Below are 120,330 nucleotides of genomic sequence, written 5' to 3'. Positions count from 1 at the left end.
CGCGGGCCTCTCACTATCGTGGCCTCTCCCGTTGCGGAGCGCAGGCTCAGTAATTGTGGCTCACGGGCCCAGTTGCTCCGTGGCATGTGGGATCATCCCAGACTAGGGCTTGAACCCGTGTCCCCTGCATTGGCAGGCAGATTCTCAACCACTGTGCCACCAGGGAAGCCCCTGGAAGCCCCCAATTTTTTAATTTTGATGAAGCCCAATTCATCTGTTTTTTCCTTTTGTTGCCTGTGTATTTGATGTCATATCTAAGAAACCATTGCTAAATCCAGTGTCATGAAGCTTTCCACTGTATGTTTTCATCTAAGAGTTTTGTAGTTTTAGTTCTTAAATTTAAGACTTTGATCCATTTTCAATTAATTTTTGTATAGGGTGTGAAGTAAGGGTCCAACTTAATTCTTTTGTAGATGGTTATCTAGTTTTCCCAGCACCATTTGTTGAAAGGACACTCCTTTCCCCACTGAATGGTCATTGCACCCTTGTCAGAAATCATTTGACCATATGGGCCAAGGGTTTATTTCTGGGGTCTCTATTGTATTTCATTGGTTTGTTTGTGTATCTTTATGCCAGTACCACACTATTTTGATTACTGTAGCTTTGTGGTAAGTTTTGAAATTATGAAGTGTGAGACCTCCAACTTGGCTCTTCTTTTTCAAGTTTTTGCTCTTCTGGGCCCCTTACAATTCCATATTAATTTGAGGATTGGCCTCTCCATTTCTTCACAAAGAGCTATTGGAATTTTGACAAGGATTGTGTTGAACCTGTAGATTGCTTTGGGTAATATTGATATCTTAACAACAGTAAGTCTTCTGATCATTAACATGGGATGTCTTCCTATTTATTTGTATCTTCTTTAATTGCTTTCAGCAATGTTTTATATAAGTTTTCAGTGTACAAATATTTTGTCTCCTTGGCTAAGTTTATTCCTAGGTATTTTGTTTGTTTGATGCTATTGTATGTGGAATTATGTTCCTAATTTCCTTTTTGGATTGTTCACTCTTAGTGTATGGAAACAAAACTGATTTTTGTGTGTTGATTCAGTATCTTGCACATTTGCTGAATTTGTTTTTTAGTTCTAACAGTTATTTGTAGAATCTTTAGAGTTCCCAAATCTTGATGATTTTACATGACATAAGATCATGTTACCTATGAACAGAAATAATTTTACTTCTTCCTTTCTAATTTGAATGCTTTTTAAATTTATTTTTCTTGCCCAATTACTCTGGCTAGAGCATCCAATAGCACGCTGAATAGAAGTGGTGAAATGGGCATCTTTCTCTTGTTCCTGATCTTAAGGGAAAAGCTTTTTTTAGTCTTTCACCATTGAGTATGATGTTTGGTTTGGGCTTTTCATATATGGCCTTTACTACACTGAAGAAGTTTCTTTCTATCCTAGTTTGTAGAGTTTTTTGTTTGTTTGTTTGTTTATCATGAAAGGGTGTTGAATTTTGTCAAATGCTTTTTCTGCATCAATTGAGATGATTATTTTTTCCCCTTTATTCTGTTAATGTGGTCTGTATTACATTGTTTTTGGGGGACTTTTTCTTGATTTTAAGGATGTTGAACCATCCTTGCATCCCAGGAATAAATCCCATTTGGTTAGGGTGTATGATCCTTTTAATACACTGTTGAATTTGGTTTCTTAGTATTTTGTTGAGGATTTTGCATCAATGTTTACAAGGGATATTGTTTTGTAGTTTTCTGTTCTTGTAGAATCTTTGTCTGGCTTTTGTCAGGGTAATGCTGGCTTCAAAGAAAGGATTAGGAAGTATTCCCTCCTCTTCAGTTTTTGGGAAGAGTTTAAGAAGGATTGGTGTTAATTTTTCTTTAAATGTGTTGTAGAATTCAGCGCAGCTATCTGGTCCTGGGCTTTTCTTGGTTTTTGATTATTGATTCAATCTCCTAAATAGTTATAGATCTATTGAGATGTTCTATATCTTCATGATTCAGTTTTGGTAGGTTGTGTGTTTCTAAGAATTTGTTCAGTTAATCTAGTTATCCAATGTGTTGGCACACAACTACTGCAGATGTTATAGCAGTGAACAAGGCATACACCGTTCCTACCTCCAAGGAGCTCATATGCCAGAGCAGGAGACAGAAAACTAATAACTGTCTTGGGGGGAGATGTCAGAAAGGACATACTAATTCAAGGTTGGATGCGTGCGTTTGTATCAGATGAATCCATCTGATGAATGCAAAGAAAATTCTAAGAGCTTCTTGCGCTACTGGGACCATGGTGATCAGAACCAGAACCAATTGAAATGAACAGTAAGCCACAGGAATTTTGAAAGCCTTCTGGATTTTTCTGATGGGTACGAAAGTGTGCCCTTCTTGTTGTCCATCTCTAGGATGGCCCTGTGATGTTTGGAAACAGTGAGTTTGTAGACCAAACTCACTCAGCTGGATGACCATATAATTTATTATCCAAAAGGGTGCTATTAATAAAATACCAGAACAGGGGCAAACAAGGCTATCCTGGTCAAACTGGGACCAGGGTGGCCCTCCTATAGCCCACACTGGGTCACTCAGGTCTGCAGGGATGGACATGCACAAATGCCACGAGGGGGTGTGGCGCGATGAGGTCTGGCTAGGTCTGCTATGGGTGCCAGTGCCTGCCAGATGCAGCAGGCTAAGGCCAACCAGGGTACCCACCCTGATGCAGCTCAAACTCTGCCTGGGTAATTCCCACCTGGCTTCCAGGTCATTCATCAGAGGATTCCCTGACACCTTCCTCCACCATAGTATGTTCTTCCTTTCCTCTGCATTTTCCTTCATAGAGCATATTATCATTGCTGTTGCATTTTCACATGGGTTTATTTTTTCTCGTTGCATTTCCACATGACTGTCCACTCAGGTGAAGTGACACAGCACAGAGAGGTCTCTATTCTGCTCATGGCTGAGTCCTCAGCAACAAGCACAACGCCAGCCCCAGTAGACCCAGATGACCAACAGGTGGACAGAAGGACTGATGGAGATCCAGGAATCTCTCTAAGCAGGGAAGACCTAATATCTTTCTTCCCAGATGCATGGGTTTGGGAGCACTTGTATAGGATCCAACATGGTCGCTGGGTTGATACCAAGTGAGGACGAGACCCTCAGCCTAAAATCAGCCTCCATCTGTCTGAGAGGCAGGGCCATAGTTCTTGCTACCAGGCAGGTTCATTCCAGGTAGAACCTCTCACATTCAGGTCTGCCTGGGCCATTTCCAGTCACTATTCTGGGTGTCAAGAAAAAAGAAACACATGCAGCCAGAGCTAAGTCACACCCAGCTAAGGGTCTGGGGTGGTGGTGCCCGCCCCCTGCCATGGTTTCAGAGACCCCTGGGCAGAGTACAGTCTGCACTTAACAGGACGGCAGCATGCAGAGCGTATCAGCTTCCTGCGGCTGCCATGTCAAGGTACCACACTGGGTGACTTAGGACCACAGAAGTGTGTCGTCTCAGGGTTCCAGAGGCCAGAAGTCTAAGATAAAGGTGCCAGCAAGGCCATGCCCCCTCTGAAGGCCCCAAGAAGGGTCTGCTCCAAGCTTCTCTTTAGCTTCTGGTAGCTTCTTGGCTTGTGGTAGCATCAGTCCAGTCTTCACATGGCCATTTTGTTCCTTTGTGTGTATCTGTTTCTGTGTCGAAATTTCCCCTTTTTATAGAGACACCAGATTTGTTGGGTTAGGGCCCACCCCACTCCAGCAGGACCTCATCCTAACCTAACTAATTACATCTGCAATAACCCTATTTCCAAATAAGGTCCCATTCTGAAGGACTGGGGTCAGGGCTCCAAAATATGAAAGTGGAGGGGACCCAGTCCAGCCCATAGCACAGGGTGAAGCATCTAGTGCAGAGCTACTCTGGCCCTGTCGACAGGTCCTCGGGTCATCTGTGGCCCAGTCTGTGCCAGGGAAGCTAATAGAGCAAGGAGCAGAGGACAAGCATTCAACAGCCTAGGCCCACATGGGCAGGGCAAAGACAGGGCTCCAGGCAAAGTGGTCTCTGCAAGGTTCATTCGACTAAGTGGGGATTAAGGAGTAAAAGGGGGTAATAAATTAGTAATTCTCAGGAAATCTGAGGGTAGAATAAGCTCCCTGGAAGAGAGAGCTACTCCTGAGGACACCTACATCAGGAAAGAACTGGCACCCAGTGCGGCAACAGGCTCCCTCTGAGGCCAAGAGGGGGGACGAGGAGGGAGGCGTCCGAAACTCTTTGTCCTTGCAGGCAATCATATGGATGAGGGTACAACTGCTGAATTATTTCTTGACATTCTTGCCTTGTCTTGGGATTTTGGAATCAGGAAAGAGCCAGGGCATTAGATGTTCTCTGTCAATTAGAAAATAGTAAACCGAGGGCACAGTAAACCTAAGAAGGGATATATCACCCTCGCTGGCAATCGAAGCAATGCAGATGAAAACCAGAAAACCATTTTCTGCGTCCTTCTAGCAAAGAGTCAGCGTCTGGTCAGCACCAAGGACCAAGACAACCTACCCTCACATTCCACCCTTAGGCAGTCCTTCTGGTGAAATGCTAACCACCTGTAGGGTGTGCATGCCTCCCAGGCTGTGACCACCTGGAGACTGGTCACAACCTCTGAAGGGCCACCAGCATGCCCAGAACCCTCACCCTGCATCACTGGCTTTCCCTCTCACTCATGAATTCTCTCCATCTGCTGCTTCCTACCCCAGGCCTAAGCCTGACCTCATTCTCCACAGACCACCATCCTTCTCATCCCCCATCCCAGAGGCCCTCCCTGCCTCGGAACCATCACCCCGTTTTATTTTCCTCATCTTCTTGTCTGAAATAGTCTTATTTGTACACATGTATACTTCCCCCAGCCCCCAGTTGTAAATGCCCATGAAGGGAGGGCCCTTGCTGCCCTCTGAGCCTCAGGGCCTAGGGCAGTACCCAACACAGATGCTCCATCAATACTGGGGGATGCCAAAGTAAAGCCATGTCCAGCCACACTGAGCAAGCAGGTACTTCATGGTGCAGCTACCCGTGGAATCGTGGGGCTATGGCAGAATATGAAATGGTAGAGAGAAAGAGCCATAAAATATTTTGTAGGTGGGGAGAAAATGTTACAAAACGTGTAATGGTTTATTTTCTGCAAAAAAAATTATATATTACATAGAAAAATGAAAGATAGAGGCCAAATATTAACAATATGGTGATTACGAATATTAACAATATTAACAGTATAGTGATTTTTCTTTTTTTTTGTTTACTTGTATTTCTTAAAGTTACAATAAACATATTACTTTTGAAACCAGAAAAAAAAAATCAGTAGAAGCTATTTTTCAAAAAGGAAGAAAGGGAAAAGAAACCATCAGCCCAGGAGAGTATGTGAATTGTCCTAGGAGCAACGCTGGGGTCAGAATTCAGTCCCGAGCCCCAGAGTGCCACGCACAGCTGCTGGCCCCTCGCCTATTTCTGGATGCCACTCAGGCCATCCCCCGTGATCCTAGTGACGTGGGAGAGATGGCCAGCCTGTCCCCAAGCAAGCGTGGTGTCCTCGGCCTCCCTTTGCTTCCTGCCCAGGCCTGTGCCTCCGTCCCTATCCCCTCTCCAAAACACAGGGTTATTCTTCAGCGGGGAGGACCTGCTCCAGAGAGGAGGGGGCGGTGGGGAAGGGGAAGGGCAGCATCATGCAGTTGTCATGATGGGGAGGCACTGCTGGCATCTGGGGGTAGGGGCCGGTGGCACTGAGAATACAACCCTCCCTGAAAAGACATTCCAACGGAGGAAACTTGACAGGCGTTTGCAATTGACACTGGATTAAACGTGCTGGTGAGTCCTCACTGGAATTGAGGTTTCTGTAAAGCGGAAGCCCCCCCTGCTCCCCACTGCCTCGCAAAATGAGGGCAAGCAAGGACTGGGGGGCCATCGTGGCCCTTGGTACTGTGGACCAGAGCATGATACGAATGCAGAGGAGCTCGAACCTACGTCCCTGAGGAACGGTGGGGCCAACACGATTGACCAGACAAGTGTCAGGGAGGAGAGGTGTGGGTGCTTCCTTTATTTCCTCCAAATCCCAGAGCCACAGCCTGTAGGAATAGAGGGTTAACAGCATTTGGAGTCTGCACACCTGTCAGAACCAGGAGAACACTCAGGGCTTGCTTGGAACAAACTGACTCAGGACAGTGCCTCGTCAGTCCCGGGCACCGGGGACCGTGGTGGGTCCCACAGAGGCATAGGTGGCTCCCAGGCTATAGGGACATGCAGTGCCGGTGCCCAGCCCCAGAACTGGAGGGTTTTCTTTTTTTTTTTGTAAGACCAGTGTAAACAACAAACATTTATTGGTGTCACTTATGGTAGAAAAAAAGTTCCTACACCAGATGCACATGACCCAATTGTTAAATAGGACATTTTCAAGGTGAACACACATCCTAACCCAGATTTTTCACCTACTTTTGATGATAGCCAATTCCTCCTCGCCCCCCACCCCAAAACATGTGAGCAACTGCTAATGAAAAGCAGTAAACAGCTACTTGGGCTATAACATTTTCAACTCCACTCCAAGATGAAGATTCCAATCACATTCGAGACTTTAGTTCTCTCAATTTTCTCCTAAGGAAAGTTCCTGAGTCCAGTTATTTACAATATTACAGCACTAGCGGAGCAGTGTCTACAACTCATCGTTGTCTGCTGGTTCTTCATCACCAGTTTGGGGAGGGCCTGCATTTCCATAGTTTGCTAATAATTGGCTGAACAATTTCTTCTAGCTCCTTCTTTTTAGCTTTGAAATCTTCGATGTCAGCATCTTGGTGACCGTGTAGGGAGCCCGGCCCAGCTCTCGCGGTCCCCGAGGATCCGGTCAGCTGTCTGCGCGCGGAACTCGGCCCCAGGAGTTGGCAGTGTGGACACCGAACCGGCCCCCGCCGACCTCCCGCGGTCGCCTCGCGCCTGGCCTGGGTAGCAGCGCTGGGACGCAGCGGAACGCGGGCCTCAAGGGTAGGAGGAAAGAGGTGCGCGCGCACCGTCAGCGCAGGGAGGAACGGGCCTCCCCTACACAAGGCCCCGCCCTGCCCCGCCCTACGCATGGCCCCACCCCTCTCCACGCAAGGCCGGAAGCGCGCATCCCGGGCGCGTCTTCCTCTGACTAGGAGGCCGGGCGGGCGGGGCCTTGAGACGGCCCTCCCTCTCCGACCCCGGCCGAGAGCGCGCGCCCGCAGTCCCAGCGTCTTTGATAACACGTCTTCTGACACCGCCCCCTCCGCCCCCGTCTCTCCCGTGTGGCCACTCCCCTCCTGCCCACCCCGCGGAGGCGGGGACACAGCCCCACCTCCCCGCACCTCCCGGAGAAGCGGTTCCGGAGGAGCTGGGCGGGCCATGTGTAGGGGCATGATGGACTAAAGGGCGCCTCAAAGGCTCTGAGCGTGGGCTCCAAAGGGCACGGACTCAGACCCTGTCTCCACCGCTCACTAGCAGTGTGGCCTCCAATAAGTTAAAAACCTTCGGTGGTGATAACAGTGTCATCCTGATAGCATTGCTGTGAGCATTAATTGAGCTAAAACACCTAGAACAGGGCTTCTAAAAAAGCACGTCCTGTTTTAGCATCATCATTGAAGGTGTTATTAGAACGTGAGAGATTTACAATGGATGTTCACAAAACAAGGACCAAAATGTATTAAATGCCTACCGTTCACCCCTGTCCGGTGCTAAGCACTCAGAACTCAATGATGTAAAAACATATGGGGAAATGGCAGAGAAGAGACAAATTTGCCACGCACAAGAATTCCAAATAATTTACTAGATAACTAAAGCATGACTCCCCACTCGTGAGTCACTCGTGAGCCACATGGTGGCTCTATCAAAGAGCACAGTATGGAAAGGAGTAGGGGCTGGCAACCTTACAGTGAAGAGACCTGACCAACACTAACTCAGCCAGATGATCAAGGTCGCTATCAATGGTGATAAGGCATGTTAATTTTATGTAGCCTAACCCCAGTCCACTCATAAAAAAAAAAAAAAAATCAGACAAATCACAGTTACAAGACATTCAACAAAATATCTGACTACTCCTCAAGGCTGTCACAAGGTCACCAAAAACAAGGAAAGTCTGAGAAAATGTCAGAACGAAGAGCCTAAGGAGACATAACAACTAAATATAATGTGGTAGATACTAGAACAAAAAAAGACATTAAGTAATAACGAAACAAATCTGAATATAGTATGGATCTGGTAAAAAAAAAAAAAAGCGGTTTAATCAAGATCAAATGTATTTCTTCCTTGGGCTTTTTTTTTAAAATTAAATTTCTATTTCTAAGCCTGCTCTATCAGAGAATGTTTTTTTGTAACTATGAAATTCAGATATCAGCATAACTTGCATTTTGACCACATATGTTTCTTTAGAGCTAGAAACCTGGAATTACCTGCAATGGGCAAAATATTTCTAAATTTTGGTTATTTGACTAAGCTCTTCAGTAGCTGTTTCAATTTGAATTAAACCTCAGTAAAATGTATGTTTTTACAAGGAATTTAAAAGCCGTACCATCTTTATACTAAAAGAATAAAGATTTTTATTAAGCATTGTAAGTTGCATTCAATAGCCTTCAGATACACCACACCACAACCCATCTACAATCAGTCAAACCCAACAGCAGTTCATTCTTGCACAATCCATGAGTTAGGGCAAAACTCCCTTCAACTTACAGTAAGATCCTACTCAGGTCTTGCGGGCAGGGATTGGGGAATTACATCTCATTTCTGATCACTAATGTGTGATGAAGAGCATCAGGAGAATTATATGAAAACGAATAAGAAGTGATTCTGATTTCAAAGTACATTGTTTGGAAACATTAACAAAAACATCAAAATGATATAAGTATACCTGCTTCTACTAAATTCTTGATGGGAAAGTTCTCAAGAACAAGCAATTTGTTTCCTGCTACAGAAGGGGGGGTTGTTTTTTTTTTTTTTTTAAAGATCAAAGGGATTTTTTTTTTGTTTTTCACAGAATTTCATATTTTGCTAATATGAAGGCATAAAACAGCAACAAAGAACAATAATGCATACAGCAGTGAATACACCAGGGTAATGTTGATATTCGAAACAGCTAGATAATTTGGGGGGTTTTAGAATAAATGCAACAGAGGTCAATAATCACAAAATTTTAAGGTTAGAGCAAGATCAGTCAATGACTAAACAGAGTTAACATCTTTTATAGGACTATTACTGATTATTAGCATTTTTGTTTTGCAAATGGGCACATACTGGTAAGAATGGAAGAAAGGACAATAACATGCATAATATTAACTACACACTTTAAAAATTATGAACCATGCAGAAGTTTAGCTCAAGTAGTAGCACTAATGGTCTACGTCCGATTCAAAACCACATAGTTCATTGATCACAGATGCATGGTATTAAGTCACGAAAAGTTTCAGAACACAGTGTGTTGATTTTGAAAGGTCATTTGCATCTTCTATGATTTCAACTTTATCTCCATTTAACTTGCTTGTAAAGTATGTATGATGTACTGTATATTTAAAATCAGCAGAACGGCAATATTACTCTATAGTTTTTTCAGTTTTGATAGTTGCACTTTTTTTTTTAACACAAAAGAACCACATCAACAGTGATGAAATTTAAGTAAGAAAGAAAAACTGTGGTTGTGCCTAATTTCTTTCATAATCATAAAATCAAAGCCTTAGACAAAGCTTTCTTGTGAACAGTAATGCAAAATCAAAGATAATGGCATACATATGGTGCCAAATGCTAAAAATGATATTTTAAGCTATATATACTTAAAGACTGCCAAAATTTGTTTTCTTTATAGTTCAAGAAACACAGCTATAGGCTTTTGTCATTAACCAGTTTAAACTTTGTGTGTACTTCATTTTAAGTGTGGGAGTCAAATGCTCTTCATTTTCTTTCTCTCTTTTTGTTTTATTGTAGCATTTTGACTACAACTGGTTAAAACTAAAAATGTGTTGTTTAAATCTCTGATATCAAAGAGGGATCCGAATTTCCAAAGTCCTCATTTTTCTCTTACGGAAAGGAAAAAATGTACATAACTGTAGGCTCTCTTTCTCTCCAGATATTCCTAAATCCTTACCCTTCCAGCATCCTTCACCCTCTATAAAAAATAAGTTTACTCTTCTTTCTTTAAGACAGCTGCCTCCAGAGCATCAGCTCTACGGCAAGCACTGTCTGTACTTAGTGCATTTAAGTGAGGATTTGTATTGCACGTCTTAGAGTCATTGTTCAAGGCACTTTCCGAGTGGCTGGGGGCCCTGGTGTCGCCCGCGTTCCCATTCATCTGGGGAGCCGGCTTCTCCTCAGCCACCGCTCCGTTTTCAGCCAGGGACCCGTCTGAAGACACAGCGGAGGATTTAGATTCCCCGGATCTCGACTTCAGTTCTTTGGCCACTTCTTCTGCTGAAGCAGCATAAGGAGGCTTGCCCTATTTAAAATGAAGCACAGCAAGCGATAAGGCACTTTTTGATAAACAGCGGGAGAGAGGAGACACCAGCTGAGGCCTGATGACACTCACTGCAGATTTAAGAACAGAACACAGCGAGTGCATGGCTGTGTCTCTCATTGTTATGTACTCTCCACCCTATGCATTTTATACTGTGTATACTCTCTATACATTCCATTATATACTCTATATCCTCCATAATCTATATTCTCTAAACTCTACATATTCTATTGTATACTCTATATACTCTCTACATTCTATTATATACTCTATGCAAGCTATTCTCTACATATTCTATTATATACTCTATACATTCTCTATACAGTTGACCCTTGAACAACATGGATTTGAACTGCGCAAGTCCGCCATTATGCGGGTTTTTTTCAATAAACACAGACTACAGTACTACATGATCCACAGTTGGTTGAATCTGCGGATGTGGAACTGTGGATATGGAGGAGGGCTGACTGTAAAGTTATATGTGGATTTTCAACTGCGCAGAGAGTCGGCATTGTCCGAGGGTCAACTGTACTCTCTATACTTTACAGTCCATATACACTCTATAATCTATCCACTCTATACATTCTATTTTATACGCTATCCATTCTGTCATCTAAATTTTCTATACTCTAAACATTCTATTATATACTCTATCCACTCTGTAGTCTATATACAGAGTGGAACTGGAGGTACCTATCACCCTTACTTTAGAGACACCCTCTTGTACACCACGGGCTACCATGTTCCCCATTTGGGCTCAATTTTACACAGACCCAGACCCAGAAGGACTGTTCAACAGACCCAGAAGGACTGTTCTCATTTTAGTTTTCAATCCTATAGTTCAGAAACACTCATGTAAACTTTTCTAGAAGTCAATACTACTGTCATTCTCTTGGAACCTTGAGAAGCATAATATAAAAATATAGGAGGGCCAAGAAGCGGAGAAAAATAATACTGAAGACTTCAATTACATGCTTTCAAATCTCAAAACCCTCACTCTCTCGAGGAAAAGTCCACTTGCCAGACTAAACACACACTTGTGGCAGAGTATTGCCAGTGGTGATTAAGCAGTTTCCCCATGGGTGCCTGCTACATGAAATGTGTTGAGGCGCCTGCTTATTAGGGAACCTCCCTATAGTTATGAAGGATGCAGGAAGACTAAGAAAGAAAGCCAGTCTGTACCTGTTTGGAAACAGACACTCCCCCTCTCTACAGCTAATTCTTCCCATAAGCGTAGGCCACTGCAAGGAGTCCCCCACCACTATACGCACCACAAGCACGGGGCAGCACCGCCTCCTCTGTCCCACTGACACATCGTATCAGAACTGGCCCCATCAGGATGGCAGCAACAGAGAAAGGAAGGCCAGAGACTCTTAGGAAACAAGCTGCCCTTCATCATCTGTCCTTCTCAAGGTGCAAGAATACTACTTTCACTTAAAAACAAGCAACAGGAAGTACCAAGGAATCCACACATTATGGCAATAAAAGATGGAACAACACCCCTAAGGACAATGAAATACATCAGAAAGGCATGTCAATAAAAGACCAAGACTGCTTCCTTTGATTTTAAAACAGGCTGTGACAGGACAGGTTGAGGAAGAGGAGCACAGACTAAACCAGGAAAAGCCATAAAGTGAGGTGAAAAACTTTGGGAAGAATTTAAAAATAAAGAAAAAATAATTCGAGAAATGAACACTAAACTAGAAGAAACAACACCAAATAAACATCATAGTACCTGAAGGTGAAAGAACAAAATTTTTTAAATCAGAGAGATGAAGAAAGGGAAATGCAGATCAAAACCACAATGAGATACCATTTCATACCCACTAGGATGGCCAAACTCAACAACAGATAGTAGCAAATGCTGACATGCATGTAGAGAATTGGAATCCTCATACATTGCTGATAGGAATGGAAAATGGTGCAGCCATTTTGAAAACAGTTTTGCAGTTCCTCAAATGCTTAAACACAGAGTTACCATATGACCCAGAAATTCACTCCTACGTGCATACTGAAGAGAATTGAAAATGTGTAGTTAACAGTTAACAGTACTCTTATATATTTGAAAGTTGTTAACAGTAGTTAACAACACTCTTATAGTTAACAGTACTCATATATTTGAAAGTTGCTAAAAGAGATAGTTAACAGTACTCATATATTTGAAAGTTGCTAAAAGAGTATATATCTTAAAAGATACACTCATCACAAGATATACTCATCACTTAAAAGATTTCTCATCACGAGAAGAAGAAATTTGTAATTATGTGTGGTGATGGATGTTAACTAGACTTACTGTGGTGATCATTTTGCAATAAATACAAATATCGAATCATTATGCTGTACACATGAAACTAATATAATATTATGTGTCAATTACATCTCAATAAAACCGGGGGGAAAAAACCAAACTTGTACATATATGTTCATAGCAGCATTATTCATAATAGTCAAAAAGTGGAAACAATCTAAATGTCCATCAACTGATGAACAAGTAAACAAAATGTAGTGCATCTATATAATGGAGCATCACTCAGCAATAATACGGAATGAAGTCCTGGTATGGGGCACAACATGTGCATTTACATGAAATGTACAGAGAGCAACTCCAGACAGAAAGCAGAGCCACCAGAGACCATGGGGGTGGGGTGTATTGACTGCTCATGAATAAGGGGTTTCTTTTGGGGTGACGAATGTTCTGGAATTAACGGTGATTGCATATGACCTTAGGAAGAGACTGAATTATACACTTTAAACAGGTGAATTGTATAGTATATGAGTTACATCTCAAAAAAGAAAGGAAGAGACGAAAAGGAATCAAGAGTATGCCAAACACTGAAGACAGACCCAGAAGGACTAGTACAACAGGAGCACCAGAGATGAAAACAAAGCAAAGCAAAAGAACTGAAATGAAAAACTAGGAATTCAAGAAAATTTTCTGACATAAAACAAATTTGAAATTGCATTTGGAAAGAAAGCATTGCATACCGAGTGCACTGACCAAGAACAACCAGCAGCAGGGCATGTCACTAAACTTCGATGGAAAAACGAAAACAATTTAGGCATTTAGGCCAAAACAGCAAATGTCTTTTCCCTTCAAAGGGAAAGACAATTCAATTATTATTAGCCTTTAACAGCAAAGCTTTATAACAGAGGAAAATCATATAATGTGTAAGTCACTTGAGAAGATGTGAACCAGTATTTCTAATTGCTAGGAAAATAAACCGTTTTCAAATTAAACACTGTTTTCCTAAGTCTTCCCTAGGAACCCACTAAAGAAAGAGCCTTAGAGGGACAAAATGGACCAGCAGACTCAAGGCTGGTGGGGCACGGGACACAATTATCTACGAACCCTGGACAAATGTGGCTGAAAGGAGTATACTTTGGCCAATGTAGACCATAGTGGCAAAGCTATTTTTCAAAACTGTGAGGATGACGGGGGAAAATGGGAGAAGCATATACCAACATTTTCTTTTAATTGTTCCCAGTGATTGTGCTGTTGATGGAAGAATTAGCTATTCCTAGCAGACTGTGTATGCAATGTGGGATGAAGTAAATAATGAGTTATGGGATGTTCTAATTTAATCACCCTCCGGGTTCTTAGGAACCAAGATTCTCAGAAGGGAAGAAAAGACATACTGATATAAACAGTAAAGGTTAAGTCAAATTCCTGAAATCCTAAATTTGAATAAGAAGAGTCAGTTTAATTAGGGAGGAAAAAAGCAGATTACATGTATATATGTTTGTGTGTGCATAGTATACGTGAGTGTGGATGTGTACACCTTTTCCCTCTAGCTCTGTTCATAGGAAAAGCCTAGAAATGGTGATTTGGTGTAGAAGAAAGAACATAGAGATGTAACAGAAATGAGACTAAATAAGAGCCTATAGTCCTCAGTTTGAACTGGAAACATCAGTGTGAATTCATGAGAATCATACCTTTAAAAAATAAAATAAAAAGGCATATCGGTTGTGTGTGTGTTTACATATATAAAGAAACAGGACTCTGTGTGTCTATGTACACAGAACACTAGGAACCATGACTGACCCTATGGCAGCCAGGGTCCATTGGTGCTCCTACTTGAAATGCCATTTCTCACTAAAGAAACTGAGAAACTAAGAGAAACGACTGTCACTGATCTGCTGGGCTGGGTGATACACCACACAGGAAGCTACTGAAGACTAGAGGTCACGGCAAAGGGCTCAGTGGCCAAGGATGGGTGAGGTGAGCTACAAAAAACCATGTGTTGACCTAGTTCCTGTAAGGGCTGTAATACTCAGGCACCAAACAGAAAGCAATGGGAAGCATCTTTTTATAAAAATACCCCAATAAATAAAGAAAAAGAAATGACTGAATGAGAATATCTTCATTTTGCAATCTGCAGTATATGAATGGATTAACAGGTCCTAACATAAAAATAGATAAGCAGACATGAAAGCACACACTACAGTCTTGCCACAGGGACAAACTGAAGTCCGATGCAGCATCCAGATCCAGCTACCAGCGGGCAAGAAAGGTCAGAGCCACATGGGGAACAGCACCATGAGTATGAGTGTGCACTCGGCAAAAGCCGGAAGTCTGCAGGTGAAATTACCTGGGTTGTCCTTCAATAGATAAGTGAAGGAAAAGAAACGGAGGGAGGGAAGCCTGCTGATTCAGAGAGACTTAGAAGACATAGCAAACTATAAGAAAATGAACACAATTCAACATCAGTGTCTAGGAACGCACATGTGAGTGATAAAACCAGAAAGAGACAAGGGAGAAATAACTGAGTGTAAAACTCCAGGGTTGTAGTTATTTTGTGCAGAGGGAGGCAGGAGGTTGGTGTTGGGATTGGGCCCGTGAGGGGCTCTTGGTATGGCTGGGAAAATGCTATTCATCACACAGGTGATGGCCACATGGCTATTTGACTTATAACTCATTAAGCTACATTTGTGTGTGTGTGTGGTTTTTGGTATCTAGGTTTTATATTAAAATCAAAATAAAAGTGCTTAAGCAACATAGGGACACATATTCCCCACTACCAGCTTAGGAAAGGCCCCTGTATCCACCATGTATGACCATAACGTACAACCAGAGGCATTTTTATAGGACGAGCTCTGGAGAACCAGTAAGAATGAAGTTCTCCTCCCTCTTGTAAACCTGTCGAGAGGCCGAGAGTGCCTCTAGCTCAAAAGGGCATTTTGGTGAAGGCTGAGGAAGGTCAGGGTGGGGCTACAGGAGAGCCAGAATGAGCTGAGTACCTCCCCCTTGCTGGATGCTGTGCTGCAAAGAGGGGCTGCCTGGGCCTGCTTTCAGGAAAGAGACTGCCTCTGCACTTGACTTGCTTGATGTATTTCATCAAAACAGAAGCTACCAAGACGCTAAGATCACCAGGCAAAGGCAGAAGTTTTATTTTCTCTTGGCCAAGTAAGTTTCCAAATATGGGTTATTAATAAATGAGTCACAAGAGTGTACTCCTCTTAATGTTTACAAGGACACTATGGGAAAAAACTGTACTTTGACTAAACACCATAATTCAGTAAGTGAGACAACATAATACACATTGTTAGGGCTGATTGGTGTTTTTAAAAGATTGTTCTCAAGGGGAAGTTCATCAGAATCCAGGTCCTAAAATGGAATATCCAAAGCTGAAGAAAGTTCTAGCTCTTTCATGAAGACAGACGTGACTTTATTTTCTCATAAGCTGATCCTTTCAGGGAACAGCTAGTCACGATGGTCCAGGAGGAGAAAAAGATGCACTGTTCCAGGATTTAAAGTCACAATTTTCTTTTAAATCCTAAATGTGATTTACCTACGTAATGTTTTATAATATAAACAGCATTAATAGCTCCTGGATTATTCTCAGCTAAATTCCTATGTACAGCATGTGAACACGAGATCATGCTCTCTTTACCACAAGTGATGCTAAAATGATCTGGTAAGCACCATGTGCCGCTATTGTGTTAGAAGCTCAATAGCTACAGAAACATTCTGACGCCCCTCCTGTCTGGACACAGGCACTGAAACACTGGCCTGGGACGATCAGGCACTCAGGAGTGAACTGGTACTAGCACTATGTTGTGTTATTACCTGAATCGCACCCTGGTTTTTATAGCCTCTGCCATAGTACCTTCCACCTCTTCCAAATGTTCTGATCACTGGAGTGGAAATAACTCCTCTTGGACGCCTAGACACATAAAAGAGGACGAAAACAAGCAGACTTGAATCTGTTACAGATAACATTTAAACATTTAAAATAATATCAGATGGATTTAAAGGTGTCTAGTCTATGCTATAGGAAGCACAAACTTTATTAAATCATGGTCACGCCAAAGATTTAGTCCAAGTAATCAATCTTATTTTTTTGGTATATATCCAGGGTATTCAATTTTAAAAATAATGCACTTCAAAAATGATTTTTTAAAAACATTAAAAAATGGTTAATTGAGTAATTTTTGGATAATTATTTAATAATGGTTTAAATAATTACATAATGCTATATATAATGGATTCCTATACAACCACTAAGAATGATGTGAAAGAAGAATGTATTTAATGATGTAAAAATGTTCCTAGTAAACTCATGATTAAAGTAACAAGTAAGAGGCTGTTTTTTTAAGTTTATACAAATACATTTTCATTGTTCACAACTTACCCTCTTGCTGGTCCTCCAACAGAAACTACCTGTAGGGGGAAAGGCCCACGGCCTCCACGGCCCCGTCTGCTCCCAGCCCAGTGGCCAACCACGGTGCCGGCTATTTCTAGCTTCCCTCCCTGAGAAGGTATAGGTTGGATTCCTGCACAAAAGTAGATGAAAAAAAATCTTTACAATCACAGGACTAGCAAAGAGAAATAAGCAAGCAATTTCTTTTCAAATGTGGTTTCCATTTCATATGAAGCCCCTTTCTCTTGCTTTGTGAAGACTTGTTTATTATGTGAACTATCTATGTGCACGAGTTTGATTTTAATGGTTTTATTTTTAAGCTGTTGTTAAAAATACACCTGAAAGTAAGACAACTGTGTTGGCTATTTAAAGAACCCATGACAACTGAAATAGGTTACAACTGCAAAATGAGCACGACTGTTAGGTAGAAATAGATCCAATAAAGTATTGGGTGCATATGGCACACCTTCTATATTACCAAGATGGAAATCTGCAAACTCAGAATGTCTTTCTCTTTGGGTAATTACTTATAAGTTTACTACCTTAACTAAACATTACAGAAATTAATCAGTAAAGCTAGCCTGTTACTTCTTATTGCATTATTAAACAATAATTTCCTTAGACAGGGTTACAAATATTCATTGTATTCACTAACTTCTATTAATTACTGGTAGCCTGCATATTCTAAGGTTTTCTGACTTACCTAAGAAAATCCTCAAACAATTAGTTGGTACCAAAATTTCTGATAAAAACAAAACAAAACAGAACCTCAAGCATCTTCTTTTCTGGCACATGAATGGATTATAATAAATTCTCCATCATCTTGGTATTAGCCATGATGATTAACAGCCAAGTAGCGCTGTTCAACAAAATCTACAACAAGCCTTACATTTTCTAGTAGCCACATTAAGAAAGTACAAAGAAACACATGAAATAAATATTAGTAATGTATATTTTAGGGAGTTCCCTGGCAGTCCAGTGGTTAAGACTCTGCGCTCCCAATGCAGGGGGCATGGGTTCGATCCCTGGTCGGGGAACTGAGATGCCGCATGCCACATGGTGCAGCCAAAAAAAAAAAAAAAAAAGTATATTTTATTTAACCCAATATACCCAAATTAACATTAATTTCAACATGTAATCAATATAAAAAACAACTACTAATGAGACATTTTACATTCTTTTTTCTGTATTAAGTCTGTAAAATTAGATGTGTGCTTAGGACACAGCTCAGTTTGGATGAGCCACAGTTCAAGTGCTCGAGAGCCACATGTGGCCAGTGGCTACTATACTGGACAGCACAGATCCGAATTCCAGACACAATTTGGTGGAAGTTAAGAAGCAGGTTCCTCTTGTCATTTCAGACTAAAAAACCACTTCTGACCAAACAATGTTCATAGTCAGAACTCCCCCCTCCTGCCCTCCCTGCCACCACAGTATTTTATCACAACTGCAGGCCAGCATAAGTTTCCAGGTAAGGGTTGCAAGAAGCTGAAGCCGATTGTGAAGCAGAGAACACACGTTACTGTGCACTGCATAATGCGCAGTAACAGGAGGAAAAGCACCCTGGACAGCCGGGAGAACTAAGGGGAGGCAGGAGAGGGGCATGCAGTAGGAGAGGAGAAGTGGCTCCTACAGCTACAGAGAGAGGGCAGCATTCATCTGTAAGAGTCTTACTGCTACAAAAGATGTCTCTAGGTAGCTTCTGTAAGTACGCAAGTAACTGAGCTGGAAAAATATTCCCGGTCAAGAAAGGCTTGCCTATCCTAAAAGTTCTTCAAAATTGTATTTGAGTGATCCTGTAACGTAGACTTGATAGCCATGTTTAGATCCGCAGTCCCAAAATGTGGGATTTATGACAAAGTCACAAGTCATGGGCTTCAAAGTACAGCAAAATCACAAGATAGTATTTCAAGACTAAATGCTAAGACTTTTTCTCTCCCTCACAAGCCTAATACAAATAAGAAGAGAAGCAATGGGAATTTAAAATAGACTATTTATATATCTGATATTAGATCTTTCTTTAAAAATGTTTCTATGAAACAAACTGTGATAAAGTTTTCTATGCCAAGAACTGTACAATGCCCTTAGAATCTTCTATACAGGCATCATCCTCTCTCCCCAGAGGGGGCTGTTAGGGAATACGACAGGAAAAACACGTCACTGGGTATTAATGGGCAGCCTGTTCTATCACAGGAGACAGTGGTTAGGAGGCCAGGTGCACAGAAGAAGGGCTGTGTGTGGACACACACTGGCCCCTCTGGAAGGCAGAGATGGGCCACAGCAAAGCTGCTGCAGAGACCTGGGGGCAGGCAGAGGCTGGGAGAAGAGCAGCAGTGAATGCCAGAGTGGGGACCTATCAGGAAGGATATGGTGCTGGAGTCAGGACAGACGAGGAGGAAGAAGAGCCAGAAGAAGCGGGAAGCTGCTGGCAAACAGAAGCTCTAGGAGGAGGTGTGGCATAATTACCGCCCTGTGACTTGCTAGTCCTGCTGCTGTCACTGCCTGAGAACGCTCCGCAGTGTCCTGCTGCCGTCGCCACGCGGAAGGCACGGTAAGCGCCTGTCGCTACAGTTTCCCCATAGGGGCCTCCAAAGCCACAGACTCCTGTGGGACCCGGGTGGAGAGAGATGGGAGAAGCCATGAGGAACTGGGTTCAGGGAGAGCCACCAGTGGGCTTTCAGGTAGAGCAACCCCCATGTCCTTCAGCTGTTGTTCTTACACCATCAGCTGCCAGGGAGGAGACTCCTGACCCCTCTTGTCACCAACAACACTGAAATGTCGCCTTGCCTGCTCTTGCAGGAGCCTCTGGAGACCGAACACTATTGTTGTGGGCTCTGCCACAGGCTTGGGAGGTGGCCTTAGTGGAGGAGAGCTCCGCTGACCCCACACATGAGAAAATCTTAAATCACAAACGTGGGCAGAGTTTTCAGCTGCACTGACCAATTTTAAAATCTTATCTCTGCAATAGCTTTTGTAGTTCCCGCTCCCTTTCCCATACATAATCTCTTCCGGGATCAAGTTTGCTCCTTTCTAATGTGAAGAGATGTTGCTGCAAACTTCATAACTAAGCCTGTCAATTATTTACAAGGTCTCAACACAGCAAGATATTGCCCACTAAGAAGGCCTGCACGCTGTACGTGCGTCTGTCTCCCCACTCTAGCAAGTCCCTACATACAGCGGTGGACACACTCACCTGCAAAGCCCCGCCCTCGGCCCTGTGCTGGTGGGACGGGCCCGAAGTGCCGTGGGTACACGGAGGTGGGGTAGAAAGGCAGCGCCGCTGGCGGTGGGAAGGGGAGCGGGTGGCTCTGCCGGGAGAAGTTCAGCCCTTCCAGGATGCTCTGCCGCATCTTTTCTACCTTGGCAGCTTGCTCGGCCTGGAAGTCAAGGACTGGCATGTGAAAACTTCATTCACAAGGTTTCAATTGAATTGGAAAGAACAGGAAAGAAATGAGACATGCTGACCACTGTGCCATGCCTACTTATTTACCCATAAATAACACAGTCACAATCTGCTCAGTGACACTTGTTTACAGAATGCAAACATGACCCCAAAAGCAAAAATGCAAAAAAAAAAAAAAAAAAAAAAAATTAACAGATACCTCTTCATCTCGTAATCTTAATCTTATAAAACAAGAATTTAAATTTCTACTTTCTCAGCATATCTTCAGGTGAGAACCATTTACTATAAAGTTTATTAACTGAAAATGAATTTGGTTCTCAAAATCAATGACTAAGTCCAGACAGATCATGCTCACAGCCTTCCTTCCACTTGTGGACCAGGAGGTAGATGATGCCTAGTTCACATCTTTAAAATTTACTTTCCTATCCATTTAATTTTCGGTCAGGTATTTACTGTATTTTACAGAGAAGGAACTGAGGCACAGAGTGATAGATGCTTTTTAAGGGAAGCCTGGAGCTCTTCGAGACTGGACAGGACAACAGCCCAACTGATCTGTCTGTGGGGCTGTCTGTGAGATGACTGTTCAGTAACCTGCACAAATGTGGACAATACAACTTGTGTTATGTCAAATTCCACTGTGAATAAACATCAGAAACATTCAACTTGAGCGTCTTTTGTTAATAAATACATAAATATGTACACCAGCAACCAATCTTTAATCAGAGAAATTGAAAATCTGCTTACTCTGTAAATCTGTCTTTAGACTGAGCTTGACTAAAGCAGCACGTGGGAGAATGCATGTTTTGTAGTCTAAGGTTAAAAAGCTTGCAGCACATGTGAGTTTCTTTTATATAAAGGGACAAGATAACCTCATAACCTACTTCACTTTATTTTTAAATCAGGATTTTTAAAAAGTACAGTCAATCCTCATTATTCATGAGTTCCACATCTGCACACTTACCCACTTGCTAAAATTTACTTGTAACCTCAAAATCAATACTCCTGGCATTTTCATAGTCATTTGAAGACATTTGCTAAGTGGGATAAAGTTTGAGTTGCCACCTGAGCTTGAAGAAGACAGCACTGCCTTCGTGTTTCAGCTGTTATACTGTAAACATGTGTCCTGTTCACTGTCTCCTTAGTGCCACATTTTTCGTGTTTTTGTGAATGATTTTGTTGTTTGAAACGGCCCCAAGAGCAGTGCTGAGTACTGACTAGTGCTCCCAAGTGCTAGGCTGTGATGTGCCTTACAGAGAAAATGCACGTGTTAGTTAAATGAGCTTTGGTGAGGCTGAGTTATAGTGCTGTCGGCCATAAGTTCAATGTGAGTGAATTAGTAGTATATATGCATTAAGAAGTATTTAAACAGAAACACACGTAAAACAAGGTTATGTATCGACTGTTTGACAAAGATGATGTGACGGGAGGCTTGCAGGAACCTAACCGTATATTTCCCCTAAGAGCAAAGGTTCAGTATTTGCTAATTCAGTGTTCAAGGCGAATATATAGAATATAATTACCGTGAATAATGAGAACCAAGTGCATATCCTGAGCTGGGCACTGAACTGGCATTTAGTTACACACTGGGCTGGGCCCAATCTAAATCAAATTCCTGTCACACAGGCTCATTACAAATTCGGCAGGAAAGACAACAGATTAGCCAGTGAGCGTTATTTCATTCTGGTTGGAGGTGGCCACCCGCTCCTCCCTGCCCCAACCAGCCTGCTTTCTTGCAACTGACCTGACCATCACAGAGGTCGATGAGTGGGGTCTTTTCCCGGCTTGCTTTGAGGAGTTTGGACTGGAAGAGCTTCCCATCAAAATACATCCAAGGACAGCAGTGTTCCCAGGGCACTGGCTGGCCACACGCGTCGTTCGCAAACAGGGCCATGTCCACGCCACTCATGAAGAGAGCTGACAGCTGAATGCCGCGGGGGTCGAGGTTCTCAATCTTTAAATGGAAAAGAGTGATTTCTATGGAGTAAGAGTACTACAGTATCCAATTCTTGCAATGTCTGACTACAACTCTCCACACGTAATGAGCACACCCCTCAACCAAATGCCCCATAAGCAGCCCTATCACTACCTTACAGTGACTTAACACTGACTTGTCTGAACAGAAAGACTTATGTTATTTAACAAATTTAAATTTAAGAGACTGTTTTATAAACATACTGAAATATTTCAATTTGGAATTTGTAAAGAGTTACACAAGTATAAAGTAATGCTGTATTTAAGGTGGACACATGACAAAGTAACAAATTATTAATAGTCTCCTTAGCAGTTAAGAAGCCCACAATTCATTTACGAAATAAAATTTTACACTGAAGATTCTAAACACTGGTAATATATTAATAGAAATGTTGTAAAAAGGAATATTCTACTAAGATTCTGCATTTTTCGAGCAGTTATCTTAAAAAATTACTTGGTATAATTTCATTCTAAAGTTTGTACTTTATGTTTACATTATTTTATATGTTAATGTTTTAGATAGCAACTTATTAATGAGACTGTCAAAATGTTTCAGGAGAAATGGATAGCTTATAAATGAAAGAACACAACAGCAAAAACATTGTATTTGAACCATGCAGACTACCAGAATCTAAAGACTTGTATCTGTGGGTTCTTCTCACTCAGTCATTAGTGTTGTGAGCCTTCCTTTGTACACACAGCCCTTTCTTCTAGCATCTAATGTGTAGGATAAGAAACACTGACAAATACAGTCAACTCTTGATTATCTGTGAAGGACCTTGTTTGTGGATTATCCAGGACTGAGTTTTAACTGTCCTGGTTTCTGTCTTCCCACCTTCCACGCTATTTTCTAAGGTGATGGTATCTTGAGAATGCAGTCTTTATGGGTACCAAACTAAGCAATGCCTAATTGTGGCAGGTAAACTGGCTTTTCATTAAAGATAAAAAAGATGACTCCAGTGCCAAATACTAATGAATTTATGATTATCTGATGTTTTGTGCTGTCAGTGTCAACATTCCCCATTATCAGCTAACACTGTGTTTTCCAACCCCCTCCCCCCCCCTTTTTTTTTTTAAATTTGAAGTCAATGCAGTAAAGAACTTCCTGAACCTGGAGAAGTCTGTCCACCCCTCCCAGCCCACCTCTGCTGGCTCCTGCTTCTCTAATGTAGTGTCAGAAAATGGAACTAATAAACATGTTCAGTTGAGGGCAGGTGGGGTCAGGATGATAGAATTTGATGCCTTTTTACATTTATGAGCAGAAAGGGGAGAGAAAGAGGGTCAAAATGGGAAAAAAAAAAAAAAAGTCACCTAACTTACTTAGATCCCCACTGGCCTTGCCTTTCTCTGCACTGCAGAAAGGAAGTGGAAACTCCCTTCTTCTGAGTCCTGAGGCAGAAAGAGGGAGTTTCTCCTCCCTAAACACTGACGCTGTGGGAAAGTGGCACAGCAGCGATGCCAGTCCAAGCGTGGAGGCTGCCTGTGCAGAAACCCATCCCCCGGCCCCTCTGCAGGGACGATGGCAACCAGGCCTCTAGCCGCTCTCTCACTGTCAGCCCACAGCCTTCCAGGCCAGAGGAGGGAGGACCAGGTCAAGGCTGAGGGGAAGGGAACGATGGTGCCGATGCTGCTCTAAAGACGTCTGCTTTATAACAAAGTGCCAGCAGGGTCCTTCTGGTGAAATCCGATACTGCTGTCATTTCTTAGTCACTGGTGGTGTTGGTCATAGCCACCCTTAGCCCTTATTTAACTAATATAGCTCAAAACCATTTTGGGCAGATGGCCATCTGAGTGCTGAGGCTAAGAAATGGGAGCCAGTGCGTGGAACACAGAAGCACCCTAGTTAGAACAAGTAACCTCCCAGTGAGCGGATGGGAGGAATGGATAAATCTACATTATCCACACACATATATATTCATTTTAAATGGCCTCATCATTAGTTGAAGAACTGTGTTTTTATGGGTTTAAAAAATGATTTTCAAGTCAATTTGTTTTAGAAATAACAACTACCATTAATTCAATAGAGAAAAATTCTTAAAATAAAAACTGCCTAAATAATGTGAATAAAATCTCAATTGCTGTGTGGATTTCACTTCATTCAAAAAAACTTTTAATTACTTTACGTGGTGTTTTATATTTCATTCCCTAAATGTTAATTACACACATAATACTATCTAATATTTACGGGGCACTTAACAAATATGTATCAGACACCACTCTAAGTATTTTTCCATATACTATTTCATTAACATCTCAACAATCTTATGTATGATACTGCTGTTAGTACTCCATTTCATAGATGGAGAAACTGAGTCACAGAGAGCTCAAGGTCACAAAACTGATCTGGTGGCACCAGAATCTGAACCCTTGATCATAGAAATGGTTGCAATATTCGCATTCCAACCTCATTCTCTTATACCACATAAGATAAAATATTCACCATTATTCAAAGTTCCTCAACTAGAAAAATAGTGACAAAATTTTATGATCTTACAGGAAATACAAATATAGAATGTATCTCTGGCCAATTAGTTCAAGAACCAAATTCCACTGAGGTTACTTGGTCCAACTTCTAATTACTGGGCAACAGACTCTTACTTTGATTTGTCATATTTACCTATACGCACAACAATTCTTACAGGTATCACAGACATGCTGCACGTCCCTACTACTGTCTTTAAAGCTCTTCATTTTCCATCTTTTAATTCTGCACTTGGCATGTGAAACTGTTAAAAGAATTTAAGGCAATTATAGGGATGTCAAAAGCAAGGGAGAAAGAAACTGGATAAATATTAAAACTGTGCAAAGGTCCTTCTCCTCATCCTTCACCCGCCCTCCTCCAAACACAGCGTCAGTGCTGATTTTACCTTAGTCATTATGTTTGTGCTGGTAACCTAGGAGAAGCGCCACAAAAATAAACCAGGGAAAAAGTGAGGGCTGTCAATCATTGTCATGGATCCTCAAGGAGCCACGCAGAACACTCAACTGTTCAGGGTCATGGCGGGAGGACAGAGACTGGACAAGACGAAACTCTTGCAAATTCATTTAAACCAACGGTTTCAACACCTTTTCCCACCAAACCTCCTAACAGAATAGCCATCAAGAGGCCAAACTGTTCAAAATTAGGTCTTCTCTTTCTCTTCTCCTATTTATTCTCAAAGCATATAATGGACAAAAATGGGAGAAGAAAAACAGGATCTGGGCAATCCACAAACTGGATAATGGCCCCTAAAACAACAACAAAAATCAAGAGTTGACTATATCCTCAACAGGAAAATGGTATTTTATAGAAAAGCATCGTCATTGTTTTTGAAATATCAAAACAACTTTAATGGTTAAGTGAGAAAGCAATTTTGAAATTTACTTTTCTATCACTGAATTTTGGGACCCTCAGTCTCTGTATAGGGATTTTTGTTCATTTAAATAATGATTATTCCTATCAGTTCTCAATCTGATAGCTGAGAGGATCTCTGATCTTAAAAAACCCCCAACTATCTTTCCCCCCAATGAATGCTGTTATTTTCCCTTCCAGCTCTTTCAGAATTTATGGTGCTCGTGAATGAAGCACTAACGATGCAGGCTGTCCTTGGTGAAAGGAACACAGACCTCCAGACCAGCAAGACCCAAAGGGATAGTGGTGGGCCTGAAGTAACTGCACATAAAATGGGTCTTTCTAAACACAGCTCTAGAAACGCCTGGCTTTAGATGAAGAATCAGGAGAAAATTATGAAAGCACTAAGACCTCAAAAGAACCAAAATGAAAGCTTAGAGTGCGACTGTCTTTCAAAAGTTATATCCTATGTGTTGATCCAAAAATGAAAAGGATATGGGAGAAGATGAACTTTGAGTAAAAGCAAGTTGATGGTGAATAAGGCTTGGTGGGCATACCTGATACCTGGCGGTCTGATTTTCAGAACTGGGATGTCAATACTGATGTAATAATCTAAATAAGAGAAACAGGAAGTAGAGGTAGAGGGATGGCACCACACTCTAGTAAAAGTATTTACAACACCCCTGAGCACAGTCTGCTGATGAAGATGCTGGTGACGGCACCACACGCTAGGACACAGGGAGGGAGAGCCTGCACTTAGTACCAGCCTCTTGGGGGGACACCCGGCCAAATATTCTAGAATGAAAACTTAAATTCAAAACCATTTAAAAAAATAATTTCTGCCTAACAAACAGAAAAGCTTAAACTACAAAGAATACAATTTGAGGTAGATTCTCCTAAGTTTGGCTGTCTTTAGTTTAGCTTGTTTCAAAGTCATCAGAAGCCTAAGGCGACCACAAATGACATGGGCTCCACACAGTTCAGGGTCAACACCGGATTACTGAATTTAACTCAGTAATTTAGGGGAAACCAGAGGTTTATTGAGCCCCAACAATAGAATACTGAAAACCCATCAAATGAGCCTAAAACTCTTCTGCAGGGAAAGAACGCCTTCATAAAGAATGGCAAAAGGATCTAAAAGTGAAGGCGATTTTGTCAAAAGAGATTACTTGATTACAAATCAAATTTTGTAAAAAACAAACAAAAAACACAAACAACAACAAAAAAAAACCCAAACCAATGGCAAAGAAAAAATACAAAACCCTGTACATTAAAAAGAAAAGGCAGATCCACTAATTGAGCTAACTCTGAAAAGTCTTGAATTTTCTAAAATTTAGTGTAGAAATTAGAAAGCGAGTACAGCCATGTGGACACAGTGACTAATAAAAGTGCACTGAAAAGATAAGCACACCAAAAAATCAGGTGACAACATGGAGAAAATTAATACTGTCAAAACAATTAAAGAAAAAAAGGAATACTAGAAGGGAAAATTAAAAGGAATACGATGTTAAATGCTGACTAAAAGGGCACAGGGATGATGACATAACATTGTTCTTCAAGTGGTTTTTTTAAAAGGGATTTACAGTACTAGGAGGGCAAAGACTATTTTTTAGAGAAAACGAATGTTGTATTTAGGAACAACAGAACGAAACAAGAAAAAGAATCCTGGCCAGATGTTAGTAAATTCTTAGGACCAAGCCCTCCCAGGGTTTGGGATCCCCACCTGAAATAAAAGGCAAGTTTATTTCCTGATGTGGAAAACGAGAATAAACACCCATTGGTAAACAAGGGAAAATCTTTATCGAACAAAAGTAGACTTGACTGTTTCCATAACCGGGAAGGAAATTCCTTTTGCCCTGAAGGCTCTAAGTTCACGTCATTTTTATGACTAGTTTAGTGCACTGAGTGACTCCTCGGTGAGGTTAGCTGTGTCTCACAGAACTCCAAAACAAGACTTCCCAAAACAAGGAATGAGGCTTGTCAATTACCTTGAGCTCCTGCAGCTGATCAGGCTCATAGAGTTTGGGGGACAACGCCTGTGCCAGGAAGGCATCCAGCTCCTGGCGACGCAGTATCCGTGCTCCAGGCCATTGCACCATATACCTACAGCGGGTGGACAGAGAAGGCCTGGTGTCAGGATGGAGCAGTCACCAGTCACATGCATAACCTGGTGTTCAGGTTCTAAGGAGACTCAGGATGACACAAGCTAAGGAGGCCTATATGGATTTCTTACCCAGCTTTTCTATTTTCACTGGATGATGCCAATTACAAGTGAAAACCTAATCCATCATCTGGGCTGATAAGAATGTTCGGAGTAATTAAAAATAACACTAAATTTAAACACACTGCAAACCAGCTGGTAAGTGATTTTTTTGATACAACTTTACTTTTGTGAGGTAAAAGTTAAGCACAAGTTTTACCCTGAAACCCTGAAAATATATGTTAAGCGCAAATTTGTATGATTTATCTATTTTAATTCAAGACAGGATACCTGGGAGGCAGGCCCTAGGTCCAAATAAGCAAGATTTATCTCCTGATGAAGAGTAAGTGTTGTGCGAACTGTCTGCACAGAAGGGGCTCTGGCAGTGGCAGGTGAATGCTCTGCAGTGGAATAGGAAGGGACAGCAGGGACAAGAACTAAAGCTTCAGCCTTCAGAACTGGTACCTGCAATCCCTGGGGACACACAGACTTACTGGGGCCACCCTGGTGTGAGCAGCTAAAGGGAAATCAATTTCTACAACTTCAACTTCCATTTGTACTATCTGCCTGAGAACTGCCAGGTGTCCACAGTCCCTTTTCTCTGCCAATCATTTCCCCTTTACTCACCTTGCTGCACGGCACTGCCCCAGTGACAACCTCCAGGACATTAAGCAAAGGCACAATCCCAAATAGTATTTGGGTGTGAGAGAGTAAAGGGTTAACCACCAAGAACTTCGTCATAAGTCTCATTGCATGTCCAGTGGTTCCTAAGTCTCTGCATTCAGCAAACTTGAAGGATGACCTAGCCAAGTTGCCAGATGATCACCAAAAATAACTTCTGGAGATACATAGATCCCTATGTGATCTCTGGCAAATAGCTTAAAAGGAGTCTGGAGAACTGTGACATGCCTAACAAAGCTCTTTCCAGTACTGTCTGCTGAGAAAGTTTTCTCAGTGCTTAAAATTTAAGTCAACAAAAATCAGCATCAGAGTTGGTACAGAGCCCGCTCTCATTTCTGTAATAATTAACATCCATCCACAGGAACATAAACTTAAAAGGTGAAGGAGGAAGTTTCATCCAGTTGATTAAGAGAAGTATTTTCAATAAAAATCCCAATAGAAAATGAAAGTGCCTGCTGGTGCCAGGCACTAGTCTGAGCATTTACACACACTGATTCCTCAGATGGTCACAGCAACTCTGAGGCAGGAACCATTACTATCCCATTGTAGAGATGGGGAAGTGGAGGCACAGAGCTTATATACTTCATGGTAAAATTATGTAGTAGAAGCAGGAAGGGCATGCAGTTTCAAGGTAAACAAACAGTGGATGTATGGTATTTAGATTCGAGTGATATAAAAGTTTTACTTCATTAAACTGTCAACATTTACAATGACAAAAATAACACCCTTTGCAATTGTTTGAGTGCCAAAAATCTTAAATAAAAGTCTTACTGAGTTTTTACCAGGGCTTGTTGCAAGAAACAGCAAATCTGAAGAAAGTCTCCCTACTTTTCTCTGAAAAAAATTACTGTGGAAAGATTTTGCTCAATATACAATGTTCTTTGCCTAAGTATCCATGTTATACAACCCTTTTATTTCTTATTTTTAAAAAATTGTGGTAAAATACACATAACATAAAATTTACCACTTTAACCATTTTTAAGTGGATAGTGCAAGGGCATGAGGTACATTCATGGTGTTGCACAGATATCCTCCCATCATCCATCATTACAACTCTTTTCATCCTGCAGATCTATGAAACACTAACTCCCCTCCTCATCCCCTAGCCCTAGGCTAGATGTTTCTTTAAAAATTATGAATCAGAAAAAGATTGTTTTGGGGACAGGCTGGTTTTCTTAAGATCTTTCCTGGTTTTTCTGGCAGCAAAGACTCTCAGCAGTCAGTTCAGCTGCAACAATGAAAAATCTTTTGGGTTAGAATACCTACCATTTCCTCCATTTGGCTTTCTATTTACATTTTAACAAAGTCATCCTTTATCTCTTTTTCAATGTAAGTCCTCAGAAAGACTTTCTGGATGTAGAAAGAGTATGAAGTGTGTTCATAAAGATATGCATGTACATAGATAGACAGCTTAAATACCATAGAACATGGATGGCACCGATGGCACTGCAGTCAGGGGCAAAGGTGAGAGCAGCAAAAACTGACCCTTGGTTATCTCACGTGTTCACGCTCTTCCTATCTGTGCACTGACAGTGTTTTCAATCACTTTGTGTTTCTCAGTTTTCTCTAGACATTCTTTTCCATGTCTTCTTCCTGGGTCGGGCCTTAAGTTTCCTACCCTGGAAGTCTGAGGGTATCTGCAGTTCCCCCTTAGTCACCTCTCCTCTCACTACCCTTTAGAAGCATGGAAGCTGGAACAGAAGCAGGTCTCCACGTCACTTGGGGGACCAACGTGGTCTGCCTCCTATTGGCACAGATGGGGAGCTGGACCCTGGTATGCTACTTGGGGTGTTGGAAAAGCCTGCACTTGTTTGGGGGCTCAAGCCCTCTATCTCCCTTATTTTATTTATTAAGTTCCTCCAGAACGTAACTCAGTCTGTCTTCTCAGAAGCTCTCTTGGATAAGGACCTCGTCTGTCTGGTCTCAGCTGTACCCTAGGAAAGGCTGCTTTCTGTTCTGTTCTGGACACTTGCTTCACCCTCACACTGAACCTCTGCTCAGATGCTGGCCCCTCCTCATCTTCACTACAAGGATTTCTAGAGATGTGACTGCCATTTCTTCCCCCATTCTCCTGATTGCTGTTGTATGGGTGCTGATATCATTAGTGAAAGCATAGAGAAAACCACCACCTCCCGGCTGGGGTATGCCTGCCCCAAAGGCAGAAGCGGAATCTCATTGCGAAGGAACACAGGCAAATCTAGACGGAGAAATAGTCTACCCAGAGGTTGACAAACTGCACCCAGGGGCTGGCTGCCTGTTTTTAAACACAGTTTCCTGGAGCAGCCACACGCATCAGTTCACATGCTGTCTAAAAGACGTATGATCTGCAGATCCCTGGTCTGCAAACAAACCAGTGTTTATTCTTCAGAAACATCTCTGCATCAACCCAAAGAAACACGAGAAGCTTCCTGAGATTGGAGGAGACGAGGCACCTGAGCGCAAGCACAAGGCAAGATTCTGTTGCTAACAAAGGATGTTATTCGGATAACAGGAGAAATCTGAGTAAGATCTGTAGATCAGATGTATTAGTATTATTTTTCTGATTTTGATAATGTCCTTGTTTTTTTAGGAAACATAAAGAGTTTAGGGGTAAAGGGGTATCATACTCACAACTTCCATTCAAGGGATTAAGGACAAACACACAGACACATGGAGAGAAGAGGAGAAAGCCACTGCAGTAAAAGGTTAATATGTGGGGAATCTGGGTGAAGAATAGCCACCAACTTTTTGTACTAATCTTATAATTTCTTCAAGTTTGAAATTATGTTAAAAAAAAAAAAGGATTAAAGGAAGGGGAGAGCCTCTGGGATGACAGCCCAACCTTGTGACTGCTGACATTTGCCCCGCCCCAGCCATCAAGGCCAAGGGTCATGCTGTGTGGCCTCCACAGGGCCTTACCATATCTGGGACACAGGCTCTGCCCTTTGTTGCCCCCTCCCCCATCCTCAGCAGACCTTTGTCACACAGCTGCAATTTCGCCAGAGAAAGACCACTGGGCCACTGGCCCCAGGCCACAGCCTGTCCTTGGCAGGCCCTTGGAGACATACACCAACCCTCTTACTCATTTGCACCGCCCCCCGCAACCCCCTGCTCCATGCCCTTCCCACTCTTCACCCCACGTTCTCAGCAGGTCATACCCATCAATCAAACAGAAGCCATGCAGGGAATCCTTCTTTACCTGCTTGTCCCTGTGGCCCAAAACACTCATGAAGGTAGAACAAATTCTCTTAGCAGAAGTGGACCAACCCATTTACTGGTGTCCTGGCCCCAAATCCCCGAGACTGGTCCCATAAGCCATTCTCTCTCATCTCTCCCCAACCACCTCGCCTCAATAAGCCCCTCCTCCTCAGGATCTGAAACTGTGAGTCTTTCCCAGTGGGAAACTCCATGGCTCCAAGCCCACAATGCACACAACAGTCTGCACAACCAAGCACGTCTTCTGGCTTCCACCAGAGTAGCAAGTACGAGGGAACCTGTGCTGCACTCACTGTAGCTTCTCGACACCACAGAGATAAGCACAGGAGGAGGTTTGGTGAAATGAGAGATTACTAGTTGCATTTACTAACCTTTTCAAGTTCTAAAATGAGTACGTTTTTTATAAACAACACAAAAAAATAAAAACAGGGACCAGGACAATCCTGAAACCTGGAAAGACTTTCCAAAGGCCATCTGAACAGTGCCTAAAAGAAGCAGAGCTGTTTCTGGGGTAATGACCAAGGAAGGGCCACAAGGACAAAGACAAAGAGTGGGGCCCAGTAATATATCTGGAGAAAAACATGGTCCGAAAGGATACATGCACCCCAATGTTCACTGCAGCACTGTTTACAGTAACCAAGACATGGAAGCAACCTAAATGTCCATCAACAGAGGAATGGATAAAGAAGATATATACAATGGAATATTACTCAGCCATAAAAAAGAATGAAATAATGCCATTTGCAGCAACATGGATGGACCAAGAGACTGTCATGTGGACTGAAGTAAGTCAGACAGAGAAAGAGAAATATCGTATGATATTGCTTATATGAGGAATCTAAAAAGAAATTACACAAATGAATGTATTTACAATACAGAAGTGGACTCACAGACTTAGAGAATGAACTTATGGTTACCAGTGGGGGAAGGGTGGAGGGAAGGGATTGTTAGGGAGTTTGCGATTGACATGTACACACTGCTACATTTAAAAAGGATAACCAACAAGGACCTACTGTATAGCACAGGGAACTCTGCTCAATGTTGTGGCAGCCTGGATGGGAGGGGCGTATGGGGGAGAATGGACACATGTATGTGTATGGTTGAGTTGCTTTGCTGTGCACCTGAAACTATCACAACACTGTTAATTGGCTATACTCCAATATAAAATAAAAAGTTAAAAACAAACCCCAAACCAAAAGGTATATGAAAAAAAAAAGAGTGGGGCCTGGTCACACTGTCCAGTCTGCACCCACCAGGCAACCCAGTGTCCCAGGAGGCCCAGTGCATGGAGAAACAAGACGTGAAGGCACCGCCATCCCAAGGAGCATGAAATAATGTGAGCACTGTGCTCACATCAACACAGCAGTGGCTTGTCCTGCACTAATGTACAGCTGCTTCTGGCCAAGAGGCAGCCAACCAAGCCTTAGGCACAGCACACATCGGCCTCACTCAGTGCCCAGTGGGACCTTCAGGTCAGGTACATGGTAGACAGTTAGCTGTCCACCCACTACATTAAAGGCCACACATCATTTTAAACTTGGAAGACACACAAACAAAGTAACCAAAATCATTACTGCTAATTTGATCTTAGAGCACCCAAAGTCTTAATCTTAACGTTTTGGCTAATATAAAATGAACTCTCCATCAGAGGAAACCAGAAGAGGATTCTAAAACCAAAACAAAAAAACTAGTCTTTCCCACTAGCTAATCCTCAATGGAGATAAAGATAAGAAACGGATACAGTATGCTAATTTTAGTCAACCTCAATTTAATTAAGGAAAGGCTTCTAAATAAGTTATTGGCCTTAAAGTCGGTTATGAATGTAAGAAACTTCAGGAAATAAACACCTGACTAAAGCTCTGCCCCCGTCCTCAGGAAGCAGGTGAGACCCAGTGGGGGTCAGGGGACCATGGAGAAGGGGCCAGCCCAGGGGGATGGGACACACAGGGCTGGGGCAGGTGACGACCTGTATGGCAGCTGGGCCCCAGGCTCTCACTGTCTGTCAGGGCCAGAGACCATACACATGGGAAGGGAGAGCTAGGATGGGCAGGCTGAAGATATCAAAAAGCGGAAGTCTACAAACATGCAGTTGTTTGTGTGCCTGTATGCACACTGGGGAAGGTCTGGGAGCAGCAAAGTTGCTGTCAAGAGCCTGGTGTCCAATACTGACCCCATCACTAGAAACCAGGGCTGCTGGGAAAAGGGGGCATCCACGGTAAGGTCAGAATCTCTGCACAGAAGTGCTCACATGGAGGCCAGACTGACAAGGCCCACAACTGGCCCAACAGGTGACAGTAGAGCACCAAATTACATGATGGCAGTAGTGGACCACAAGTCATTGATGAAGCCAGGAGCCCATGTTGATATAAATACACTGAAGTCTGAGGAGGAATGGCATGTTTACACAAAGTGCCTCCCATGAAATCGTATTAGTTACAAGGGGGACAGAATGGCCTTGCTGGAGAGGCCAGGCAGACACCCCCTTTGCCAAGCGGTCAAAGCACAGATGCACAGCATGGATGAGACAGGAGGAGCAGAGGAACAGCTCTGCCCTCTACCAGCATCTGCTGAAGACCAATGGGACTTCACCTCCAACTACAAAGGGAGGCGCTGCAACAAACCCTGAAGTTAAGATAGAAATAAAGTATTAATGTTGATGGATCCTGATGGTTGTATTGTGGTTACATAGGACAGTGTCCTTGTTTGTTATAAAATCACAAGTTTTTTTTTTTTTAAATCAAGTATTTAAAAAAAAAAAGCTCTTTGTATTATACTTGCAACTTTTTCCTAAGTTTGAAATTGGTTCCAAAAAAAAAACCCTCAAAAAACTAATTCACCTGATTCAAGTATGCATGCCAATTCAAATTAACTCCAAAACGCCAACAGTGTCCACATAGGCATTTGTGGCCCATTGGCTGAGAGGGTCTGGAAGCACAGAGTGCCCACATCTAGGTTTTTAAACCCCTCTCTCCAAGGCAGGAGCCAGCCCCTTAGAGATGGCAGGTTCCAGGGCAGATACAGAACAGCCTGGGCATCTTGTGGTGCCAGAAAGCAAGGACATCCTGGGGGGACAAGGGACATAGGAGCCACTGAACGAACTCCCAAGGTCTGAGCTGGAACAAACTGAACAACGAAATAACAAGGTTATATCAGGTTATAACCCTAGGAAGAGAGATAACCACGAGTCCATACTGATCTACATATGGTTAAATAAATGAAGGAGGAAGAAGACACACATTTTCCCTAAAGAATAATTACAAATAATACATAATATAGTTCCCCAATAGCCTTCAAAAGCTTTAACATTTAAAGGATAAACTATGTTTAAACTCATTATGATATTTGCATAAAATACAGGTTCATCAAATATACCTATTTTATAAACATACTATATAGCATCAATTCAGATCCACATTGCATTTACATGGCCTATATTTCTATAATATATGAAAATATGAGATGAGGACAAACTTCAACCGACAACATGATTCATCTGGAATAACCCCCACCTACTTCATACAGAAAGCGTCTTTGAGAGGCATTTGTACAAGCACCTGCTAGAGAACACACAGCGGCTGAGGCAGCGGCCAGCAGCACCTACCGTAGGACGCAGCACAGCACCGTGAGATGAGTGGGCACGCTGGCTGGGTTGAGCATGGCTGGTGTGTCTGACCTCATGCAGGCCAGGAAGGCCCTCATTCTGCGGTTCTTGTCCTCCACTGCCTTCCCCAGCCAGAGTCTCTTCAGATTGGGGCAGGTCCACTCCCTGAAGGCAAGAGCTTCCACCAATTCTGGGGTTTGCGGAGATTTCCCTTTGTAAGCTGCCCACTCTTTAATGATCACTGGTGAAACTACAGGAAGGAAAATCAGAGAACCATTTATGCCCTATCTCAGCTACTTTAAGCCTAACAAAAACAAACAGCTCTAATAATTACAGTATGAAGATATCATTCTGGTATAACAATGGATTCTCTCATTAGTAAGCCATCGGTCATCAATCCTCACCTCTAATCCTCATTTTGTTCTTTACTCTATGAACTTCGGTGACTCATTCAGATTTTCAGTCAGGCCACCACTAAATTTCTTCTCAATCAAATCAAGCTAGATTTCCCCATATAACTAATATGTATAAATCAAGGATGTTAGATAAAATTTGTTTTAATATTATAAATCCATTAATAGTTTTAGTAATAACAATGGGTACAACTTACAGAAAGTATGTGATTATCAAAGAAATCCATGGAAAATCCGATTTAGATAGCTAAATTGAACTACTGAACCTAATTGAACCTTTTTCTACATGTCATACTAATTAGATCGGAGAAATCATTTGCATTTGGTAGCCACTTTACTTAAGGACCTCCTACTTTAACAAATATAACTGTTAAAGTCTATTTTAAAGATTGGCAGGGACAAACTACCATGTAGTGAGATCACCAAGGCCCAGTGAGGTGGCAAGCGGAAGCGACAGTCCATGTTTTGAAATCCCAAGTGAAGTCATTACACAGTATTTCTCTTCAGCAGGACTGAAGACAAACTGTAAAATTCCCCATTTCACTTCAAAAAAAAAATCAAGAAGTACTAAGTTGATTTCATACAAAAAAATGACCTTTTATCCACCATAGCTTTACCACTATTAGCATCAATTAATTCTTAAAACACACAAACATGCACATTTTCCCACATAATTTCCAGATAACTTAAGGGAGAGACTGTGACGGGGGAAGGAAAACAATGGAGATAAAGCATACTGCAGAGAAATATGTTAAAACTTCTCACCGAAGTGCATTGATGTAAACAATTTCATCAGATTTGGGTGTGAATTTTGTAACAAACAGCTCACTTTGGGCAATAAACATCAGAACTGAAGCAGGGCCCCATGGAGCCCCTGGCCCAGAGAGCTGCTAGCATAACCCACCCTCCCCTCACACGGCTGACAGCTGATACAGAAACCAGGATGGTGCTATGATTCTAACGTGATCTTGGATACATCAATTATATCCAAATAACCATACCCCCTTCCTGGGCTCATTTTCCCTAAAGGAACACCTGAGGCAAACCGAGACTGTGAAGAACCCAAATCCTGACAAAATTAAATGATTAACTGGCTCATCTCTAGCTCCACCCCAAGTCTGAACAGAATCAGGCAAGACAATCATCTCTTCCAATGTCACGAAGAACTTCAGGAGTCAGATACCTGGATATACACAGCTGTTAGCAACAGGGAAAGCAAGCTTTTGCACAGTCAACCCCAGTCAAGTCAGGTGACAGTGTGCTGCAGAGGAGTGCCACGCGGCCATTCTGCAGGGACCCCAACTCCCAGGAGCAGGCTGCTTGAGCAGGGGTGCAAGTCAGGACAGTTTCTGAAAATTTTCTTACAAAAAAGTAACTGTTTTGTCATTGGGAAATCCCTTTAATTTACATTTGGATATCTTAGTGTTTAAATGTTAAAAAAAAAATTTAAACTTAAAATGTTTGTTTTAAAATCCATCAAGTCAAAACAGAGATATACATGTATATATAAATACACGTGTCTTTGAATTTATCTATATTTTAGGTGCCAGACACAAACTCATAAGGTCCCCAGCGTCCGGCAGACCCTGTCCTCGGACTCACAATCTAGCACTCACCCCCATTCCTGCCGACCTCCGGCACGCACAGCTCCACACGTCGCCCACCCGTACGCAGAGGGTGGCCGTTACCACCGCAGCGCCCTCCTAGGTGCAGTACACCCCACCCACCTTTGTCCCAACTACAGTCTGAGAGGCTGGCACATTGTCAGCCCCAAGAAAACAGGTGAAAGGAGGTTACAAGACAACCAGTAATGCTGTTTCTATTAGGTCAGTTCACAAAGTTCATTTTCACGCCCCCCAAGCAAAAATGCATAAATCTATTTTTTCTATGTAACATCTTCATTTTGATGGCAAAGATTTATTTAATGGAACTAATTAGATTTTATCTTTGGTTGTTAATCTGGGTTAATAACCTAGTTAATCTAAGGTCTCTCACTTTCTTCCCCCAAAATACAAACACGCACACACCCACCACACACGCATGCACACAGAGCATAAGTTTACTGCATCTTAAAAAACTCAGATTATAGTGCCAGGAGTCTCCCTTGAGTTTTCTCAAGAGAGGCTTTCTTATTAAAGCTGTCTTCATCTTCATCCATTTATTTCTTTCCCCTTTGTCAGCTCTGCTCTTGTCTCTCTTTAATAATTTTTAGCAATCATTTTATTACATTGTTTTCATTCTAGAAATAAATTTTTGGTGGAGGATTTTCATTCTCAAGTTCAGAATGCTTAGACCTATACATACTTTATGTTCCATGTCCTACATCGAAGATAAGTGGAGGTCAGAGGTACCAGCAGTCCCTTCACAAGTGGGTCTGTTCACTTGAGTGTTCCCTGAAGCTGCCCTAGACAGCTGTGTCCACACTAGTTGGGGCTCTGAGGGACCTAAGTATGCCTGAATTTACCTGGCATGATGCTGTGTGCTCAGATCCTGTTCAGCCTGTAGAGGCTACAGATGAGAGCACACTCGTGCCTGAGGACCGCCAGCTGATGCTCATGAACTCCCGTGTCCTAGAGAAAGGACTGCCCCAATACTAGCAGGGACATGCAGTCCATACCCACCAGGAGCACAGGACAGGGCAGGGGAGGCTGCAGCTGTAAAGGAGGTATCAGATATAGTAGCTTCCTTATCTGCACTATTCATGACAAGAATTGCTCATATCTAATTTAGGAAATACATGTCTTTATCAGAGAAAATAAATGTGCAGTAACAAAAAGCTTTGTTCCAAAAGCAAAGATGCTTCCAATTTGCTTTATTTTTTTTAACATTTATCTGTTTTTAAACTGAAAACTTGGAGATCTTTTGCGTATACCACCACTTAATAGCTGTGGAACCTTTGGCCAATCACCTAACAGATATTTATTGAGCACCTACTATGCACTGGGTGAGGCAGGAAAGGCACCCAGGGCTCAGGTGCCAACTCCCACGCGCCAGTGTGAGAACAAGGGTCTCCTTAAATTCTGAGGCCTGGGTCCCTCACTTGCCTCACCCTGGCCCAGCCCTGGAACTAGGCACTAAAAAAAGAGGCCAACAACTCACTCTGTAGCACAATCCAGATGAGGAAACACAAAGGCATCTTGCACCTGTTATGTGCTTTCAACTGTGTGAGATCAACTTATGTTGTATAGGCTCATTACATTAGATTAATTAAAGGTTAGTGTTTTATAGATTAATGAATTCCAAGGGACATCCCATTTTCGGGTTGACACATGGCAGCCTCTGTGTTACACGCTTGCCCGTTGGGGTGGCTGGTACACACACGGTACCTTCTCTCCCTCTGGCTCCAGGCTTCTCCCCAAGTCGCTGCTGCCCAGGAGGGAAGGCTCGGTCTCTGATTCAGCTCACAGGAATAAGCAGATGCAAAGTAGCCAGCTAACAGCAAGTAATCTGGGCTCTTATCATTTTTGCAAAACCCACTGGTTATACAGAGATTATCCAGATGGTACGGGGCGGCTGGATTATGAGAGCACTCCAAGTGCATGCAGACAAGAGCACTGGGGTATAAAACCCTCTCTGTGAAGGCACCATTTTGGAAAGACATGTTCATGCTGCCTTGTTAAAACAAGAATAAGAGAATCCTAGAGGTTAGCTAATCCAGCTACTGTCCATGAATAAATTTTCTGTGTGCCACCATCAATAAATATTTATCTCGTCTTTTCTACTGACAGGAAAACTCATGATTTCAAGTGGACAGCTTCAAAAAAACTGAATATTAGATTGTCTTCCTTACCTGAAACTAAACTGAATTTTTACACTGGCAAAAACAACTCCAGGGCACAAGTCTTCTGTATTACTGGAAGCTAAATTTATAATGCAGCTTCTTTACTGGAAGTACCTCTTCAAATACAATTTCCAGACATAAAACACTATTAAAACTTAAGCTGTCCGTAAAAACCCAATGTTTTCCATCAGACGTTAATCATCTACTATTTTCACATTTACACATACAACAACCAGCTACCTTAGAAATCTGTTACAATGCTGAATTTGGGATCCATCCCAGACCAGGAATAATGAACGTTTCATTTTGTAAGCCTGTTCCAACTGACTGGTGGCGGCTGCCTATAGTGCCATATGATGAAGTATGTCTCTAAGCTCAGTGCCAGAGCACCATGAGCAACTAGCAGCGCCTGCTGTAAGGGCTTAGGAGTGAGAGTTGTAGCACACACATAATATGGTTACAGGTAAGGAAAAAGATGGAGACAACTTCCAATACTATGGCCAACTGGACCCTTTGGTCTGTGTCTGTGCAAGTGTGTGTATCTGGGGGAGGAGCCATTGTTTTATACCCTGAGCTCTCCTCTGGAGTTATAGAAAAAAAACAAAACCACACAAATAAATAAAAACAAAACTCTAGTTCCTTCGTATCACGGCAGAAACAGAAAAATGGATGCAATGACAGCTGGTCAATCCTTCCAATGGGAAAACTGCTGGTTAACTACCAAGCAGCGCTGTGTACAGGCTGTGGGGTTCCAACTAGCTAGTCCCCCATTTCCTCATGCTGACGCATCTGTGAGCACCCTCCACGACTCTCAAAAGTAAAAGACTATGAATTTTTTCCTTAAACCTTTCATATCTGAGGCTGGGGGTATCCTACTGTCCACAAACATATATACATGCTCAGTAGGCCACGGGGCACATAGAACATGGTGTTACGTGGTGTTATAGACATGTGGTAAACACTATTCTTAGTCTTCATTCTTCCCATTTATGTCATTCCTACTATATTAGAAACTCCGAAGCTCAAGGAACTATGACATAAACATTAATCCAAAAGAGTACCATCAAACACTGCCTGTCACACAACAGTGCCTTCCCCAACAGCTGTCTCTCGAGCTCAGCTGCTCAAAGTTCTGTGAGGAAAAGGCAGTTAGCTAATGCTACTTCTGGAAAGCTTTGAAGAATAAATAAATTCAGATTAATATATAAACAGCCTTCATAAAATCATAAGAAAAAAATGATAATGGTAACCAATTTTCACACATATTGAAACAGCATGCTAATTAATATTGGTCATGTTATAGTATTCTGCTTTATAATGTAATTCACAATGAACAAATTTAACTTATTTATTTTCAATTAGCAGTCCCAATTATTTGGCACTAACAAAATTTCTAAAGCAAAGTGGACCAGGAAAAAGAAATCAATGTTCCTTTTGGCTTTTCTTGATAGTTTAAAAAGTAGAGAATAAATATGGGGAAATACAAATACAGCATAAGTATAGTAAATATAAACATAGTATAATATAAACTTGCTTTCTATTTCCATAACTACATCTCACGTGTCTATAATTTATGTCGTCCATCTATTTTCTACAAGCCTGCTTTGTTTTTTTTTTTTTTTTGGCTGCACTGCACGGCTTGCGGGGTCTTAGTTCCCTGACTAGGGACTGAACCCGTGCCCCCTGCAGTGGAATCCTAACCACTGGACCGCCAGGGAATTCCCAAGCCTGCTTTTTTTTTTTACTTAATTTTGAGGAACTGAAGAGACTTGCAGAAAACGGAAGCCAGTTTTATTAAGTGGATAATAATTTTTAAATTCACAAATCACTTCCTGGAATTTTAGCAGTTCAGCTATAGATGAGGCGACTCCTTATCCTATAGTCTTTCTAGAACCTGATCCCTTTCTTCTGGCCCCTTCACCATTGGGGAGTACCTGGGGGAACCCCAGTGCCCAGGTGGCTGAGGAGCGCCCCCAGGGAGAAGAGTCAATAGGGCACTCAAGGCCAGAGCCGACTCCAGGGCGGAAGTGCATCTGAGAAGCAGCCACGCCATCTGGATTTCACACACAAAGGCCTCGAGGCCAGGGCTGGCTCAGACCCAGGCGCCTGTCTCCAGGCCCAGCCTTTATTCCAGCAGCTACAGAGACAGCTAGGTCCCTGTTCCCATCTCTCCCCAAAGCAACTGCCACCATCACCATCCAACACATCTGGGTGAGTCTGTTTGTCTTGGGTCAACAGTCTTCTGATTGGACTGGTAGGATTTCGAGTTCCACAATAGTGACTTCAGTAGCGTGCTGCCACAATAAAACAAGTATTCTTATTAATTTCCTAAAAGCAAAATGATAGAACCTAGAAATGGACAGAAAAGAACAGAAAAATAAACTGCCAGCATGTAATTCAATATGATTTTCAAAGGCTGGAATTTTTTAAGGATCCAACTATAGCTATCCTACTTTAACCATATAATGACTTTAAAAATGAAACTTTGGTAAGTCACACGAAAATTCACTGTAGATGATGAACATTTTATCATATGCCTTAAGCAAGAGACTAATGTCCAAATGGATACATGTCTTATATCTAATGAGAGTTAAGTATTTTTTAACAACCCTATAGACTTCAATATGCCCTTTGACTAGTTCTGACAACAAAGCCCTCTTGGGAAAACTCTTGGTTGTCACAGTGACCACACCAGGGACATGCATCTGTACGCACAGCATTCTGAAGCCACGTTAGACCGAAACCCTCACATTCAGAAGCAGCTGCATCACCTACTTGAGTAGGTGGGTTTACCTGGAACCCACATAGCTTGGTTTTGGTTACCAGACTACCAAAGTGGAAAGCAAAGCCAGCAGGCATGTGGAAAACAAGCTTGTCCCAAGGACCTTACGGTGCACTTTCACGTGGTTTATGAATCTCCTGCAAAGTGCCATTGATTTCGTTTCATCTACATATGGTCTAAGAATAAGTGTAGGTAAAACAAGATTTCAACATATTTTCAAATCTTGTCAACCAAGAACTCCTGAGAAAATGCTCTTTTTGGCATGATCAGACATTGTTGCTTTCCCATCTCATCCAGACCATCAAGAAGCTACAGCATTTTCTCGGTAAGAATAGTAAAATGTATAGTCACTTAGTAGATGTTTCAGGCTTGGAAACCTAAATCAGTGGCATCATAAGAGTCAGTGTTTCCCATTAGCCAAAAGTAACATAGCAGTGACAAACAACTGTGTCTGTCCCATCCTTAAAAAGAAGTCAGAGGAGTGGGGAGGGGAGTGGAGGCAGGAGGAAAGGAAAAAGACATGCCTGCCAAATTCTCTTTGAAGCTACGGCCTTCTCCCACTCACCTCACCCTTCGCCCGTCCACCTCACACTAGTACATCTTTCTCCTCCTTTCCTTTGTATTCCCCTGTGCCTCCCCCCATCCAAATGAAGTCAAGGCACCTCCATCCAGAGCCTCACAGAGCTCATCTGAGTCACCCAGACTATATCACCCTTCTTCTCTTCTTCTCTTTGATCGTGCCATTCCCCATGCCCTCCAGCCCCGGCCAGAACTAGCCTGCCACAGGCAAACTGACCCTGTCATTTCTCTGCGAGAGCAGCATCAGGCCCTATGGTGTGGTTTGCACACTCAGCCCTTCACCACAATGTGCCTCTCTCTTGCTTATGTTCAGAGGATGCTGGTCCATTTAGTTAATACTCTCCCCTGGGTTCTGCTTCCCCTATTGTCTGCTAACAGGCCAGCCTTTCCCAGGCCAGTAAGACACCTGTACCACCCAGGTACAAATTAAATGATGAGGGAGTGGAGCATGCTGTGTGCTGCCAGCTCTGTGTTCCACAGTGTTTTAAACCCTCAGACTGGCAGCAGGGCAGAACAGACCAAGACTCTTACTTCCTGAGAGCGCCTGGCACCTGCAGCTCACCTGTGACACAGAACTCCCTGAACCAGACATGAGGGATGCACACTGCCCACTGCTGAGTGCATGAACAGAGCACACCAGCCATATTCAGGCTGCTGTATGAAGCTGTGAATACTGCAAAGGGGAGCCCGACCTGGGATCTACCTGAGGGTCTCCAGGTTGTGACCACCGAAAGCTCCCGAGGAGTCTCTGCATAAAGATAACTATGTTTCTGGAACATACAAGCAAATGAAAGAAACAGCCTTTCACCATGAAAGCCAATGTGGTGCTGCGGAGCTGAGGACATGGCAGGAAGTGGGGCTGCATGGGACCCTGCAGCACTCAGCATTCTACGCCCAACAGAGACCCAGGGGGCTATAGGGACGAAGACGGAGGTGAACTGAAGTGGACGTCACAGCTGCGGAGCCAGGGTGGCCTGGGTGGGCCAGCACAGAAAACTGACCAATCCCATGCAAAGTTAGAAAGGTCCTTCTTTTCTGAGCAAATAAATCACACAGCGTGAGAAAAGAATGAGGATTTGTACATCTGGAACGTACTGGGCCTTTGAAAAGAGTGTCCATTGACAACACTCGGTATTCACATGGTGCCTACAGCCCTGATCAAGGCAGTAGGAGCATCAGCTAGAGGTGGCCCTGCAGAGCCGGCATCACCCTCTCCAGCTACAGTCACACGCCACTCAGTACGACTATCTTCAAGTAAGGGTAGTGACAGATGGCTTCATTTGAAAGGCTTACAGAATCACAATTGTCTCATAGTAATTAGAAATAGAAACCTTAGGAATCTATAGTACTGAGTTTTTAGCATTGGAGAATCTCTCTAGTTTTGAGTTCCAAAGGTAAGACCCACTCCCACACTTGTCCCTGAACTGGTCAGCTTCACCCATGTTACCAGGCCTGCACTGAGCTGCCATACAAGAAGGTGATTTGTCAGTAAATAGCCTTAGTTTAGAGGATGATCTAGTAATCTACAATTTCCACACTTCATAATATTCTTATTTTAGACTGCATGTTTTGTGAAACTTTTCTATATTTCCTACTAAATATACAGTGACTTTTACATTCCCTACATTAGTAGATAAAGTTACCTAGAACAGAAAGGCATGATTTTCCCCCCAAAATTACACTGGCTCACTAGAAGAGGGAATACTCTGACCTCAACTTTTGCCAAAATTTCAAACAACATTTTCTGTCTTTCCACTTCTCCCTCCACCCCCAGAGTTGATCAGCCAGAGGTCTCTGAGGGAAATCATTACAAGTCCCCTCTCAGCTTCAGGGATGTGTGCAGCAATACACCAACTGCACAGAAGCGGCCCTGTGGACAGCTGGTGGGACCTCCCCAGGAACACTGACTTCTCGAAAGAGCGGACCATATCTCGTGGACAGCAGAGCAGACACTGCTGTTGCTCTGCCTGGGACATGCTAACCACAGCAGGACAGCAATCATCAGGACTGTTTCCAGATCACAGTTCAGTTTAAAGCATACACCTGCTGTTTCATCATTTTACTGAATGAACACCATTGCTGGGATGCTACTGAGGAAAACAGCCTGTGGCTTGTCCTCCTTTCCTAAGAGCCCCAATGAAGCCCACCTCCTTTATGTGGGGACTCTCAGGGCGAACTCAGTTACGATCCTTCTAATGCTTTAAAAATGCACAAGAGATTACGAGGTACCGAGGAAAACAAACAATGGATTTTACAGTACATACATTCTGGTGGAAGTCTGTTCTTTCTAAAAGCAAGTCTCTCAGTTTTCTTTCTGCTTTCTGCCAAGCTAAACAGGACTCCGTAAACATACTGACGAACTGGCCTATAGAGCAGGGCGGCGGGAGGCAGGTCTTTGCTGGCTTCATCTTCAATAGAAACAGCAATTTTGATTTCACCCTTTGCATGGAAGAAAGCAGAATAATATTGCACGTTTTTCATGTTGAATTTACAATAAACTCACAGAAATATACTGTATTATCTCCAGTTAACGAAATTGCAATTCTATTCCAAATCAATTGCTTAATAAGTTGCCTACATCAAGATGTGTAGGAAGAGTTCATTTAGCAGGTTGTCACCAAAACATATGCTCAAAGAGTCAAAATAAAATCTATATTGTTTTATTTTTAATCTGGAACCAAGAACTAAAGAAAACCATGTAGATGATCCCAAAGTCTTTGAAACAGTCTAGATAGATAACATCAGACAACAAATAGAATAGAAAACGCTGAGAAGTGGCAAATTTTATTTGAGTCAAGATAGCCATATGTAATGAAATTCATAATTTTCAATGACCTATATAAAATCCAAGAAATGAGCATCCTGAAAATAAAACAGTCACAAATTTCCTTTACCAAGCTCTTCCATAAAAAATTACCATACACAAAAATGATCTACCTAAGAGAACTCTTTTAAGCGTTATTCATTTTTAAAGTGTTCGGCATGTATCAGGCCTCTGCCCCAGTGCACCAAGTACTCAACAGACGCGTCACACTGAATGAGAGGGCATGATGGTCACTAGGGGCAGAAAACGAAGGAAGCCCCATTCTGTTCATCACCCCCATCCACCTCTGCCAACACAGCAGGGGCTCTGTTGTGGCTCCAGGAGACAAATGACTGCTACGACCACCTGCACCTGAGACCCTGGTCCTGTCTTGAATATTTTATGCTATCAAGGTACATCTCAAGAGATTCACAAGGAATTTTATTTATGTATATTCATAACATAAAAATATATTTATGACCTCCAATGTATATTAACTCTATTGGTACATACTTTTAATTATGTCATTGCATTTACTCTTTCTTTCACATAAATTTAATTTCAAAATTGGTCTTTTCCCTTATCAGAACCTTCATACTCATTAATCTAGTACCTACATGTGGTTAACACTCATCTAGTCAGTTATTACTCTCTCAATATTATGAGGCTTTGATAATTCTCTACATTCTTACTATGAAGCTTCACTTCACTGCAAATGTCTCAGCCTGGACAATTTAATACCAGAGCTACTCAGCTCCCAGGAAACAGCACACATTTTAGTCTAAACTTTTCCCAAATATATTGAAAAATTTTAGGTGGCACCTTAAAATCAGAAGATAGTCGAGTTCACTTTTCTCAACCACAGTGATTTTATCAATATTTGCCCTTGAAATCAGTGAGTACCGAAGAGGAGGACAGGCAGTTTGCATCACTCAGACTGATTTAACCGACAGTCCCCAAGTCAGATCCACCAGCATGGCAAGGCACAAACAGCAGGGAGTCCAGGGACCTCATATTCCAAACAACCACAAAGAGAAAGAGCACAATCTTCCCCAAACTCAGGTCCCTTTAAGCTTAGCAAAATCCTTTTCCCGCAACAGTAACTTTCACTTACCCTTATAATTTATGTTGGACCTGAAAAATAAAATGTTTACTTTATAACCATAATCTGAGAAGTGATACCACACATGCATACCCATGTCAATAACAGATGAGACTTGGAGGCAATTACAATTTAAAAATACGTTAAAGGACCTGAATAAGTAGTACTGGTCTTCTTTTCCTTTATTTTATAAAATATAATATTTTTCTTTATTTTATAAAATATAATATTCTTCATGTCCTTTAATTTATAAAATATAAAAGTACGCAGTTCAAATTAGTCAATTGACAGTTAAAGTCCAGCTCAGGAGTGCTGTGGAATGGGAGTGACTTTTGTATTTACTGACTCCATTCTACAAACCATAGATGGACTACAGAAAATAGGAAGAAAAAAGTTTGGTCATATATGGTGGTATAGATACTGATGAAAACGTGTTAAATATACATACAGTAATGAACCAATTCTGCATGAGAAATCTGGTCACCAAGTTAACTTGTTAAACTGTAGGTCTGTGATTATAAACATAAAGACTACAAATCATTGAGGAAATTTAAGTACACATAGATCTATTCAAGACACTAAGATTCAGAAACAATTAATACCACACTGTATATCTATTTAAGCATACATTTAGTAAGATAATAATAAATCGACGAGGTCCTGTATTCCATTTTTTGCTATAAGTGCTCAGTGAGGTAGAGGAACAAGTCGAATTACATGAACTGCTATCAGCCACTCAGAAGTTGGGTATTTCTAGGACAGATGATAAATCAGATATTGAATGTGACATCACAAGTTAACTTGACACTATAGCATAAATATGATGTAGGAAATTTTGAAATCAGAAATAAAAAGAATAAAATTACAAATTAGAAAATGACATGACGTGCCATTAATTAGAAGTTTCAAAAATATTTTGTATTAAATTGAAGAGGAAAATAAGACTTTTCCCAAGTTCTTCTTTTATTATAAGTATAAACTTCTATCTTTTTTCTCAAAGTTTAGAAAAGGGAAAATGAACTTTGTTTCAAGTAGCTTGTAAGATAAAAAGCAGTTCCAAAAGGAACAAGGACACACTCCACAGGAGTGACCACTGTGAGATGACGGCCACACCCACAGCCCCTGTGCATACCTTTGTCAGGACGTGGAAGATGTAGGGGTACATCAGCCCCTTCTTGTGCCGGTGCTCGGCCACTCTCAGCACCTCAGGCGCGACGGGGGGCAGGGGCGGGGTGGTGATGTCCATGTGGTTCCTGGTGGGCATGGACAGGAGGCACGGAATTGGCTGAACAGTGCCAATCTGGCTCCCCTTTCCCTCAGCAAGCTGGCTGCCCGAAGAGGCAGTGGACGAACCTTCTGCCTACAGAGCAATGGGTGAGAGGGGAAAATGGTTTCACGTCACATTTCCACTCCTTTAACCTGTCTGTCCACTTGCAACACAGAGTCCTACCCAGAGAGACGTGATTAACAACTTCGCCAATGAGGACAAGGGAACAATGACCCACTCCTCCTTGGACAGTGGAAGTGGTAAACGGACACCCACTATGCCTGTGTTGGGGGTGGGAGCCTGGAGGACTGCTGCAGCTTCTGCTGGGTGACCCCCACCCATGGCTCCTCCCTTGGGATCCCCGTGGGGTGAGTGGCCTTCTGTGGTTGCTAACCCTGGTCCCACCTGGCTCTCCCCATGTGGTCAACTCCTGTGTTTCTGCTTTCCTTGGAGACCCTTCCTAAACTAAATAGGCATCATCCTCTCTACAGATAAAAAAACTAATGCTCTGAGAGGGTATGTCTTTCGTCCGTGGTAACAAGACCAGTAACTCATGGACCTGGGACTCAAAACTAGGCTCGAGTCAGGCCTGCTCTTCACCACCACCACCAGTTGTTGTTTAAAGAAGAAACAAAAAACAAACCTCAGGCATTCTCTTAGGTCATTAAAAGCCCCAAATTAAGTATAGGTAGAGAACTATCTACCAAAAATTAAAACCAAAGAACAAGCTAATACCATTAAAAATGATGAGTCAGATCTATATATACTAACATAGAAATATGTGCATGGTAAACTGTCAGGTGAAAAATACCCATTCTGTAACAATCAATCACCAAAATACAGAATGTATGTACATGAATAGGAAAGAGTGTGGACACCAAATGATTACCTCAGTGCTGGATTGCTGCAAGGCAGCAGGACCAAGGGGAGGAAAGGCAAAGGGAGAGTCTTAGTTTTCTCTTTACAAATTTTAGCAAAGTCCTAATTGTTTACCAAGAGCAATTATTATTTTTGCAGTAAACTGTTTTTTCTCACACTAAATCCTAGTAATAATAATTGCTCACTGATTTTGTGGCACCTTAAAAAATATACATTTTTCTGTTTTGAAACGAAATGTATTCTTTACAGTGGTATGCAACAAGTGCTTAATTTTATCCATTAAAACGTAAAGTGCCAAAATTAGTCTTAAGATGAATAACTCATGGATAACTCACGAGTGTTTTGTACACTTTCCATTCCATAGAATGTAGACATGAACAACTGAAAATGCTTTGGGAGGTACTTTGCAAATAGTAGGCATCCAGAAAGCATTTCTGTTACCTATTTGCAGGATAATCATTCAACAGTGAGAATATTTCAGAGTTTTAAACAGATTTCTAATATTCCATCACCTTATATAAAACAAGCCCTCTTCCAGCCTCATATGTGGGGACAGATGTGGCTTTGTAAGTTAAACAGATATTTCTAGAGATGAATATTAACAGGTAGAAATAGAAAAAAAAAGGAAAATTTAGTTTATCTTTTTCATTTTTAATGTATACATCCCAGGTGGTTTTCTCACTTAATCACCACAAAAACCCTACAAGAAATGAGGGCTCTGGAAGGCTATGCAGAGAGCAGAGAGAAGAGGATCTCTACTAGGTCACCACCCTGCCTTGTGAAAGAAAGCAGGCTGGCGGCAGCACAGCCCTGGGGTTCCTCCTTCCTCTCTCACCCCTGCCAATGTATTACTCATAAATAACATGCTTAAAAAAAGAGAGAGAGCATTTTACTTTAAACCAATCCCTGGCACTACATGCTGAGAGAAGGAGAATTTGAAAGAATAAAAGGCATAGACTTACTACCTTTGTTTGGTCTCCTGAGTCTCCCCGTGCTTGAGGTTCTGAATGGCTTCCTGTCTTCTCCCAGCCAATTTTGTTCCCACTGATATGGCTGAACATAAAATGAACAAGAATACTGATTAGTGTCGACCACTTCCCACACATGCTCATAATAATAAGGGCCTGCACTAAGCCTACAGACTCAGTGATACCTTATGCTTTCCTGATCTCACCTCCCCCAACAACCTATCTCCAGAGAGAATCCTATCACGGGAACACTTTCCACCTACTTCAAACAGGTAGGTGGTAACCACCCACTGTAGAAGAGAAATCAAGCACCTAACTTATGCCTCACTGCTCGGCTTAAAGATGGTCTAGGATGCGCTAGTGCCTCAGGATACAGAGGAGACAAATGCAGACCTCGCCTTTGGGAGCTCAGTCATCTTGGAGAAGTAAGATCAAAAAAATCATATTTAATTGATAATTATCAGGCAGTAGAAGATTGAATGTTATCTGGGTCACATGTTAACTCAATTTATAAATAAATGTAAGGTATTACATGTCAAGTGACAATTCAGGGGGGCATTCCTATTCATGGAAAGGGGCATGGGAGCTAAGGCTCGGGATAACTCACACGAACAAGTCAGAGGTGGGAGGGCGCCTTCCAGGCCCAAGGAGAGGGAATGGATTTGGTAAGCTCAGAGAACAGGGAGTTAACTGAATCTTATGTGGGGAATAACTTTATTTGGCAAAGTAAAAGTGGGAAAAAGAGATGGGGAAGATTACAGAGTATCTTAAATGCCAGAATGAGGTATTTCAATCAGTGCTGTTAGAAAACTGTGGGTTGTGATCCATTAGTAGCCTGAGAAAACAATGTAGTGGATTTAACACGCATTTTTAAAAAAATGAAATGGGGACTTCCCTGGCGGTCCAGTGGTTAAGACTCCGCGCTTCCACTGCAGGGGGCACGGGTTTGATCCCTGGTCAGGGAACTAAGGTCCCACATGTTGTGCAGTGTAGCCAAAAAAAAAAAAAAAAAAAAGAAATGGAACAGAGCAGATCCAGTGAATGTGGTATGAATGTTATTATTTCAAAAACTCTTTGTGCATTTGTGTATTATGGGCCACATTGTAAAAGAAAATTTACTTCGGTACCTGGGCAAATTTTGTGACAAGCACTATCCTGGAGGAGGAGAGAATCTAGAGGGGCTTGAGCAGGGATGTAATGCTGGTGAGCTGTAGGGATGGCCTGGGCCACTACAGGCATCCACCCTTCACTTGTCCCTTCCCCTGCAGGGCTCCACGCCAAAATTACCTTCTAAAACCAGTGCTGGCCACAAGGCAAGCCAAGCCAACGTAGAAAGCTTTTACTTGGTTTGCCTTTCTGACTCGCCTGACAAACAGAGATTTTAAGACTTGGTAATTCTATCTTCCAAGCGACTTCATTTTAGTTCTACTTAAAAAAAAAAAAAAAAAAAAAAAAAAGCAGTTGCAAAAAAGAGGAGAGATGAGAAGCCTGTCCCATCTTAAACCAAGAATCGTGTCCCATGTTGTGATATTTTGGAGTCTAATTCTAGCTCCTTGATCCCAGTCACGGGATAGGATACCCCAATACCGCCGCATGAAACAAGGTCGCCCAGATGCCCAGTTATCCAGCATCCGGGCTCCCTATCTTCAGTGAGGACTCAGAGAAACCACTGTTCTGTCCAAGTTTGCTACTCATGTGTGCAACCTCAGGCTACAACTTTGCAAAAGCAGAGGAAACCCAAGTGATGAGAAGGCATAAAAATAAATCTAGGTATTCCAAAAGCATAGTGATCCATCCTGTTTAAAATCCGAGAGAAAAGCAGCTACTACGTGAGTGAGCAGATAAGAAGCTGGACAAATTGATTCGTGAATCAATTATTTGCTGAGTGTCTACTGGTCAGGACATGTTACGTGATAACTGTACCAGGACCTGTGAAATAGGGAAACAGACAGTGGACAATCTTGTCATACATACATCCAAAGTGAGTATTCCATTAGAATGTGGTATAGAGCTGCTTAAAAGGTTGGTGACTTTTATTCTGTGAAATTTTAGAACAAATTATTTGGATATTTACATGTTTTATAAAGAAACATAACATTTGTTACCTACAATTTTAAACATTTAAGTATAACATATCAATAAAATGCACACGTGAACAGCTTAATGAATGTCCACAAACTGAACACATCATGTAAGCAACCAAATCAAGACTCAGGGCTGACATCCCAGGATCCCCTTCTTGACCTGCTCCAGACACTGCCTCAAGGGCAACGGTTATTCTGACTTCTAACAGCAAAGACTTCTTCTATCTGGTTTTGAACGCGATATAAAAAGAATCATGCGATTGTACACTTTTTGTGTCCAGGTGTCTTGGCTCAACAATACTATTGTACACAGTGCTGGTTCGGTCTCAGTGCTGCATGCATTCCATTGTGGGGGCACGCCACAGTTGGATCTGTAATCCAGCCCTGCAGGAGATCCCTGCCCTTGATGCACTTAGTATTTTGTTGTTCTTGTGTTAGCCTTTTGGGAGGGAATGCAGTGAATCTCAGCATAGTCTAATTTGCACTTCTCTGATAATGATGAAGATAAGCATCTCTCCATGTGTGACATCTTCTTTTGTGTTGTGCCTGTTCAAACATTCTACAATAGGTGGAGAATGTACAGAATGTTCTTATGGACTTATAGGAAGAAATTATACGTTCTGGATACAAGTTCTTGGTAAGGTGTATGGACTGCAATTATCTTCCATGCCCTACTGGACTGCCACCCTTCCCTCTTTACAACAGATTGACGTTTTTGTATACATGTGATGCCTCATCTTGTACGACTTGGCTGCAACTGGGTGCAGCCTTCCCTGACCACCCCATCCTTGCTATTCTCATTTCTGTGTTTCCTTCATGGCATGCATCATATTCAGCACTATTTCTAATTACTGTCTGTTTTCATCATTCAATTATAAACTCTATGAAGATAATAAGACCTTATAGTCACTACTAAACAGGTGTCCAACAGTTGAATGAATAAATCACATAACTGTAGCCTACAGGTATATGGCAAAGAAGGTATAAAACCTGGGTTTTATATGGGTACAGTGTGGTGGGGAGACCATACCAACACTACTCAAGTGGAAAGCTTGTCCCACTTAAGATCACATAGAATTTTTATTTATAAATCTTAGTTTTGTTTTATATAGATTATCAAACTAAAAATAATGTAATAATCTAAATGCTCATAAGACCTTTTATTTTTATTTATTTATTTATTTATTTATTTAAATTTATTTTTTTGGCTGTGTTGGGTCTTCACTGCTGCGCGAGGTCTTTCTCTAGTTGTGGCGAGTGGGGGTTACTCTTCGTTGTGGTGTGCAGGCCTCTCTTGTTGCGGAGCACGGGCTCTAGGCACGCGGGCTTCAGTAGTTGCAGCATGCAGGCTCAGTAGCTATGGTGTGCGGGCTCTAGGGCATGTGGGCTTCAGTAGCTGTGGCTCGCGGGCTCTAGAGCGCAGGCTCAGTAGTTGTGGCGCACGGGCTTAGTTGCTCCACGGCATGTGGGATCTTCCTGGACCAGGGCTCGAACCCGTATCCCCTGCATTGGCAGGTGGATTCTTAACCACTGCACCACCTGGGAAGTCCTTCATAAGACCTTTTAATACTGTACTATAAAATCTAAAATTCTGCCTGAAAATAATCTTGACAATGGCCAATTTTTTTAAAGTCCAGAATATCTCAATAGGATAACTATATCACTTTACAACTTAAGAAAACAAAATATTTGAATATAACAAATGCCTTGCTTTGAAGAACAAGATAGATTAGAGATTTCAGAATTATTTGTATATTCAGTTAGGTTCCATTCTATACAACTGCTCCCACCTCATAATCACATTTGGAACTGCTAATGTCAATGTGAAGTTTCATCAGCTGTGCCCTGGGGAGACCTGCTGAGACCCATGCAGGCCACAGGGAATTCTGCATGTGTTCTCAAGTTGAATTTTCCTGCTCACCCCAAGGCAAAACTCTCTGCTGGTAAAATTCAGGTTGAGAGAGAAGGAATCCACTCACAGCCACAGCAAAAGTGACTGGATTCAAACCCAGACCCACCATTCCAGACATTACCACATGCTATTACCAAAAAGCCATAAGATGCGCTTATGACGCAGCAGGCAATCAACAGAAAAGAACTACCCTCGTACCAGATTGGTGGCAAGGAGAAAGGCCAGCACCACACCACTAGGTTCTGCGGACTCTCAGGAGGCGATGCGAGGCCTCACTGCATTCCAGGACACCTGGGGCTTTTTCTGCAGTAAAGCTGGTTGAAAGTAGCCAACTCTCCTAACTACTGAATTCTCTCCTACACATTTTTGTAGTCAGCAGGTTGGTGATGCTAGGATGGAAATAGACTGGTGTCCATTTACACCAAGTGTAAAAGTGTCTGACCGGTCACATGCCCCCCTGCCATGGGTGTGGTTTGTTGTTATGGAACAGAAAAGGAAGATAGCATTTGCCACAAGCTGACTTACTTGTCAATAGGAAAGAAAGAAAAGTCAAATAAAACTAAAGGGAAGGGCTTCCCTGGTGGCGCAGTGGTTGAGAATCTGCCTGCCAATGCAGGGGACACGGGTTCGAGCCCTGGTCTGGGAGGATCCCACATGCCGCGGAGCAGCTGGGCCCGTGAGCCACAATTACTGAGCCTGCGCGTCTGGAGCCTGTTAATCCAAAACAAGAAAGTCCGCGATAGTGAGAGGCCCGTGCACCGCGATGAAGAGTGGCCCCCACTTGCCACAACAAGAGAAAGCCCTCGCACAGAAACGAAGACCCAACACGGCCATAAATAAAAAAAAATAAAAAAAAATAAAAACTAAAGGGAAGAAGCAAAACATGAAAGATCAAATCTTCAGTAGCACTATCTAGTATATGTGTGTAAGGTCACAGATATGGTTAAATCATGTAAAGCTTCAACAAGCATGCATACATTTTCATTTCCATATGCTCCCTAACTCGGGAATGGAAAGGAGACTTGATCCACAGCCTGTTCTCATTCAACAGACCCCCAAGAATTCTGAGGAAGGGACCTGGCAGTCAGGTGCTCCTACGACAGAGGGTGAAGATTTGAGCTCCCTGACAAGGGAAGCCACAAGATTATCACATACAAACACCCTAGGTACAGTCTCCCTGTGCCCCAAATTAAGCTAGCGTCACACATTCAGATTCTTTCATAAAAAGCTGGTAACAGAGAAGTACTGGTCTTGTTCCTATGCAGCAGTCAGATGGGCCTCTTGTTCCGAATGCTACTCTTTCGTGTTTGTCAGGACTTCTCATGCTTTTCCCACCCAAGTGAAGGTTCAGAGACACCTGAGTCAGATGAGCTCGACATAAAATGCCTACATGGGTCAGTTGGTGGCTAGAACAAATACAGACCCTCTCCCTATGATGGCATAGATAATTATTAATTTTTACCGAACATAAAAATTCAAAATAGTTTTTCTGAGAAGATATTAGAAATGTTACCTTATATTAAAAAATCAAAATATAAATGTAAAGTAGCCATTTGTCTGGCACAACAGCGTAACAATCTGAAAGGAAAATGTGCAGCTGTATTTAGCCTGTCTGGGACTGGGTACCCTAGGGCAGGGTAACATGTAATTGTCTTTGCAAATCACACAGTTTCTTTGGAGAGGAAGCCTGACAGGACTCAGAGTAGAACACCAATACCACTTAAAGGAAAAAAGATGCATTAGAAGAAGCATGTTTCCTAGGACACCAGATCAAGGGCGCTAAATGAAATTCTTTAGGTATTTTACATTAAGAATGAAGTCATATGTTTTGGTATTTTACTGGACCATAGTTAGTTTTTAAATAATAGTGATAGCTGTCACTTACTGTGGTTACTCATCAACTGATTTAAATCACAAACAACCCAGAGCCCTCCCATTCACATTGGGCACATTGGGCCCAGGGAGCTCTAGGTCACATAACCCCAAGTGGCAACTGGTATCTAGCAAGACAAGCCATGGGAGCTTGGGGTATTGGGTCCTGACAGCACTGGGTCTCTGCACTGGTTAACAGTCTCTCAGGCACTGACAGCGACCTTCTATAGCCCAGATCTGGTCCCACAGGGACCACATGGGGGCATGCAAAGCTTATACAACTGATGCCGCCATGACACGATACCTCGAAATCGATGTGTACGTAAATGTACAGGGAAAGAGAACAAATCTATACAAATGAAGTCACAAAGTGGAGAAAAATTAAGTTAGTCTTCTCTCCTAATAGGACTTTTAAATATCCATTTAAAAATGTCAGTAATGACATGCAAAAACACTGAAGCAATATTCAGTGTACACATACATATTTACACATATACATACAAATAAGAATACATACTTACAGAAGTGTAGTCAGTATAAAAAGGAAAAAAGGTAAGTTGCTGTCCCTAAGATAAGATCTGATTATTGTAAAAACCCTATGTTAGTATATGCAGTAAAAAATAAGGTGTTTGAATATTCACCAATCTTTTGAAAACAGTTGTCTCTCTAGAGGTGGGATCACGGGGGAGTTCCTATATTGTATTTTCTAATGTTTGAATTCTATAACTGTGTATTGAAATGGTAATTAGAAAGAAGATACAAAATAACTGAAAACTGAAAATTAGCAACCTCAGATCACACTCAAATTCTAAAAGCCAATAAATCTATGAAAATAATATAAACACCTCCACAAGAATTCAACTGTAATTCTTAATTCAACCAAAATAGAATTACAAAGATTTGACAAAGACCAGGAAAGAAAGACAAGAATACAGCCTGAGGTTTGGTTTGGTTTTGTTTTTTACATTTTAACCAATAATAGAGAAAGAAGTATATGTTGATGATACTCTAAGGAAAGGAATAGGAAAAAAAAGTTATTTTGTTAGAAGGCAACACACTCCTTTCTTATTTTACTTCAAAATAATTGTCCTGGAATAGCTGCCCAGGCACCGGCCTATGTCCTTTGACACACAAAGAACCACAGCAAGAGCAGCAGGCTGCGTTTCTACAGAAGCGAAGCCACCAAGGAGACTCGGGACAGCTTCAGCCCTGGCCCGGACACCCGACTCACCATAGCTGTGTGCAGGGGGCCTCTCGTAGCCTAAGACTCCTTGTCTGGCACAGACCTGCAAACCCTGCAGGGACACGTGCTGACTTCAAGAGAACAACAGCCCAGGAAGTCCATTCCAGCAGTGTGATGGGAAAGACACCTGAACACTCCCAGCTGAAGAGACTAAAATGCCGGGTAAGGTATTAAAAAAAAGGGAGGGAGATAAAGGACAGGGCCTGCCGAACGCATACATACACACATACAGCAAAGGTGCCACCATCTGAACCTGAAGACCAGCCAAGAGGCACTTTCACACCTGGCAACTCCTCCATAGGACACCTTAGCACGTACTTCCTTTCACATCAGGACATTCTTTGGAGTGGCTCCACGGTGTTCCCTATAAGGAATGTCTCTATTGTCTGCATTTGGGGCATACACACATCTTTTGCTCTTAAATGCTCCCCCACACCCATCTTTGCACACAGATGGTGCAAACCCTCCCAGGAGGAAGATCCACAGCCCTCAGACACCTGTGGGTCGTGGTGACCACAGAGACCGAGGACCTGCCAGGAGAGCCTAAACCTCGTGTCCCACCAACTCCACCGATGTCCCCCACTGAACTTTATCTTTAAAAACCAGTGTTTGCCAATTTTATAGGTTAAAGAAAGGTACCTTGTTATGTTTTAAGTTGCATGCCTTTGATTTTTTTTTTAATGAGAGTGAACAACATTCTTTCGTGTTATTGACCATCTGTGTTTCCTCTGTGAACTGCATGTGTATATTCTTTGCCATATAAAGCAGTTATCTTTTTAACTTGTAGGAAGCTGGGTGGTTTTTTGGGGGGAGGGGCTTATTTGGGGGCGTATTTTGGGGAGGCTTATTCTGTAACAGGCCCCATTACCCGTCAGCACCACCTTTAAAAAAAAATGCTACTGCTTTTCCACTGGGGAAATGAGGTCATTTATTTTGTGATCTCCCATATTCAGGATTATTTCCCGGTACTGCGGGGAATATGGTGGAAGGAGTGCAAATGCCTGAGGGAACTGAACAGGAGAGGGCACACCCAGCCAGGGCCGGTGCAGGCCTCCCTCCTCTCTATTGTACAAGTCGGTGTCTTAGGGTAGGGCAATTAAAAATGTTTCTACAGTCAATCTGCAGAAGGTGGTATGACCAGAGGCACTTCAGTTCAACTGTGCAGTAATTTCCCCAGCCAAAGGGCCTGGCCACCCAGACACCTGCCCATCCCCAGGACAAAGAGCACCCAGATTGGAGCAAATTCATTTCCAAAGAAACGCTGGGATCTTTCTAGCCCCAGGACCATTCCAAGCAAACACTGTGGATGCTTCCCATCACTCTCAGAGCAGAATTCAGAATGTACGCCACCCAGCCTCCACCTCACTCGACACCGCAGCCACGCTGGCTTCCCCTTCCTCCACCCCGCACTCGTCCAGCTCTGCCCCCGCTCCGTCACAGCTCGAATCCTGCCTCTCAGGAAGCAATCCCTCCTCCAGACCAACTTGTCTGGTGTCTGCCTCGCACACTCACCACTTGGGTTATCTGTTCGTTTGTCTACTCACTTCTTTGCAGGCCTCCCTCAGCACGCCATGTCTGTGCTGCCTGCCACTATGCTCACCGGTAGATGGCAAGGGCTCAGGTGTTGCTTGGCTAAATGAATGGATGATTTCTTTCCCTTAAGACCATCCTGAGAGCACAGTGCAGATCCAGGAGTCCCAATTTCAGTCCAAACCAAAGGTAAACCAAATCCTGACTTACTGCCCCTACTTAGTTTCTGAACTAGGAGGGCAATTCTCTGTCCTATGCACGGCCTCAAAAGTGTACACACATAACTTCAACCGGAATCCTCACCCTGAAGTCGTGAACACTACCCTTCTTAGCATCCTGCCACAAGTAAGGGATGCCCATAATCAGATCCTACTCTGGCTGGCTTATGATCCTGAAGCCTCTGGTACAAGCTCCCTGTCCCCTTTTCCTTCCCTCCTCCCTCTCAGTTTTAACACACCTATCTCTTATTTGTTATAATAAATGGAAAAACAGATTCAAGGAAATGAAAACATTGCTAAGCCACATAACTTGATCCAGGCTTAGCAATCTTTCAATTCCAGATTGTGGATGTGCTCTGCCTTTTTTACCACATTTCACACCACGAGAGGGTGAGATGCCCATGCCATCCCCACATATGGAGTTCACCTTCCAGAGGCGCCTCCAGAAAAAAACAGTAAAAATGCCCCGAGTTGGGGGTATAGAGAGTTAAGTGCTACAGAGCTCAGAGGTAGGAGAAATGACTAAGACTGAGGAAAAGCTCCAGGGAAGGCAACACGGATCAGAACCTTTGGGAACAGGGCAGAGTTGAGTATGCACAAGAAAAGGGAGGGGCTCTCATGCAATCTTATCCACTCAAGTTCAACTCATATCCTAACAGGGCAGCTTGCCAAATTAAGCAGGCAACTCACATTATCTCCGCATCCCTACCCGAAGGAACAGGATCACCACTGGACCTCCCCAGACCAGGGCCTCTCCTGGCTCACAACGCTCATCACCTGCACAGGACTCCAAGCCACAAACAGTGGCTTTGTGTCTTATTTCTACCTGTGTTTCAGAGTCTAGAAAGAATGTTTCTTACCAAAATGAACCTGCCTACAGATATCTTGGTCTTGCTGACATGAGTCAATTATTAAAAGAAAACTCAGAGTTCCTTAGTGAGTGAAAGGGCTCCTGAGACATCTATCAGCTGTTCTCATACTTCTCTCTGCTGAAGAGTCACATGGTCTCATTTACACTTGCAGATTTCTAAGCCCCAACGCAGCAATTCTCATTCAGTAGGTCTTAAATATATTATCTTTCTAGAAGGTTAATTTAAAAGTTTGAACGCTAAATTACAACTTTTTCCTTCATTTTAGAATTTTAGGATTGCACATACAACAACTAAATATTTATGCATTTTATGCTTCTCTGTTTCACAACAGCACACATCCCCGGCTGGCAGCAAACTCCTCAGTAACTGCCGCCCAAGGTCAGCAGACTTGGTGCCCATTTTACAGATGGAGAAAAAGAGGACAAAAGAGGAAGAATCTCTGGCTTCAGGTGACACACCCATAGAATTTGCAGGAAGACTGGAAACTGTGTCTCAGAATTTCTTACAGCAGAAACTGACAGAGCAATAACTAGCCCTGGGCACCTACTGTGAATCAGAGTTCAAACCGAGGAAAAGGAGATGCAGATGTAAAGAAAAGAAAGACTCTTCCTTTCTTCTTTCTTTTTTTGAATCAGGTTTCTTAGAAACATAAGATTATGTAAGGGGAGGAGGAGGACTGTGAATTTTAAGACTTTCTCGATCAGATTCTAACAAATTTAAGTATTTGAAAATGCATTTATTCAGGGACACACATTGTTTAAAATACTCCTTCCACAGGGAGAATTCCAACCTGGGTCTGGCAGCTTTCCATGGTTTTGGTTGGGTGAACAGTGTTATTTCAAGAACAGTCCTATGAGCTGCTGAGTTGGGGTTCAAGTTGCTGAATTCAGAAGGAAAGGAAATTCTGATTCCCCTTCAATCCAGGAGCCAAGAGACTGAAAGCCACAGGAGTCTAACTTAAAATGCTTTCTGGGGGTGGGACTAGGGGAATCACAGCCCAAAAGAGAGTAAGGGTCAGGCAGAACTTGACCAGATAACTTAACCACGTTTGGTGGTCACACAAACTAATTTTCCTAAAATTCCACCCAAAAAGAGCGGGGTAGGGGGTGGGGGACGCCAAGGCTTTGGGCTGGCATAGTACAGATTTTCAACCTTGGAAGCCTCAAGGAAACATCTAACCTTTTCTTTCGGTCTGAGGAGTCTTGGTCCAAGCACAGAGTAACTGTCACCTACCTATAACAAACAGCATACTTGAGCACAACCATCGGTGCCGTGGGCTGGCCAGCCAGAAGGCGGCTTCCCTGGGGACTACAAGTACTTAAGAAGCTGCTACACTTCCCGGAAGCACCAACTACTCCATACACCACTCACTTTGCAGCTCCTCCACTGCCTTCATCATTGTCTGAAGATGATGACGTAGAAGAACCAGGAAAGTATGCTGAGTCCACGTGATTGGGACTGCCGCTTGGAGCTGGGTTGATCGGGGAGGACCGTTCATACAGTGGGGTATGCTTTCCTTCATGAGGAATGTTACTGTAGTTCTGCTCAGTCAGATTCTTTCCGCTGGTTTCCAAGGTGAGAGCCGGCTCAGCGAGGCTGTATGGGTGTGGACCCTGGCCCGGAGCACCAGGGCTGGGCACCTGGGGGGCCTGAAACAGAGGGTACGGATCACACATGCATACACACTGCCTGCATGGCCCCGAACACATTAGCATAACCCGGCCTTGGCTAAGTTTTAATTCAACAAACACTGTGAAGCAGGTGCTTCACATATCATGAGTTGAAGAAATTATTTTAGCATTCATCAAGATTTGACGCATATGCAGCTTTCAAGGCAGCTGTCCCGCACCAAGGCTGGGCAGACCAGCTGAGGAAGGAAAGGAAAGGCCTTACCACAGGCTTTGCTTGCAGAGAGGTCTGTGGAATGTTGAGCATCTGGGGGGGGACATACGGTGGCACTATCCCAGGCATTCCAAACGGATTTGGTCTGGCTGTTTCATCAATATGGAAAGAAAACAATAAAACAACTGTGAGCAGAAGAACATTCCCCACGACACAGCAGTGGCCAGCACACATCTCCATCTGTCTGGCACCTCCTCAGGTGCCAGCACACCACTGGCCCCACTTCCCAGAAACCTTCAGAAATTCATGTTTAACATTAAAAATACTTAATCTTATGATGACCAATTTTATACACTGGGGCTAGAATTCTAACTTCCAAGAGTTTTCAATTAATGTCTGATGGTGTTTTTGCTTTTGTTCATGTCCCTGAATGCCTGGCTTGTCTCTGTCTTTAACTTAGCAGGTGTTCTTATTCTCTCTCCGCTCACTGCTGACAAAGCTGGAAGCCCTGTAGTACTCTAAGCACTAAAGGAACAAAAGAAGGACACAGCACTTCCCCTTCCATACGTGAAACAATGGAATTTTTCTATTTAAACTAAAATTAGGTTTGTAGCTACTAGCACACTTTTAAACGTAAAAAGTGAAGTGTGGTAGTCACTGCCTATACTTTTGGTTTGTTTTCATCGTTAAGGAAACCATGATCAGGTTACACATGCATTATACATGCACTGCAGGGTCAGTAAAACTTGGGATTCTGTGCTCCCTTAGAAAATGACTTTATAAAACCTGTTCTGATGTATGCTGGCATTTGTTCTTCATTATCCTTGTGCTAACTTCTAACAGTGAAGCACAGAATGGAAGCCACGTAGAGAAGCGGCCCCAAACACAACGTCAGGCAGGAGTGGGTCTCATGTCAGCTTAAAGACATGACATAAAGCAATCAACTCGGCCCAAGGTTCAGAAACCTCCATATCCACAACACTCAGTCTCCTTGCGGGCCTGAGGAGAGGTGGGGGTCAGCACAAGCAAGGCCAGTAGGGCAATGCCCCCAGCATGCGGTGATGGGGGATGAGTGTGGCCTTCATGTCAAAGACACTTCAAAATATCATGATTTACTAATGTGATAAAAATGAGGAGACTCTTCAGGGCTTTGTTCACTTGCTGAACAGTTAGGTGTGGCGTGCCTGAGAGGACAGGCTGCGAGGGCCAGCCCAGGGCTACTACAAGACCCGGGGGTGTCGTCAGGACTCAGACTGCAGGAGACAGAGAAAACACACCCAGTGAGAACATACAACAGACCCTACTGGTGCCCCCACGGCCACACCGTCTCTTCCTTAGGTTTCTTTTAAAAACAGAACAAAACCAAGCCTAGAGCTACCTCAACGTGAATGTCATTTATCAGGAAGAGTGCTTTTCTAACCTCAAAACCTGAGGGACATCAGGTGAGAAACACACAACCCGTAAACCACTACCAACTTGTCAAGAAAAATAAACACACATTTAATTTAACTAAAAAAAATAATAAAGTGCCCCAAACCCTCCCTCTCATTTTCTGAAAGGAAACTCCCACTGATGCCTAACCTGAGGCTCCCTGAGCCAATCCAGTCCTGGGCCGCAAGGACACTGGGAGCACTGAGGTTTGGGCCGTTGCTCACTTCTTACTACCCCACAAGACTCATGAGCCTCAGAAGCCATGATCTGTTGGAAGATCCCATCTCCAAGCGCCTGGTGCTCAGGTTGGAAATGCCATAGCCCTCTGATCTCAACTCGCATGAACAGAAAGCTTGGCCCAGCTTCCACTTTCCACTGAACAGAGATGGCTGCGGGACAAGTAGCTGGGAATGGTGACGCTGGCACATGTGCATGTGGGGCTGGTGTCCCATCTACACACTTGTCCACACGCTCACATACACACAAATGTTCACCACACAGACACACATGCACATTCAGCTGCACTTGCACACACAAGGAGACACTCTTGATCAAACAGTAAGTCCATGAGTTACGAACTTCCGAGTGTGAGATAGGTGATGCCGTAACTGTTAAAGTCCCTTCTCAGGTGATTCTGAATTTTAGCCAGATTTTGGGTGAAAGAGTATTATGAAATCCACTCAAGCTCTAATGCTGTAACTTAAGTCACTGTAAAAAGTCTAGTATACAATCCCTTGTAGCTGACCTGCCATACTTAACTTCAGAGTAATAAGAATGAGAGACTGGACTCTTCAATTATGCAGCAGCATTCAAGTGAAGATGAACATTTATGTTTCACTCTATTTTTGGCCATTATATGCTATAAAATTCCTGAAAGCACAAACTTTCCTCAAAAGAAAAAAACAAACAAAAATAAAAACAAAAAGAAAGAAATCCCTCAAAACAAAAACACACACAAAACTATAACTTAAAAGCAAAGATTTCCAAGGAAAGAACATTTTCTAAAATCGTATTTCAATCACTGACCTCAAATAAACCTTTGAGAACCCACAGGACTAGTTACTATTCTGTCATAACCTAGTCTATGAAGTGAATTAATTTGTCTACATTTCTCTGATGGCTGCAGAAATGCCTAATAAGCGAGGGCCTGCCTCTGCATACTGCATGCCTTCTTATAAATCAGTTCTTGTTCTCAATGCCCTAGTGCAGCTTAAGCAGAGTCATTGTCTGTCTTCTGTGTGACAAGGACATCTTTCTCAGAACTGACACCAGTTCACAGAGTGGAGATGAACACCACCAGTTTCTCATTCTCTTCCTTTCACAAATACTTACTAAGAGAGGTAGGCCTTTGTTAGAAAAGTATGCAGAATGAAGACAGACGAAAGGGAAAAAAGTATTTAATTAGTATTTGAAAAATATTTTCATAATTTAAAAATATTTAAATATTAAAGACTTTGAGAATAAGAGAAAGAAAGCATGCGTTGCAGCCCTTACAGCTGTGCTTAGTTAGCTGGGAACTCTCATAGATAAGACACTCTGTGCAGTATCCACTCCCTTGAATTACTCACTGTGCCTGTATGAAGCTAACCAGCTTTTCTCTAAATTAAAATAAGATTAAAAGAAGGAATGGCGTTAACCAAAAACTCTACTGAGAACTAGTCACCCCTACCCCAACCTAACGAATATTCATCTATTACTGGGCATGTTACTGTGAAGATGTTACATTAAACAAACAATAGTAACAAAGTAATATTTTTTTAATTCCATAATTTAGATGGGGGCTGATGCATGATTTTCAAGTGTTACACAAAAAACATAGCTTTGAAAATTTAAAGAATAAATAAACCAATATATTCCCTACCACCAACACTAGTTTTCAATGCTTGCAAAAAAACAATGCAAAATTTTCAAACTATGTTAACCATGTTGACATATTTACTCAATACCAACATTCTACAGAACTTAAGGTACAAAGTTAGATGAAGGGGAATTTTACGTAATTTGTTTTCATCCTCTCCCAAACAAATAGCTTCCGAAGGCAAGCTGGGGTGGGGGACAGCGGGAACCAACAGGACACTGGTGTGGCCTATGAAGCCTGGTAGGCCGGGCATAGCCAAGGAGGCACTGGGGCTTTTGGGAAGGAGGAGACAGAAATCATCCCAGCTCTTAGAGGACTGAACCTTGTCAGTTTCTACAGAGTACCAACTCCCAAGAGCTCAGAGCTGGGGCAGCTGATGCCTACCTGGAGCCACAGTGCTGGCAAGGCCCCACAGGAAGAGTCAGAGGCCACTGTCCAGGAGAGAAGCCCTCACAATGGAAGGCTAAGTATAGGGCAAATTAAAGTAAGATCATGAATAAAGCAAGTAGGCACCTGAAAGAATTATGAGCAATGAAAAAACTTAACCTAGGGAAGCACATTTCAGGTTAATATATCAATAAATAAGACTTTTCTGAGAACTAGAGCTGTTCAACAATGACAAGGGCTGCTTTGACTGCTTGACTGTTGGTGTAGGAATATACCATGGTCAGGAGGTATCCTGGTGCTTACACAGCATCCCTGGTTATCCAAATCTCTTCTGTCCTTGAGTTTGGATAGCACGTGTGTGGACCTCAAAGGATACAGCATTATTCAAATCCACGTGATACCTGAGTCTTGAAGAGCAAGAGTCTGAATAGTGAGAAACTTATCCCAAATTTTATCCAAATCTATTAAATTCCTGAGTTCACTTAATCAGGTTTGAATCGTAGGCGTAAAACAGCAAAAGAAAAGAACTCTTAAATCTCATTCAGCCACCTACATGGTTTTATAAGTCTATGATAAATCAAGACAAAGCAGTTTCTGTCCATCTGTGAATTCTAAAAAGCACAACCTAAAAGAAAAGTCTAAAGGCCTTTATTTGGAAGTCACTGATAAACTGAACTAGCAGTCCCCTTCTGTCACTGAATACTGAGAAGCCACCAACAGACCTGATGACAAGCTGTGCCCATCTCAGGAAGACACACCTTGCAGTCTTTTAAACCAGACAGCAACCGAAAGGAGATGTATTTTCAGTTCTTCTAAAATGACTAACTTTCAGGTTTTTAAAAAAAATGACCTTTCAAAAACCCGTAAGACCAGACAGCCTATAGCACTGCATACCACATCAACTGAAATAAACTGACTAAAAACCGAATGAAAGGTCACAGGAACAGACTGAGAGAGTCCACTGATCTACATAGGAATCAAGGAGAAAGAATAAGTGGACTTCCTATTTAACGTGATAGCATCTTAGCTTCTCTTTGGCAGCATCTGTTCTGTCAGACCCCTCGGGGCTTGACATCAATGCCATTTGCATTAGCTTTAAAAAGATAAAAATTGAAAAAGATGAACATGCACACATCTCAAAAACAGCAAGTACAGAATGACAGGTACAATACAGCATTTAATTAAAAATCAAAACACTATGATTTATTATTCCATACGAGGTAAGGAACTATAAAAACCATTAGAGGGGGACAGACATGACCTTTCAGAACAGCCTAATGTATTTCTTTAAAGACATTTGTTAAACCTGTTTAGTGGGTACCCTAATGCTCATGATACTATCCTTTGTATTTTTCAGTTATATTTAAAGCTTTCCATAATAAGAAAATTTAAGCAAAAACCTTGGAAAGAGTGGGTTTAGTAATCAAAACTTTAAGAATGAATATAACTTGCCAAATTTCAAAAACTTATTAGTAGAGTAGAGCAACAGTATAATATCATATACTTGGTGACAAAAAATTTTTAAACTGATCATTATAACAGTAGAAAAACTGAAAATATTCTAGTGATGACCACAGAACATGGTTAAGTAGATTACAGCACATCCCCACTGTGGAACATTAGACAAGCTTTAAAAATACTAAGGCAAAAAAAAACAAAACAAAACTAAGGCAAACCTTTGTGAAGTTACAGGGAAGCTCCAAAGGCACACTGTCCGGTGGGAACAGGGCAAGTTGCCTTATAGTATGTACGTCAGTCCCACTATGGGTCCTGCGGCCTGGCTACAGCCAGCACTTGCAGCAGGCCTGTGTCACCCCTGCATAGTGAGCCTGGGCGCATGGACGATGGCAGGTGGACGAGGTCCTGAGGGCCATGTCACCTGGCATAGGGTAGCAGTGACGCTGAGGAGCTCAACAGTTCGAGCCACAGGAGCAGCGCGGGCAGCGTTCTGATCTCTCTCACTTCTGCTCCCCGGGCACATGTGCACATGCCATCGCCCTCTATTCTGGGCAGGTCACGTTATGGACTCTGCATGACCTCTGTGTCCCACAGTGGACCCGAATGAGTGACCTTGGGTCCTGGAGACCTAACAGCCTCTTCTCATCAGCTGAGGAAGCCCAGCAGATGCCACATCCTTCTTCACAGACTGTGTCTTCATGTTCAGGGGGGACACTTCCTGACCATCACCTCTCATGCTGGGAGTGTGTGTTGTTGGGGAGGTAGAGATGTATTTTCAAAAAGACTGTCAACACAACCTAGAAGCCCAGCAACAATCAACAGAACAGTTTGGTGAGCACTGTGCAGACTGTGTAGCCTCAGGGACCCACCTTCTCAAGACACCAGGAAGTGATGCCTTCCAGTAAGGCCATGGCTCAGAATGAGGGCCCACTGACTGGTCCTTGCTTCTCCCTTACACTTGAAGATGCACCTTTCTGAGCCCTGGTCCCAAGAGCTGTGGTCCAGGAGCACCAACTACGGAGTCTAATTGTTCCTGTTAAGACAGTAGGCATTTATGTTCTCTTGTAGATGGGTCACCAGCAGTTGGCACTGAAGCTTGCCATCTGGCATTTTGTGAATCAGGATCCTCTGATCCAGTCAGGTAGAACGTGGCCAGCCTTGGGGGCCTGTCAGGACACAGGCTGATGCAGGCCCCTGACCTGGGCAAGCCCGTCCAGATAAAACACCCATGGGGCCTCTCTGCCAGCACCTAGGAAGTTTCTATAGCCAGAGGTCCTTTCTTTGTGGTCACTATGTAGAATTTGTTCTTTGCTTTAGCGGTGACAGCTCCTATTTCAATATGGTTCTCTTTGCACAATTCTCTATTATTTGTTCATGGTGGCCTGCTGCCCTGAGGGCTCCCTTGGTCCCCACCAGACCCTTACTCCTCTGTGCTCCGAGGGACCAGGGGTCACTATTACCTCCAACCTTCCATCTCCCTTCATAGTCCCGTCTCAGCTTTCATCATCAACCTAAAAGTTTAAGCATGCTCAAACTTCCCTCCCATTTCAAGCCCCACCCTTTATGGAAGCAATTGGAGGTGGATTTGGAGGACTGGTGCTGGCCACCTATCCCACCCTCTTCCATATTTTACAGCACAGAAGAAGCTGCAAAGCTAAAAAACTATTTTTCCTAGGACCCCTTGCATCTCGTTGAGGATCACGCAGGCGCCCGCATCTGCACGGGGTCTGGGAGCTGCGAGTGCCACAGAAGCCTCCTCCTCACCTCTGCTGACAACTGTTCTTGCCACGACTCCTATTCTGGCTGCTGCACTGCTCTCCCTGTGCCCCCAGCTCCACCTCCTTTCCCTGATCTGAGGTACACCATCTCAAGACCTCCATACAGAGTGCGCTCCACAGAAAACCTCCCCAGGGCATCCGACCTACTTCCGCTGCTCCAATTAGTACTCAGGGTACACACACAATAAAGAAAAGCAAGGGGACCATTAATACAAAATTCAGGGTGCTGGAGTACAAGGGAACGTGACCAGGAAGAGACAGGGATAGGGCTCTGATACTAGTAATATTCCACTGATGTTTGTTTTATTTACTGTACAAGTATACTGTGTGTATGATAGTTTCAAAATAATTTAAGTTTTTACAATGAAAAAAATCTTCAATGAGCTTTCATGGTCCAAAGTGTAAGTCTAAAATCTAAGGCCATGCATGGCCCGACAAGCATCACCTGACCATTCCTTCCCTTGCTTTCCTGTGCTCCAACCACATTCTTCTGTTTCTTCTACATCCTGTCCTCTCACCTCAGGACCTTTACACATTGTCTCCTCTGCATATACTTCCGCTCTATCGTCATCTTGCTAAATTCCTACTCTACACTCAAACCTCACTTAAACATTAATTTAATTGAGCAGAACTAAACACTGGTTTAATCAAGTATTGTTTTAACCGGGTTGGTCCTCCTTGACCTTCCCTTTCACATTCCTGTATGATTCCTCGTCTCAATCATCTACAAGCGCAAGGATGACACCTATCTTGTCTACCACCCTGTCCAACACTCAGCATAGTGCCTGGCAGGAAGTGAATACATCAAAGGCTCATTTACATTTTTCAAAAAATAAATAGACTATTTTTTGAGCAGTTCTGCTTTACAGAAAACATAAGCAGAAAGTATACACCTTGCATTAGTGTGCTACATTTGCTACAACTGATGATCCAATATTGACGCATTACTATTAACTAAAGTCTATAGTTTACAGTAGGATTCCCTCTTGGTGTTGTGTATTCTATAGGTTTGGACAAACTTACAAGGACATAAATCCAGCATTATAGTATCATAAGGAATATTTTCACTGCTCTAAAAATCCCACGCTTTGCCTATTTATTCCTCTCTCACCCTCAAACCCTGGAACCCTTGATCATCTTACTGTCTCCATAGTTTTGCCTTTTCCAGCATGTCATACAGTTGGAATCATACAGTATGTAGCATTTTCAGATTGGCTTCTTTCACTTAGTAATGTACATTAAAGGTTTCTCCATGGGTTTTCATGGCTTAATAGCCAATTTCTTTTCAGCACTGTATAATATTCCATTGTCTGGATGTAGCAGTTTATTTATTCATTCACCTGGTGAAGGATATCTTGGTTACTTCCATGTTTTGGCAATTAGGACTAAAGCTACTATAAACATCCACGTGCAGGTTTCTGTGTGAACATAAGTATTCAACTCCTTTGGGTAAATACCAAGGAGCAGGATTACTGGATCTTGTGGTAAGAGTATGTTTGGTTTTGTAAGAAACTGCCAAACTGTCTTCAGAGTGGCTGTAACATTTTGTATTCCCACCAGCAAGAAATGAGAATTTCTGTGTTTCACATCCTCACCAGCATTTGGTGGTGACAGTGTTCCGGATCGTAAGCTATTCTAGTAGGTGTGCAGTGAGAGCTCATCTATTTTTCACTGAGGAAGGCCAAGAGGACACAGTGCATGCTTCTTCAGACTAACAAGGCCTCTGTTTTATTTGCGCAGCGTCTCACAAATACACTAGGATTAGTTCACGCCTACAGAGTCCACGTTCACAGACCTGAGGCGGGCCTCTAACATCTCTGTTATTTGCTATTTTTAAATTCTGCCAATGATTTTGGAGCACAGCTAAGGTTTAAGAACTACTTGTTCAACCAGGGAGCCAAATATTGCTGACAACTCAATTCTGACATATCTTACATTTAGACTGCAGATTCTCTGGAGATGGTGGACATTAAGTGCTACGATGGAAAGGAAAAAGTTATAATCATATCTAGATCCCCAATTCCCAACACAGTGTTTCTGGTAGAGTAAATGCTTGAAAAATAATATTAATCTCACCTGTAACATTTTAAAAATCTATCTAGTAGGTAATTCAGAAATATACATATATACAGATAGGTATTATATATTAATATATCCATAATCTATAATATGTTATATAATGTAGATAATTCCTGGGAGTTCATAGTACAAAAACAGCATGGGCTGGAAAAAATTCTTTTTCCACCCTGAAAAAGACCACACACTATGCAGACCAGGCCTCCCAGCAATGGGACAGGGAGCATGTGCACTTCCTTTGTAAATTCCACACCATCCAATAACAGTACGGAGACCTGAGGTTTTTTCTCAATGCTGCAGAGAACCACGAACTCAGAAGGAAAGCACGGAAGACACAGCAGTCACCCCCCCAACACCAGTTCACATGGGGTCTGGCCAGGAAGGTTTTCCTTTTGAAAATACAGAACCCTGAGGCCAATTAGGCTTCTGAAAACTGTTCTGCGGTAGAACCTAAATGCCAGCCAGATTTAGAAACCTCTGGGTAGAGTCAACTCTCCCCATTTTTCTGTAAGATTTCTTCAAAGCTCTACACATATTCCAGTTTCTAAAATGATTAATACAGACAGGGTCTAATGAACAAGAAAGTTATTTTCCAATATTGGTTCTTCAAAATTCTGAATGTGTTTTCCTGTAGAATAACATAATGAACTATGGTTGGAAAAGACCACTTATGACCTACCTATTACTTATAAGAATATTTTTGTGGAAAATATGTCTTAGGTTCTCACTTGGGATGCCAAGAAAGTATTTCCCCAACTCAGTGTTGCCTCTTCTACGCTCTTGATTTCCGTTTCAGTCATCACTCTCCATTTAGTGGGTCCCTAACAGCACATATAGACGAAATCAATGAGCACTATCTCCAGATACTTTTACTTCTTTATACTTATCAGAAAAAAAAACAATAAAAGTGATTTTTACATTAATCTGTTTCTGCTGGCTCCAAATTATGTGTATCTAACTTGAAATAAACCTTCCTTCCCAATCTTGCCTCAACCTCTCTCAATTTCATCCCAATATTCCAGGCCATACACTGAACTCTACACTGCCCCAAACTTCCTGCCCTGTTGTAATTCTGTGACTGTGCTTTGTTAAGTCCCTTGCTGTACAATTCAGATTACTGCAACAGTCAGAAGCATCGGGAAATGCTTTATAGAAGGATTTGTAGGTAGTTATCACCTACATTAACCTGCTTGAAAACATCACTCTAAATACCCCAAATTCTTTACCAATTACACCACTGTTCTCCATAAACCACTGAGTGAAAGTGAAAGAGAATTCTAAGAGTATTGACTTCATTTATAAAATACTTACCTCATAATGTCCTTTGATGATTTAATAAGAACATGAAAGCACTTTAGAACTTATAGAACAGTATAGAACAGTAAATATTTTTAAGAAATTCAAACTTAAACCTAATTTAAAACTCACCTTCCTCTTCAGAACATCTTCCAAACTGTTAACAGCTCAGATCAATGCCAAATGTTAAGTCAAGTGTCTTTCTCTATCCTTTCTCTCCCCACATTTTCCTTCTCTTTAAATGTTCTAGTCCCAAGTATACTATAATGAATGTTTAAAGTACAACTGTCATATGAGGACTAGAATGTCACTACAGACAATCTCAGGAACATGACTTCTTTCATTACATGAAATAAGCACAACTGAAACAATGGTTGGCAATATGATTTCTCATAGCTTTACTGCTCTGGAGCCTAAGAAAGGCAATCTCACTCAGGAAGGAGGCTGGTATTTAGGGTTAGTGCTTTACAACCTCCCGTGAGATATTCACTATCAAGCAGCCTTCAGGCAAACAGTTTATAACTGTTTTTTATTCCCCAATTTCAAATCTCTGAGTGAAATTTGATCTTTTGTCAAAAAAGGCAACAAAAGAGGAGACACAAATCCACTGCATTTATGAAGGCACTTATAGATCCAGAGGGTCTTCTATGTCCTTGGTGCTCTCTGCAAGAGGACACCTCACAGACAGAGATTTCAGCGTCACCGTCATCTGCTAGCCTTGGTCCTCATGGCTGCCTGCTCTTCTCCTCCAGTCTCATAAGTTTTCTCTTGCTCTTCAACACTTTCAGGAATTACCACTGAGTCTGCCCAGGAAGTTCTGCTATACTTATTTGTATAACTATAGAAATCTCAATTCAAAAGAATAAACCAACAAGATTACTGGTTGAATATTTAAATCTCTTTGGTTATTGCATGGTCAGCATCCATCACAGAGGCTTTGAGTTACTTACCTAAGTAATGTGGTGGGTGAAATGCCATAGGCTTACTAGTCGCTGAATAATATCCAATTGCTCTCTTAAATCGAATAACTTTGTCATCTGTTCTAGACTGAAATAAACGCAGGAAAACCTTTGTAAATCAGTATGCCACTGGTCATGTGTATTAATATATTTTTATAATTCAGCACATGTATAATAATCTGCGGCCTTTCAAGCTAGATGAGAGTTTAGAATGACATTAAAATCTTCAAGGAAAATCAACAGATTATCATTAAAGAAACAAATCGAACATTAACTCTCTTAGAGCAATGTACTTATCAGAGTCTGACATGGAAGTCAGGAGACCTGAGTTCTGGGATGCAGTCCTCCAACTTTTCCTTGGCCAGGTCTCTGGTGCTACCCAGAAAGGTTTTACTTTTCATCTCCAGCAAGTGGGGGAGCAGTTTTAGTTCTTCAGAGAGCAAACAGGAAGTCACACAAACTTCACCTCTTCTACTAACCCTGACCCCCCTCGCATCCTTACTTTCCAAAAAAGGAAGAAGAAATCCCTGATCATCACCTGAAGGGATGGACAAATCAGAGATCCACAATTCCATTTGACCCATTTGATTCATCTGTCTTCTTAGTAGAAATCCCATTAAATTATGACGGCAAATCTAGGAGCAGCAGAGACCTTACCATTCATCTACCTCAATCCCTCCTCTGTGCAGGCCGGAGGGGAGGCTGGAGGAGCTAGGCGAGGTGCCAGCCCTCCTGGCTGGCAGAGGCCTGACAGCTGGGCAAGCACTCCTGGACACGGCTGGTGTGTGCCTCTCAAACCCCTTCCAAACCCAGCACACACCAGAGCACAAAGCGCTACCCAGGAGCTTGTACTTCTACCTGAGAATGCTGGAAAACATCTTTAGCTATGGCATCCAAGTCCGAGGTATCCTGGATGTTGCGAACGTAGTCAGCCACAGCCTTGATCACCACATCACACGGTGGCAAGACCAGCTGGTGGGCCCGGACCTAAGAATACAAGCACACATGTCAATACACTAATTCTAAACACAGGCCCAGAAACTCCAGGTGATGTTTCCCTTCTAAGGGCCTGATTAGTATCAATTTGTGATTTCTTGGCCCCAAGACTCTGGTGGTCTGAGAGTCAAGCCCTGGATCTCCCTTTCAGTTGTTGAATATAACTCAGCTGCTTCAACCTGGCTAGGTAAAAGAGCGTCTGACAGCCCTCCATTACTTCTGGGATGTCTGCAACCTGCTCATGTGAGCACAGCACAGAGAAGCCCTGGGCCACAGATGCTTCCTTTCTTTCAACACCAGGCACCAGGAGGCTGTGCTGGATGAATGCAGCCCCAAGCACCTGAGACCACTGCAAAAAGCCAAGGTAAGCTCTGAAGGGGAGGATAATGGTATCCCTGACTGCTGAGGGGCATGTCTGGTGAAAGACACATGGAATAAAGTGTAGGAATATTTTCTATCCAAGAATAGTTGATACCAGAAAAAGGTAAGTAAGCAAATTTTTTTAAAAAAGGTTTGTTTTGGACTTTTTCATGAAAACTAAAAGAAAAAAGATACCTTAATTTAACAAAATTAAGGTATGCCCATGTTCTTAGAAACAAAGATGAATCAGGTACTAACTCTGTTTATAAAAATTTTTTAAAAATTGAATGACAGTATGAAATGACATTTTATTTCCTATTTAGTCACAAAGATCATAAAGATAAAAAAGATGGCAAAACCATCTAAAGGCTTTGTGTTTCCAGAGCTGTGCACTCCTGCCCACCACACCTATGAATGTGGTACGTTACACGGCAGGAGGGGGTAGGTTGGCTGTCTGCTAACCTCAGGCCAAGCCTGTTACCCTGGATTATTCAGATGGGCCCAATGTCATCACAGGACCCTCTAATGTAGAAAGGAAGGCAGAGGAGCAGGTTTCATACATGAGGTAGAGCAGGACTCCATCGGCCATTGCCAGCTTTGATGATGGAGGAAGGGCCATGAGCCACGGAATGCAGCCCCTACAGAAGCTGGAAAAGGCAGGAAACACTCTCCCTGGAGCCTCCAGAAGAAACACTCCCCCTGGCCCTGCTGATACCTTGATTTTAGCCCAGTGAGACCCACTTTGGTTGTGACCTCTAGAACTGTAAGATATTATTTGCTGTTTTAAGACACCAAACATAAATAAATAAAAAAGGAAAAAAGGAAAGAAAAAACAAAAAAAATTAACAAATAGAATGAAAGAACTTCTGGAAAAATAGATATTTATACTATTAGGGTATCATCATGCAAATTTTCAGATGCACATGAGTATATTCAATTTCTCTTTAGAAAAGCAATGTTTTTTTTTTTTTTGGGCTGTGCCGCACGGCATGCAGGATCTTAGTTCCCCGACCAGGGATCGAACCCACGCCCCCTGCAGTGGAGGCGCAGAATCTTAACCACTGGACCACCAGGGAAGTCCCAAGCAATGGTTTTCTTTTGAAATAATGTTTTCCATGTTTGAAAATGTTAGCTGCTCCGTCTCCTAGGGAAGCATGTATCTCCTTGTTCTGGTCAGTGTTCATCACAATGAACTCCAGGGAACTAGTAAAATGTCTGAGGCTGCAGACCACAAGCACATTCCTAGAAACCCAATTCCCCCTCTGCAGAATGAAAAGCTACTGACACACACACGCTTCATGATGAAGAGGTCCCTGGAACAGTGTGTTCCAGCCAGTCTGGGAGCAATGGAAGTTCTGTCCACTCCCCGCCTTTTGGGGTGTTTAATAGTCCCACAGCCAGGACAGCGAGGAGGGCCAGCTTGGTGGCAGCCCCAGGAATGAGGAGTCAGGACAGAAACCCTGAGCTGTCCTACCGTCGACATTTCCCCCTTGGTGAGCACATTCCACAGGGAAGGGGACAGCTTTGCCTGAGGAGAGTCTGCAATGGCCAGTGGGCTCCAGGCCCTTGGACAACCCCCTCTCTGGGCCTCGACTTTCTGTCTCTAACTACAGTTTGAGACTAGTTGCCCAAAGAATGCCCCCTGGCAGTCAGAAAGCCTAGGGTTACCTCATTATGTTGCATACAGTACTGGAAAGGCCGGCCACTGTAGAAGGAGTTTATATATAGAACAAATGACAATTAACATGGTTAGAACAGAATTTACTGGGTACATAAACGTCCAAAATATGAAAAGGGCTTTCCTCCAGCAGCTGGGAGCTAATGCGGTAGTGCAGGCAGCCTCTCCCAGCGTGTGCACCCTGACACCGGGACACCACAGACGACTGGGCAGCCGCATACTGTCCCATCCCACCTCAAGTGAAGATGACAGAGTCTGTCATTTTGGTTCCTGTGGATATCCTCGTCTTCACTACCCCCACTCCCCACAACACTAAGGCTATAAAATCCTTGAAGTGAGCAGATCCTATAATTAGAGGGCCCCTAAATCCTTCTGAGAGGCTAATTAACACCACCCTGAAACTGCGTCCTTTATAATTTCCCATGGCCCGGACTCCTCCCTCACGCCCCACCACCCCTCGCTCCCCCAGCTTCACTCCTAATCCAGCCTTCCAAATCCAGCTCAGGGTGAGCACCCACATCTTCCTCTGAGACTGTTGGTGCTACTGCTCCCAAGCCGTATCTTGGCTGCTCTTTAAATGCAAGTGAATCTAAAAACAAGTTTCACATAATATCATTGCTGAAGCAGAAGAACCTGATCCACTTCACTGCCATTTGGAAAAGAGCAAAGTGAAAGGATTACAAATCTTGGCAATTTTCAGGAAGAAAACTAGAAACCTGATTTGATCAACATTCACTTGTGGGTAAGGTATTATTCTAGAAAATAAGAATATGGAGCAGCTCCCCAGTGTCTTGACTTCAAGAAGCTCACATTCTTATTGGAGAAAAAATGCTGACCAGACTCCAACAGGGCCCTCAGAGGACACCCTGGAGGAATCATGGCCCAGCTGAGGAGGGAGAAAGGCTTCTGCATCCTCTGTGGTTCTCAAAGTGCAGGCCCTGAGATCCAATCCAGTGCCGTCTTGGAGCCCCCAAACCAACGAAAAGAGTTGTGTGAGGGGGCTCTGGCAGTTTGTTGTAATAAGTCCTCCAACCACTAAATCACTGAACACACCTTGAGGGCTAGTATTTTCTAAAAGAGTCAAGAGTAAGGAAAACATTTAAACACCAAAACCGTTATGGCTATGCCTTGAGATTCTTGAAAAGTTATGACGTGTATCAATATCTTGTATACATTTGCTTAAATATAGCTGTGAAAAGGATGATAAAATGCAATTAATCACAAACAATGCTAAATGTGAGCTCTGCAGGTGGAAACTGTTATGCAGATATACCGAAGGATTTAATGGATTTGAATTTAAAGTATTTAAAGTATTAAGTGTCAACAAAGAAAAATTCCATCACGTTTTATGAGCAAGGGTCACCAGTAGGCTCACAGGGAAAGGAGGGCAGGCCTGGGCTCCCTCCTGCAGAAGTGTCTGCATACAGCTGGGGCTGTACTGTCCTGTGATTGAGTTCTTCTAGATTATATGCCACACACTGCTCTCAGTATGCATCACTTCATTTAATCCGCAAAACAATGCTGTGAGGTGTACTCCTAAATGTACTCCCCATTTGACAGGAGTTCATTCAGGCACCCATATGAGCCAACGAGGTGAGTAGCTGGGCCACCGCCCGACCTGCAGACTGCACACCTGGCCACCACACTCTGGTCTAGTCATCTCTAAATTATGCCTCTTTTAGCATTAAATGTCCTTTTCTATGAAATGATGGTAGACGGCGAGTTCCTTTTTCCTCTAACATTCTTATTTAGAATAATTAAAAGTTGGCAACACAACAGTAGCCCTCCCAACTTTTGTCTTCCCCAACAGATCCGTGAAACCCAAACCCCTGTTGTCAACAAAAGGAGCTACAGAAAGATTTTCAACAGGAGAGGTATGAAATCAGGCCTGAGTTCCAGACACATGGAGGATGGGCATGAAGGCAGAGGAACAAAGGAGGGAACATTTAGCAGCTCCTGCGTAAACCTAAGTAATGATAACACAGGTGGTCGAGAAGGACAGGATGAGCAAGGTGGGAAAGGTCAGATGTAGAGTCAGATGCAGAGAGGAGAAGAATCAAAGATAATTCTCAATTTCTAACCTGATGACTGCAGGGACAGTGGTATCACTAGCGAGAAACAAAATACAGGAGGATAAACCTATTTAGAGAAGGTGACGACATTTCTAAGTCAGAAACATCAAATTTGGTGCACAGGTGCAGTGCCCAAGTGGAGATGACTTGGTGGACAGTGGGATACACCCTGCAGTTCAGGGAAGGGGTCTCTTGGGAGAAGTACACTGGAGAGTCATCAACATAGTAGTTGAAACCTTAAGGGCAGATGAGACGTGCCAGAAAGAAAGTGTGAGGCTCACAGCAAGGTACAGAGATGGATCCTAGGGAATGCACATGCAACTAGAGGAAGCCAGCTCACACGAGAGACAAGGAAAGGATGTGGAAATAAGGAATACAGAACAAAGCTGGGGTCTGGGAATCAAGGCAGGAATTTCCCCAGAGGGGTGAGGAGAGCAGGATGACTGACAGTGTCAAGTGCTCCAGAGAGGCTGAAAATCATTTGACAAAGCATTTGTCAAATCCACAGCCTTGGACAAAGACCCAACTGTGTCCACCAGAGATCGGTGGGGAGGGGCGCAGGGGGCGGTGAGGGTGGATTAAGCTGTTGAGGACATTATGGAAGGCTGCCTTCGGGAGAGCTGAGGATGAAAAAGAGAGTTAGGAGAATATGGGAGACTAGACCGCATTTACAAACTGAGGGCCAACGACCAAAAGAGGGGGGCGTCTACACAGGAGCAAGGAGTTGATTGGACGAAGTAACGCAGGGCTCCCTGGATGTGTTCAGTGACAACAGCTCAAGAATGTCAGTATAGTCTAGTCTCAGGAAGTAAAATGGGCCTGGATGAAGAAGAATGAAAACAGGGGAACGAGAAGCTGAGGACTCTCACCATCCTCGGATAAAGGGCCTCTCTGTAAGAGAAAGTGTGAAACTGAAGAGAGGTCTGAAGAAATGATGAATGTTTAAGATAAATATTAAGGAGAATAAAAGGATTAACTGCTGACACTGATAGTTTGGTTGAAGTTGGAGACCATAGTTTTAAAAATCAGTTTTACTGAGATATTTTACTTAAAGTAAAATTCATCAATTTTAAGCACATAATTCACTGAGCTCTGATAAACGCATACATTAGTGTAGGCACCGCCATAATTATGAAGTATAACGTTTCTATCACCTCAAATAGTTCCCTGTGCCCCTTCCCATCATAGCCCTAGGCAACCACTAACCTGCTTTCTATCACCATACTTTTGCCTTTTCCAGGGTTTTACATAAAAGCAATCATATATTTCTTTGGTGTTTGACTTTTCACTTAAGATAATGCTTCTAGGATTCATACATATTATAAGAAAGTAGTTGGTTCCTTTCACTGCTATCAGCATGTCATTGTATGACTGTTCCACAATTTATTCATCCATTCAGCAGCTGACTACTGCTTGGTGTGTTCGAGACTACAATGGATAAAGCTGCCAGGACACTCAGGGTTAATTATTTTTGTGAACATAGGATTTTATTTCTCGTGAGTAAATGTCTAGCAGCGGGATTGCTGGGTTATATGGTAGGTATATGTTTAACTTTGTAAGAAACTACCAGACTGTTTTCAAAGTGACCATTCTGGATTCTGCTTCCCAACAGCCACATCTCAGAGCTATGGGTGCTGACATGCACTGACACTTGGCATCATCTGTCTCCTTCATTTGGCCCATTCCAGTGGTCAGGTAGTGCAGCTCATGATGGCTTTAATTTGCATTCCCTAATTCCATGGAGCATCTCTTTGTGTGCTTACTGAATATTCTGTAAAACGTCTGTTCAAAACTTCACCCATCTTTTTTTGTTGTTGGGCTGTGTATCTTCTTATTGTGTTGTTCTTTACATATTCTGGATACAAGTCCTTTACCAGAGATAATATTCTGCAAATAGCTCCTCTCCCTCTGTTGTTGCTTGCTTTTCATTTTCTTAACTAAGAAATCTTTGACTAACTCAAGGTCATAAAAATCCTCTCTTATATTTTCTTCTAGAATAATTTTTATATTCTTTTAATTTTTGCATATGGATATCCAGCTATTGTAAAAACTAACCCTTCCCCATTTAGTTACTTAGGGACTTCTGGTGAAAATAATTAAATATATATATAGGTCTATTTCTGGACTCTGTTCTGCTCCACTGATCTGTTCGACTACCCTTATGTCAGTACCACACTGAGTTGATTATTATAGCTTTAAAGTGAGTCTAATACTAAGTCCTTTCACTTTGTTCTTCCTTTTCAACATCTCTGATGCTATTCTAGGTCCTTTGCAATTCCACATGAATTTTAAAATCAGTTTTTCAATTTCTACTTAAAAAAAAGCTTGCTTGGATTTTGATTGGGATGCAGTAAATCTATATAACAACAGAGTCTTTTGAGCCATCAACACGTACATTTCTTCATTTATTTAGATCCTTCTTTAACTTAGACCGTAAGTTTGCAGTGGCATCCATTAGCTGTGTGGTTCTCAAATCTTCTCTAGATAGTACCTATCTAGGGTGGAGGGGTCTGCTGGGCAGGTGAGATGGAAGAAGGAGCAAGAGAAGGGTGATGTTGGTACAACCAGTTCAAGATGACCCACCAAGAGGTCCAGGCCAGCTAGGGAAGAAAGAAACAGTGAACAAATAAATGGGCAGAAGGCCCCAGGGCGGGCAAAAGAGCCAAGTGTCAGCTTATGAGAATACTAAAGATAGAAGTGGTGGAGACAAAAGGGAGAAGGGATATTAAAGTGTACGATAGGAAATGGAGCTCTTCTGGGAGAAGACCCAGTGTATGACTCTGGGCCTAGAAGGCTGCAGTATAGTATACACTATTTTACTGGAAACAACATGCAGCCAAGTTGTCTGTGGGTAATCTCCAGTACTCTGACCTTGCCTGAGTCTCAGAAGAGCTATCAAAGGACACCATCATGAAAGTAAAACGACAACCCACAGAATGGGAGAAAGTGTTTGCAAATCATGTATCTGGTAAGAGACTTGTATACAGAATATATTTTTTAAAAAACTCTTACAACTCACTAATAAAAAATTTTAAAATGGACAAAAGATATGAATAGACATTTATCCAGAAAAGGTAAACAAATGGCCAGTGAGCACAGGAAAAGGTGCTCAACATCATTAGTCATCAGAGAAATGCAAATCAAAACCACATCACACCCACTGCAACAGCTAAAAATAAAACAACAGACAATAACAAGTGTTGGTGAGGTTGTGGAAAAGTCAGAAACCTCACACATAGCTGGTAAGAGTATAAACAGTATAGCTACTGTGGAAAACAGTCTGGTAGTTCCTCAAAATGTTAGGCATAGAATTACCATGTGACCAGCAATTCCAGTCCTAGGTATACACCTGAGAGAAATGAAAACATGTCTACACAAACACTTGTACTTGAATATTCACAGCAGCATTACAAAGCCAAAATGTGGCTGAACAACCTGAATGTCCACTGACTGATGAATGGATTAAACATGGTAGGTATACCCACACGACAGACTATTTTTTGGCCATAAAAAGAAAAAATGAAGTGCTGATACATGCTACAGTGTGGACGAACCTTGAAACAACATTATGCTCAATGAAATAAGCCAGACACAAGAGGTCATATAATTCCACTTATGTGAAATGTCCAGAAGAGGCAAATTCATAGAGGAAAAAGTAGATTAGTGGTTGCCAGAGGGTAGAGGAGGGGGAGAAATGGGGAGTGACTGTTAACAGATAAGATACTGGGTTTCTTTTTGAGGTGATGAAAATATTTTAAAATTAGACAGTGATGATGGTTGCACAAACTCTGTGAAAGCTAGAAACCACTGAATTGTATACTTTAAAGGAGTAGATTTTATGATATGTCATTATATCTCAATAAAACTGTTATAAAAAGAAAATTTAAAAAACATTCTAACCAAGAATGGCAATTTGGAAGTAAACTGCCAGCAAACCCCAATTCTGTCACATGTCCTTCTGGACCCAGATTGGGCTAGTCTCAAGAAAAGTGACATCTCCGGTTGAACCGCCTGGGAGTGCTCAGAGCAGAGAGACCACTGGCAATGTGAGGGGTGTATGTGTGCACACCCAAGACACAGTGTCGGGAAACTGCCAAAAGAGCCACATTTCCAGCAGAAGTGATCTCTTCCAGTCAGAGTGATGGAGAAGGCCTACTTATGAACAAGGCGGAGATTGTGGACCCACAGGGGGAGGAAATAAGCTTGAAAGTGTCTGCACACATTTTTAAAACTGAGAATATGCCACTTATTTAACATAAAACTAGAAGATTCCAGGTCATGAGAAGAAACAGAGAAAGCAAAAATACCCTAAGTAAGCTTCTTTTTGTTTCATTGACCCTATCACTCACCACCCCAGGAATCAGAAGTCGGGCGCTATAAACACTGTATCTTTCAGACTGCATTTGGACCACGAATCTCCCCTCCTCTGGCTAGGTCATGCATTTCAGCTCACTCGGAAGAATTCTGCCCGCAGGCCCAGGGCAGGCCCAGTCCCTCAAGAGGAAGGAGCTAAACTGAAAGCAATCCTGTAACAACTAGGGAACACAAACCCCTCCCATGACTCTGTCCCTCCTTCCCAGCAAAGTGACCTGTGATCCACCCACAATCTGTAAAACAGAGACAGTAAAGCTATTCTTGAGTCCCAGTGATTTCAGCAGATTCCTCAGAATGCCAAGCTTTCCATCTTCACTTTATTTATTTTAATATTTATTTATTTTTGATGTGGACCATTTTTAAAGTCTTTATTGAATTTGTTACAATACTGCTTCTGTTTTACGTTTTGGTTTTTTGGCCCTGAGGCAGGCGGGATCTTAGCTCCCCCACCAGGGACTGAACCCGCACCCCCTGCATTGGAAGGCGAAGTCTCAACCACTGGACTGCCAGGGAAGTCCCCCATCTTCACTTTAAAACCAACTGGGGACAGGGAAGGAAGCTCTGATGGGAAGATATAAACAAGCAAAATCTTTTGAGTTCAGTCTTTTATTTTCCATTTAAGGATTCCATATATAAATTTTAAATGAGCAAAGAATAAGACTTCTTACTAAAAGCAAGTTTCCACGACCTAAAAGCTTAAAGCCCAGTACCGTTAATCTGTGCACTGAAATTCCAGACTGTTAAGAATGTGCAGCTCACTGAATGCATGATGATGATGACATTATAATAATAATATTAGTAGGATGTACATTTTAAAACAATTCTGGAGTACCAAATATCAATCTGTTAAAAGTGGTTCTCTTCCACGAGTGCAATTATAAATAGCTCTCACTTCCACAATGCATAATGGTTGAATTTTTCAACCTTCCAGGCCCCTAACGTTATTTTCTCTAGAGCCCAAAAAGTCTTTAGATTTTAGGAAGTACTTCTTAGCTCTTATGAAACTATAGGATGACTACTTGAGATAACTTCAATTAACTCTAACATGCAAGCAGGAATTCCTTCCTTGGAAGGTCTTAAGTGCCCAAACTGCCACCTCTTGCAATGCCTTAAAACAGCAGTCCCCAACCTTTTCGGCACCAGGGACTGGTTTCCTGGAAGACACTTTTTCCACGGACAGGGAGGGGGATGGTTTCAGGATGATTCAAGCACATTACCGTTATTGTGCACTTTATTTCTGTTATTATTACATTTATATAATGAAATAATTATACAACTCACCATAATGCAGAATCAGTGGGAGCCCTGAGCTTGTCTTCCTGCAAATAAGGAGCACACAACCTAGATCCCTAGCACGCGCAGTGCACAGTAGGGTTCGCGCTCCTATGAGACTCTAATGCCGCAGCTGACCTGATATGAGGAGGAGCTGAGGCGGTAATGTGAGAGATGGGGAGCAGCTGTAAATACAGTTGAAGCTTCACTTGCTGGCCCGCCGCTCATCTCCTGCTGTGCGGCCTGGTTCCTAACAGGCCACAGACCGGTCTGTGGCCCGGGGACTGGGGACCCCTGCCTTAAAAGGTGGAACTCAGAATAATTGAAGCCCATCATCTTTCTATTCATGCACAATTTATACTCAACTTTCTTTCAAAAAGGATCCCAGAAAGTCTGATCATCAATCTCACTCTGGTAAGGTTGCACAGTACGTTAGATATACCATAAAACTCAAACTGCCTGAAATCGTGCTGCTCTTCTCTCTGGCAGCTGGATCCACAGTGTGAAACCCAGACAGGGGCCACGTACGGTGGATATGAAGATCACTGGTTGGCTGGCCACTGATCGCAGCAGGTGCAGCTGCGACCCGCTCCCCCTTCAGGGAAGCCAAGAGAGAGGAGATCCTTCGAGTCCGGGCTTCATCCTGAGGGCCCCCTGCGAGCCTTGCCATGTGCCCTGACCTTGGGAAGGCTGGGGCTGCATGGACTGCATGGTGAGACACAGATGGCCCTTCTGTCCACCTCCACGTTCCTAGGGACCCTAACATGCTACTCACCCAGAACCAGACTCCCTCCTCCCCGGGGTCAACTGCCACATCCTGTCCCTAAAGGCATGGGTAGAAAGGATTACTCAGTGACTTTTGGTGGCACGTAAAAAATATAAAGTTAGAGATACCTTCTGGTAAAACTCTAGGTAAATTTAAAACAAAACATTCCTAATCTGACCTGACAGACTGCCCTGGTATACAGCTGCCTCAGGGAAAAGATAATGCTGGCAAAGGAAGGTGACTTGGGACTTCCCTGGTGGCGCAGTGGTTAAGAATCCGCCTGCCAATGCAGGGCACACGGGTTCGATGCCTGGTCCGGGAAAATCCCACATGCCGCAGAGCAACTAAGCCCATGCACCACAACTACTGAGCCCGTGCGCCACAACTACTGAAGCTCACGTGCCTAGAGCCCGTGCTCTACAACCAAAGAAGCCACTGCAATGAGAAGCCCACACACTACAACGGAAGAGTAGCCCCCACTCACCGCAACTAGAGAAAGCCCATGCACAGCAACGAAGACCCAATGCAGCCAAAAATAAATAAAATTAAAAAAAAAAAGGAAAGTGACTAAAAATAAGTGAACCTGAAGGTAGGGTTATATCAATAAATACTAAAGACTATTTAAATCAGAAAGAGAAATGTACAAGAGCTAGGACTTAGAGCTTTGAGAAGAGGCAGAAGCAAGCAAGGGAACTTTCAAGGACGTATTTTAATTTAATTGGACACACAGAGGGAGAAGGAGTTCAAGAGAAACCAGCACCTGCCTGGCCCGGGGCTGATGGGCAGAGCTAGGCTTGGGGGGAGTGGCGGGGGGGGGGAGGCAGTGTGCCAGGGGAGGGGCACACTGCCTGCTTGCCACAATTGGGGTGGTAGTATAGAGAGACCAAAATAGAACCTGAATAGCTATACAGGAGAACAACACTTGTGGGAGGTCTGGGGAGAGGAAACGCGAGCATAAAACTTGCAAAGTAGCCTGTCCAATATGAAGGAAATGGTGAAGGGACTCCGGGGCCGGAAGTACTTGGGGGGGTCATGAATGACGGATGGGGATAAAAACTTGAAATACATGAAACTGAATACGAAGTTTAGGAACACAAAAACCATTAAAATGAATACAATGGTTGAAATGTTGACAGGGGTAAGATTATGGTATTACATGTTAAGGGGTGATTTGAATTTATTAGATAATAAGTTCATATAACACCAACCCTCTGTGAACAATAAACTGGTAGATGTGACTTTGGTGAAACACTTCGGCAAAATAAAGGATGATAAAAGGAATGCTTGAACTTGGGGGTGCAAAATCAGATATCTTTAAAAGCTGTGTATACAACATACTGTGTTAAAAAGGAACAAATGAAAATCATAAGAAAGTTTCATAAACAACAACTAACCAAATTTTCAAAAGATGTAGTTAGTTTTATTACTGTGAAAAAGAAGAGACTAAAAAAGCAGATGGGATACAGATAATTCTATACAGTAGTAATGTTCATGAGAAAAAAACCACATTCAATATCCCACAGTCTTTGTTAAAATGATTAAAATGATACTATACACAGAAAACTATGTATAAAAGGTCAAAACATAAAAGTTATGCAATTTTTGAACTCAAAGCTGGACATGCTTTGCTTTTCAGAATGTGACTTTAAAAATCCTACAACTTATTAACTCACTGAAAAATTATTTTGGACTGCTTCACTATGCCATAAAAACACCCAGCTAATATTTAAAATACACATGATGATAATGCAAAAAAAATCTGATTTGCTTTAAAAAAAAACCAACAAACAATCCTATAAACAACTTTCAGAGAACAATAGAAAAATGTGAACATGGACTTAATATTAAATGACATTAGGGAATTATTGCTAATTTAGTTAATGTGATAATAGTAATATAATTAAGAGATTATCCTTATTTTTAGGTGGTGGTGATGTAAACCACAGTTCTCACAGGTGAAGTGTTATGATATCTGCAACTTACTTCCAAATAGTTGAGTTAAAAAACAAACACACAGATACAAATATACTTTAGAAGAAACTGTTAACAACTGTTTAACCAAGATGGTGGATATATTGATAGACATTTTCTATTTCAACTTTTTACATACTTAATATTTTTCTTAACAAACTACTAGGAAAAATACATGATAATGATGTTTGTAACCTATCAATAGTTTGAGTTGGTTTTCCAGTAATTCTTCAAACAGCTCCTCACTTCTAACCTCTGACACATGAAACAAGGCAAGTTCAATTTAGATATATGTATATGGTCTGGGATCCTGGGAGCCTCTCACCCCGGCTACTCAAAACTCTACAAACCTTCTAAAAAACAAGCCTTCATTTTGTCTCAACTTATAAAAGCATACTGCTTAATGAACCTAATGAGCACAATACTTCTTCTGAGTCCACCTGATTTCGGACTATACTTTTCCTATTCTGCAGTTCAATAATGGTATCACCAGGAGCTTGGAATCAAGATTACAAATTGTAGCACTCTGTAAATGAAAATACATATGAAGAACACTCTGGCCAATAGCAAATAGAAAGCTGTTCCCCTTCAAGGACAAAAAAGCAAAAGAAAACAAGTAATTTCTAACAAGAGGAGAAAAACTGACTTTTGAACAGAAGTTTTAAAGCCCCATACAAAGAACTGTTATGATAAAAAGGAAAACATCAGGACTCATCAATAAGAAATGGAAAAGAAAGGGGATTCTAGGCAGCAAGAAACAAGATGAAAGAGGCAGGAAAGGAATGCCGCTTGAACTTGCAAGTATCACAAAAGCTCACTATAAGCTAAAACACAAAAACTCCAATTTGGAGGGCAATTCTGACAACAGGAAAAAGTGCATTCAGAAACCATTCCATGCAACCTCCCTATTACTATGAGGAACTGAGGCCCAGGCTGCCAGCCAGTGTAGGTCCCGACTTCCCAGCTCCCCACCTAACAAGTGGCAGTTATGATCACAACACTAAATAGCAGAGAACACCAGAGCCACTTTACCCAGCAAAGGGAATACGGAAAATCACAGGAAGCCACTCACAAGTACAACTCCAAGTTCCCTAGTGGCTCATACCAATTTCACTACTATGTTCACATCAAACCGTAAACCTTCCCACTCTAGAAAATCAGTTAAGTGAGTCTTCTTGGATGTCCATTACTTTCACAAACAGGAAGGGGAGAAAAATAAGAAAATAAATATTAACAAAATAGTACAAATGGACCACTTCTCTAATGAACTTGGGTCTCCTCCATCATTCAAATAGCATTAAAACTGTAAATCGATTTTTACAATATTGAAAAATTAGTAAGAAAATTATGAAATTTATCAAACTATGCTAAGATGTTGATCTGAGTAACAGAAGATGGTATTATCTACTGAAAAAAATTAATACTTGTAGGTAAGAAAATTAATACATAAAAACTTTAGCTAAAAAATTTCCACCTATCTAGGTATACGGCATGAAGAATTCCTCTAAGGGAATTTTTAAGGACATTTATATATTTCCCTAAAATATAGGTGCTGGGAACAAGATAAGACAGGTTGTTTGTTTTTTAAGGCAACACAGATTCTGAAGTTAGGGGGAAGCAGAATATTGCTAATTTTGTGGTATATTTCCTTCTACAATAAAGAAACATTATTTATATTATGAAAGTAATAGCAAAATCAACAAATGTTGGAAATGAAATGAATCTGTACCTTAAGTGAGGCTAGTGGATGTTCTGGACCAAGTAAACTCCAATGAAAGGAAGCCAGATCTTCATCAGGCAGAATGTGATTTCCTGGAATACAAACAGGGATACCATAAAAGCCATCATCATGAGTGACACAGGGGAAACTCAGTATCATTGCATGTTATAATTTGTAGATTATCTTTGTTAGTTTCAGACTTTGCAATATGACTTCATAGGACCACCTCATTTGATACGCCACATAAAACTTCCACACAGAAATTGAGAATATTTCCTCATCTTCTAATACAAAGCAACATACAGCAGGCAGACTTCTTGCAGCTGCCTCAAGTACAACGTGAATTTCCAGTAGAGGCTCAACAGCATTCAAACTGAATAAACTGCATAAAAACCTAAGTAATTCCCCAGCACAGTATTAAGGTCAGTCTGATAATGCCAGATGCCAAATGTCAATTTGAAACAAGTTTTCATGTGTTTATGAGAGACTATAGTTCAAACTGCATTCTGTGAAGTAGGTTCAACGGCAGAGGCAGAATCTATAGTTATAAAATCTAAGGGAGGTTAAGTGACAACGTTTGCTGCCTGTGACACGGATCAACACCCTCCTCCCATAACTTCCAGCACCACCCACAAATAGATGTACAAAGCACAGACTACAACAAGTGCCATCAAGAAGTGCCAATCAGCTCTACGCACTATCACCAGGGCTGTGTCACAAATAAGAACTGTATTCAGCTGAGAAACTACATTTTGCGGGGAACATTCTCCCTTCAGTGTAGTGCTTGGATGCCTGATATACTAACATCTTTGGTTTGTTAGTGGTCTTGATACAATTTAAAAGCAGTAATTTCCTAAATAATTCTGTAATTTTTATATTATGATTTAGTCACCTCCACACTAAGCAGATTCATTAATCAGCTGCTAACAGAAAACAAAACAAGGTGAGTTCATTTGCAGCATTGCTAATCATAATACTCTAAACACACAAATATATGATACAGATGTACCGAACTGTCATTATGTCCAGAAGAGCAAAGGTAAGTCCTAACTGTCCAGTTACCGAGTTTTGTACTGCTTTCCTCAGCTCATGGAATGTATAGAACTTTACTGTGAAGTATTAAGTATCTGAGATTTGTTTTTGAAGCTTCTATCTGAAAAGATATTAAGCCAATTCCAACATCAAGAATAGTCTGTTAAATACCATATGCTAACACATATATATGGAATCTAAAAAAAAAAAGGTTATGAAGAACCTAGGGGCAGGACAGGAATAAAGACGCAGATGTAGAGAATGGACTTGAGGACACAGGGAGGGGGAAGGGTAAGCTGGGACAAACAGAGAGTGGCCTGGACATATATACACTACCAAATGTAAAACAGATAGCTAGTGGGAAGCAGCCACATAGCACAAGGAGATCAGCTCAGTGCTTCATGACCACTTAGAGGAGTGGGAATAGGGAGGGTGGGAAGGAGACGCAAGAGGGAGGAGATATGGGGATATATGTATAGCTGATTCACTTTGTTATAAAGCAGAAACTAACACAACATTGTAAAGCAATTATACTCCAATAAAGATGTTAAAAAAAAAAAAGAATAGTCTGTTAAAACTTGGGTCAAATACTTAAATGAGTATTTCACTCAACCTTTCTAAAACAAAACATCTTATATAGCTATACTTTCTATTACAAAAAGGAGAAATTATACTTTGTATTAAAAAAAGGAAAAATAATCTTTCTCATTTGAGGACGTTGAAACTTTTACACAAAATCTAAACTAAAAATGCTCACCCAATTAAGCGTTTATCTATAACTTGCCTAAATTTTCTGAAGAAATTCCAAGCCTTAACTTATTACTAAATTATTCACAATGTTACTACTGTTTTTCATTTCTTTTACTATTTCACAAAATAAGTTAGCTAGAAAAGTATTAGTTGGCATTATCTCCCAAGAAATTTATTCAATGTTTCCTTAAATAAGATAAACAAATATCCTTCCCAAATTAGTTAAGGCATCCATATTCTAAAAGCATACAATTTTCCCATTCATTTAAAGTCAATTGTGGTAACATTTAAGTAAATATGAAACTTTCATAATGTGCCCATCCACTCCATCACTTTTTAACATTTGAGGAAATATCCTTTTATATTTTAATGTCTGAAAATATGAAAGTACTACATATATTTAGAAATTAGGTTTTAATCCTCCAAATCCCAAGTCCCAAGAGTTCACCAAGAAAATGGACAGAAAATAGCCAAGTACTAACTTAAAGACATGTACTTGAGATTAGATCCAAATAAAGACAACTTGTAAAATCAGAAATTTTTTGACTGATTTGTAGTTATACAATTTGAAATGTTATCACCAAATAATATATGAAAAATTATGGCTCTCTCACTATAATTTCTAGTTGTATAAAACTATTTTGGAATGTTTATAAAAAATCTGATAATTAGGAATTTCTAAAAATAACCTACAATATAATCCCCCTCTTAAACATGACCAGATCAGCACTGCTAAGCACTACAGAATAGAAATTGAGAGAGTACAATAAGATCGCACTTTTCTGGAGACCACATATCTTTCAAAAAGGGCCTGTGTGTCCCCAAACAGCCCTCAATCCCATCACTGAAATTCATGGATTTTACTCACAGGAGGGCTTTGCTCAGAACACATTTACTTATACTGTGGACATAATTTTTACAAACTCTGAGCAAACTAGAGCCGGATATTCAAGTAGCTAGAAACGTGTACATTCCAAGCACAAGAAAGGGAAGTGGACAGAAAAGAAAGAAATAACTATAAACTACAGACATAAAGTGATAAATAAATATATTACTTATTGCCAAGTTATTTTTAAGAGAAAGAAATTAATATATAAAATCTTAGTTGAAACCAGATTTCATCCTTTCTAGGTATTCAGCATAAGGAATTCCTCCAAGGGAGTTTTTAAAGACATTTATACATTTACTTAAGACGCAGGCATTGGAAACAGGGTAACGTAATTTTTTTTTTTTTTTTTTCCCTTTTAAAGTAGTGAGAATCCTGAAAGTGAGGGGAAAACATGACAGTGGTAACTTCACAGCATATTTTCTTCTATAACAAACATAATTTGTGCCAAAGGTTTAAATGTTTAATTTTCATAAGTGAGACTGTGTTAACATTTGTGATTTTTAAATGTTATTTTCCCCAAACTTTAAGGGCATTTTTTTTCACAAAATTAGTTTATCGGCCTAGATGGAACAATACATAAACAAACACTTAAGAACAAATGAAGCACATTTTCAGTGACACCAAAAAATAATGAGTAAAGAATGTTACTGAGGAGAAGCCCAGCCCATTCCCTGGTTCTTTTAAATTAAAGTGCGATACTATCCAAAACATTCTAGCATTGAAATTTAAAAAAAACAACAACAGTATGTTTCGAGTATAGAACTCCTTTATAAAATGAATTTTCACACTGCCCACCTACCTAACAGAGCAGCAAAGATAGGGAAGCGGTTTGGGTTCAGGTCCAGCTGCTTGGCAACCTCGTGCATCAGATATTGGCTTGTGGTGAGACTTTTCCCATTCCGGCTCAGTTTTAGGGCATGGGCACTGAAATAGTAGGGGATGTTGCACAGGGCATAATCAGAGTCGTATGCAACTAAGCCGTGGAAGCCGTTTTCTCTGCAGAAACCGATCACTTCTTGATGATGATCCTCGATGCTCTGCGCAACCTGTGCAAGTGAGAAGACCACTTCGTCAGAGGCCAGGCACCACTGCAGCATGTGCTCAATACACAGACATATCTGTACAGAACCTGTAAATTCCAGATATGGAAGATATGCAAGAGAGCCAAACAGTCAAAACTGACAATAATAAAGTAGGCAGCACGTTGCTCAAATAAGAAATTTCAGTGGGAAATAATCTCCTGGTCAGTAACTTATGATCCCATCCAGACTGCAAATTAACTTTCAATTTCTTATCAAGTTCAAAGATCACCCTGCTTAAAAATACACAATGCCAGGTGGCCCCTGTGACAGTATTTTGAAGGAAAAGAGACAGACGGGGAAAAAAGAGACAGAAGAGGAAAATAAAGAAGTGTAAAGGAAGGAGACAGAGAGAAGCCAGCCACTCAGTGAAAACAAAATAATTTCTTCAAAGTAAATCAAAGCAAATAGGTGAAATAACCAGAAGGATTAAAAAAAAAAAAAAAAGCCAAGTATTATCCATCACCGACCTACTAGTTACTATAGACCCTGAAGTATTCAGCATATGGGTAATAATAAGAATGAACATGTTTACCACCAAATAATTGTCACGTGTTTATTCTGTGCAAAGGACCATGCCTGGTGGTGTGGCACCAGGTTCAGGACAACTGTGAAGGCTAGGTCTAAATTTACTGCCTTTTTAGTGATGAAAACTACAAGCTGAAGCTTCTTTACTTCTACTGGCTCTCCCATTGTGAAAGGTCAACCCCATCTAAGGTGTCTGTCACATACTAAAGAGGGCAGAGAAGCAACGCCCACAGGAAAGCAAAAAGCCCCCGGAATTTCTCTATTCCAAAAAACATACCAAAGGGCATTGAAAAACATTTTCCTAAAATTATATATATAAAGTCAAAGACAATTCCTCTCCTGCTGTTACCCACACTCATTTATCCAACTAAAATTTGGCAGGTTTTTTTTTCCCCCTACAATGGATAAAGGTATTTTAGAAAACAGAATTTTAAACTTAATTGAGTGATTGAGCTGTGGAAAATTAACTCTCCATAGAGCCCTAAAGGTTAAAAACAAGTGCCCTTAAACATAAATTTCTAGAACTACACTGCCTGATTTGTGGCTATATTGAATTAAAATTAAAAATACATTAAAAATTAAGTTCAAGTGTTCAATGGTCACCTACTAGATGGACATCATTGTAGAGTTACTCTCATCTCTCACTGACTTTCACCAAATTTTGTTAGAAAGTTAGTTATAATGAAAATTCAGCGGCAAAGCAGTCCTTTTAAAGATGCATATTTAAAGGAAAAATAATTTTTTGCATTCTCTTGATAAGTATTTTGATAAAAATATTTTGTGTTACAAAGAAAACAATAACAACTTACTGTTCTGTCTTAGAATAGGATGATGCTGTTTTATCTCAATCTAAAAATAGAGTACTTTCACTAAAATAGAAAACGACAGTTAAAATTTTTTTTAATTAGCCCAGCTTCATCTAGAAATGATAATCTCCAAGTCCATACCCTCTACCTCAAATCATTTTATTACACAGAACTTTATATTTACAGCAATGTCTTAAGGCATTTAAAAATCACCAGCAGTTCCTGTTTTCCAGACATCTTTAATATTAAAGTCTGCATAATCATCCTAAGAGGCCCTGAAATGAAGAGAGGTTGTGAGTTACCACCCCCTCGCTCCAGTCCCCTCGGAGGAGTTCTAGAAAAGGCAGCATGGCTGCTTGCTTCATAGAGCCAGATATCCTGTAGAGGAGATGGGGCAAAATTAAATGTATGAGTTGAGTACAGTACAAGCTATATTTTGCAAGAGAGTTTATTAACCTATTCTTCCAGGACACTGAGGCTGCCAGCAGTTCAGAACCTAGCTCTGCCCAGCTCCAGGACAAGAGCGGTTCAGAGACTCATCCTCCCTGAGCACCCACTCTCTGCATGCCTCACAACATATTACCTCATTACCCTCACAACAACCCTTGGAGGGGAAAGAAGGAGGTAGCCCTGTGTGGTTACTCAGTGGGGTGTTCAAGCAGGGGAACAGCAGGTGTACTGACTCAGAGCTGAGTGTGGTGTCCGCAGCCTCATCCCAGAGACCCAGGGGAAAGCAGTAGGTGATGGAGTCAGAGTAGGCAGGGACAGATCTAATCTGGCAGGTTTTCAAGGAAGGCTGCTGGCATTGTAAAACAACAGGCAATATATTTCCAGAGCTGTAAAGCACTCATACTCTTTGACTCTGGAGCAATCTTACGCCAGGAAATAGAGCCTAAGAAACCAACGTATCTGATAAAAAACGTTGGGAGCATAAAAAGGGTGAGGGTAGCCTTCTATGGGAAAAATAAGTTAACATTAAGGAGCTGGGTAAACACAGCAACTACACAGTGTTGTGGAGAAACTTGAGAAAAGCTTAGGACAAAATATTAAACAAAACCATTTCAGAATACAATATCCGCTACATACAACCACATAAAACTGCACCTGTGGGAAAAGACTGAAAGGGAGTAAGCAAAAACTAACACAGTTGTGCAGGGTGGCACAATTATGCTTAAAAAAAAAAAAAAGAAAGAAAAAACTTTATTTTATTATTTTTTTAACATCTTTATTGGAGTATAATTGCTTTACAATGGTGTTAGTTTCTGCTTTATAACAAAGTGAATCAGCTATACATATACATATATCCCCATATCTCCTCCCTCTTGTGTCTCCCTCCCACCCTCCCTATCCCACTCCTCTAGGTGGTCACAAAGCACCGAGCTGATCTCCCTGTGCTATGCGGCTGCTTCCCACTAGCTATCTATTTTACATTTGGTAGTGTATATATGTCCATGCCAGTCTCTCACTTCGTCCCAGCTTACCCTTCCCCCTCCCCGTGTCCTCAAGTCCATTCTCTACGTCTGCATCTTTATTCCTGTCCTGTCATTAGGTTCTTCAGAACCATTTTTTTTTTTTAAGATTCCATATATGTGTTAGCATACGGTATTTGCTTTTCTCTTTCTGACTTACTTCACTCTGTATGACAGTCTCTAGGTCCATCCACCTCACTACAAATAACTCAATTTCGTTTCTTTTTATGGCTGAGTAATATTCCATTGTATATATGTGCCACATCTTCTTTATCCATTCATCTGTCGATGGACACTTAGGTTGCTTCCATGTCCTGGCTATTGTAAATATTGCTTCAATGAACTTTGTGGTACATGACTCTTTTTGAATTATGGTAGAAAAAAAACTTTTTTAAAAGAAAAAAATCTAATAAAAAGTTGAAACAGCCCTCATATAAGCCACGCCCACAATGGCCACCTCTATGCCACCGCACTGGGGGCAAATACTCCTCCTTTCACATCCATCTCCTGCCAGACAAGGCACGCAATTCGCTCATCTACATATCAAGGGTCTAGCTTGGTGCCTGGCACACAGTAAAGACTATTTATGAAATGAAAAACTCTGGGGGGTCCCAGTTCAGGGGCCCCAAACAGTCTTTAAATTATCTATAAAGATTACTATAAACTCTAAACAGTAGAAACCAACAGCCAGTAGAGCCTTATAGAGCAGTTTCATCTATCTCTGGAGAGTGGAATGTAGCGCTTTCCACAGTCACCTCCTTCCACTGACCCTTCCCCAAACACAATTCTTCGTTCATTCAGAACACTTGGTTTCAGCCTGGCATTAATAAGCAAAGTGAATGAACTATTAATAATTCACTACAAGACTAATTTGCAAATGTTAATAATATCTTAATCCTCCCCCAAAGCACACCTAACATTAAACAAATAGCTGTCTGCTAGAATTAATCTCCTAAAACAAAAGATAAAGGAATCCTGCCCTTAAGTAAGCACAGACTTCAAATCTAAAGCAAGGTGTATAACTGAATCACTTTGCTGTACACCAGAAACTAACATTGTGTTAGTTCAATCAACTATACTTCAATAAAGAATAATAATAATAATAAAGCAAGGTGGAGCAATCTGTGCCCTTTGTCGTGCTCACCTTTCCTATCTCAGGTACCCTGAGTGATATGGATGGGGAGGAGAACCAAAATGTACAGGTACGAGTTCTGGCTTGATGTCCAACCTGCCTAGCTAGGAATGTAAAATTAATGAATCTTTAAGGTTCTTTCAACTTCTGAAATTCTAGTATTCTTCCCCACTGGTTAAAATCCATTTTGCCTTTATCTGAGGAAGGCTACATGGCATTAAAAACCACAAGGTAACAGAGATGCAATCCTTTCCAACAAGTGAACAGTGGAAGTGTGGTGTAGCAGTTACTCGGTTAGGGAAATAAAAACCCCACAAAACACCTAAATGAAAGAGTCTGGGTGATGGATACATGACTCTATGCATTTGTACAAGCTCACATCATTGTACATATCATACAAAGAATAAACTTTAATATACACAACTTAAAAAAAAAAATCAGCCAGCAGTCAGGGATGCTAGGTCAGAATGCAAACTGACAAATGTATCGAATTGTATTATAAACTGTCTGTCACAGGGGTGCCAATGAACAACTCTGAAATCACTTTCACATCTGTTAAGGTTGGGGTAAATGGATGGTAGATGACCTCAGTGTCTCCTTATCAGAGAACGAGCTTACAAATGTGCAAAGGGAGGAGGCTAGCATGACCCTGTGGTGTTGGGTTAGCCATGGAGATGTCCGTAAGAACCCACAAGTAGATGACAACACAGACAGACAGGCACAGAAATCATTAGCGGTAAGTGTGTGCACGTGGATTAGTCTATAAACACACACATACATCTCCCAGGAGTCAGCAGAGAACCTAGAAGCAGCAACATCCCCGGAGAAAGAACATCTGTACCCCGATATGGTTTCTAAATACCATTCTCCACTAAAAGGCATGACACTGAGCAGACGCCCAGTAGATATACGGAAGGAGGGCACTGCACCTCTGCAGCGTTCTCCTCAAATCACAAGAAAATATCAGACAGCCCAAATTGGAGGCCAACCTACAAAATGCTTGATCAGTTCTCCAAAAGTGTCGAGTCACCACAGAGACAAGCAGAGGCTGAGAAGCTGTCCCAGATCAGAGATCACTAAGTAGACAAGACGCCTAAAGGCAACAGGGAACCCAAAAAGGATACAGGTGGAAAATGGAAAAAATCTGAATGAAATACATAATGCAGTTAATGGTACTGTACCAATGCTAATTTCTCAGTTGTAACAGTTGTACTAGCTCATAGGATGCTAAGACGCATGAAAGCTGAGTGAAGGATATTCAGGAACTCTCTGTACCATTTTTGCAACTTTTCTATAAACCCCAAATTATTCCCAAGTAAGAAGTTTATTTTAAAAAGAAAAAAAAAAAAAACACAATAGTCTACAACAGCGGTCCCCAACCTTTTTGGCACCAGGGACCAGTTTCCTGAAAGACAATTTTTCCACGGACTGGAGGCGGCGGTGGGGGTGGGGGAAGGAATGGTTTCGGAATGATTCAAGTGCATTACATTTATTGTGCACTTGATTTCTATTATTATTACATTGTAATATATAATGAAATAATTATACAACTCACCATAATGCAGAATCAGTGGGAGCCCTGAGCTTCCTTTACTGATAGAGTTTTGATATGAGTCTGCAAGCAATTGATTTTTTATGGTCTCTGTGCAGTCAAACCTCTCTGCTAATGATAATCTGTATTTGCAGCCACTCCCCAGTGCTAGCGTCACTGCCTCAGCTCCACCTCAGATCATCAGGCACTAGATTCTCATAAGCAGCGCACAACCTACATCCCTCACATGTGCAGTTCACAGCAGGGTTCGCACTCCTATAAGAATCTAATGCCGCAGGTGATCTCACAGGAGGCAGAGCTCAGGCAGTAATGCGAGCCATGGAGAGCAGCTGTAAATACAGATGAAGCTTCTGCTCACTCCTCCGCTGCTCACCTCCTGCTGTGCGGCCTGGCTCCTAACAGGCCATGGACCGGTACCAGTCCGTACCCCAGGGGCTGGGGACCCCTGGTCTACAAGACACTAACTGAGAGACTGTTTTAAGCTATTTCATCATGTGAACAAAGCACTGAAAGGCCTGACAGGCAAAGTCTCCAAGAGTCTATCATGTGAAAACACAACTCTCCCCAGGCAGTCCAACTAAGGGAAGTAGGAAAGCCCACCACAGATGGCATAAACCTATGAATGAAAGAATAAAGTCCAACAACCAAGAATACTTGTAAGAGGCCCACTGAACAATTCCTCAAGACTTATGTCAAAGAGCCTGGTAAAGAGTCAGGGGCAGAGAATTGGATGCGGTGCAAAGGAGACTCGATGCAAGGTTTGGGTGGGGATAGGAAAACACCTGGATTGCATCAAAACAGAACCTGAGAGGTAGTTATTTAATTAAAAATAAAAATTAAATCCCAGAGGTTAAGCTTCTAGGAATCAGGGTCTAACAGGGTATCGCTGTTCTTTCTCCTTTGAGTGTGTCTTTCTTCCGGTCTGAATGCCTTTCACTCCTGTTTGCCATCTCTTCTACTCACCCTATTCCCCGTGTTCTGTTTCTCCAATTCCCTGGCCTTCCAGCTCCTGGCTCAGACTGGGCACATTATGCTTAATGAAAATGGTATGTCTAGTTCTTAATTCTTATTTTAGAAATGAGTAAAAACTATGAAATATAATGTTGGGAAGATTATTTCAATTTGAACTCCCAAAGAGTATAAAGCAAGCTAAAAAATTAAGCTGAGACCTACCTACTCACAGGTGATAAAGAAAGGGTGAAGGCCTCCTATGAGAGTGAGCCAGACTTGGAATTATGCATAGCCTCCTCACAGAAAACACCAGGCTAGTAACCAGACCGCCTACCACCTTAAAGGCACCAGGCCTTGACGGATTTTTGCCATGGCTGCCATCCCCACTGCATCAAAATGCGACTTCAGATCAAGGGAGTGAAACCACAGAGCTCCTGTGTACAGTGCACAGAGCATTCGTCGTTTACTATTTTTTTTTATATATAAATTTATTTATTTTATTTTTTTATTTTTGGCTGTGTTGAGTCTTCGTTGCTGTGCGCGGGCTTTCTCTAGTTGAGGTGAGCAGGGGCTACTCTTTGTTGTGGTGCACGGGCTTCTCATTGCTGTGGCTTCTCTTTTTGCGGAGCACAGGCTCTAGGCGTGCAGGCTTCAGTAGTTGTGGCACGTGGGCTCAGTTGTTGTGGCTTGCGGGCTCTAGAGCTCAGGCTCAGTAGTTGTGGTGCACGGGCTTAGTTGCTCCGCGGCATGTGGGATCTTCCCGGGCCAGGGCTCGAACCTGTGTCCCTTGAATGGCAGGCAGATTCTTAACCACTGCGCCAAGAGGGAAGCCCACTTGATACGTGCTTTGGTAGCCACAACCAGGCTGGGAACCACCAAACACCTCGCCTCACCTCTCCACCCATCCGTCACCAAGAAACGTGGTGTATGCAATCAGTGTTGAAGATCTTCAGTAGCTGGCAAAACGCCCCATTTTTGGTCCCAATGAAGTATTTTGTATTTAGCTAGGGATAATTTTATACAACTATATATTTGCCACAGAATCCTAGTTAAATCTTTTTATCTCAATAGTTTTAAGTTTCATCATTAAAAAGGCAGATACATCAAAATTCAGTATTTTTTACAAAGAATAATGACTAAAAAATTCTCAAGCTTACTTTGTGAATGTAATTATTTATTAATGCTGAAAGCAGCTATGCGGAAAGTCCCACAAGAATGAAAATGTAACACCGTTACTTACTCCTAATCTCCAGTGAAGAAGCACTTGTACAGTGAGGTTTTGTGTCTCTGGCACCAAGTGAACTCCACTGCCTACTTTAATACTTTCTGTACTTCCATTTCTTCATCTGCAAAAATAATAGTACTCTCCCACCTCATAGGGTAGCTGTGATGATTAAATGAGTTACTACACGTAAACAGCTCAGAATCATTCATAAATAATAAGCACTTGATAAATGTCAGGTACTATTTATTTTTAAGTAAGCTATGTGAGAAAGGATCTGCTTCTTCATACTTTACATGCAGGATCTGAAACACTATGAGTTGTCATAAAGAGATTTTCTGACACACAGATAAAAATATCATATGTGGTTTTTCTTTAGAATAATTTTACAGAAGCTCAGGGAATAATGTGACACGTCCTTCAACCAGCTACCAGCCTTAAAAGATGTAAGTTAACCTGAACGTAAGAGGATAAGTCAACCTAAATTCTTTTGTTAAAAAAAAAAAAAAAAAATCAGGCTCTGACCTTTATCCAGCAGAATTCTAGACACTATGTGTGAGGTGGGTAAAACTTACTCAGGCTACTTACTCCCTACTCAAGTCGAGCTGAAGAGTGAGAACATGAAAGTCAACGCTAACTTGGTAGAAGATTTTTATTGTTGTTGTTTACTTTAAAAAAGCAATTTTAGTGTCATGACATACATTAGCAATGTCTCTAAAAGTAAATCTCTTCTCCTCAGGAAATCTGTAATCATGGCTGAATAAACGTCTTACCTTATATAGCTCTTGGTTATTCTATAAGAATTGGTTGCAGTAGTCTTAAAAGCAAGGAAAAACAATTTCTTTTAAAATAAGGGAGTGGCACATGAAAAGATTCTCAACTTCATTAATCATAGGCAAATGTAAATCAAAACCACGAGATACCATTTCACACCAATTAAGATGGCTACTAAAAAAAAAAACAGAAATAAGCAAGTGTTGGCGAGGATGTGGAAAAATTGGAACCCTCACATATTGCTGGTAGGAATGTAAAATGGTGCCGTTGCTGTGGAAAATGGTATAACAGTTCTCAAAATATAAAATCACCATATGATCCTGCAATTCCATTTCTGGGCATATACTCAAAAGAACTGAACGCAAGGATTCAGACAGATATTTGCACCCCCGTTTTCATAGCAATATTATTCACAATAGCCAAAAGGTAGAAGCAACCTAAGAGTCCACTGACAGATGAACAGATAAGCAAAATGTGTTCTATCCACACAAAAGATTATTATGCAGCCTCGAAAAGGAAGGAAATTCTGATACATGCTACAACACGGATGAACCTCGAGGACATTATGCTCAGTGAAATAAACCAGTTACAAAAAGATAAATTCTGTGTGATTCCATCCATATGAGGTGCCTTAAGTAGTCAGATTCATAGAGACAAGAAAGTAAAATGGTGGCTGCCACAGGCTGGCAGAGAGGAATGGGGAGTTAGTGCTCAATGAGGACAGTTTCACTTTGGGAAGATGAGAAAGTTCTGGAGATTGATGGTAGTGATGTCTGCACAGCAGTGTGAATGCGGTTTCGCATCCGCTGATACGGAGGGCCGACTGGACTCACTGTACTACACCATTTTACATCAGGGACTTGAGCATCCTTGGATTTTGGTATCTGAGGGGGCTCCTGGAATCAGTCCCCTACATATACCTGAGGGAAGATTGTACTTAATTCCACTGAACTTAATTCCACTTAAAAATGGTTAAAATGGGCGGGCTTCCCTGGTGGCGCAGTGGTCAAGAATCCGCCTGCCAATGCAGGGGACACGGGTTCGAGCCCTGGCCTGGGAAGATCCCACATGCTTAGCTGCGGAGCAACTAAGTCCGTGCACAACTACTGAGCCTGTGCTCTAGAGCCTGCAAGCCACAACTGCTATGCCCACCCGCCACAACTACTGAAGCCTGCGCACCTAGAGCCCGTGCTCTGCAACAAGAGAAGCCACCACAGTGAGAAGCCTGCGCAATGCAACGAAGAGCAGCCCCCGCTAGCCGCAACTAGAGAAAGCCCATGTGCAGCAATGAAGACCCAATGCAGCCAAAAATAAAATAAATTAATACAAAAATAAAAATAAGAAATGGTTAAAATGGTAAAACTTTTGTTATATATAGTTTACAATTACAAAAATAAAGATAAAAATTATAATAATAATAAGAGGGTGGCACCCCGTCTCCCTGTTTTCTCAGAAATCCTAGGCACTTAGCTCCAAGATATAACTTCCTCCTTGTCAAAAAAGAAGTTTTATTTTTCCTTTGGATAATGACATTAGCATATATGTAATGTATTATATTTGCCAGCCTACATAAAAGGGTGAGATTTCTTCTCTGCAATCTCTTTAGCAGGTTGCCTGTGATGCAACTGCAATCTGTTTCAATGCTTATTCAATAATAAAACTGTTTCCTTTCTCTGTTAAAAAATTAAATAAGAGAGTGAATGTCCTAAAAGAAATGCAAGTTAAACTTCATACATTTTTAAAATAAAATAATAAAAGGAATGTTGAACCAAGGGGGAAAGGGGTGGGGTGGGAGGAACTGGGAGACTGGGACTGACACATACACATTATTGATACTATGGATAAAATGGACAACTGATAGGAACATGCTATATAGCACAGGGAACTCACCTACTGCACAGTGGTAACCTAAATGGGAGGGAAGTCCAAAAGGGAGGGGATATCTGTATGTGTTTGGCTGATTCATTTTGTTGTGCAGTGGAGGCTAACACAACATTGTAAAGCAACTATACTCCAATAAAAATTAATTTAAAAAAAAAAAGGAGTGTTGAAACACCAACGTTATTTGTATTCAGTGTCTATTCAGCCCACTATATTAATCTCCTAATGATTCAGCTAACTCCTAGCAATAGTATTCTTCTTAAAACTCCAGTTCCAAAATACATCAAAATTTAACTTTTGGAATTTAGAAAAATGAATCTCAGATTGATGCAACTTATTTCAAAATGGTGACACGTGCAAACTCTTTACTGACCTCTTTAATGGCTCACATAGGTACAGGAGGTTGAAAAACCATGGTGCCTGTGCTCATCCAAGCAGTCCAGGGAGGCCCTCCCAGTCTGGACTGGCTGGCACTCCGGCTCATGAAGATGAACAATACACTCCAGACCTATGAAAACTCAACCCTCCAGTAATACTCCTTCCAGTATATTTTCCTACACTAATTGGCAAAATACCAACAGGGTAGCTTCAGTTTTTCCAAAGAAATAAATTTATTCTAGAGACAAGCGGGAAATACCAAGTAACCAGGGTAAAAAAGAATCACATTTCTAGATCACAGATCCTTAATTACTGTAGATTTACCATCACCTTTGCAGATAAATCAGTGTGCCAAGTTCAACTCTATACTGGCCCTAAAATGCCGAGAAACAATGTTTGATAGAGCCACGTATAACAAGGGAGAAAAAAAAGATGGCTAAATGCAGCCCATTTCCCTAAGCAGTCACCCCTTTGATGTCTTCAACACAGCTCCTAAATTAACAAGCATAAAGGGCTTACTCAAAGATAAAGCCTCTGTGCCAGGTGGCCAAGCTGAGACTACTTATCTGTGGAACTGACTAGACTCTGGGTTTGCACACAAACTTTCTACCATCTTTCTGCCATCACTGCCTTGCACAAGGTGACTAACTGGTGAGTCTGGAATTGATTTATTTGTCCATTTCTCAAATATATTTTGAACACCTACTACATGCCAGTGTTCTAAGAGATGGATAACATAATGTTCTAAGAGGTGGTCATCCATCATAGGACTTACTTGCTAGAGAAAACATAAACATAAGTAAAAAATAAACAATTCTAGCTATATAGAGACATTTGGAGAATTTTAGAATATTACTATCTGAACTCTGATTCATTTACATCTAACTGTTCTATTTATAAAACTTTGTCTATAAACCCATTGGAAAATAAATCTAATTTTTCAAATTCTAAAGTATCGCTTCTTTAGGGTGGGGGTGGAGAAAATGGGTGAAGGAAGTCTAAATGTACAAACTTCCAGTTACAGTTGACCCCTGAACAATGGGGAGGGAGATGTTTAGGCAAACCAACCCTCCACGCAGTCAAAAATCTGTGTATAACTTTATAGTTAGTCCTCCATCCACGGTTCTGCATCCATGGACTCAACCAACCACAGATTGTAATATTTACTATTGAAAAAAATCCACATATAAGTGGACCCACACTGCTCAAACACGTGTTGTTCAAGGGTCATCTGTATAAAATAAATAAGTCATGTGGATGTAATGTACAGCATGGAGAGTATAGTTAACACTGTATTGTATATTTGAAAGTTGCTAAGAGAGAGCTTAAAAATTCTCATAAGAAAAAAAGTATAACTATGTATGGTGATGGATGTTAACTAGACTTAATGTGGTGATCATTTCACAATATATACATATATTGAATCATTATGCTGTACAGCTGAAGCTAATATAATGCTGTATGTCCACTATATCCCAATTAAAAAAAAAAAGGAACTCCTCTTCATATTACATGCTATTTATTCCTATGGTCAATTTCTTACTAAGGCTGGAATGTGTAGTATGTTTTAATTAATTTCTTTCCATTGTATAAATTCTAATTGTATAAAACAAAATGAAGAGCAATGTGGGTCTAGAAATATATAAGAGAGAAGGTGTGTGTATGTATGTATCTTATTTAGAAAACTAAGCTGTATTCTTTTTTTTTTTTTTTTTTTTACTTCTCTCCCTGGTATACTTAGAAATCTCTATTTCAAACATTTATATGGCTTTACTAAGGCCCAAAGCTTAGAATTCTTTGACTTGTTCACACAAGGATTTCCTAGCCTTGGCACTGGTGATATTTGGAAATGGATAATTCTTTACTGTGGGGCTGTCCTGGGCATTGCAGAATGTTTAGCAGCAACCCTGGCCCCTGCCTCTAGATGCCTGCAGCCAGTATGCCCTCATCTGTGACAATCAAAAATGTCTCTAGACCTTGCCAAAATCACCAGCCCTCTAGCCCCTGTTGAGAATCACTTACTGCTCTTCACTGACTAAACAGATTGTCCTATGGCATCAAAGAAAGTTCCAAACGTGACATGGGAAAATGATGTAAACGAGCCCCCTGCTTCCACTAGAGTAAACTCCTTAAAGGATTCCATTCTTTTCTGCTATATTCACTCCTCCACACCTGGCCAATAACAGGCACTCAATGTTTGCTAAAGGGAGAATGAATCATCACTGGAAACCAGAGAAGAGAGAATAAGAAATTTAAAGTAAGAAAACAAATCTTACTTAATGGCCATTGATCCAGGTGTTGAAAGAAAATAATTAAATTTGCCTATATAAATAGAACAAAGTAAATTTATGATTAAAAAGTTGAATGACTATACTAAACATAGGAAATACAGGAGGAGTAAAATTAGTCCCTGGCCTCAAGTAGCTTAGAGTTAGTGGGGGAGATACATATGAAGGTAGCTATAATAAAGCTGTTGAGATGGGCTTTGAGGTAGAACCAAAATTCTGACAAGCGAAAGTGGGGTAGACAGAGGAAGACATCAGTAGAGTTGGGAAATGGACATTTCTTGGGCAAACAGTGAACAGTCTGCTTGGGAGCATTTTAAAACTATAATAGAAGAATTGTGAAACTGAAGGAAGGTAGAATGGATTCAGATTGCAGGAGGGTCTAAAAGCCTGAATAAGGAGTTTGGATTAATGGTTTTGTTGACAGTGGTTGCCAGGAGAATGACTCACCTGAGGACCCTGCAGGCTGCTCTGACATTGTGTGCAAGATGAGTTCCACTGTTGACACTAGGCATGGGGGCCTGGTCAGATCCAGAGGCAATTGTGACTACTATCCACAGTAAGACACAGTTTAATATAATGGTATTTACCCTTAATACATGTCTTGCATTCTACTTTTTACTCTATTTTATTCTGCGTGAATTTTTCTAAATGCTAATAAACACCCAATAATTTGGTTTCACAACCCACCAGACCTTTTTGGTAAACTTGGTGAGTTCACATGTTGGGAATACTAGAAATGAGAAACAGAAGTGTAAGTAAGAGACTGCTGGGCTAGAACTGACGTGTCATATTGCAGGGACTGGCAGGATGGAATGATAAAAATGCCAAAGATGACTCTAGGGTGGTAAGTGTAACTCTGAAATAGGTGACCATCAGGCTCAAACCAGTTAGGGCTAAAAGTGAAATCAGAACAGACTGGGAGAAGAGACAATTGTGGAAAGTGAAAGGAGAATGAAGGGTATATCAGTAGAAGTCAGGCTCTAGGGGGGACATGCAGTTTGAAGTCTTAAAGGTGGTATCATTCTTCCTGCTAATTATAGGGAACAAACCCTAGGGTAGCTAAAGTGAAATTACAATAGTCACTAGAGGTGAGTAATCTGAGATCAGATTAGAGAGGAGAATAGTCAGTTTGTGTGTTGAATGGGATATGGGAGAAGTAATCTCTAAGTACATAAAACCAGCTGCTCAAGTCTTTGAGAACAGTAAAACGTGCACTGGAAACTGTCAGATGTTGAAAGAATATGTGCATAGTATTAACCTCAAAAGAGGTAATATGGGTAATAATGAGAAGAGTATATAACAGAGAAAGTCCACAGAATTATGGCATTTATGGAAAGTCGTATTTCAGTAACTCCAGGAAATGGAAGTGCTTTGATAAACAAAAAAGCTTCAACAATGCAATGTTGAAGGGAAGAGGCAATGGGCTTTGGTAAGTCTAACTTTAAACCTAAAAAATGGGTGATAATTGTTGATAAGTATCAGTGCTGAAGTCACAAATTGGTGGCTCAAGATCTGAATCTAGCCCGGAGTCCATTTTCCTTGGCTTAAAGGTGTTTTTTAAATGGTATAATTTCAAATAAAAATCTGGATTTCTGACTTTCTTGAAAAATCTGAAGGTCTGGCAATGTTGGCTCTATAGTCTTGTAAGGCATTTAAAATGTGCACACTCTTCAATCTATCAAGTCTGTGTGTGCATACCATTTGTAGGGGATAGATAGATAAATCATACACTATGCAGGCATTAAAAAGAATTAGAACTGTAAGTATAGACATGAAAAGATTTTTTACATACTTAGAAAAAAACAAATTGCTGAATAATGTAGTGATCACATTAATGTTAAAAACTAAAACTATTTTGATAACATATGATATATAATATAAAATATACATAGGCAGCTGCTGTGGAAAATAGTATGGTGATTCCTCGAGAAATTAAATATAGAATTGCCAAATGATCCAGCAATTCCACTCCTGGGTACATACCCCAAAGAACTGAAAGCAGGGACTCCCAACAGATTTTTGTACACCCATATTCACAGCAGCACTATTCATTAGTCACAACAGCCAAAGGGGGAAGCAACCCAAGAATCCATAAACTAAATGTGGTCCATCCACAGGATACAGTATTATTCAGCCTTATAAGGGAAGGAAATTCTGACACAACATTACAATATGGACGAACCTTGAAGACATTATGCTAAGTAAAATAAGGCAGTCACAAAACTGGTACACTTGAAGAAAATAAATATTTTAAAATAAGTATTTTAAATGTATGGCTGGTTTGAGTTATAATGTGGTCAATTCTGAATTGTAAGTATTCCCTGATCAATTAGAGAGCTTTAAGTATAACAGTATATTGCTAGTTTTCAGTGTCTCTTGGATAGAAACTGTGCCACCTGGAAAAAGCAGCAGAGGCGTTTGCTATCAGATCTGACCTGAGAGTGAACTGCAGGTAGGCACACCCCACAGCATTCTTGCACAATGAAACTGAACTTTGACTTCAGCACACCACTTCCCTCTTGAAGTTACTGGTTACTTGTCCCCAGACGTTGCTCAATCAGCAATCCCGTTTCTTCCCATATTAACAAAACACTGAGGGCTAAATGAGACAGCTCTGTGAGAGATGACCTAGCATGGGACTGGCACCCTACAAAGTATACAAAGAAAGAGATCATCATCCCAAGATCTCAGGCCACAGCCTAATCTCACATTCTTCCAGTGACTTAAAACATGAGCTCTGCTTTATGTAAGATCTCAGTAAATACCCCAGAGTACCAATTCAGGATAAGATTTCAAGGACTTCATTATAAACCTGTACACCAACACCACACGTCTTCAGGCAGAAACATTTAGTAAAGCTCCAGGCATTTAATGCCACCAAGATTTTTAAATCAACATCAGTCCTCACCAAGTTTCAAAGGTTATGATGACTCAAGGCACACAAGAGGAAATGCTCCTAGTAACTAACAGAAGCCAAGTTCAGGCCGGGCAGTTTAATGACCTGAACAAAATTAGCTGATGTGTGGGCCAACTTCTAATGGTTAAAGAAATGCAATTATTACTTTAGCAAAGACATACTCTTCTAAGCCAAAAAAGATTTCTCTAAGCAAAGCTGACAGGAAATTAAGACTTTCTGCCAGTTTACAGAACCCTGGAGACGACCAATACGATGGTAGATTTTTATAAGAAAAATGCCTCATGTGCCCAACATTATATATAGTGAGATGTTTGCATCAATTCCTTTGCCAATTTTTATTTAACCTTTAAAAAAAATACAAATATCATACAGTAAAATTAACTTTTATTTACTTTTGATGTATAGTCCTATGATTTTACAACATGCTACCACCACTACCGTCAGATTACAGAACAGTTCCATCACCCCAAAAAGCTCCCTCCTGCTGTCCCTTTATATTCACACCCTCAGGCAACCACTCCTCGGGTCCCCATCACTACAGCCTTATCTTCAAGAGAATGTCATATGAATAGAACCATACCTTTTGAGCTTGGCTTCTTTCACTCAACATGAAGCTATAAAGACGCATCCGAGTTGTGTGTATCAGTAGTTTCTCCCTTTTTATTGCTAAGTAGTACTGCACAGTACCATAGCTTAACTATTCACCTATTAAAGGATATTTTGGTTGTTTCCAGTTTTGGCTATTATGAATAAAACTGCTATGAGGATTCAAGTTCAGTTTTTGTGTGAATAATAGTTTCATTAGGAAAATACCCAGGAGTACAATTGCTGGACCACATGGTAAATGCATTTTATAAGAAACTAAGGGAGCTGTTTTTCAGGGTGGCGTGTCATCTTGCATTCCCACCAGCCACGTGGGACGATTCCAATTGCTCAGCATTCTCTCCAGCACTTGGCATTGCCAGAATTATTTATTTTAGCCATTCTAACAAGTATGTAGTGATATGCCATCATGGTTTTAATTCACGTAACCATTTAATGGGCATTTTTTAAAAAACAGTACACTCCCTTCACTCCCTTAGAGAATGCTGAACATAAATTTTTCTGGCTCAAAATCATCCTCAGAGAGTAAACCATACCACCCTCAGGGGCTACTGAAGTACATAGGGTTGCTTTCTTTTTTCTAAGGAAGCCCCAGAATTATGTGTGTTTTTTATAGCTTTTTCTATCTTCTCCCTTGTGAAGTGTCACTTCCGTCTATTAATGGTACGCCTGCCTGGCAGACTTTCCTCTGCACCCTTTTCTCAAGCTAAGTTTAGAAATAGATAACGAAGCTTATCAGAATTACATCTGAAAAGGAGAGGGCAGTCTACAAGGGAGAGAAGTTGATTCTTCAATGAGGAAACAGAAAGCTTCTTTGTTTCCTTTTTGGGTCACTATACCAAAGCTTCCTGACCTCTCATTTGGCTGCTGAGAAATTTTTAGTAGTTAGATTTCTTAGGCATTTTCCAAAAAGGTGAGGCTGCCAGTTAAGTGTCCACCAGGGAACTGAGTCATTACTATATTAAACTGTACAATTAACACTATATTGTGATTCTATATAAGGAGTTAAAAGCTTATCTAAAGCAAAATAATTATAGACTCAATTATATCTTGAGTGCAGAAACCTAAGTGGAAGAAATGATCTTAAATCTAGTTTCTTACTCACTTACTCACACATTAGTCAAAATTCTGGGCACCCAGCAGGTAAGTGAGACATTTACAGGGGCACAAAGATAAACATGAAGAAATTTTACAATTAAAAAAGAATTTAGCAGTTCTTTCAAAAGATACAGCGACTGTGTACAAACACTGACTCTAATCCTAAGTAAAATTCAGTGTTCCTTTGAAAGCCACTTGACTAGAAAGCTCATTGTCTTCCCAGTAGCAGTTTCCATCTCTGAACAAGATAAAACTGTTAACACTCAGGGCATCTTCTGGAGGTGGATCACACCTGGGAGTCGGCACTGTCTTACTTCTCAGAGAGCCCAGGCTCCAGGGCAGAAAATGCCAGCAGCAGTCCCTGGCTCTCAGCCGAACTTCCCCAGGGACGCAGGCTAGGTCTCTGCCATACTCACAGACCAATCGCCGCTCTTCCAGCAGCCTCGACCCGCAGACTTAGAAACCCTGTCACCAATTGCAACAGGATCGGGGTGGGACTTCCGCTATCACTTTAGGCTTAACCACCACCATCTCAGCACAGGCAAGAGCAATCAGGAAGTTTGAATTTCACAAACTTTGGGAACAAGCACAGTTTCAAGAAGAAATAAAGGAATGACAAACACGTTGGAAAGCAGAGTGGCAAAAGTCAGAAAACCAAAACAGCCCCCCTAAAACTTTTAAACAAAGAACAATGAAAAAGGAAGCAATCAAAACTCAAGTCAAGGGTCATTGATTTGCATGTTATCTCTGCCGTGGCTGCTAGGTCCTCAAGCACTCCTTGGCCTGGGTTCAGGGAGGAGACCTCTGCCAAAAGCCCAGCAGAATGCCGGACAGTCAAAGCTCTGATTACCTGAGTGCACAGCCCAAAGTGGTGGAATCCTCACTGTGCAGAGAGAAATAAATCCTGTAAACTCTGATTCACATTCTCTTTGCCCTGACTCTGAACTACTCTCTTCACATCAGATACACAGAACCAAAGACTTTTTCACGTAGACTCTTAAGTCACAGAACTGACAAAATTTCAGCATGTCAAACTTTATGATTCTTTGAAATCTAACACACACGAAAATCCGACAATTTCTCTAAAAACTGTCATCTTCCAGGGAACCTGGACCCAGCCCTGCGTTCTCAAGAGGAGGCTAACTCCACAGGCCTTGCCCAGGTCACTGCCCCCAGCTGAGCCGGGGTGACAGCAGTAGGCAGACCTTCCATCCACCCTCAGTGGCTGGAGACCCCTTCCTGTCGCCATCTATCCCACTTGCTCCCCAAAAAAACCTGTTGCTGTTCAAGCCCTGCTAAAGGAAAACCAGCGTCTCATAAAAGTTCAGGTTAGTAATCTACCTGCTTCAAAGAGTGGAGGAATACTCCGGATCTCAGCGATGGTGGCACTGCACCCTCCAAGCCTGCAGCTATCCGCTGGTCCTAAGGTTCTCAAACGGCCTGGAGCAGCCGAAGTCCCCAGACCCCGGGCACTCGCAGCCGCCGGCCGGGCTCCAGGCCGCGCGTCCATTTTGCAGCAGTTCAGACCAGGAGGGGAGAGGCGCCTGCGGTCCCCAGGACCCAGACCCCGAACCCGGCCCAGCTCCAACTTCAGACCCCGGCCCGCCCCGAGCCCAGACCCCGACCCGCTCGGACCCCAGACCCCAACCCCGGCCCAAGCCCGGACCCCAGACCCCGACTCAGGCCCAGAACTCTGGCCCGCTCCTTCTCTGGTCCCCCAAACTCCAGTCCAACCCCGACCTCGGACTCCAGATCCCGACCCACCCTGACTCTGAATTCCAGCTACTCCGGCCCCACGCCCACGCAGACCCCAGCCCAGCCCCGGCCTCCAACCCCGCCCCCGGCCCCCAGGCCCACGCGGACCCCGGCCAGCCTGCCCGCCCGGCGGGCCGCACCTTGACGTGGAAGCGGATGAGCGCCAGGCGGATGCAGTGCGCCATGCAGACGGGTGGCAGGAACCAGACCTTGGGCGGCGGGGTGCCCTTGTTCTGGACATGGCTGACGATCTGCTGCGCCGTCTGGCGCTCGTTGCCCTGCCGCTTGACCCACTCGTGCAGCCGCGCCTTCTCGAGCGCGCCGTTGAAGAAGACGAAGAGCTCGATGTTGCCGCCGAAGCAGGCCTTGGCTAGCGCGGCCAGGTAGCCGAGCATGTGGTTCCACTGGCCGCCGCTCACCCAGTCGGTGTAGAAGCCGCCGTAGAGGCGATGCAGGCAGTTGTCGGCGTCCACCAGCAGGCGCAGCGGCGTGTGCGGAGGCCGCTGCCGCCCGCCGCCCACCAGGCTGCCCCGGGCCAGCTTCTGCAGCTCCACCGGCACCACGGCGCTCGGGCAGTGCTTCTCGATGTAGTCCTGGAAGCCCTGCACGCCCATGGCGGCGGCGGCGGCGGCGGGCGCGGGGCGGCGGGGCGGCGGGGCCGGGGGCGGCGGGGCCGTGGCGCTGGCCGGGGCCGGGGCGGCGGGCTCTAGGGGGGGCCGGGCCGGGCCGCGGGCGCGCTCATGGCCGCTGCTGCCGCCATGTGCTGCCGCCTCCCAGGGCCATGGCGGGGAGGGACCTGCGCCGTGCGCCGCTCCAGGCCCAGGCCAGGCTGAGGCGGCCTCGCGCGGGCGGGCGGGCGGCGGCGGAGGGGCGGGGCGATGCCAGCTGACTTACGTGGGCCGGCGGAAGAGGCGGAAGAGGCGGTGCCGCGGCTGAGCTGCCGGTACACCGCACTGAGCGGTCGATACACTGAGGGCCGGGACTCCGATCCTGAACCCCAGTCCGAGACCGAGGAGGACAGACCTGGGAGAGTCCGCGAGGTCCAGTCCAGGGAAGGGGGCACCGGGCCCAAGCGGCGCCGCTGGGCCTGCGCGAGCTCCCGGGAGGTCTCAGAGCGGTGGCCTCATCTCGTCCCCTTCCTGGTCTCCCAGAGCTGGTCACCCGAGGAGGCCACATCCCCGGCTCCAGGATCTGGTCACCCCGAGACGGCCTTATCCCCGGAAGCCGGTCAGGCAGCCCTCTCCCCGTACCCGCTCGGAGCCGGTCACCCCGAAGAGTCCGCGTTCGGTCCTCGGGATCTGGTCACCCTGAAGAGGCCTCATCCCGGAAGCCGGTCACCCCGAGAAGGCCCCGTCCCGTCGTTGGTCACCCTTTGGAAGCCCCATCTTAGTCCCCGGGTCTAGTCATTCCGAGGAGGCCCTGTCTCGTCCCCAAGGACCGGTCACGCAGAGGAGGCCCCTTCCCATCCCTGTGCCCTGAGAAGCCCTAATCCCTGGGGTCTGGTCACCCCAAAGAGGTCCCGTCCTCGTCCCGGGAGGGCCAGTCATCCCGAGGTGGGACCAGTGCCCTGGCCGGGGTGGCTGCAGAGGGAAAGTGGGCAGGCTGGTCAGGAACTGGAAGTCGGGGTGCATCTGGGAGGGAGGAGGGAGCAGAAGCCACTGTCCCCAATGGAGAAAGGAATAAGTCTCTGCGCTGTGTCCCCAAGTGTAGTTACCGAGTTTTAGAAATGATCACCTGCTCTCTCAACCTTAATCGCGTTGGTATCTTTAATTAACTTGGGAAATAACTCTCCAGACTTTTGGTTGTTCACAAGGAGTGGAGTCGTAATTCTGAGGAAGTTGGAAAGGTGGCAGATTGACCCCACTGCCCGCTGGGTTTACTGCTTTTCTGGGAGAAATAGGGCGGTGTGAGCCGGGACCCTCACTGGAGCTCCCTTTTAGGTAGCACGGTTCCCTACAGGCAGATCTGACTCAACCCACTCAAAGTGGTTTCACTGTCTGAAGGAGCCTCAGGCTCCCCTTTTTCATTTTCACACCAGTAACAGATTTCATGGCCCAGACACTGAAATGACAATCTATAATGTAGTATACAAGTAGCCTTAGTGTCAGATAATCACCGAAGAGACTTTAAAAACAGTAGATCTGTTACAGCATGTGAAATGCCTCCTTTCTATTTAGTTCCAACTGTGGAATGCCTATCTTCCCTAACTCTCGCTTTCCTGAGGCTGTGCAAGCCCTCCTAAGGAAAATGATTTAAATCCTTGCTGTAGTAGCATCTTCTGGAAGGAGATCCTTTCATGACTTCTGTCCCAGAGCTCAGCAGTAATTGCTTTTTAAATGAGGTTAATATTATAAGTATATTATGCTTCGATAAAATGTTTTTTAAAACAGATTAATGTCTTACAGAATGAAGCATTTAAAAACTCAGAACTCTTTGAAGTTTGGAAGTGGCGTTTTTACTTACCTCCAATCCTCCTGTCTGTTCTTTTTTCTGGAGAAACCTCTGTAGAGGAGCAGGCCCAGACAGCAGGTGCAGAGCAGATGGAACCTGCACCCATGTAGGTTCCAAGAAGCCTCCATACTCTCTGTCCCCGAAAAGGCAAGTTGAATTTTTCCATTTCTTATAACTTCACCTCAAATATAGGCCAGTATGATATACACATAAGTAAAATGCTCTTGGTATTTTGATAAGTATGTTTAATTTTTAAAAAACAGACTTTGGCAAGTTAAGCCACTTACTCATACACAAACTTAGAGATGAAGCCAGGATTATGTTATTTAACCATTTAAAGCCACGTTAAATACTGACACCACAAATATTCAAATTTCCTTCTATAATCCACTGTAGGTACACAAGATTAGGAGTAGTAATTTTAGTCACTCATTGTAATTTAATTTATAGCATTGCATTCCATATTTACTTTTGCTATGTACTGTTTTTATTTCTTTTAAATGTGCTTGCTTTTAACATTTTAAATGCTTTGGTGCCAGTGTCTGGGGTTCTGAGAATAAATTTATTTTCATCTTAAGACAGTATAGAGGACTAAGGTTCTGGAGTCAGACTACCAAATTTGTCTAGTCCTACCTCTGTGCCCTTGCATAAATTACTTAATCTTTTAAAACCTTGCTTTCTATCATCTGTACAATGAGGATATTAATAGTATTTACCTTCCAGATTATTATAAGGATTAAATGAGACAATTTGTATGCTTACCACAGAGTAAATGTCCAATAAATGTTGGCTTTTGTAACTATTACTTCCACATCCTATAATTGTATAAACTTTATCCTTAAGAACATGGATCAGTTATCTTACTTTTTGAAACCTTAAAATTCATTTTCATAAGTATAAAACATAAATTGATTTATGCTTACTTTCCCTATTTAAGTATGTGTTCACATTAAAAAAAAAAAACTCGTATGTTTTGAGTAACATTATTAGTGGCTGGCAAGATGTTTGGCTGACAAATATTTTATATAATCTTCAAATTCAGAGGTTGGTTGAAGTTAAATTTTTTAAGTATCAAGGTAAAAGGAAACATCTGTATTTAAAATTTAATAAAAATTAGAATATCTTCTTGGGTTCACAATATATGATAACTAATGGTTGGGGACTTTCCTATTTGCAACCACCTTTATCTTTGGACATTTCACTTACAGCATATGAGAAAACTTTTAATTTCACTAAGAGATTGCCCCACAAGCAAGAAAAAAATCTGAAAAATAAACAAAAATGCTAAAAAGGACATGGCCCCATGCTTTATAAAAATTACAAAAAGAGATTTCGGAAAAAAGTTATGATTAATAGACAAAGAGAGCCAGCCCATGTATGCAAAAATTACTGGTGTGTGGAAAACCAATGACAGAAATACTTATTTTCAGCTCTTTCACATTTTAGCCAATTTAGTTTTGATCAATTAATCTATAGCCCAATGTAGGAAAATATTGTCTATCTTATTTACATGATTCTTTCCCAATTAAAGTGTTTTGTAGTAGAATGATAACTTTACTTAATATTCTACTTAGCTGAGGCTTCTATCCACTAAAAGGTTAAGCTTTCAGTGTTTCAACTAAAGTGATTGAGACCCATGTAAACATTAGCATATAGTAGGAGAACAGCAGGCTGGGGCGCAGGCTGGGGCTAAGCGTGAAATGTGTGACCCTGGAAGAGAGCAAATTAATCTCTGCTTGGGATTTGAACATGTAATGTTTACCTAGCACTAAGCTCTAATCTGTTAATTGATTGTCAATTTAAATTACCTGGAAGAACACACAGGTATCTCTACAGTCTTGAGGATTTTGTAGTTGTTTTTGTTTTGGTATTCTGGAATTAAAAAGTGTTTTTTGTCTTTAGTTATGTGGATTAAAAGTCATGTTCTCTTCAGAAGTATGAATACATTTTCTCCTTCAACCATAATTTTTTAAAACAGGTATACATTATAGTTTTAAATTGTACGTCAATGGGAAAGTATAAGTGAATTTCAATAAATGCAAATTTCTGGGGCTTTTCAAGAATAGAGGGAGTTTCCAAATGCGTGGCTGACAAACATTTTATATAATCAGCTGGTTACCATCTCAGCTGAAGGGTTACTGTACTCCTTCATTACTAATTTTCTCTTCCCTATCTAACAACAACTGGGAGCTCTTTGGTGCCCATTCTTTCTGAAGTCTGTAAAGGATTGTCTGTGTCCCCTCTCCACCACTTGTGGAAATACACAGAGGCCTTCCTGGCATTTCTTGTGTATCCAAGACCTCTTCCTCTCCACATCAGTCCTTACTGACACGAGGCATCAGTCTGCCTTGACTCCCACCCTCATATCTGGAAGGTGCTGAGGAGTAAGTAGACAAACATCCATAGGGATTCTTTGGAAGACAATACTCAGTTGGGCATATATTCTCTCATTTGAATAGAAGAACTTTATAGTCATCCCTTACATACTACCTTATGGAATCTTCAAAAAATAATTTTTTTTTTGGCCGCACCACACCACACCGCTTGCAGGATCTTCAACCAGGTATTGAACCCACGCTGCCTGCAATGGAAGCTCAGAGTCCTAACCACGGGACCACCAGAGAATTCCCCCTCCCCAAATTTTTTTAGTAAACTAAATCTTATTTTTAAACATGATATAAATCAAATGAAAATTTTATTTTTTTAAACCAGGAATCTCCATTCATAAGTACAAAACCATTTTAAGATTTAAGTAGAGACTAGTTATCATTAAATGGTCTATTGCATTTGATAAAAACCATAAAAATGTTTCTGGTAGGAGCAGTTCTCTCCCACCAGAATATGAAAAGCACCCAGCCCTGACAGTGCTGGAACACATGAATCTGACCTCCTCCAGGGTGTCTGGGGCCTCAGACAGGTGAGAGCACATAGTCATTCTCTGGAAACTGAGCTGAGGCTCCTGGCACAGACTCTGCTGCCAAAGGAAGAGGTCAGGCTTGCCTTTGGAACTACAAGAATGCAAGTGCCTCTGGAAGACAGGGAGAAAGTTCTGCCTTAAATGCAGATGCCCTCAGGGTGGAGCAGTAGCCTGAGCTTGGGAAAGAGCTGAAGGCAAGAAACAGCCCCTCCTCCCCTGCCCATCACTGCCTCCTCCCCCTCCCTCACTCCTTGCGGGTCCCAGGTAGGTGGTACAGGCAGCACTGGCCCAGGACGGGGGACTGGGGCCTAGAGCTCCATCTTCCATTTCAGTGCAACCCGGAATAAGGATTTCAGCACAGTCATGAGACAATGCCTGTTAGTCTATCTATCTTTTTTTTTTTTTTTTTGAAATTCACGTTCTTTTATTTATTTATTTATTTATTTATTTATTTATTTATTTACGGCTGTGTTGAGTCTTCGTTTCTGTGCGAGGGCCTTCTCTAGCCGCGGCAAGCGGGGACCACTCTTCATCGCGGTGCGCGGGCCTCTCACCATCGCGGCCTCTCTTGTTGTGGAGCACAGGCTCCAGACGCGCAGGCTCAGCAATTGTGGCTCACGGGCCCAGCCGCTCCGTGGCATGTGGAATCTTCCCAGACCAGGGCTCGAACCCGTGTCCCCTGCATTGGCAGGCAGACTCTCAACCACTGCGCCACCAGGGAAGCCCAGTCTATCTATCTTATAACAGATACCTACAGTTTTGTCAAACCAAGAAGCACTATAAATATAATATTTTAAAATAAAAATTTCCATGTCCCTAAAAAAGAAAAGATTATATACTCAATAATCTTATCCTAACATTTATGTTCCTTGAGCTACACTGTTCAATAGAACTTTCTTTGATGAAGGAAGTGAGCTGTACTGTCTAGTATGGTAGCCACTAGCCATAGCTGGCTATTGAGCACTTGATGTATACAACTGAGGAACTAAATTTTTAATTTTATTTAATTTTAATTTAAATAGCTACATGTGTCTAGTGGATACTGTAGCAAAAGATCTTAATTCCTAACAAACTGAACAATTGCATCAGTCTGGCCCCATATTAGATTACATTTAATGTCTCCAACCTGGTGAAAAGAATATGGCTCCTTTGCTGTTAATATGGTAAGCAAGTACCTGGATTGACCATTTCACCAAAACAATATACAACTTCTGAGAAAGATATCTGGATATCTTTAGGAAGGGAAAAGGAATGCTGAATGTCCAAAATAGATATATGTTCATGACATGCATGATAAGACCCTTCCTATACCCTGTCCTTAAAAGATATAGACACTGTAAAGCCATGCCTTCTGAATTTTAAGCCACTGATTATATACTGAATCACTGGTGAGCTACGTGTCTAAAGAACATGTCCTATTTTTATTTGATCCATTTTTCTTTTTTTCTTTGCATTTATTTAACTCACTGCAAATTCACTTAACTACCCTAAGAAATCGATATCTATATCTTAACACAAAAGTTCTCATAGGAAACATCATGGAACTCCTTGCAACTATCAACATACACTGTGATATTTCCATGACCTACAAGTCTAGAAATCTATGCCAAGTAAGGTTAATTTTTAATAGTTTAATCCACTAAGTAGATGCTTATTAAGCATTCATATCTTTCATATTTGTAAAGTACATATTGTGACTCAGATTTATATCTTATTCTCCACAAACTCACAGACTACTAAGAAAAGAAAATAATTGCATATATAACTTGTATTACCAAGAAAGATATTGATTAGTACCAATGGGAAGATCAGAGAATATATCCTAGGAGATCATATAAGGAAGAAACTAATTTTAAATTGAAGCTTCAAACTTTCGTTTTCAGCCAAGATGAAGTAACAGGAACTGACCACCCTCTCACCTGAAATAATAATAACCAAAAAAACCCAGACAACATATGTGAAACCATGGTTCTCAAGACATTGAACATAAGTCAATGAAGGACAGATCCTTGAGAAATGGAAAAGAAAGGAGATGAGCCCTACAATTGACCCACCTCACTGCCTGTTGAGTTTTGAGGCCATGATGTAAGGAAATGAACCCACAGAGCCTGGCAGCCTCCCTAAATTGAGGGGATGAAACTGGGAATCTGGGTTGGGCAAGATGGCTAGAATTCACAGGGCAGTACTGGAAAGAGGAGTGATGTACAAAGAGAGGACTCCAGAGATCTGCAGAGACTCCTCCACAAATATTCAGCTGAGAATCAATTAGTGAATACATGTGAGCAAGCTACCTGAGGCAGAGGAAAAATCCATTGGGAAGGATGAAAGGATACAGTGCCTGAAGTTCACATGAGGCCAGAAGTAGTGCTTGTCCCAACAGATTGGAAAATCACATCATTCAAAAGTCATCAGCTAGAGTACTAAAAAGGCTCTTCTAGTAGTGAGATAAAATTAACTCTAGACAAGGATTCTGGGAAGATAATGGAGTAGGAAGCACCAGAAATCTGTCTCGCACCTAGACAACAATGACACTGGCAGACTCTGTCTGACGTAACTAATTTGGAACTCTGGAGTCTGTTGAAGACTTGCAACTTCTGGGGAAGGCTTGGATGGTAAATTTTGGTTAATTTTAGTCAATTTCAGCTCTTAGCTGACAGTAGTAGCTACACATCCCCACCTCCAGCCACATGGCAGGCACTGAGCAGCTTGCACACAGCTTGCAGGAGCCAGGGTAGACAAAAAGGACCCTGTTCCCCAAATATTGGGGATCTGTGTTCTGGTCACTGATTGCTTCTTCTGATCACAGAGGTGCATGGAAAAAGGCCGGCAGCCATTGTTGCTGCACCTCCCCTCACAGCCCCCCCCCCCACCGCCACCTCATTGCAAGCTTCTCTCCTCTAGCTGAACAGCCTTCTAGGAAACTTAAAAGGCCAGTACCCTTTTCTCCTGCCTTAATTTTTTGCTTTTCCCCTTTTGGTAGTCAGGTATTAAAGACTAGGACATTCAAAAACAACTACATATATGGGGGAAATTAGAAAGTGACTAAATGTGCTCAAAGAAGGGCTCAGAAAAGACCTAAGAAGACATTATTTTTATTTTGAAAAAATAATCAAAACATCAAACCCTGAGGAATGGTGAGAATCTGATTTCCAGAGTTACCATATTATTAGATTCAAATGTCCAGTGTTCATTCAACAAAAACTCACACAAGGCATACAAAGAATCAGGAAAGTATGGTCAATTCAAAGGAAAAAAATATAATTCAAGAGTCTGTCCATGAAATAGACCTAATGGAATATATATTAAACAAAGACTTTAAAACAACTGTCCTAAGATGCTCAAAGAACTATATGAAGATGTGGAGGAAGTCAAGAAAATGAGGTGTAAACAAAATAAAAGTATAAATAAAGAGATAGAAAGCCTAAAAAGAAATAAAAAAGAAATTCTGGAGCTGAAAAGTACAATAACTGAAATGAAAAATTCAGTAGAGGGATTCAAAGGCATTTGAGCAGGCAAAAGAAATAATCAGTGAACTAGAAAATAAGAGAGTGGAAAGTATCCAGGCTGAAGAACAGAAAGAAAAACTGAAGAAAAGAAATGGAGCCTAAGGGAACTGTGAGACATCATAAAACATACCAACCTACTCATCACTGGAGTCCTAGAAGGAGGAGAGAGAGAGAGAAAGGCACAGAGAGAACATTGAAGAAATAATGGCTGAAAACTTACCAAATTTGATGAAAGGCATGAATATAAATAACCAAGAAGCTCAATGAACTCCAAATAAGATGAACTCAAAGAGACCCACCCTGAGACACATAATCAAA

General features: G+C 42.0%; 1 protein-coding gene across 2 annotated transcripts; it reads right to left on the bottom strand.

Annotated features, from left to right (window-relative positions):
• Nucleotides 1-8,484: 8,484 nt before the first annotated feature.
• Nucleotides 8,485-111,787, bottom strand: FAM120A (family with sequence similarity 120 member A). 2 transcript variants are annotated; one of them, XM_059927063.1, is made up of 18 exons: nucleotides 111,279-111,787; nucleotides 91,505-91,751; nucleotides 88,044-88,126; nucleotides 73,684-73,812; nucleotides 72,817-72,913; nucleotides 61,634-61,731; nucleotides 61,112-61,389; nucleotides 50,007-50,094; nucleotides 48,028-48,255; nucleotides 45,255-45,429; nucleotides 35,436-35,685; nucleotides 27,747-27,861; nucleotides 22,198-22,407; nucleotides 20,247-20,430; nucleotides 19,520-19,657; nucleotides 17,045-17,186; nucleotides 16,480-16,576; nucleotides 8,485-10,394 (listed from the first exon to the last, which is right to left on the bottom strand). In XM_059927063.1, exons 1-18 carry the CDS (start codon nucleotides 111,750-111,752, stop codon nucleotides 10,083-10,085), a joined length of 3,345 nt encoding a protein of 1,114 aa, XP_059783046.1. In that variant the 5' UTR covers nucleotides 111,753-111,787; the 3' UTR covers nucleotides 8,485-10,082. The 2 variants fall into 2 exon arrangements, with proteins under 2 accessions (XP_059783046.1, XP_059783047.1); XM_059927064.1 differs by lacking the exons at nucleotides 8,485-10,394; nucleotides 16,480-16,576; nucleotides 17,045-17,186; ... (1 more) ...; nucleotides 20,247-20,430; nucleotides 22,198-22,407 and adding an exon at nucleotides 26,316-26,370.
• Between the last annotated feature and the right edge of the window lie 8,543 nt (nucleotides 111,788-120,330).

This window comes from Balaenoptera ricei, chromosome 6 (genome assembly GCF_028023285.1).
Source record: "Balaenoptera ricei isolate mBalRic1 chromosome 6, mBalRic1.hap2, whole genome shotgun sequence".
In the NCBI taxonomy this organism is placed as follows: domain Eukaryota; kingdom Metazoa; phylum Chordata; class Mammalia; order Artiodactyla; family Balaenopteridae; genus Balaenoptera; species Balaenoptera ricei.
The sequence above is the reverse complement of the archived record's forward strand: the minus strand, read 5'-3'. Positions and strand labels throughout refer to the sequence as shown.

Excerpts from the sequence above, each read along its gene's own strand:
- FAM120A (XM_059927063.1), bottom strand. The coding sequence starts at position 111,752 with ATGGGCGTGCAGGGCTTCCAGGACTACATCGAGAAGCACTGCCCGAGC. Across the intron at positions 48,256-50,006 it reads ACTCAGGAGACCAAACAAAG|GCAGAAGGTTCGTCCACTGC; the intron begins GTAGTAAGTCTA and ends ATTGCTCTGTAG. Across the intron at positions 45,430-48,027 it reads TCTTCCACGTCCTGACAAAG|GGTGAAATCAAAATTGCTGT; the intron begins GTATGCACAGGG and ends TTCCATGCAAAG.